The 144,179-nt window shown below is 38.6% G+C and overlaps 4 protein-coding genes across 4 annotated transcripts; 2 read left to right on the forward strand and 2 right to left on the reverse strand.

Annotated features, from left to right (window-relative positions):
* Positions 1-26,275: 26,275 nt before the first annotated feature.
* On the reverse strand, positions 26,276-27,394 carry LOC146002264 (uncharacterized). Its single transcript, XM_083139980.1, has one exon. The coding sequence runs from the start codon at positions 27,392-27,394 to the stop codon at positions 26,276-26,278; it is 1,119 nt and encodes a 372-aa protein (XP_082996106.1).
* Positions 27,395-37,922: 10,528 nt separating this feature from the next.
* LOC146002265 (NFX1-type zinc finger-containing protein 1-like) lies at positions 37,923-50,395 on the forward strand. The gene is made up of 3 exons (XM_083139981.1): positions 37,923-39,366; positions 42,702-42,785; positions 50,322-50,395. The coding sequence occupies exons 1-3, from the start codon at positions 37,923-37,925 to the stop codon at positions 50,393-50,395; spliced, it is 1,602 nt and encodes a 533-aa protein (XP_082996107.1).
* Positions 50,396-50,422: 27 nt separating this feature from the next.
* On the forward strand, positions 50,423-111,456 carry LOC146002266 (NFX1-type zinc finger-containing protein 1-like). Its single transcript, XM_083139982.1, has 9 exons — positions 50,423-50,611; positions 52,998-53,141; positions 66,712-67,125; positions 67,861-67,978; positions 75,885-76,050; positions 85,393-85,579; positions 86,685-86,911; positions 97,788-98,056; positions 110,705-111,456. The coding sequence occupies exons 1-9, from the start codon at positions 50,423-50,425 to the stop codon at positions 111,454-111,456; spliced, it is 2,466 nt and encodes an 821-aa protein (XP_082996108.1).
* A 23,978-nt stretch (positions 111,457-135,434) lies between these two features.
* Positions 135,435-135,809, reverse strand: LOC146002267 (proteasome assembly chaperone 4). The gene has a single exon (XM_083139984.1). The coding sequence runs from the start codon at positions 135,807-135,809 to the stop codon at positions 135,435-135,437; it is 375 nt and encodes a 124-aa protein (XP_082996110.1).
* Between the last annotated feature and the right edge of the window lie 8,370 nt (positions 135,810-144,179).

The raw sequence follows: 144,179 nt of genomic DNA on the forward strand, positions 1-144,179 counted from the left end.
CGTCAGAATTAAAAAGTTGAGGAGCGATTTGATCGCTTTGCAGGAGACCTTAAACAAAAGTTTAGAGTCGGAGATTGCTACGCTCCAAACGCAATGTCTGGACCCCATTCTGAAAATCGATTCCGAACTGAAAACGCTCATAAAAAATTATGTCGACGTACCTTCTTACGACAACGTTCAAAATATACAGTTGAGCGTGGATAAGCTTCAAAATGATTTGGCCAAATTACAACAATTTCAATCGAAAAATGAAGATTTGGAAAAATTGAAACTCGAAATCGAAGAACGAACTTCCGCAATCGAAAAGAATTTCTCTGAACTTCAAACCGTCGTGAAGGATATTGATGTAGAACGCTTGCATGTTGTTGTTTCCAAATTACAAGAAGAATTCGCCAGCACGTTGGAAGAAATTAAATCCAAGTTACAGACTTTGGAAGATACCATGACGAACCTACCATCGTCAGACGAACTGCAGGTCATCGGCAAAAGCGTCGCGAACATAAAAATTCAATTGGAGGCTTATCAAGATTTCGAACACATTCAAACCACCATCGCTACGCTTCAGGCGTCTCTGGAGTTGATCAACGAAGAAATTAAAAATATTCACGCTGAAGCAAGTGCGTTGACGAGCATACAAGACACGTTAAGCACGGTTCAGCAGAAGATCGAATATTTAGAAAATTTGAACGTCGAATCGAACCTTGCTCATTTTCATCACGTACTGGACAACATACAGGGTGACTTGGAATCGTTACGGACGAGCGTACCTTCGAGCGAAGATTTGGAAAAATTGAAAACGGCGGTGACGGCACTATCCGATTCGAGCGACATCAAAAGTTCGTTGAGCGATCTCGAGAGTAGGGTTGCCAATCTCCCCACCTCCAAAGAATTGCACGCTTTGAAAAGAAGCATATCACGTATGCTGAAACGACTGGAAACGGAAACGGCGAACGTGGAACAGATTCGAGACGAACTTGCTTCGCTGGTGTCGACGCTGCCCACTTCGCAGAGCGTCGCCGACCTTCACACGCAGTTTACCGAGATGCGAAGCATCGTGAACGATCTTACCGAGAAAAGTTCGAAATTGAATCAAGTCGAGAACCTTCAGAGTATCGTCGTCAACATCAGAGATCAAGTTGGAGTGCTGGAATCCACGCAGGAATCGACGCTGGCCTCTTTCGGTGCCAAGTTACAAGAACTCAACGAAAACTACAAGCAGTTGAACGTGGAAGTGAAAATCAAACCGTCATTTTCTACAGTAACGGATACCATCGTCGAACATTTGTTGCCCGTACAAAATACACTGGGACAGCTTCACAGCAACCTCGTTAGCGTCGATACTAAATTCGCTAAACTGCATTCTCTGCAAGCCATCGAAATCAACAGCGTACCCAATCAACAGAGAATCTCCACGTTCGTCGAAGGTAACAAACTGTACATGTTACATCCTTATCATCCGTACTACAAGTTTCTCCTCGATGGTACAATTCAGATAAACGAATTTTCGTACTGGTCTCACGGCAGAAAAGCTAGCGTTCCCACCATGACCTTGATATCGAATCGTGGTGTTCAGAAAGCAGGAAATATTCCTCTGGCACGTTGGAACGAAACGCGCAACATATATGAAATACACGAAGACGAAGATCTCACCGTTTTTGACGTGAGTGCCGGCGATAAGCTGATCATTCAAAACACTGGTGAGGTGCCACCCTCTTTGAATCCCATCACACTGGTGCTTCTCTTCAAACGTAATCTCTAAAAAATGTCTAGGCAAGCCATCGTCGAAGAATTGCATAAACCTGCACGCCGCAACCACCAACGTTTAGCTGTGGTAACCAAGGGAATCGATGACCTCTGGCAAAGTGACCTCGTGGAGATGAGTAGCGGCAATCTAAAAAATGTGCATAAATTGAACAAGAGCAACAAGTACCTCCTCACCGTCATAGACACGTTTTCGAAATTCGCATGGGCTCTACCTTTGAAAGCCAAAACAGGAACGTGCGTCACGGAAGCATTCAAGACAATTTTTCGCGAAAGCGACAGACGACCTCGGTTTTTGCAAACGGACAAGGGGAAGGAATTTTACAATGCCGTATTCCAAAAGTTTATTCGGAAACACGACATTCGACATTATTCAACCTTCAGTCACATCAAAGCCAGCATCGTGGAAAGATTTAATCGAACCTTGAAAACACACATGTGGAAACGATTCACGCTTCGAGGAAATTACAAATGGGTCGACATACTGCCGGAACTCGTCGACACCTATAATAATACAGTACACAGAACGATAGGCATGAAGCCAGCTGACGTTACGAAATCTGACGAGCAGCGTTTAATTTCTACAGTTTACTGTCCAAAGTACACTCCCACGACTACCAAGAAATCAAAATTCAAAATTGGAGACCAGGTGAGGATCAGCAAATTCAAACGCACCTTCGAGAAGGGGTTCACAAAAAATTGGAGCACGGAACTTTTTACGGTGGTTCGAGTTTTACCCGGAAACCGACACACGTATATAATAAAAGATAGTAGCGGTGAGATTTTGAAAGGAAGATTTTACGAAGAAGAACTCTCTAAAACAAAACATCCCGACACGTACCTCATCGAGAAAGTATTGCGTAGAAAAGGCAACAAACTGTTTGTCAAATGGCTGGGACTTCCAGAAAAAAGTTGGATCAACGCGAACGAAGTGATCTTGTAAGTACATGGAACGTGGTGAAACGTCTACCGGATTCGGAAAGTCAAACGAGAAAAAAGAACGGTGAGTTGCTTCCCGACAGCATCCGCTGTCTGATCGTAGGTCCTTCGGGGTGTGGGAAAACAACACTGCTCGTGGACAATTTTCTCCTCGCACCGAATTGGTTAGATTGGAAGAACAGGCACCTCTACGTATTTTCGAAAAGTCTCGAACAAGCGAAATACAAGCAACTGATAAAACTGTACGATGGTCTGGACATTGCAACGTTCGCTTCGGAAATAAAGCCACTCGACGATTGTCGTAAAAATTCAGTCGTTGTGTTCGACGATGTCATCCTGGAAAATCAAAATGAAATTCGTAATTTTTTCACGCAAGGTCGTCACAAAGGAATAGATTGCTTCTTCCTAGCTCAAACGTTTTCCAAAATTCCAAAACAGTTAGTACGCGACAACGCTAATTTCATATGTTTGTTTCGTCAAGATCACACCAACCTCAAGCACGCGTACGATGACTACGTAGGCGGAGACATGAACTACAATCAATTTTCGGAACGCTGCTGCTCCCACTGTTGGAACAGTGACGATTTCGGATTCGCGACGATCGACATGACAAGGAAACCCAACGACGGAAAATACAGAAATAAAATCAACGACTTTCTAAACGTTGCAACGTTGTGAGAAACGACGTGTATAAATAACGTTATGACGAAACGAAAAATCGAAGACGAAAATCTCAAGCTTCGCGATTACCTCGCGAAACGCTTCAAAGGTTGGAAATCCGAGAATCGCGGATTCTACGAAGAGAAGAAACGTCAAGATCAACCTGTGATCGACGCCATCAGCGATCTAGGTAAAGAAATTAAAGGCGTCACGGAACAAAATAAAAATTTGATCAACGAACTCGTACCACTTGCAGCTAAAAGTTACACCGTACCCACGCCCATTTCGAGCATTCCTTCGACGCCGTTCGAACTAAGAGACGTACCGCCACGACGTCGAGCCATAGGTAGCACGTCGTCGTCTTTGGATAAGATCGAGTTGGGACCTTTGGCACGAGACTACCTGAGCACGGGGAAATTCGACAAGGATGAAGTGTTCGGATTGTATCCGAGCATGGAGAGCAACGAAGGCGGCGGTGTGGTTTGGAAGATTGGAAAATCGAAGGTGAGCTTCGAAGGCAACGACATTAAAGTTAATTTAGGCGAGAAGGATAGTTGGAACAGGTACCCGGGTACGGTGGGACTGTGGGAACTCGTTGCCAAAAAGCAGCCGAAAGATTACACCGACGAAGATTACCAGAGTTACAAGGAAATTTTGATCATGACGGATGCCTTGTACCAAAACAACGACGCCTCGCAGAATAGGGTCAAATCCAGCAGCGGCGAGAAGTACAGAAATCTCATCAAGCCGATATGGAACCAGGTGAAAACAGGCAGCGGCGTCAAACTCTACAACACCCTGCCCAAAGAGTTTGTGTGGGTGGACGACGTGCGCAAGCTCATAGACAGGTTGTTGGTTATTGCAGGAGAGGAGAATGCAGGCAATCGTAATTTCTACAACGAGAAGGTAGGAATTGTGGACATGATCAGCACAAAATTTTCCAACTTCATCGTGAACGACGACAAGGGCATAGGTTACCTCATTAAAATTATCAACACGCTGCCTCCGAGATTCTGGAACGTGGCCGAAGGAAAGGGACTTGTGAACGACATCATCAACAAGTTACCTTTCGAGATGCATTTACCCGGCTACCAGTACTGCGGACCAGGTACCAAACTCGAGAAAAGATTGAAGAGAGGAGACAAGGGTGTGAATCCGTTGGACGCCGCATGCAAAGATCACGACATCGCTTACAACACCACTCGCACCGAACTGGATGCACGTCACGAAGCAGACAGAAAGTTAGAGCACGCAGCTTTCGAAAGATTCGTCAGCAGAGACGCTTCGCTGGGAGAAAGAGTTGCAGCACTGGGCACCACCATCGCCATGAACACAAAACAAAAACTTGGGTGGGGTATATAAATAACATACAGTAAAAAAAAAAAAAAAAAAACACGTCATGTCTGGTATAACCGTCTTGCCACACGAACTGCTGTGTAAAATATTCAAACATGCAGTAAATGGAGATTGTGAGGATATAAGAAAATTTTTGATCATAGCGAGATCAACGCCGGAATTTCGCATCCCTTGTGAAATGGCTGTTAAGGATTATCTTCGGGAAATTAGCGGCATGAGGTGCGGCGATCTCGACACTCTTTTTTCGGTCGCAGGGGAAAAATTAAACAATAGGTTAGATGAACTGCACGAGGCGAGGCTGGGGAGAAGACGATTCACAGATGATTGGCATAAGTCGAAACAAGAGACGGAAGATATCATCACGCACATTATCGCATTTTCCGAAGCACAAACTTTCTTCCTCTAACACAGACAAAAAAAATCTTCGATACAAAAATCTCGTGAAAAAAAATATATATAAAATAACACACATCGTGAAAAAAAAATAATCTTCAGTGTATATAAATAACACACATTGTGAAAAAAATTAAATTTCTCTAACACACACACTGAAAATTTCTCTTCAATATGACGACTGAAAAAATGAGTGACTTTCAAGCATTAAAACAAATGCTAAATTTGTCAGTAGAGTATGTAAAAATTCAGGAATTGGAAGTGGACAAACCTTACACGATAACTTCCGGTTCAATTGTTTCTACCCAGTATGGTCCCAAGGCGCGTTTGTTGCTCAACGCACAATACAGTCTATTTTTACCAGATCGATACGCTAACATGTTATCCGACGAGAAGCTAGCTATTTTAATCGAGAACAAAACTCAAATCGTGTACAAGGGTACAAAGGAACTTCTTGGTAAGAAAACAAAGCACGTAATAGAATTTGTGTAACGGCTCTGCGCGGAGTATATCCTTGAAAAAAAAAATTACACGGAACAAAAAAAAATCTCAGAACATTTATATATAAATAACATACCGAAAAAAAATTACACAAAACAAAAAAATCTCAAAACATATATATAAATAACATACCGTGAAGATAACATATAGAGCATCAACATGAAGCCCAAAGGTGTCGTGTACCAGATACCTTACTCCAATCTGAAAAATCTAGGTGCCCTCGATGGGTTACTCACCAAGAAACAACGCGAGAAGAAACGTTCTTGCTTGACGAAAGGACACGGAATGAAATTACTTCTCAGCACACCTCAATTGAGACGCTTGCAGCGTTCGCGGAAACAGCAAAAAATCGGAGGTTTCATATTCAGCATCCCAGCCATCCTGGCAGCATTGGGGGCTGTTGGAAGTTTGGCCGGCGGAAGTGCCGCCATCGCGAAAACCGTCATCGACTCGAAGAAGAACAAGGCAGAATTGGAAGAACAGAAACGTCACAACCTGGCCATGGAGAAGAAAGGGAAAGGTATAACCAAAAAACAAAAAAGCAACCTCGATGCTTTAAAGAAATATAAAAAAAAGAAGAAGCCCTGTCCAACTTCGATATTGAATCTCTGATCGAACTGTTGGGAATAAAAAACTTCAGGGGTGTTTTCATGTCCGATTCTCTACCCTCTGCTGTGAAGAAAAAAGAGTATGGCGTGGTTAACCTAGACAGTTACAAAAATCCTGGTACACATTGGATATGCTACCTCAAAATTGACGATAACAATGCATTTGTTTTCGATTCGTTCGGTGGCACACCACCTGCCAGGTTGGTAAAATATCTCAGTGTTGCCAACCTCTACTACAATGACAAACGCATTCAAGGTTTCACCGATGTTAACTGCGGCCACCTATGCCTTTCTGTTCTCGCATACATGTCTAAAATAAATAACCCGTCGGTGGAACATTTCCAGAAAGCATTGTGGAACCTGAAACACGATGGGCGTGTTCCATCTCACAAGCGAATCTTCGATCCTGAAACTCACGCTGCACGACGACATCGTCTATCCTAAATCCGTAGCTCTACGTGCATTCTACAGCATGTACCTCATACCTAACGTCACGCAGCACAATAATAAAATTAGTGTCGGAAGCGAACACATCATCGTCACGCCAGGCCAATACAATCTTTCCACTTTGCAAGCTCAGTTACCCAAAGGCACGTACCTTTCTCAAAATTCGGTCACGCACAGAGTGGAAATCGTGTCGGCGACGGAGACCGTGGACCTGGGCACCATGGGAGAACTTTTAGGTTTCGAGAACGACACCAAACTCGAAGCTGGCATCAAACATACGGCAACCAACATTCCTAAATTTCTAGCCATAGAAACTCTAAACGTTCACTGCAACGTGGCGGAAGGCATGATCACGAAATCCTCGGACGGATTGTTAGGAAGTCACAAGCAGACAGGAATCATAGCCACATTCAAACCCAGTTCCGAATTCATGGAACCGATCATCTACACACCCTCTTCGCCGATCTATTTTCCAGTATGCCGCAACCGCATAGACGACATAGAGTTGGTGGTGACGAACGAGAAAGGAGACGTGGTGGATTTCGCAGGTGCAACGACCACTGCCATCGTGGAGATCAACGTATAATAAATAACACGCATAGTAAAAAATGGAGCAAATCGAAAGTTACGAATTGCAATCTTTCCCTCCCAACCGTCGCACGTTCGCCAATCTCAACGAAGCGAACAGGGAGATCGAATACGACGTGGACGTAGGCGACGGGTTTGTTCATCCTCACAGAGCGGACCTCTATCTTCAATTCGACGTGGTGAAGAAGGAAAGCGGAGACGCGTTTCCCGCAACAGCAAATTTGATACTCGTGGACAACTTCGTACCTCACCTGTACTCGCAGGTGGAGGTGAGGAAACACAACACCGTCATAGACAGAATAGATTATCCAGGCATCACGTCGACGGCAGTGGGAACATTGAAATTATCCAAAACTGACGCAGCATACTACCAGGCGGGAGGATTCGAAGCAGGGACCAAAATATCGACTAAAAGTCACACGGTGCTCTTTCCCATGCGTCTGCTGCCGGGATTCTTCTCGGACTACAAAGAGATCATGTGGAAGGGAGGATTGCGCGTCACGTTTCGAAGAGCGGCCAACGACAACGACGCACTGATGCGATACACCAACTTGAACGCTGACGGCACGCCGATAGCCAACACATTACCCGAAGCGGCCAAGTGCGTCATACGGAGCATGGAATTGAGAATGCCGATCGTGGAATACGAGACAAACTACGCCCTCAAGTACAAAGCAGAGATCTTGAAGAATCCGCAGGTGCCGATTCACTTTCACGGTTACCAGTGCGTGCAGAAGATGGCATCGGGAAGTCACATGGAATTCGACGTGACGACGCAGTTCAACAACATACAGTTCGACATGCCAGATTTCGTCGTAGTGTTCTTTCAAACCGGGCGCGATAACAACCAGGAAAAAGATTCCAGCAAGTTCGACGACTGCAAGATCAAAAACATTTATCTCAAAAATGGACGCAACGAAGTGTTCCCGCGCGAGAATTACAACCTCGACATGACCAAAAACGATTATCTCAAACTTTACGAAGCTTACACCTCTTTCAAACGCGTGACCGAGGGAAGCATGGACATGTACTACACGCCCAGTGAATTCAAAACCCGCAGGCCGATGTTCGTCATCAACACATCTAAGAGAAAGCAGGTGGTGGTCAACGATCGAACCAACATCAAGGTCGTCTGCGAGTTCAACAGTCCGTTGCCCGAGGACACCGTGTGCAGCGTCATCCTCATTGCAGAGAAGTCCTTCGTCCACGACGTGAAGAACGAGAGGGTCACAGAGCAGTTTTAACAAGTTTTTTTAACATTTTTTCTTGCACAATAAGAAATTTTTGCACTAGCACAATCAGTTTTAATAGCACAATACGAAAATTTCACTAGTTCAAGATTAGTTACAATGTCAATTTCATTAGTTATCAGTTACAATATCTTTTTTGCACTATAGCACGAGAGACAAATCAGAAAATTTGCACAAAAAAAATTTGTTGTTGTTTTTTTACACAAGAAAATTAACAATAAAATTCTTTTTTATCGTTTCAGATGCTGTCGAAACATCAAAAACACATACACACACACTAGAAAAAACATGCAACTTTATTTGTAACACACACACATACATTCTCCATCTTCATCAAAAAAATATTATAATAAACATAATTATTTTTATCTATATCTCACAATAAAACTCTATATCCAAAAATATTACAACATCAAAATAACACTAGAGTCGTTAGTACACGTTGCATGCATTACGGAGGCCCTCTGTAGGGTTTCATGGAAGTTTGGGAAAAAAAAAAAACACGTGAAACTCTACAGAGGTGTGGCTATCTTTAACCGCAGCCGTTAGAAAACCTTTTTGGGTTGGGCACCACGCACCCTGGCGGGGTTAGGGGCCAGGAATCCTAAAAACAATTATTGTTATTTTGTTTGTTTGCTTGCGTCACAATACAGGCACGCGCGCGCGCACGTGTGTGTGGCACATCGTTCCCGCGAGAGAGGTTTACAAAAGCCGTGTCCGGATTGGCAAGCGCTCCATCCCGTTCTCTCCCCGTTGCTCTCGCGTGCCGTCGAAGTCACGTCCAAGTCGTTTGAATCTGCATGTCCCCTTGTAGTACGCCTGTCACTTTTCCCGCCAGGTGACAGTCTGAACTTCACCCACTGCGTGGGGCGCAAACAAACAAATAATTTCCACCTAACTACTCATATTAAAAATATAACACGCTATTTTATCATTTTCAATTTTTTCTGCATTCATTATCGATAAAATATTAAAATATAACTGAGTTTTACATCCTCTAATCAGTAAATGTTGCCTGTACAAAATAAAAAATTAGAATATGGCTGCCAAGCGCAGCATCACAGCGAGTTCAAGCGTGCATCTGTCGCGCCTCTCTGCTCTTCCCTCCGACTCCACGTCTACCGCAAATTCGGACAACAAAAATTAGCTGAGTCCCCGGATGTAACGGTGCAGGTGACATCTGCTGCTGATTCGGACGCAACCCCGGCCACCTCCACTAGTCAGTGTTGCCCATTCGTAGGTTAGCTTCGCTTGTAAAATATCATATGGTGGAATATTCTTAAGGTGAGTTGGCAACACTGGCAATTAATGTTGCAGAACCCACCAACCTCCACTAGTCTGTGTTGCCCATTCGTAGGTTAGCTTCGTCTGTAAAATATCATGGTGAAATATTCTTAGGGTGAGTTGGCAACACTGGCAATTGATGTTCTTGAACCCGTGCACCTCCACTAATCAGTATTGCCAACTCCCATTCGTAGGTTAGCTTCGCCTGTAAAATATCATATGGTGGAATATTCTTAAGGTGAGTTGGCAACACTGGCAATTAATGTTGCAGAACCCACCAACCTCCACTAGTCAGTGTTGCCCATTCGTAGGTTAGCTTCGCCTGTAAAATATCATGGTAAAATATTCTTAGAGTGAGTTGGCAATATTAAATCGCAATTGATGTTGCCAGTGTTGCCAACTCCCATTCGTAGGTTAGTTTCGTCTGTAAAATATCATATGGTGAAATATTCTTAAGGTGAGTTGGCAATATTGAGCCGCAATTGATGTTGCCAGTGTTGCCAACTCCCATTCGTAGGTTAGCTTCGCCTGTAAAATATCATATGGTGGAATATTCTTAAGGTGAGTTGGCAATATTGAACCGCAATTAATATTGCAGAACCCACCAACCTCCACTAGTCAGTGTTGCCCATTCGTAGGTTAGCTTCGCCTGTAAAATATCATAGTGAAATATTCTTAGGGTGAGTTGGCAATATTAAACCGCAATTGATGTTGCCAGTGTTGTCAACTCCCATTCGTAGGTTAGTTTCGTCTGTAAAATATCATGGTGGAATATTCTTGGGGTGAGCTGGCAACACTGCGAGAAAATGAGGCTCATGCCTTACGAGAGAAATCCATTAAGGCGAGCCTCACCGAGCCTCATTTTCGGGCGTGGAACCCGTGCCACTGCTCTACTAGTATTGTTATTCTATGTATTGTATAAGAAATTGTACTATTACAATATGAACTCTGTAAATTGGTGTAAACCTTTTGAGTAAAGGTAAAGGTAAAGTGTTCCCCTGTGCTTAGCACCACGCCATGAAGGCGTATAGGGGGGTGTGGGGGTAACGCCCCACACTTTCTTGATCCGGTCGTGAGTGGGGGTGATGTGATCAGCATCACGCCCCTGACCGCCTTTACCCCCCAGGGTTTCCCCCAGGTACCCATGTTATTCGACGCTGGGTAGGCGCCGGGGCCGCTTCCACCGTTAGAAAAGTTCCCGGATTTGAACCGGCCGGGGATCGAACCCGGGACCTTGAGCATGGTAGTCAGACGCGTTACCGACTGAGCCACCGCGGCCACTAATAATAAATAAATAAATAATGAGGGCAATACACCTCGTGAGTGTCCCTTCAATTTCATGTGATCATCACTCATTCTCATCATCGCGATTAGCGAAAAAGGTAGAAAAGCGCCGCAAAATTTTACAAAGTTGACACGGGTTGCGAATCTACTCTTTCGTTGAATGGTCCTGTTTAGCAATGCATGAAGTTCTTAATGAAATCAAATAAACATATTTTAAAACGTGAGGAAATAGAACACGTAAATTATGAGGTTCTATATTTATTATTTTCCTGTAGTCAGGAATTTCACATGATCAGACTCAGATTTACCAATAGCCCAACTTAGGCCCGGGCTTAATGTAGAATATTTATGAAGGGAAATTTCTGTTGTTAAGAAAATATATTTTTAAGATGCAAATGATTTGTAAATCACACAATAATAAGGGAAAATAATATAATACCTCATACTGCTTTTCAGCTCCCGGTGACAGCACCTCAGTGATTCAGATTCCACCTTAAATTGTAGGTTCAATTCTAATTAACCTTGTTGCGCACAAGTAGTTTTTAAACAACGCCATTATTTCAGTCAAAATTTAACGAGATTACAATGTTGGAACACTAGCAACACTGAGCATGCTGAGCATTGACTATAGCGCACGAAGGGAAACAGTGATGCCAACCGTAGGGACTTTTCACTATATTTCGCCCGCGTAGGGATGTAGGGACAGATTTTGCCAAATAAGGGGAAACGTAGGGACTTTTTTCAATCTTGGAAAATAACCTTTTAATGTGCAAAGGTGCAAAGCTTACTCGCCAGTCAGTTGCACTTCCTTCGCGCTCAATTTGGAATGAATGTATTAGATTACCTAGATACTTTAGCGAGGAGGAGGAAAAATAATTAACTAACAAATCTTCATCAGAATTTTGGAACATGTTATCGGTTACCAAGAACTTTGAAGGCAAGTTCTTTTTTTAAAACATTTCCACTCTCTCGAAAATAGTGCTAACATTACCACATTCTAACGCGGAAACGGAAAAATTAGTTTCAATGTTAAGTGATAGTGATACAAAAACAAAAAAGATAAATAAAATGGGACCAGAATTGTTAAATTCTTTGCTAGTGATAAATTCTTGAAGAAGAGTGGAGGAAATACAGCATCACCAACCAACATCTATCTCATCACAGCAGCAGTATGTATTACTTCAAATAACATAATCAACAGTAAACGACTCAACGTTATTAATTAATTGTGGAAGCATCGAGCAGAAAGATTTGGTGAGTAAATGTGTATATTTTATCTTCTGTTTTGCATGCTCATGAGGGGTTGTTTTTTAGTCGTTTTACTTGGCGTAGGGACATTTGGTCAGTTGTAGGGACATTGCCGAAAAATGGTTGGCAACACTAAGGGAAATCCCTCACCATCTTTTAGAGCTGCGAGAGGGTGTGAATTGCGCAGCGACTTGTCATTTATGAAGTTCACAGAAGCCTGCAACTAATTTTGGAAACTTGTCCTTTGCAGCGCATGAAATATGTAATTGGTTTTGAGAATTGCAAGGTATGTTGCATTTTTATACAAGTTTTCAGTTCGTTCTAAACTAAGCTTAGAATCTTACTGCAATCTAAAGTTTTGTGTTTTGTTACATTGCATTAGACAGTAGAAACTGCGTAGCCCAAATATTGTCAGGATCTAACGGTAATTCCCACTGGTAAGGCACATATACTATAGTTATTTGATTTTTGTTATTTAGCGTCGCTTTTCTGCCACTTCTCTTCTGGCTAATTGTGACGATGAGGATGAATGATGATATGATGAAATTGACACTCGCAAAGAACAGCCATGCGCAGGCCGGGATTCAACCCGAGATACTATTTTGTTATGTATGTGGGCTTGAGATTACAGTATTTATATTCGTGAACCGGCGTGGTCTACTGTCGGATTAAAAATTATGGCTGCGACTATTTTCACCAGGTGGTGAGAGAGAATATAGGGTTACCAGATCACTATGAGGGATACAGTATGTAACATTGTTATTCGTACACACGGATTTTCAAAGAAAATGCTTTAATATCTGAAAGGAAATACACTCTTTTGAAATTGTTTCTTTACAATTCAATAACTAATATAATTAGGAGAAACATGCCATTTTTTGTACAACTTTTCTATTCGTACACTTAATAATATAAATGAAAAAAGTATATTCAGAGCAAATTGACTGACAGTTCTAATACTTTGATGCGTATCCTTTGGCTTTAATTACTGCTTGACACCTGTTCTTCATAGAATTAACCAGTTTCCGACATGTTTCAGAGCTTATTTTATTCCACTCTGCTTACACAACAGTTTTCAACTCTTGTTTGGACTTGACGCCTGCTTTATGGACTCGCCTCTTCAAAATTGTCCATAAATGATCAATGGGATTTAAGTCTGGACCTTGAGCTGGTGTTTGTAGAAGTTTGGGCACATTCCATATTAGCCAATTCATGTTAACTTGCGCCTTATGCTTACTGTCATTGTCTTGTTGGAATCTGTAGATTCACTCTGCTTTTGGATGGTACCAACACCTTTGGACGACATACAGCCCAAATCATTAATGACCCACCACTGTGTTTAACTGTTGGAACTGTGTTAATGTGATCATTGTCTTTATTTGATTTTATCCAGACCCTATTTATCTCATCTGACCCGTATATCTTGGACTTATCTTAATCTTGGACTCGTCTGACCATATGACACTGTCCCAAAATTCCTGGTCCTTGTGGAAGTGCTCTTTCGCAAATGAAAGTCTATTCCTGCGATTCACCTTATTTACATACGGCCTCTTTCGTGGTATTCTGCCATGATATCCATGCTTCCACAAGGTACGTCGGACAGTTTGATCGGACATCATCTTGCCAGCCACATTTTCTACTAACGGTCGTAACTGAGGAACACTTAGTCGGGGGTTTTCTCGCACTCTTTTTAAAATAAAACGTTCATCACGTTTATTCAACCGTCTCTCTTTTGGTTTTCTCGGCACATTCTGTGTCGAACCTTCCTTTCTAAATTTGTTTAATATGTATCGAACTGTGGAGTGTGATTTATTGACTGTTTGTCCAATTTTTCTTAACGAATAACCTCTAAGAACCAAATTTATAATAACATCCTTCAGATCGGAACTAAGTTCCTTCACGTTGCCCATTTCGAACACGCTGATAGGTAGACGATAAGCCTAGAACAATACCTATGCCAGCATTCCGCTTGACGGGGAGCGTGCCTGCATGTTCAAACTTGTTACGAAGTTGCAAACTGCACGAAATCGCCCGAATAGCGGTGGCGCTGTATGCGAGGAAGATTGAAACTCTTGCCTGTACGAATAACAATGTTGCATGAAACAGCGTGTTTTTCTCTTTTCACACAAATTATATGCTCTGTTTATACACTTTGAACATACATTTTTATTGACATTTGTTGGTGAAACCTTCATTAACATTAATTTCCAGGTACATATGAGTATGATTATATTTACTAGTAGATATGACATTTTTTCCTTGGAAATTCTATGTGTATGAATAACAATGTTACATACTGTATGTAGGACACCTAGTCAAAATGTAGGATACAAAACATTCACAATCACAATAAATAATACACATTACTAGAACATGTTAGCAAATAATGTAAAATTACACCTTTTCAGTTTAAAGAATAATAAATTTCTAAATCTTAAAAACAAAATTCCAAAACTAAACTGCTAAACAATAAACTTCTTACTACATGCGTTTTCAGTCATATTTCTCTGAGGAGCCAATTTTTCGTAAAATTCATAATGTACTTATGAAACTAACAACAATCAAATTCTTTGAAATTATACTGAACAAGCACCAACCCCTTCATAGAATCTATAAAAAATTGATTCCTCTCATCAGTCCACTGTGCTGACATTAACAAAAATACTCTTTCAACATTTGGATTATGGCCTGGAATGGCAAACAAATATTCAGCAATTCTGAATGACCCTCACAATGCTTATTGCTATTAATATAACTCACCCACTTTTCATGACGTGTCATTTTTTCAAGATTTGAAATATTGTGTTTCAAATTAAATCATTGTTCATAGCACTATCCGTTTCCATAATCAAGGACGAGGAAGACGTCCAGTTTCAGCACCTTCTTTCATAAATTTTTAAGTAAATAAATCACTCTTTAAACAAGTTATGGAAACATCTGCGCTTGATTCATGGACAGTCTACAATGCCGAGTCTGCCGACATACGGCCGCGAGCGCCTCGCTTGCCAGCGATGTGGAAGTCTACACTTCAATAGGTCGCTCTGTAGCACTGGTTATATGAGAAATATTCAAGCAGCAGGTAATAGGGCCTCCCCTATAGCGCAGTGGTAGCATTATAGCCTTGTATTCAAGAGGTCCCGGGTTCGAATCCCAGTGGAGGCACACAGTGGTTCGGATTCCACTTTAAACTGTAGGTCCAGTCCAGATTAGCTTTACTGTGGTTAAAGCAGACTTAAAACATCAAATTAATCAATAGAACGAGCAGCAGATAAATATTTTCACTGAAACATGCATTTCATTAGTTCCAATTATGTGACGTTCAAAATGTAGGACATTTATGACATTTTTCCAATTCCTCCCGGACTCCGGACATACGGCTAAAATGTAGGACATGTCGGGGGAAAACCAGACGTCTGGTAACCCTATGAGAATAGCATGTAGGGCTATTTTCACCAGGTGCAGAGAACAGCATGTAGGGCTATTTTCAGTAGCAAAATTATTACCTGAATCATAACAACAACATATTTTATCTTATTTTAGGTACCAGTCTGTTATAGCCAAAACACATTTCACTTGTCCATTTCGTCATTTTTTTACATTCGTAGTTACTTATTATGCATTTCAAAACATTGTTTAAGGTGGGATTTTGTTTTTTTAACTGAAATAACTTCAATTTTTTACATTACGAGTATTTATTGTTCGTTGCTTTTTCGCTTTCTTTACACACAATATGGCAGTAAATCTTGACTATAGCCTGACAAGTTAAGTCCCGATATGCGCAGACCGCTGCGGAGCACTTCCTATTACATCATCCTCCCCACCACTCTTCTACTCACTGGTTTGGCGTTGAGAGTACCAGCGGTGCCAACTCAGCAAAATTAAGCTAAAATAAATATGACAAACAATTTTCACTGTTTAGCGTGACGGTGCATGTAGGCTCCTATTATATCAGTGGTTCATTTTATTTAATCCGACCTTTGAAAATGCGTGCGGTGCACCGATCGTAAACTGCAGTATTACGCACGTGCTTTAAGGTTTATAACGAAGAGAAACTACAGGGCGAATGACTTCATTTTCTGAATGCGACATCGAGCAGTGGCCTGTTTTTTTGTTGTTATTTTAAACGGACCGAGTGGGGTGGTTGTTCGTTTGTTTATCATACAACAATCACTACGAGAAGGCAATCTGATAACACGCTTGCCTGTGTTCTTTTCTAAAGCATTGAAATGTTCATGCTCTTTACTCTTGGCTGCAAGATTCTTACTTTGAAAGAGATGGACTTATGGACGAGCGTGCAGATGAACTGATAGACTTGGTGAAGCCGATTCAGACACCGACACAGATTCATCGGTAGACACAGACTCGGATGAGTGGGAGAGTGAAACTGAAGAAGGAGAACTGGAAAACATTTAGAAGATGAGCTCAGTTCTATCGTTTATATATTCTTCATTTTTCTATCGTTATATTTCATACATTTCTTATGCTGGTAAGAAATATCATTAATATAACTTAATTCATTTAAGGTTTAAAGGGAAAATATCAAAATGTATTTAGTATTTAGCGTAATCAATAGGTAGCGTAGGTGAGGGGATACTAATTCATGCCTTTCACATTCAAATTTCGTTGAAAATTCTCAGACAATTCCACTCCCTCCAGGCTGCAACACTGCGAACCAAAGTTGCCGCAGACAATGGAGTGGGAAAATGTGATGTGAGGTGCGCAAACAATGGATTGCAGCGTCTTGTTTTTAAACTTGTCAAGTTATAGCGTTGTCTATCATCTGTGAGTATGCAGGGTTTCAAGCTTCTTAACTGAAAAATTCCTACTTTCGTGTTACAGATTTTGTATTTTTTTCTGGGTTCCAAAACCCCACGAACCATGCACACATAGCCCCACACACCATTTACGAATAGCCCCATAAACCATTCCTAAATAGCCCCATGAACCACGAACAGTTAGGCTCTGTTAGGTTAGGCAAACATAGTTAAAATTATCATGTTCTGGGAAAACAATGGCATCGTTGGAAACACTGACCGGGGGTTACGTCATCGAACGCACGGAACATTTGGTTCACGTAGTTGAAGGTAATGGAGGCAAGAGCTTTTGTGCATCGCAGAGACATTAATGTCGAAAAATACATGTTTTACCAGCCGAATAAATTGAACGAAGGGAGAAAACACTTCCTCGACCTTTTAAAAGTCTACAGAAACTCAGTTCCGTAAGTACTTTCTCCTGTAAAATTGAAGAAATGTGTTTTGGCTATAACAGTCTGTTACCTTATTTTATTATATTCAATGGCAGTGTTGCTGAATCATGGCTGATACTACTATGAAGTTATTTAAAATTAAAAAAAGGGTGTGCTACTGTCTGTGGGTAGAGAGAATAGCCGAAAGTGCTGAAGACCAGAAATTACATGATCAGGTGTTGGGAAGTATTTACTAAAGTAATTTTAATGCTAATAGCCCTAAACCTGACCTGCCTAACCTAACAACAAAAGCATTTAGGAAGGTGACATATTAGCAGCACCAGTCCACATCAGAACACCTTGCGGTGTTTTCTCAACTCCATGGTGTGCAGAAAAGAGTAACTTGTCTCCTGCACGAAAATAAATGCACACCAACATAAGCTTCATACACATCAACAACTAAAGAATACACACATCCATGTAGCAGGCCAGGCCAGGTTGCAGGTCATGCACATGCAGATTAAAATCTGGTGAAAATAGTTCAAAACCTCACCACCTGGTGAAAATAGACACTCCAAAAAATTATATATAGCCTACTTGAGTTTGGACTCCCAATTAAAAATTAAATCAAAGTTTAGCTTAATCAATTCTGCATAAATCTATACTAACCACTTTTTTTTCAAGTATGGCTTGTATTTTTTGTCGTCGTGAGAACAAAAAAGGGGGTCAGTTTTTGGAGTTTTGCAAACGATCGCTCTTTTGAAATTTGTCCGATCGTGATGAAATTTTAGTATGGTGCAGGCAGAAAGGTTTTAAAGCCAAATATTAATTTTCATATTTTTAAAATTTGTCAAAAAACCGTTACCAATTTTGTGAAACAACCTTTTCTTAGTATTGAGTAGTCCTACAAATACAGTATTGGACTTGTTTTGAAGCTCTTTGAATCTCTTTTTAAAATCCATTATCATTGTCAATTTTCATTGAGAAACCTATTTTATACAAATTTTTATTCAGTGGAGTAAAGATCAGAGGCGTCACCTGAAGGGGGTTCACCGAGCACACGAACTCCCAACAGAAAATGGATAATTTTCAATTTGTTTTCTTTTCTGCAGAATGAATTACTACATTTCAATATACTTATTTTACAAAGCAGCTATTTTCGTTAATAAATTCTTCACAATGCTTAAAAATTCCCAATTTCCCCCGACACTTGACAAGAAAAGTTCACCACGTTAGGCAGCAAGAGCTTGGGGCACTTCTGGTGCAGTGAACTCCCTCTGCTGTATTCTTCCCCTGTTCTGTCTAGCTCGACAGAAAAAGCCGATAAAAGCAAGGGGGGAAAACTGGACATCGGAGCATGTGCCCATCCGAAAGGACACTCAACAGATGGCAGCAACTGTTCGGAGAATGCCGATAGCAGCCGGGGTATGAGGAATTTAATTTTTCATTTTGTTTAGCTTCCGTATTGGGGAAAAGTAAGCAGTCGTTAAGATATTATAATGCAAGCACTGTTTGCATGCATTGTTATAGAAATTCCTAAGATCTTCAATGCTTTTGCCTAATATCTTTTCTTTTCCATCCATTTCTCCAAAGTTAAGGCTGCAAACTTCCTCAACATTTTAAATGTGTAGCTTTTATAATGAAGACGAGTCAAAAAGAAAGAAGATGAAGACACTGCTAGTAGAAAATAATATTTATCTTGACACATGTGTAAGCGAGTATGGATAAATATCCATTATATTTTTATTGAAAATAAATTATAATTGTTATAAACTCCTACAGATAAACTTTAAAACAATAATTTTAAGTATCGCAAATTGCAATTCACATCATGAAATTACAAATAGCTATTGAAATTGAAAAATAATATTAGTAATAATAATTCGTTGGTATCATGGTTAGTGGAATTGGTGGTGGGGTTAATTCTTAGGAATAGGTAAAATAATTTCCAACACTAAATAAGGAGAGAAGGCATTTACCTTAGTAATTTTTCCTTGTTTTTGAGGGTATTGACAGGCGAGGGGGGTGTTAAGCGGAAACTATAAATCAAAAGAGTGGCGGCGATTAGGGTGGGAGTGAGGGGGCAGTTGTCCCCCACTTCCCCCCACATAATGCTAAACCTTATAAACAGGAAAATATACTGTCTTTCCTCCCCCCAAACAGTTTTGGCTCCTTGCCCCCTAGGTTCTGGAACTCAATTGCTGCCACTGAATCGAAATAAATGAAAATTGACTTGTGTTTCGGAAATGGATTTTTGCTGGGCGCTCTGGCGGAGTGGCTAGCACAATACAAGGTCCCTGGCTCGTATTCTTCATAAAACATGCATTATTATATTCACATTTCTTGTTTTACTTTATTTTATTCTTTTTTCCTTGTACTGTACAATTTGTTATCCTTTTTGTATGCTCAATTAATCAGCGTCACTCACATTTAGCGTTTACTTCTCTGTGATAGTGATCAACGATTGATTTTCTTGATTTTCTATGTGTTTGTAGCACATCTCGGTCTGGGGAGGGGGGCATTCTCTTAATTTAGTACATCCAACGATTTACTTCACGCGACGCTACTGGTAAAGATGTATGCAGAACGTGGCAACACCGCCAATACCGACTCATAGTGCAGTGTCCACGGTTCAACGGACATGGCTTTATGCCATGCTGCCATTTTCCGCATACATCTTTACTCAGCTGAATAAAAATCTGTAAAAAATCGGTTTCTCAATGAGAATTGACAATGATAATGGATTTTAAAAACAGATTCAAAGAGCTTCAAAACAAGACCAATACTGTATTTGTAGGACTACCCAATACTAAGAAAAAGTTTTCACAAAATTGATAATTGTATTTTGACAAATTTTAAAAATACTAAAATTAAGATTTGGGTTTAAAACTTTTCTATCTGCACCATACTAAACTTTCATCACGATCGGACAACCAGTTTTTGATTTATAAAATTTCAAAAAGAGCCATCCTTTGCAAAACACCAAAAACCAGCCTTTTTTTTAGTTCTCACGATGATAAAAGATACAAGCCATACTCGAAAAAACATTGGTTAGCATAGATTAACGCAGAATGAATTGAATATGCTAAATTTTGATGTAACTCTTATTTTTGTTGGTCTACTGCTTAATTTTTAATGGCAGTCTAAACTTGAGTACCTATGATTTTTAATCTGATAGTAGTCAGTAGAGTGTCTGACTGCCACACCAGAGCCCCGGTACGATTCCCAGGAAGAGTTACCTAAGGTCGATGTCCCCGCGTAAAGCAGCTCTGTGCCTTACCCAGCCTCAAATCATTGGGTTAACAATGGTGGATTAAGGCAGGTGGAGTGTGGTACTGGTCACATCAACTCCAAAATGCCCGTAATCGACAATGTGTGGGGCCATACCCCCATATCCCCATGTGTGGGGCCATACCCCCATATCCCCATGTGTGGGGCCATACCCCCATATCCCCATGTGTGGGGCCATACCCCCATATCCCCTAATTATGCCTTCATGACACATATGCACGCGAAACTTTACTTTAACCAAGTGTGGTATTTAACAAATTTCCAGTGGAGGGAATTCTACTGACTGTTTAGGGACAGCATGATATGATTTTATACCACATAACGTGTTTGTATATGTAATGGAGTTAACTGTTTATCTTGTAAATGAGAAATGGGCAGACCTGTGCCAATACTGATACCTGGTATCGGTAAGTATTGGTTAGAATTTATTTATCGATACCCGCCGATACTTTTTCGTCATATATTCACCTCACTTCCACATAGTACATCCTGGACTGCATCTGGCCCTATGGCCAGTATAATTTTGTGTGTTGTCCTTGTGTACTGAGTACCCCTAGACAGTCTCAACTTTTAATCAAAATCAGAATGTTTTAATATTTTAGTTGTACGGCATTACAGTTACGTTATTTTAGTTCTGGTAATGGGCTGGACCCAGTGACGTCCACTGAGGAGTAGCTAGTCTAGCAGAGATAGATCAATCAATCTCATATCTAATTATTTTCAAATCACAATATTTATTGTCTTGTTGAAGCTACAGTTCATATGCAATACTTTTTTTTTGTACACGCTTCTCGTCCCTCCAGCGGGGAAGGCTGCAAGGAGCTACTCTACCTGGCATTTCCTCGGCCTCACCAGTTCCAGGTAGAAACAGCCGCCAGAAGGGAAAAGGAAGATTTCTGACTCACATCCCTTGCCCCCTCGCCCCCCTCTGCAATGGTTGAAAGGTCGTGGTTTATAGTACTGCAGTCTATCTCCTATAGGAACAGATAGGGGATTGGTTTACCCTCAATTCCTCTGTAAATCATCTGAAGAACTTGGGGGAAAACTTTCTGCAGTACTTATTTTCTTTGTATTTACACTACAACTTTATACACATTGTACAATATGTAGCTATGTATAATATGGGATGTAGTTTTATTATTTATGAAATGGGAATGTATTACGTGCAGACAAAAATGCTATGCTTTCTTTCTTTTTTTTAAAATATGGAATATATAATGATTAAATAACAAATATTTGCTCATGCTCTCTCTCGCTCTCATTTTAGTAGTGTTTTATTTAAATATACTAATCTCTTGGCCTCCAATAAAAAAAATGGGTATGCTAAACAGTCATACACACGGATATATTTATTTGGACAAGAGAACGGGCATTTTTATTATTGTTGTTGGTTTGGTTTATTTTACTTTACTTTTCTTTTCTGCCACATTTGGTTATCGCAATAATGAGGATGAGTGATGATATGATGAAATTGATGAAGGGACCCCACAAAAAACAATCCAGGCTGGGATTCGAACTCTTGACGAGCGCGCATTCTTGTTCCTATGTGTTGTAGTCTGCAGTGAATAATAAAATAATTTTGAATTTAAAATTTATCCCAGAACTGAAAAAAGCTAAATGCATGTTATTGAAGAAACTACAAAAAGTTTTGTTACCTGTTTAATCCCTTTAATACGTAGTGTGATTGGATAGTTTTAAGACAGGTGGCACCACTGCTCAATAAGGGGCTAGGTTTGCTCACAGGTTATGAATGGAAAGTTTAAGTTTGTTTTGTCCTTGAAACATCTTGAAAAGATCACCGCGATATCGTTGTTCAGTAGAGAGTAGAATCCTGGTGAGTGAAGACCTGTTGTGGGTTCTCGGCGGATAATTGATGTCGCAAGATGGATGAAAAAATGGAACAATGCGTTTGTGTCAAATTTTGTTATAAAACCGGGAAATCAGCTTCGGAGACCTATGTACTCTCAAAAACAGCTTTCGGGGATAAATGTCTGAGCCGGTCAAATGTTTTTATCTGGTTCAACAGATTCAAAGATGGCCGCGAATCAGTCGGAGATGATCCCTGGTCCGGCCTTCCACTTCAAAAACCAACAAAAACATTGTAAAAAGTTCACGATTTAGTGCGCTCTGACCATAGACTTACAATTAGGAAGATGGCTGATGAACTGAATTTAAGTTTCTACGCGGTTCAGTCAATAATAACTGAAGATTCAAACATGCGTCGAGTGTCCATGAAAGTTATTCTGAATTTGTTGTCAGATCAGCAGAAACAACACCGACTTGAAGTGTCCCAAGAACTGATTAATTAGGCCGAAACTGACCCAGATTTGATAAATATGGTAATTACAGGCGACAAATCATGGGTTTATGGGTATGACCCAGAAACAAAGGCACAATCATCGCAGTGCAGGGGTCCAAGTTCGCCACGACCGAAATAAGCTCGACAAAGTCAGTCGAATGTGACGACAATGTTGGTGTTTTTTTTTTTTTATTCTACATGTATTGTGCATCACGAATTTTTCCCTAGGGGACAGACAGTCAAGCAGGAATACTATAAAAGTGTCCTTCAGCGTTTGCACGAAAATGTGCGGAAAAGAAGGCCTGCACTCTGGCATCACAAGAATTGGGTCCTCCACCAAGACAAGACACCGGCTCATCGTGCATTCTCGATCAAGCAATTTTTGGCCAAATTCCAAATTCCTGTGCTTCCGCAACCCCCCTATTCCCCTGATATATCACCTGCCAACTTCTACCTTTTTCCTAAATTGAAATTTTCGCTGAAAGGAAACCGATTTGACTCAATTGAAGACATCCAGGCAAATTCGGAGAGGGTTCTTAACACCTTTACGAAATAACATTTCCAGAACTGCTTCCAAAAGTGGAAACACGGTTAAAGTCAGTGTGTTCAGTCAGAAGGCGACTACTTTGAAGGAGATCCATCACAATAGCCTGTAAGATCTGCCATTTTGAAATTACACACCCAGTCTTAAAACTTTCCAATCACACCACGTATATTGAATTTTTGCCGCCTCCCATCACTTTTTCTAGCTGTATAGATTTAATCGCGATAAATAGCTAATGGGTTTATGGAAGTCATGAGGTACAATCATAAACAGAGAACTCTGGACTCCTGAATTCACAGTGTCCTGCAGATGCACTGGGAGGCAATTATTTGCATTTTTGTTATTCAGCGTTGCTCTTCCATCACTTTTATTAACTTCTGCCATGAGGATGATCATTGATTAAATTAAACGGGTGAAGGATGGTTACAAAGACACACTCGTGCACAGGCTGGGGCTCGAGCCCGGATCCTTTAGTAACGTGATCGTGAGATGGAAAAATTGGGGGAAATCAAGCAATGCAATTTTTTGGGGAAAAAAAACACGTTAATCATATACAAAGATGGTGTTTCAAAAATCAAATTGAAAAGTGCCACTGAGAAAAAATGCAGTTTGCATTACCGATATCCACGTATCCGAATGGTTAGCACTTTCTTCTCATCTTTGTTGTTGGCCTACCTCCATGGGGGAGTGAGTGCAAGTGGTTCCAGATCAGTACCTGGTGGAGGCACATAGTGTTTTGTTACCCACTTTAAACTGTAGGTCCAGTTGTGATTAGCCTTTCTTTTCATAAAGTGGACTTAAAACACCAAATCAACCAAGAAATCAACCAACCATGCGGGAGTGGTTATCACAGCATGCTATGACACCAGGAGTTTTGGATTCAAACCCCGACCTGGGCATGGGTGTTCTTTGTGTTTGTCACTTCAATAATTTTATTGTATAGTCTTCGCGATTAACCAAATGTGACAAAAAAGCGACGCTAAGTAACAAAAATCACATCAAATCATTGATTGAATGTTTGATTTGGATTATTTTACTTTGCTTTTCTGCCACTTGTGGTTAATCGCAAAGATGATACAATAACATTGATGAAGGGACACACACAAAGTACACCCATGGCCCGGATTCGAACCCAGGATTTCTGGCTTAGTAGTCAAATGAAATCGTTTTTAATTTTCAAAAGGGGGTTTGAGTTACGTGCACTTTTTTTAGTAGCCATTCTTCATTTTGCAATCTTTTTCTGTGTTTGCGATTGCTGTAACTGCTTCACCATACTGATTTTTGCACGAATGCAGTAGACATTATTTCTTTTAAATGCTTATATTTGAGGAATACACATGATTACATACACACACACTTACAAACACAACTAGATTGTGTTCCCGCAACACACATGCACGTCTTGGTAGAATGTTCCACTGCTGCCGAATGAGACTGTCTTGAGGCAGTGTTGCCAACTCTACATGCTGCTTCACTGGCATGCTGCAAGTCCCACTAAAATACACTGATTAATGATTAAAACCTGAACATTCTCCCCCCTCCTTGATTTACTAAATCAACATAAAACACTACAACAAATTATTTCTCTGTTGGAAAAGGGATGAGTTTATGAATTGGTCTTTTAAATGTACCGTGAGTAGTACGAACATACACTACTCTCACAAGTTTATCAGATCCTGCGTAGGCCTCTTCGATGACTCTAGTCCTCCATGTGAGGGGTGGATCATGGTCTTCCTTCATTAGCACCACCCGGGTTCGAATCCCGGTCGGGCTTGGTTGTTTGTGAATGTCCATTCATCAAATTCATCATTTCATCACTCATCCCCATCTTCGCAAATTAGCCAAGAGGCACAAAACGCGAAGTAAAATAAACTAAATCAATCAATCAATCAATTCATTAGCACCAGCATCCCTGGTCGCAGATTGGGTTTGGTTGTTGTCCATTTGATTCTCTGCTACACGTTGTTGAGATAGTCCCTGGACCACAGCTGCCAGACGTGTTGGTAGATCCGTTGAATCCGTTGCCACCGACCCAGACGATTTTCTGCTATATGTCTCACATCAAGATCGGGAAAGGATGTTACAAGACTACCTATTAGGAAATGACCTGGGGTGAGATAACTATTGTCAGTAGGGTCATTGGACATAGCAGTGATAGGACGTGAATTTAAACAGGAATCGATTTGACAAAGCAAAGTTGAAAGTTCTTCAAATGTGAAGTGCTGATTTCCAGCTGCTCTTCTTAAGTGGTATTTCATTGAATGACTAGTAATGTGACCCCCTTTCTTTCTTCTGTAACTTCTTCTTTCTCTGTGTGTGATGAAGAATTTGGCCATGATGAAGATTCTTCACTCAAGAATGTGGGTCCATTCCACCACAATGTATTGTCTTGCAATGTGGCTGGTTCTACACCTCCTCGAGATACAAGGTCCGCAGGATTGTCATGTGATGACATGTGTCTCCATTGTGAAGGACTCGTTGAATCTTGAACTTGTGCCACCCTGTTCATGATAAAAGTTTTCCACTTGTTTGGTGGCGATGACAGCCATGCTAGGACTATCTTCGAATCTGTCCAAAAATATACTTGACTGATTGCAAGATTGAGTGCAAGATTGAGTACCGCTAATACTTTCTTCATTAAAGTAAAACTGCTACACATAGTTCCAGACGTGGAAGTGTAACCTGTTTTACTGGAGCCACTCTTGATTTGGCACAAAGAAGTTTAACTGCAACATCACCAGTTGTGTTTGTTGACCTAACGTAGATTGCTGCACCGTAAGCCCTTGTACTGCCATCGCAGAATCCATGAAGCTGTATGTCTTTGACTATTCCTTCAATCAAAATGAATCTACTGACTCGTATATCATTGATGTGTGGTAGGTTTCTATACAACTGCAACCATTGCTGCAATAAGGTCGGTGGTAAGCTCTCGTCCCAATCGATGCATTGAAACCACAACTGTTGTAGAAATGCCTTGAAACTGATGACTACAGGACTCGCCAATCCAAAAGGATCGAATATTGAGGCGATTATTGACGTTACTCTTCTTTTGCTTATTTCTGCTGCGTGGGCAGATGTTGATGCTGCCTTGTTGGCGATTAAGAATTTGTCTGTGCCTGGATCCCAGAGTAGACCAAGAGTTTTGACACCTTTATCCTTATCTAACTGAAGTGGTAACTGCACTTCTCTGTGGCTGTGAGGTACTACCTCTAAAAGTGTGGGATGGTTTGAACACCATTTTCGAAGATTGAAACCGCCACTTCGTAAAAGATGTATTAATTCTTGTTGTAATTTCAGTGCATCCTCTACACTGTCGCTGCCTGATAAACAATCATCGATGTACATGTCTTCCCTTACTGTTCGTGCTGCATTCGGATACACGCATTGTTGCTGTTCGGCTAGCATTTGTGTACATGCTGTTGCGAGAAATGAAGCTGGTTTTGTGCCATAAGTCACCATTAAGAGTTCATAAATGTCTACTGGGTTGTCTAATGAGTATCTCCAGAATATTCTCTGCAATGGTAAGTTGTCTTCATGCACCATAATTTGGCGGAACGTTTTCTCCGTGTCTGTCGTAAATGCTATGCTGTGTATGCGAAAACGTAGAATGATGGAGTACAGATTTTGTTGCAGAATTGGACCTGCTAGTAAAATATCGTTAAGTGAGTTTCCAGATGTAGTTTCGGCGTTGGCATCATAGACAACTCTGGTCTTCGTTGTGCTGCTGTCTGGCTTGAATACTGGATGATGAGACATGTAGAATACTTGTGAGTGGCGGCGGCTCTAAGGGGAGAGGCGCCGTGCCATGGCTTTACCCTCAGAAAAAGAAATAGCACTTGCTTTGCCAAAATATAGTTAAATTAATACATTTACGAACGAGGTGATTCGAATCTCGTAAGTGTTCCAGCTTACGGCCGCCTCAATTCCTTCGCCGCATCCCCAGCTGTTCCCTCACTTGCTCTGGGCCAGCATAATCTGGCCTGAGCGCAGAGGCCTGCACGGAGTCATGAAAAAGTCCGCAGTTAACGAGCGAGGAGGTGGGGTTGTAGCCCAGTGGCAGCCATGAGACAATCAGCCATGCCAGGTCGCATCGTGGCACGACGTAAGAGCTTTCGCATTGTGTTGACATAGTTGCAAACTTCACAGAGAAGTGACTAATCCTGACCGATTTCTAATACTCGTTGGAGAAGTAATTCGCAAGAAAGATACTTTCCTGCATACTTGGCAAGAACGAACGTAATATCTTCCCCAAATTTATATAACCATTTAGATAGATGCGTCTAAAGAGCCATCGAGACTTTCTTGTTATCGATTTCTTCCTTAAGAAAAGATATATCCCTTGCTCTCACGCACACAGACACTCATGTGTTGCAACTGACGTTGACAACATTGAAGACATTTACTGTAAGTACAAAATAATTGCCTAAATATCAAAGGGAATTCGCATCACCAGGGGATTTTTTACTTTAATATTCGTAAAAAATTACGCAGAAAATGTATCAGTATAAGAATTTCACTTGGAGATATAATTCAATTTCTTGCATTGAATTCTAAAAATTGTAGATCTACAGTTCATTTAGCAGATAATCATATTTCAGTTGTTAGTATCACCGATCGTTGATGTACCGTCTGCCGTGCAGGGGTTGCAAATTATAAACAAAGCAAGGCGAAAATACCGATCGACTCGGTGTCTCTAATTGTTCAGTGTTTTTCTTTTTAGTGAAGTGAAAGTGTCCGATGGTGTGTGAAAGGAAGGGTAGTTAGTAAAGATGAGTCAGATTAGAGCACTATTACATACACCGTTTTCCAAGGAACTATACGATATTAAATTAAAAGTTAAACAACTTGGCTGTCCAATGCCAGATTTAAACATCAATTCTATTTAAAAATATCAAAAAAATGGTAAAGGTGACAGGCATCGAAATTTTAATAGTCGCATTTATTTCTTAGAAACTCTGGCCGATCTCCGCACAGCATGCTTCAACGCCAGGGATTGCGGGTTCGAATCTCGGCCTGGGCATCGTTGTTCTTTGTGAGTGTTCACTCATCCTTATCTTCGCGATTAGCCAAAAGTATTACAAATGCGAAGTAAAATAAACCAATCTTAGGAACTCTGAATTTTTGTCTGCAATTTTAGTAAACCAAGTTCCATTAAAATTACCTCTTTCATTAGATTTCTATGACATATGCTAGCGAAAATTTTTCGATTTCTTGATCACGGCACTACCCATAATACTAGCTGTCAGCTGCCACTGCTTGTGTGTCATCCTTGACTGTCTGATTCTAACTTTCTCATGTGTCCTAAATTCTCGAATTCCTTCATGAAGTTATTGATAGGGGGGTGTAATCTTCTTTCAGAGCTGTCTGCCTCTTCAATCTTCTCTCCATTTATTCCAATATACTCATAGTTTGCTGAGTTGAATCTCCTAATTGTGTATGATTTGAGCGTTTAGGTAGACGTACTATGAAACGACCAGGTTCGGATCGCGTTGTATTTAATTTAAAGTGCTCTTCACATAGCTCTTCTTCCTTAGATCTGTGTGGTGACTCTATTCCTTCCAACTTCCAGAATCATTCAAGTTGTTTACTCTATTCCTTCCAACTACCAGAATCATTCAAGTTGTTTTGCCAAACTGTCATCTGTTCTTACAAAAGATGCAGTGATTGATGAGTTGCATTCTTGAGGCATGGATCCACCCAGTATCCATCCAAGTTGCGAATCTTGCAGAACAGGGTAATTGCCTTCTCTACTTAGACGTTCTGCCTTCAGTATGGAGTAGAAAAGCCCTGCACCCAAAATAATGTCTATCTTGCCAGGTATATTGAATGTGGGGTCTGCCAGTGCGATGTCCGTTGGAATATCCCATGTATCGTAGTTTATGTGCTCTGCAGGCATATCTCCAGTGATTTTTGGCAGAACTGAACAAGAGATTGTAGTTGAGAAGTCATTCGCGAGTGATGAAATGTTCACAATCACACTGAAGTGAGTTTCCGACATTGAGTTATTTATCCCATGAATTGGGACGCCCTTTGTTTCTTGAGACGTAGTCTTTGTACGGTTTTCTCCGTTACGATGTTTGATTGACTTCCATTATCTAGTAAGGCACGACATGTGACCAATCTTCCATCCTTATCCTTCACTAGTACCAAAGCAATTGAAAGTAGAACATGTGATGTATGTTTGGTCTTGAAACTGCAGTATGATGCTTGCATATTCTCCCGATTGTGAGTCTCACTCTCCGCCACTGAGCCTTGGGTGTCGGTGCGTCTGTTCTGTGTTTCCCTTCGAACAGCACCGAGCTTCCGTTGATCATTTTGCAGCAAAGTGTTGTGCTTCTGTGAACATGCTCTGCAATTGCCTGATTTACAGTTCCTGCTTCGATGTGGCTTCAAACAGTTCCAACACAACTTGTTTTCACGCACACACTGTCTCTTTTGATTTACATTTGTACTGAGAAAACCTGGGCATGCATACAGAAAATGAGAAGACTGTTGTTTACAATACAATCATGCATTTGATGAAGCCAAATATGAATGTGACTGCTGTGTATTTTGTTTTGTTTGGTCCTTGCCTTATTAAATTTATTATCCCTTGGTGTCTGGCTGTTTTGCGGTTTGATAGTTTCTAGTGCTTGACATTTATGCTTGAGAAACTTAAAGAATTCTGAGAGTGGTAGGAAGTCTTGCTCAGTGTGAGTTCATTCCCAATCACGTCTTGTTCGTATGTCTAATTGAGATAGGAAGTGCTGCAATAATATTACATCCTCTAAAGGTTGCGACAACTGTAATGCCTTTAATTCCGAAAGATTGCTTGTAATGGTATTTGCGAAGTGACACAAATCTGACGCTCTTTCCCTACTAACTGAGTGAATGTGCAAGAGTTCCTTTATGTGTGTTGCCGCTATGAGCGTCTTGTGTTCATAGCGCTGAACTAGCTGTTCCCATGCTATTGTGTAATTGCCTTCAGTGATTGGCAAATTCTGGATTAAGCGCAGTGCCTGACCCTTAACAGCTGATTTCAAATAATGGAATTTCTGAATTGCAGATAAGGTGTCATTATTGTGCACTAAGGCTACAAATGTATCCGAAAACCATAACCATTTGTCGTAACTACCATCAAAAGTAGGAAGAGAAATCGAAGGTAGCTTGAGCTGCTTGTCTTTATTTGTAAATTTCTGATTCTTGACCCTGATTGCAGCATGTTTAGAAATTTTGTTTCGCATTTGAACTTTTATTTGAAAGTACAACTCTTCAACTTCAATGTGGTAAGTTTCATGTACTTCTGACTTGTCGTCTTCGAGTTCCAGCTGTGTTTTCACTTCATTGAATTTTGCCCAAACATCTGATAAATACAGAGCATGGCATTTCACCTCCTCAATATTTTGAGTTTCCTCAAAGTTCTGAATGAATCCTAAGAAACAGAGGCGAAGATATAGTACAAGCAATGCAAGCACTGCTTGCATTATTCGAATATAATTTAATGTACTTAATGTTTTAGCCATATTTCGTTTCCATCGCACTCGATTTCGCGAAAAATTATGGCCGCAAACTCCCTCAGCAGCTCTGTAGCAAGCACCAGCCTCAATGCTTGCGGCTGCTCTGCGGGAAAATAACGCACCCGAAAGAGTCACATGGCGAAGCGTGAAATTCGAGTGGAACCCATCCACAATGCTTATACCAAAAGCTCTGCTTGCTGAGCTTGCGTTATTCCCGAAAATGGCCAACCTCAACCGAAAGCAGAAGGATATATTGCCACCAAAACCTACGAGTAAAGAATATTTGTCTTCATGAACACGTAAACAAGATCGCGAATATAAAAATAATTCTTAGTCATAAAATAACTAAAATAAGTTATTATCATTGTTCTAAATTCCATATATATCATTTTATATTACAATTTATTTTAGATTTCGCGAATTGTAAAACGCGTAAAAAAATGGATATTGGGAGTTCGGGCGAGATGGTAAAGGGCGGGGGTTTGTGTTTCCAGGAAGTGAAATGTCTGCACCCCCGTGAAGAGTTTCCCCAGGGAGGGAGGGAAGATTCGACGGACCTTGGTCTGGACCCTGTGTCCAGCTCGGTCCAGCTCAAATTACGTCAAAAGTGTTGACCGCACCAGTGTTTGCAACTGCCAAATTATTTACACAGTAATTCAAGTGAGCTGTTTCACAAATTTTACAACCACATTCAATAAATTGACTGCTTTTGAATAAAACTTGAGGTGAAAATAAAGCTATCTAAAAAGAACTCTCTACTGATATTTACACAGCACAATTAAATCGTATACATTGTACACATTATGAACACAAGAACATGTTTTAAGTTTTATTATTATGACACAAGTGGTGCTCCCAGGATTTTTTGTAGTAGTCTCCTCATTTTGTCATCTTTTCCTGCCTTTGACTTTCCTTTTCTTAGGAATACTGGGCCAAAGGGGGGCCAACCCTCCCCCGGCCCCGGCCCCGCCTCTGTATGACACTTTATTACTTAAATATTATGTATATACTCTTTCTGCTGTAATGATTCTGATTCCACCACTTAATTTCTATCTCCATACTGATATATCTTTCCTTCCCATGAGGGATAAAATTAAGGAAATAGGTTGGTATCACTTTCGGTCGTTTCAGAGATTTCCAAAGTGATCTTGATTGGATGCTTTCCAGTTGTGGAAAGACCATGGGAGTGTCTTCACGTTTTGAGAACCTTGAGGCCCTAAGATTTGTTGAATTGTTCGATAGCGGGAAATTTCCTATATATGCAAAGGAGTTTGGAATTTATTGTGGTGAGTACATCGTCTATGCATGTGTTTCTTTGGTTTGAAATGAAATTTTTAAAGTTTGTGTTTAACTTTTTATTTTAATGTTTGACTCCGAATGCGATTTTTAGGGTGCCCACAAATCCTAAATTACAATCACGCAGTGCAAATTAAATAAATGAGTTATTTTACCTAAATCCGTTTGGTCACCGTTTGCCCACATTAAAAAATAATGAACAAATAAAAGTACTAATAAATAAATAAGAAATTACGTATCCCTTTAGTCGTATGCGGAAAGTTCGCATATGTAAGACGTTTACTACCATACGAATAACGTTATCTGGAATTTCGAAAGTAAATGTGACGTTTGAGGATCATATGGTTTATTTTTAGAACCATCACTTTATTATGATATTTTGACAAATCCAGCAACCAGGCCAATGAGGCTATAAACCTTTAATCCCCCCTCTTGGCGTGCCATTGTACTACATGTTTTGTTGTACTGAAACATTGTTTGCCTCCTTCGTAAGACTACGCTTCACTACTGCTAAGAAACCTGTAAGTTTCCCCTTTACAACTCTGCGCTGCCGTGTAAATTTCTTTCGTGCTTCTTGATTCATTGTAAAAGGAAGGGAAAGAAACAAGAGGGAAGGAATTGAGCTTGTGTGGGTGTTGTGTTAGCAGAAATGACTGACCTTTGTACAGTTGATTGCCACTCCTGACTCCAGACGTCAACAAGGCTGCTCGGAGCTCCATTATTGATAGTGGCTGCAACACGAGAAGAATTGCAGGCCGCGACGAACTACGCGCAAAATGTGCCATGCCTGAAATGTTCACGTAACCTTCTCAGTTCCCGTACTGAGAAATATATGTATGCTGCTATGTTCAATGTATGTAATACACATTAATGCTGCTGTTCAATGTGTGTAATACACTAACCGAATGTACCGAGTGTGTTCTTGAAGTGACACACACATAACTTTACTGCAATGACTGTTTTTCACATCACAAATTACGCACTTCATAACGTCCACTATGGCATCCGGCCCGGAGGACAATAAATGTTTGCGATTCCCGTAACTGCTTCACCATACTGATTTTTGTACAAATGCAGTAGACATTATTTCTTGTAAATGCTTATATTTGAGGAATACACATGATTACATACGCACACTAACAAATACAACTAGATTGTGTTCCCACAACACACACGCACATCTTGGTAGAATGTTCCACTGCTGCCGAATGAGACTGTCTTGAGGCAGTGTTGCCAACTGTACATGCTGCTTCACTGGCATGCTGCAAGTCCCACTAAAATACACTGATTAATGATTAAAACCTGAACATTCTGTCTTTGAAGTTCTCTTTTTAAGAATATTAGGCCCTAAAGGAGGGGTGGGGGTTATGACCCACACCAATCCCCCTTGGGCACGTCACTGATTGCTACCCGAAGTGTCAACATCACAGTAGGTCACTGGCTGGACCCCGTATCATGTGACGGCTGCAAGATAGCCTGAGTGTTAATGCACCCAAAATTTTAAATTCAAATTAATTTTTTTTGTCATATTCGTGTTTCGCAAAGTCCCTAAAATTCCACTAGTATCGTACAAACACATAATAAACAGTACATAAACAATTACTTTTATCTTGCAGGGGGTCTTGGGCAATGCCCAACATAAATAAATAAAGGTTAAGAAAAACGGAAAAAAGGTCAAGAAAAAGTCCTAAAAAATCAAGAATTTTGGACTTATTTTGGTAGACACCATGTTATTGAACAAAAAACTACCAAAGATGAAATTTCTGGAACCATTTCAAATTACAGTAATTGCTGAATAATTGTTTGCCATTACAGGTCATAATGCAAATGTTGAGAGAGTACTTTTATTACCATCAGCACAACGCACTCACGAGAGAAATAATTTCTTCATAAAGTCTGTAAATCATTTGGTACTGGTCCCTATAATTTCAAAAAGTTTGACTGTCCAGCCTCTCATAAATATATTTTGACTAAACCTTAAATTTTGAGAAAAAATGGCTCCTCTGAGAAGTACCAGTTAAAACATATATTAAAAGTTGCATTGTTTAGTATGATTACAAGTTTTGGAAATTTTGCATTTAACAATTCATTAAGATTGCTACGTCCCGTAGCGATGCACTTCACAAGTACACTTACCTTGTAAGCTCAGCAGAACATGATATGGACATCTCCGGGTTTGGGCTGAATTACTATGTTCCTTCCCCTTTGATCCAGTGGTGAAGTTCTGTGACGGTCTCGTGGATGTTCTCCTATTCCTGCTCTGAACTAAGTATAACGGTTTTTAAATAAAGAAAACCGCAGTCTATTCTAATCTGGCTTTATTAGAATATTCAACACACTCGTATACTACTACGTAATACAACCTAAACACAGACAATTCCGACCGTTATCGGTGCGAGATACCTACGCGAAAACGCCCGCGATGCGAAGCAGCTCTTGCTTCGCGAGATCTCACCGAAAAACTCTTTTTTGTTCTCTAGGAGACGTTTACACCTTCCCACTGCTACAGTGGTACCAGACACAACAACTTTCATATTACCAGAAATTGGATATGTTTGAACAGTAAAATATTAGAAGTATACATGCATCTGGCACAGTGAATTTTTATATGCCGTGGCAACAATGCAAGCAGGAACGCGTGATCTTCTACTCGACAAAAGAATTTAAATAAATCAACAATGCAATTTGAAATAATGCAGAATAGAATAGCGGCTGCCAAAAACATGAACTACAAATGAATATAAGGAATTTAACTTAGAAATTAATAACTTCGGCTTCAATTTACTGATCAAAATGAAATTTATAACACTCCTTAGAACATTTAAAGGGAAATCAAACGATTAATGTTGAATCTATATAAATTGCTTAAATTTGCCGCTATTCATACTTGTAGATATATCAGTGTATAATGTTAACGATTATAAAAGTGGCCATATTGGAAAATTGGCTGAAGGCATTAATATAATATTTATGAATATATACGTGCAACCATAATAAGCATGAAATAATAATATAAAACCACGAAGTAATGGCCAACTCGGGGTCATTACAAGATTTTTTTTTTTTAAACTGAGAAGTTTCAATTTGAAATTACTTTCTAAGGTGTTCTATAGAAATATGTATTATTTATTGTGAATGTTTAGTGTTCTATATTTTGACTTAAAGTCCTACATTTTGGGACATTATGTCCTACATTTCCCTTGTAGCAATCTTGTAACCTAAACTCTGAACACTGCCTTTTGATGATTAAGAAGTTATATTTGTTCCTAAAATACAAGTAATGTTTAAGAATTGTTTGTTTGTAATGTGATATAACTGTTATACATGAAACTCTAAAGCTCCAATAAAGAAAAGGGGATGTCATGTTGTTTTGCTGTAAACTACCAAATCATGTGGCAGTATACACTCTGACCCATTGCTGACAACAGTTTGTTTTTTGGCAGCACCTTCTGCCCAAGTATCAATATAACGAAAATGAAATATGTAATTGATACTTTTTTAATGCGCTCACTTCCACATGTACTTTTGTATTATTAAACTCAAGTCTTTCACCACACAATGTGGCTTCTTCAGGAGAATTGAACAAGATTACGTACTTTACAAGTTCATTTTATGGTTAAAAGAAGAAGCGAATAACCTGACTGGGTTGTTGTAATTTTAACATATTTTTCTACCAACTTTTTCCTGCTATATACCTTTTAACTGTAAAATGAGCTCATAATTATTTTAATCTTGTTCAATCCTGAAGAAACCACATTTAAGGTGAAAGGCTTGAGGTTGTTACATGGGGGAGTGTCAAATTGAGTGACATTTATATTGATATGTTTTGCATTTTTAATATTTTTGTACTTTTAATCTAAGAATAATTGTTTTCAGATTGCATGTTCATGTCATTTAATTTTGTTTTTCAGGAAAGAAGAACAAAAAAATACAAATATGGCAGAAGCTAAAGCATCGAACAGTCCTGAACCTGTACGGAAGGATAGAGTTAGGTCAGGTGTCAGACAAATAGAAAACATCTCAAATACATCATTAGGTAATGTGAGCAGTCGAGCAAGTGAAATTCAGATTGCAAGCACCAGGTCTGGTGCAAAAAACGTGAGACTACTTCACCAAAACACAGCACATCAAAGAATAATGTACAGGATTTTACAAAAAGCAAAGGTCATTTCAGCAGTCGTGAACAGCAAGCACATCATTTTAATTGGAGATCTGCTAAGGATCATGATGAGAAGGAATTCGAGCTTGGAGAATATTTTCATAGAAGTAGAGATCATCCTGGAAGAAACATGTCACCAGACAGAAAATATAATGACCAAGAATCAGTTGAAAATTTTAATCAATATAGGGGAGGTGCTAGACAAAGTAGAGAAGAAAGTATACAATCCTCAGGGAGTAAGCAAGATCAACCAAGTAGATACGAAAGTAATGGTGGTGCGAGAAGGAAAATAACTGGGAACATTTGTGGATATAAGCAGTTATATGAATTAACCTGTAAGGACTCTTCACATATTATATATATACTCTCCAACGAACAAACAGGATTTGAGAATATCCTGAAGACATTAAAACCCGATTTGTTAGAAATTGTTCTGAAAATTTTAGCTAAAGCACGTGAAGGAAATATGCCTGAAAACAGAGCTGTTGTACTGACAAATGCCTGTTGCATTGAGTTTTTGCAAAAGTTGAAAAAATGCATTCTATTCTTGGCAGTGAAGAGTGAGAAAGACAGAAGTGGGGAGACAGATGGATTTGTCAAAAATGTTTTGAAATTCTGTCAAACTGTCATGACACAGCTTCCACATACAGCATGTGATAAGTTGGAAGATGTTGTTGTTGCTTCGATCACTGCAATTGCTGGAATAGAAAAACTTGGAAACATATCATTACATGATAAATTGATGTCACATTTCTTGACATTGCATTCAAATATGAAAGCATTTAGGGAAAAGACAAACAAGAAAGATGGGGATATTGAATCAAACAATTGTGAGCAACCACCCCCAAACAACTTTCGAGAAATGAACATATTTCCTTCAGCAGAAGACATACTGTCACAAGAACCGGTATTCATAAGGCCCAATATTGTTCATGGTGCATATGATGATGTTGAACATTACTTAGATGTGCAGTTCTGATTGCTTCGTGAAGATTTTATTGGGCCCCTGAAAGAAGGGATATCGGGTTATATTGAAGGAAATGTGGATGAACAGAACAAAACAGTAAAATTTTATAAGCATGTTTTCTTTCCTGGACCCAAAGTTTTGAAAGACAAAATTGGATATTCTGTCATCGTTGATATGAAGAGGGAAATAAATTGGGAACATTCAAATAGGCTGATATATGGATTTTTGCTCTGTTTTACGAATGATAACTTTCAGTCCATGTTTTTTGCATTGGTAATTGGAAAGGCGATACGTAGGAAGTGTGTTGAAATTATTGTGGAATTTTTTGAACATCCAAGCACTAATATTGAAAAGGGAACATTTCTGATGGTTGAGGCGGAGACGTTCTTTGAACCATACAGGCATATGTTGAATGCTTTAAAGCACATGAGAGCTGAAAATTTTCCCATGAAGGAGTATGTTGTTGAGGTACAGAAACAAGCAAGGCCCCCAAAGTATTTGCGGAAATCTCAAAATCCAGTGTACAATATCAACAACTTTGATGTCCCAGTTCTACATGGTGAACATTGGCCAAGTGCAGAAAATCTGCAGCTTGATCCATCACAATATTCTGCACTGAAATCTGCCTTGACAAAGGAATTTGTCATCATTCAAGGACCACCAGGAACTGGGAAAACTTACTTAGGATTGAAGGTTGCTGAAGTTCTGCTAAACAACTTCTCCCTCCAAGAAGAAAGTAGGTATCCAATATTGTCATATGGACATGACTTGTTTGATGAGAATCACTCGATACTTGTTGTATGCTACACGAATCATGCCTTGGATCAGTTTCTGGAGGGCATTCTGAAGTTCACAAAAGACTTGGTTCGCATTGGAGGCCAGTCTCATAGCGAGGCTTTGGCTCATTACAACTTGAAAGAGAAGCGACAGTATTTCAAGTCAGATAAGTATAAATTCAATGCCCTGAGAAGTGCTTATGGTTTGTTAATGGAGTGTGTTGGTGAAATTAAAGCCATGCAAAGAAGTTTGGAAGAAGTTAAGAAGAATAAAGGAATTGTGTCTCTGGAAACACTCTTCAAGTTTGGAGTAATCAGTAAGAAGTTGTACACTTCTTTTGTGCAAACTGAGAGTAAGCATGGCCTTATTGTTGAGTGGTTGCATGATGTAGATTACATATTTGAGCAAAAGAGTTCAAATCCATCCACCCTGCATGAAAATATTGAAGGGCAACCAACATCACCGCCTGAAGAGGGTAATCACATAGATACTTGTGAAAATATAAATGAGAATGAGAGAAACCTAATAATTGAAGATGTGTTTAGTTTCTCAGATATGGACACTGATTCACATTACGAATTTGCACCTCCTGTAGAATTCAATATCAATTTTGAGTTGCTAGAAAAGAAGATAAGTGGACTACAGGACGGGATGTTCATGTCTCATAACATTGAGGATGAGGTAAGGGTCCAGTATGACGTGTTACTTCACAGGAAGCAATACCTCAAGAAGAAATTTGAACAAAGAATTGCAAGTGAAGACACCTTCGAGAAAACTGCAGCTGAGAAGTTGTGGTCAATCACACACGAGGAAAGGTGGAGACTGTACACTTACTGGACAGTGGCCTTAAAGAAAAAGTTGCAGAAGAGGCTTCAGATTCTGCAGATGGAATATGAGGTGAAGTGGAAGCAGTATCTCGAACTTCAACAAATGCAGGACCTCATCATCCTTAGGGAGAGCAAGGTCATTGGAGTGACCACAACTGAAGCAGCCAGGCTACATACATTGCTGGAAGATTTGAAACCAAGAATTGGTAAGTTTATTTCTGTTCTTCGACCTTTCTCACAAACTAACAGTCTGTATATCAATAGTTTATTGGATTATTGGTAGAACTGAATCTGGAAAATTCATTATAGGTTATACAATTTTTCTGTAATCTAATTTTTCTCCTAAATTCCCTGAAAAACATACAATCAGGGTTCCACTACACTGTTTCCTGCTAGTAGTGATTGTCAGCACTATGAAATTGATCAGAATAGATGTACATGCATCAAGAATTTCATACAAGTATATCATATCAATTATTCATGTATTAGTCATAATTTTAAATGATAACACCATTAAGCCTTGTTTCCATGATAACCAAAAACTCAGAATGCTGACCAAGGCAGAATTTATTTTATTTTAAAACATAAAACTAAACATTACGTTTCAACCTTCTAGCAAGATCTTCTTCAGACTCTGCACCAAATACAAATAAAAACGTTTAGTTTTATGTTTTAAAATAAAATAAATTCTGCCTTGGCCAGCATTTTGAGTTTTTGATATTAAGTACAAAATCTTCTTTTACCATTCAATACATTAATGAAAATAGTAGTATGTTTTCGGGATATTTGGACCGTCAATCAGCATTTTGCATGCATACTCTGTAAGTTAGCTGTTTTGTTACGTTTGATTAAACTGCAATACTACAATATGTTAAGGTGACTGGACCATGGTGCTGATCACATCATCTTCAAAATAGCCGAGATCGAGAATGTGTGGGCCACTACCCCTATATCTAAATGTGCCCTCATGGCATGATGAATGCATGGTTAACTTTTCCTTTTTACCTAAGGGAAGATCTTTTATAAAGCACTCAATTACCAATATCTCTTCCGTGTACCATTCACGAAAACCAAGACAGAATTACACACACATCTAGAATGCTTAACTTCTATTAAATACTATTCTTTTGCCACCTTCATCTTTCATAATCTTGCTATCCTGACGAATCCCAGGATTAACCTCTCCTGGAGCTTACAGAATAATCAGTAATGACGCTCTCTCAACATACCATTTCCACTACCTCAAGACACTCACACAACACATATCCCCCCCTTACAGGACCGGCACTAGCCATTTTGCCACCCTAGGCAACCGCAGCAAATGCCATTCCCTTTTGCCCCCCCCCCCTCTCCCCTGTCATTACCAGCAACGGGAAATTGAAAATCAAAATCAATATATTCATAAGTAAAACATCAAACTATAAAATAATAAATAAAATAAATAATGTTACACTATTGGACAAACAGATGTCTCTACCGCATCAAAACTTTAAAAAATGCAACACTAAATTACAATTTCATTATACGTATCTTAAATGTAACAAGTATTAGGAAAGGAAAGCCTTGAAGACTGGAGCTCATATTTTTACCATTGAAGGCCTATGATATGATTGGATTTTTAAAAAAAATACATGTAATGTTATTTTTTTTGTATGGTCTCCTTTGGTGCACTGTTCTGTTTTATGACAGTCTAAAGTACTTTCAGTTCATCTTTTAAATCAGTAGGGTAAATATATTTGGAGCCTTCATGTGTTAATATACAGGCAAATTTTGTACACTTTTCAAACAAAAGATCAGATGCATGGGCGTAGCCAGAATTTTTTATAGGGGCGGTCAGGCCATTGATAAAACTTGAATAGTATAAATAACAACAGTAATTATTATTATCATCATTGTCTTGATTATTATGATATAGAAACCCACTTTTTTTCAAATTATTATTATTATATCATTGGGGATAGACTTCTAATCGATCCACTTCATACAGTTAGTGTACTGAAATGCATAGCTATTTTATTTTGTTGTTAACTTCTGCATAACTTGTCCAAGAAAAATATAAATATCTGGGAAAATGTTAGTAATAAAGTTCTGTTGTTTCGCCTCACCCCATAGAACACTTAGAACTCACTTTTTTGGAATTTGAAAACTGCAGGACCATTTATTATTTTAGTTTAAATGGTAAAATATGAAAACATAACCTGGTTACTGTATTTTACACTACTGTATTTTCGATCTAACGCTGTTTTTACTTTGGTTATTCTGTTTGGATATTTACTGGTCGTTATTTCTTCAATTAACAATAAAAGTAACGAGCTCCAAATCTGACAAACTTTTTTTTCGAACTTAAAATAAACTATGCCAATTTCTAGGAGTGATCGATGGACCATTTCGAACTCCCTCCTGACTACTAATATCAAGCATGAAATCGATTTTGTACCTTGTTTGCGGATCTTCGACAAGTTTTGTCATACTGAAACTACTGCTTCTTTCGATTTCGGACCTGTACAGTATTGCCTATCTTTTGGATTTTCTATATCTAAATTTGATGGCATTCTTTTGCATCAACCAAGTACAGTGGTGCTATTAGCGGGGGTGAGGGAGGCAGTTCCCCCCCTACTTCTTGCCACTTGTGCCTCCGCACTATGCTAAACCTTATCTACAAAGGGAAAGATACCATCTTCCTCCCCACCAGTTTTGGCACCTTCCCCCCTATTTTTGGAACCCTGTTGCCCCCACTGACTAAGTAACTGGAATTTTTCATCACTTCTTCTTATTTCAAAGTGCTCTGATATGTTTGCAAGAAATCTAACAGCATCTATCACATCGAGATTAATGTTTTGTAGATATTTGCTCACTACATTTATTTTGAGTAAAATTGAGCCTATTTCGAACAAGTTTTATCAGTAATATTATAACTTCGAAGTTTCCAATAGGCTTATTTTTTCTTCACTTCCAATTTTGCCACTCTGGGCAGCGCCATGGTTCTCCTCCCCCCCCCCTTTCCGCTGGGCCTGCCCCCTTATATCTGAGATTACTATCATACTTCATACTTAAGCCAAGTCCAAACTGTTAACCCTCTCACTTGATTAACTTCTTCTCCCTGCCTTCATTACCTTTAATCAAATAATCTTCACTCTCCCTTCACACACTTACATATAAACAAAACTACACACACATAAACGGCTTGTTCTGGATTACTGAACAACCCCGGTATCAGTTCTGGTGGATTGCATAGTAACGTGCAGGACTGTATGTATATGTATTCTCTGAACCAAATAAAGTCAGGAGGAAATGAAAATGGGGGAACTGATATTCTGTGGAAAAGACATTGTTTTTTTTTTAGGTACCAGAACATAAGTGCATACCCTCGAATGTATGCGGGTGGACAAAAACGAAAGGATTAAAATCTGCTTGCTGTTTATTTAGTTAAATTTACGAATTTCTATGTAAGTGAAAGTGAACAAGGGATTGTATTTTCAGTTGCTGAAAATTTTCTCTCAAAATGTGCCCTGACTTCTAATAAAGATTATTTTTTTTCCAGTTATTGTTGAGGAGGCTGCAGAAGTTTTGGACGCCCACATATTGGTTTCAATGACCAGTGCCTGCCAGCATTTGATTTTGATTGGTAAGCATGGATTGCTATTTATGAATTTTCATTTTCTGTCTTTGTAGAACAATTTTATATTTCATGATACAGTTTTTTTAAAGAATATAATCACAATAGAAATACCACCGGTTGAACCTGGCTGATAACCCAAGAACACTTGTTCCAGTGGTGTGGCGAGCGCAGTTCTCTGGGGCCCCCCTGCAAGTATAATATTGGGCCCCTTAGTGAAAAAAATATATCAAGACCCTGCCTTCCATTTTTATGTCATCGACATAGGCTGTATATCAGTGTAGTAGTTTCTTGAATCAGAATGGTCTGAATCTCTGATCAATAGAAATAGAAATTAGAAATATATTCTCTTGCTTCATCGCAGTAGCACAGACAGGATAATTTTTTGGAGAAGGGGGAGGCTTCACACAGTCTTAATATTTTGTTAGTGATCATTTGTATTTTTTGCTCGAAACATTATACACATGTATAAATACTGTTTGGGAAAATTGATTAAGGGTAGTAGGCACTCCTCGTTTGGACTTTGAGGTGGATGCAACTTCAGCCCTCAAAGCCTGGCTACGCAAGGCTAATATTCTACGTGAGAGCTGCTCACATTACGCTTCTTATACTAATAGTGAGTTATGAACTCAACCAAACTTATCATTTCAGTTTTGGGGGTTAAACCTTACCTCTAGATTGTCAATGGTGACCTAGCATCACAAGGTCAATTGCAGTCTGCTACGAGATAATAGCAATGGACTCCAGTCTTGAGAGATAGATAATGAAGCAGCGATGGGACTGTATTCACTGAAAATTTGTCACTCAATGAAATGCCGATTTGAAGGACTGGACCCCCACCAAATAAAAAAAGGTTGTTGCTGCACGGGCACGATGTTTAATTTCGATGTTAATGGACCTCATTATTATTATTATTGATGGTTTTAAAGATGCCATTTCTTTTCACTGGAACAAGAACCATTTTGTTAATAGATCATCGTTCTATCCATAACTCGAACAAGCAAATTCGCATCTAGGAATTTTCACTTCGAGCATTGTATACTTCCATGGCGGAATAAGGGCAAAAGGAATAATTGCTCCTGCGCTCCACTTCCTGAGTTTTTGGACCCCTTTGAAGTAAGACATAAGAGGTGTGGACAATGTGGAATATTTATCTCTGATCTTATTTTAATTTCATATTGAGGGTATGTAGCTATAAAGGCATGAGATGAGAGAATTTTCTTGTTGATTGCCATAAGTTTATTGAGGACTAAAAGTGGTAAACGTTGTAAGTGCCAAAAGCAAAAGTGTTGGGAAATTGCATCATTCCGCACATCAGCCCGGAAGAACATGCACACTAGTTACCTCTTTACATGCCCTTTGAACTACTAAGGGCCAGTTTTTAAATGTCTGGTCAATTTTTTGTTCAGCCAATCACCAGTTGGAGTTCACCTCCACTCTTAACCCAACACTGGGTTTTTCAATTCGAAAATAACCAGAGGTTCGCTGATCTTAGGTTGAGCACGGTACAACTGTATGTTGGTAATGCTGATGCGAGGAATTCGATCCCACTGCCATCTAGATTTCTAAATTCAAATCAAATTTCGCCTGGTGTGAAAAGGTAGAACTACAATAGGAAATTTGCGGTTGTTGAAATTCATTGTTAACTTTGCAAATACAGAACCTAACCTACAAAAGAATACATATAAGGCAAAGACAATTACTACACATTTGGCTTTGCCGTAAACCAGATGGACTTCAAAAAACATAAAATAGTAAAATGTAGTACAAATAACGTATTCTTTCATACAGGACGAAAGAGACATCAGGTAGAAATAATTACTATCTAGCCCATGTAATTAGGAAAATATGTTGAGATTTTGCATGTATATTTTTGACTAGAAGTTAATACCCTGCTTTGTACACGTTTTTTCCCGGGAAAAAGTAACATCACAGGTAAATTAAATATTTGTATTGAACATTTTTAATCTCACATTAAAAAACCAGCCCTTAGAGGGCTACGAGCCATATTTCACGTTTACCACATTATAAAGTTTAACGTGGAAAACGGTGTTTGAATTATTGTGGCACTTACAGCATTTACCAATTTTAGTCTTCAATTATGTACTTCGGAGGAGACCCATATGTCAAGTTGCCCGGCCCCCTCTGGTTGAGACAATACACCACTGCTTATTATCGCAGACGTCGTCATATCGTAAATCCATTTTTTTTAAATAAGTGACACTATCTCTTGAATTTCTGGGATTATATAAAATTTCAGAAGCACAGAGAGAGAACATAGCAGGACCCCTACACCTCAGGGCCCACCCACACCGTGTGGGTTGTGGGGGCGACTGCTACGCCACTGAATTGTTCGAATCACATCGCCAGGAAAGCTACAATTCCTATTAACCAGGTAGTGCGCGCGTGAGGCACCTAAAAGTACCACCTGAAATAGCGAAGAAACCAGAAACAGTAGCGATGTGAGGTTTGCGGGAAACAATAATATCGAATAGGGCTCGTAAATCGGAGGTATGGGGTGGGTCGAAAAATATCGACAAATAGGGCATCTGGAGCAAAGTCATATTTTTTTAAATGGAACGATATACAATAACATGCATAATATAAAAGAACACACGCAGAGAAACACAACGCCGTTGGTCTCATGCATCTACTGCACATAGGAACGAAGATATGGCCATGTAAAAATATGTAAACAAACTAACAAGTGGCCCACTTGACCGTCAGTACCACGGCATGTAAGACTTCTCAGGTGCCTGACAGAACTGCCTTTACGCAGAGCAAGTTTTGATAGCAGGTCCACGAGATCGTGTTAGTTCATAGCAAGCAGTCGTAGTGGTAAGAGCGAAGATTATGGTGTTCACAAACATAGAAAAAGCGGACATGATCCTGATTTATGGGGAATGCCGAAAGAATGCCTCAGAAGCCTACCGTGTGTACGCAGAGAGATATCCGGACAGACAACAGCCATCTCGACGTCTGTTTGGTAAGTTATTTATTAAATTAAGAGACACCGGAAGTGTAACACCACGGGCACGTGTGCGGAACAAGCCAACTAACTACAGGTGAGGCAGGTGCAACAAATGTTCTCGCCGCTGTTGCTGTGAATCCGCACGTTAGCTCCCATGAAATTGCCAGGGATGCTGGGATGAGTCAGCGAAGTGTATTGCGCATTCTGCACACACACAAGTTTCACCCATATCATATCTCCCTCCATCAGGAACTTCACGGGAATGATTTTGTGGACCGTGTTCGGTTTTGCACATGGTTGTTACGACACGTCACCCCCGATTTGTCACGTATCCTCTTCACTGATGAGGCAACTTTTACCAATCATGGAAATGTCAACCTAAGGAACATGCACTATTGGTCGGTGACAAATCCACATTGGCTTCGCCAAGTGGAACGCCATCACCCATGGAGTGTGAACGTGTGGTGTGGTATAGTGGGTGAACATCTCATTGGCCCTTTTTTTATTCAAGGGACACTGAATGCTTACCGATACATACAGTTTTTACAACATGAACTGCCCGTACTAGTGGAGGACATACCACTTCAGACAAGGAGGGACATGTGGTACCAACATGACGGGTGCCCAGCTCACAGTGCAAGAAGCGCTACAGCATGTGTGGAAAATACATTTCCAAATCGTTGGATTGGACGTGGAGGACTTGTCAAATGGCCGGCTCGTTCCCCAGATTTGTCACCGTTAGACTTTTTCCTGTGGGGAAAGCTGAAGGACATTGTCTACCGGGATGTGCCAACAACTCCAGAGGATATGCAACACCGCAGTACTGCGGCCTGTAGGGACATTCCCTACGAGATGCTACATTCTGTCCAACGATCTTTGCGTGGGCGCCTCGTTGCCTGTATCGCAGCTGACGGCTACCACTTTGAACACACACTTTGACAGGTTTTCGCTTCTTACGCAGTGGTTCTTCGACATACTGTCATGGTCATTTTCATTATGCTGTAACACTGTCAAATACATGGTGCTGACGATGTCTACTGTATTTTTTCTTCCTTTAACACGTTCTGTCTTCATTTTGTCCAATGGCTTCCGACATCTCATACTTGTACATGCCGTGGTACTGACGGTCAAGTGGGCCACTTGTTAGTTTGTTTACATATTTTCACATGGCCATATCTTCGTTCCTATGTGCAGTAGATGCATTAAACCAATGGCATTGTGTTTCTCTGCGTGTGCTCTTTTATATTATGCATGTTATTGTATATCGTTCCATTTAAAAAAATATGACTTTGCTCCAGATGCCCTATTTGTTGATATTTTTCGACCCACCCCATACCTCCGATTTACGAGCCCCATTTGATATTATTGTTTCCCGCAAACCTCACATCGCTACTGTTTCTGGTTTCTTTGCTATTTCAGGTGGTACTTTTAGGTGCCTCACACGGTATATATATATATGGGGAGAGGGTGGGTAGAGAAATTTGTTCATTTTGTTACGAAATGTTGAAGAACAACATTTTCTAACCTACGCATATATGTAACCATGTAACAAATATTTGCAGTTGTCTCTGGCATTTGTTTCTGTCAGAGTGTAAAAAAAATAATTGAAAATAAATGAAAAATAAAATGAAAGAACCTTTTTATAAGGAATACTACCCAAAAAGGATGATTGTTGAGAAGATATAACGAAACGTGTTTCCGATTACAAATGCTGCCAAGCAAAAATCATTTAATTCCCCTGACTTTTCCAGGTTTTGAAAGCTTTTTTAAAAAGTAATTTGTTTCCAATGACCTCAGCTCTAGCCTTGTTTTCCTGACGCCTCCAGTTGTCCAGGACTTTGGTGTCAGTGCGAACCCTGTAAATAAATTATCTGAAGGTAACGGCTAAGTGACTTCACCCTGGCAGTGTGTCAGTTAGCGTAATATTGTTTCTATGGTGTATTTTTTTCTTTTAGAATCTTATTCGACAGTAAAAATAAATGCCAGTAGCAACCAAGAAGCTATCAAATGGGAATGCATACATGTGGGATAGAAAATGCCATTATCAATGGCTTGTAGCATCCAGTGGCAAAGCTCCTATGAGACGTTTGAGGCTTAGCCTACCGAAAAAATGTTGAAATTAAAATGTTCTTGTACCCTGTAACAATCAAAGTTCGTTAAAATGAATTAAACTATGTAATCCGAACATTTGGTTCCGCCGATCCTTCCAGATGTCTCGGCAGTCAGGCCAGAAAGAGGAGAGCACGTTCGGACTGAACTGTGAGGCTTTTAAAAGCCTCATGGTAAAAGGCAGATACAGCGTGATCTCAGTGTAGATGGGAAGGGAGGGTAAGGGGAGGGGACTGCCGATTCACTGGGTGAAAGTGGCTAGCCTCAGAACCAACCTGTTATGCTTCTAGTCTTGTTGTGCATAGTGCGTCGTTCACGTGCTGTATTGTTGAATGTTAATTTACTTGAAGTGCATGCGTGTGTGTGTTAGTGTGTGTGTCACATAGTGTATTTATGTTATAAAAATATAATACTGTGAAATTATGTGTTGAAAACTCGAAGAGGATTTGCAGTGAAATAAGTGTAAGTGAACAAGACTTCATGGCTCTCAGATGGTTAACCTACGAAATCTTGGACACACTGACTGGTACAAATGGAAATACGTTTTGGAGATCTTGAAAAGATAAAAAAGAAGTATGAGCACCCTCAAGAGAGTAAAAAAATTATCTCCGTAATTCAATGGAAAATGAAAGATTAAGTTCTCTCAGCACAATAGCCATTGACAAAAAAAATGGTTAAAGATCTTTCTATTGATCGAGGCTTCAAGGAAAGAGTAATTGATACTTTTGCGACCAAAAGAATCGACGCATGCACCTGTTGTATATAAAAATATAAGGTAAGCAGATTTTTCAGCCTACCCAGTATTTACACCTTAGCTTCGCCACTGGTAGCATCAAATTTTTTGGCCTTGATGTCTTCTGCACACTGTGAAAGTTGTCTGTTGTATGGTCACACCACTGTGTATTTATGATCAAGACAATTACAAGTAGAAAAGAATAAAAGTTGCAGTAAAACAAATTCCGATTGACAGAATTTCTTAAATAATAATGTACTTATTTTTTTATGTGTTTTGGACAAATAACAATATATATGTTAAGTACTTAAGGCAATTTTTTGCCCCAAAAATCTAGCAACGATTCTGCTGTGAAGCGGATTCTCCTATTTACATAATATTAATTAACCCTAAGCCATTGAGTGGTAGAATGGACATCAGTTGCAGAAAAACCCTGATGTCGGAGAAAAAATCATTTTTTTTTATCCTTCTGCTAAGTTGTGGCGAAAAAGGGATCACAGACCTTGCGGTATGGGTGGAGAGCTAAATGCCCCTTATATGGTTGGTTTTGTATTGCTGTCATTGAGGAACCTTTCTTCCATAATGTAAAGAGTATAGAAAATTCCCCTCTATTCTAATTATGTGAAACATTTGTGATCGAGCTGAGGCGAAAAGGTCGGGACATGGATTAAAGGAATGGACTGTCCCGACTAAATCGGAACATCTGATAGCTTTGCATCAATGGTTATAGAACTAAAATAGCCCAATATTGAAGACTGTAGACTTCTAGAGCCTGCATCTGTCCAGAAACAACCGATTCATTTGTGCAAGAACAAAATCGAAATTCATGCAAAACTTGAAAAACCATCAACATAATTTTTGTAGCTTTTTATACGTTCAAATTAAAACTTCTCATGACTAGAGGGGGGGGGGCATGCTCCCCCTGCCCCCTCCTTGGATTCCGGCCTGAACCACTGTATTTAACCTGGAAATGGTTGTGCTACCTAGCATCATGTGATTGTTTGCATGTACCTATATCTTGATTTTTATGTAGCGTATTACATTTAAAAGAAAATACACCTTTTTTTTTTGGCTTATATATACGAGGGCAAGTCATTAAATTACAGGAATTTTATTCTAAATTTCATGGAGATTTATGCACAATGAAAATTTGTATTTCGGGACTCAAAATGGTTCCTTAGTAACACACCATAAAGGTGTCGTGACAATTGATCAGTATGCGCGTGTGCAGTAGCTCATACAACGTGGCCGCTCCACGGTTGACTTGCACTGTAGAAGAGCAACAAAGTGTTATTCCTCTTTAGTGGTCAAAGGGATTGAAACTTTGTGAAATCTACAGCAGGAGTGAGTGTGGAGAGAGTGTATGATTGCGTGGGAAGATTTAAAGACTTAAAGACGAAATGTCAGTGATGAACACTGGAGTGGGAGGCCAGTTTGCATGGCAACTGAGACAGTGAAACAATAGATCGACCAGCAAATCTGTTAATTTAGTACATGAAGTTTAGAATAAAATTCCTGTTATTTAATTACTTAATTATTTTTGAACTTTTGGTGTTATATTTTTCCTTCCTCTCCACAGATTATTAATCATCAAGTGATTACATTTTCTAAAATGACAAAATATATCACACTGTCAGTCACTTCAGTTGAACCTGTATCTGGTAATTACATAATGCATGAAATCAGCATTAAACTGATATAGTACAAAATATGAGTGTTTGCTTGTTTGCAGTCCTGTTTCCTTCTCCAGGTGACCACCAGCAACTCCATCCTTCAACAGACGTATATGAACTGGCAAAGAAGTAGAAATTAGAAATGTCTTTGTTTGAAAGGATGATTAAAAATGGGATGAATTGTGATCAGCTGAAGGTCCAGCATCGAATGAGACCAGAAATAGCTCAACTTACTGTGCCCACAATCTACCCACCTTTGGAAAATCATTCCTTGCTTCTGTGTTTTGGTGATGTATGTGGTGTTGACAAAAATGTGTTTTTCATAACGCATGATTATCCAGAAACTACTGTAAGTATAAAAATTGCACATTATACTGAATTATGTTGTTTTACTGTTGAATTGTGTGATGTGTTAGTAATTGTTTGCATACAGAACTGTAATTATGGTAATTTCGTCATATTGTCATACAATTGCTTGTGGTTTTTATTTCAAAATTTCCAGTAATGTAGTCTGGCTACAATTTGAAAACATCAGCAGAATCTGGAGTGGCCTCAACATAGGAAAAGTCGATTTTTTGCTTGCCATGTTGAAATGAGTTGATAATTTTGCTTAAATGTAAAACAACCAATGTCCAGAGGTACCTGCAACCTATTAAATGTATTTTCTCAAAATCTAAATTTGCTGCAGATACCATGGTCACAAAATTTGTTGTTTCGCCTCCTGCGAATCATCCCTGTTAACAGTGGCAGTGCTTTCATGGAACAGAGGGAACAGGCTGTTCCCTCCTACTTATTACACTTTGGAGCTATTTAAATCTTCGACAGTCTAAGTGTCTGCTAAATGTCTTAAGTTACCTTGGCTAAACGCTGAGAAATAGCTTCCGAGGGAACAGCTCCCATCCACCTGCGAGTGTTGTATGATTGACCGGCTGAAAATGAAAGCTTTTAGTTAATTGAACTTTGCAGAAAAGACAGCAAACCAACACTTATCCTAACTGAATTAAAAATTAAAGCAAAATCGTACACAAGGCATTTCAAACAAGTTACTACAACTCTGTAAAATGAATAACTGGATACTCTTCCAGTGGCAAATTATATTGTTGTCCTTGTTTGTTCCTGAGAAAGGAGTTTGGAACAGTTCACTTTTTGTCACAATTTCTATAAATCTAGTGGATGTCATGAAAAAACTCAGCCATCTGTATGGCATTATTGATTGCATTGAGGACGTTTGAATTACAAGAACACTCAACTCTATATAAAAAAAGCTTAATGTACAAATAAAGAGATAAAACAGGTTTCGACAAAACATTTTTTTTTCACAGATCACTCATAAATTGTTTTTATTAAATTTTTCTTTGTTCCGCATCAACAATTTTGTTTTTAATGTTTTCTTTACATTGTATAATAGATTTGCTTTAAAATTGTTATTGTCATATAATTTTAACGTGCTTCATGTATGTGACTTCTGAAAATTTGTAACGTATGTATCTTATATTTGTTTGGTTCATTTCAATAAGGGTTGAATTTTACTTGGTCCACTGTATTATATTACGACACATATGGGAGGGGGGAGGTAAGTGCAGGTGACCTGTTCTCCTGCCTGAATTAGCACCGCACACCACTGCCTGTTAACTATGTATTATATGTCTATTGAGTAATTGTATGATTTTGCATGACTAAACTCAGAAAATGTAAAAGCGAGAAGGTTATCAATTGAAGTGTTTATGTGGGGGACGAGAAATAGATTTCTTTATGTTGCAAAAGTACAAAATTTTCTTCTATTTTCATATCTCTGTCCAGTCCATATTCATGGAGATTACAAACAAAATTTCAAAATATGGTGTTTGTTGAGGAGTGCAAGTCACCAGTGTTATTACCATATTGTCTTCTGTAAAATTAGAAAAATATGAAAAATGTACCGAGCCTTGGGGGCCACAGACAAACTGCCCACGTTCTCTGTTTTCTTGGCAGTTATACTTAGTGACCAAAAGAGGTCTAAACTACTCTCTAACATATTTTTTATCACATGTATGCAGCCTGATTGTTTAAAAGTAAACAGAATAAAAATAACAGCATAAAGTTAAGTTTATAAAAAAAAAATCCTGCTTCAAACATTTGGCTGTGTTAAGGCCACTCTTCTCAATAAAGAATCCTGGCTGCACTACTGGATAAATGTACATATTCTATGGGTGAATATGTATCTATGTTTTGAAGCCACCTTGGTGACAATTTGTAAAGGGATTGTACTTGGTTATGAAACGGGCAAATTGGAGAGGCCAGACTCACTTCAATTTATGAAGTGAAGAATACCAGAATCAGTGACCTGCACAGGATTTTCGAAAGGAGGGAGTTACATATACTTTTTTTAGTAGTTTCTCCTCATTTTGCCTCTTTTCCTGCCTTTGACATTCTTTTTTAAGGAAAACTGGACCAAAAGGTGGGTTATGACTCACGTCAACACCACTGACCAGAAGCTTCAACATCCATCATAATTGTCATTAATAAGGATAGTTTTTAATAGATGTACCCGCATATGAAACTCGAAAGCAAGTCAAAATTTATTGTTTCTTGAGACTGCTTTTTTAATATACCTTCTCATGAAGCACAGTAAGAAATATACAACCAAGTCAATTTTATTTCATATCAATTTTTTTTATATTAGTTTCATTCATTGTATACTACCTCTAAATCTACATATTTTGCTTACAGGCACTTATTATTACTTCTTATTTCAGACACACGATTCAACAACACATGAAAATAAGCACGAAGCAGAATTTTTGATTGCTCTATGCAGACATCTTTTGCTGCAAGGTTGCAGTTCTTCACAGGTTACAATTTTAGCTGCATATAAAGGGCAAATGTTCTTACTAAAAAAGGTAAGATACCTTTGTTTTAATATTTATTTATTCAGTGAATCCAATGATTGCGTGCCTATTTGTGAGTCCATTACATGGAAGAAGTACACTTTCTAATAACATTTATGGAATAAGTTTATGTTTGACACTTTTGACTTATTCTTTGTTTTATTAATGAACTAGCATTTTCGATTTTTAGTGGTATATTTTTCTTTCAGTGGGTTTCCTGATATCTCTGAGATTCATAAAAAATATGCAAATGGTTCTATTTTTTTAAAAAAATAATTCACTATTAACTCATGCTCAGTCTTGTTTATCCAATGACATATGTATCAACATGCTCCCAAAAACCCTGTAACATCTTCACAGAATTTTTTCCACACCTATTTTGACTTTAAATTGATAATTTTACACTTACACTTCCTTCAAATTGAAAATTCTGGATGAAACCATGTCTTTATGAGTGATATCTGCAGTTTGTCAGATTTAGTCTACTTAAGCAAAAATATTAGACACTGGATAGATTAATTGTTACAGAATCAGTGTAAGCCAATATACCAGTGGCGTGCAGTAACATTTAAACTAGGGTACGCAACATTGGCGAACGGAATAGGGTTATGGGGCCAGACCCCCCCCCTCACCTTGAGACATCGTGGTATTCAGAAAATTACTTCTTTTCACAATTTTATAATGGGAAAATTCTCATCCTTGCATCATTATCCAAATGTACCGAGGTGAAATATATGTATGATATTTCATATTCGCAAATATATTCTGATAGTAGCTACGTGGAGTTCAACAATTCAACTTCAATTAATTACTTCATGCAGCACGATGAACATTGAACAGGAACGAAATGGCACAATCATTTTTCATACTTTTAAATAGCATGTGATAAATTTGATAAATCTCAGTATCCTCTAGTATTTCACAACACCTTTCTCAGAGGAAACCAATGAACAAGATCAACCTTTTTCTTCTTCTTTTTTTTCTTTCTTTCTTACTTTCTTTCCCCTACTATACTGCTTACCATCCTTCATAACTCCTGCCTGAAACAAGTCCTCAGAGTCCAAATCAGGAACAGACCTTCCATTTCGGATTGTTTGCACTTTTTTGTAAGTGCCGAAAATCCCTTCTCCAGAATGTCATCAATAACTCTCGGTCCCCCCCCCCCCCCCATTCTATCACTTCACTGCACCGACAAACAATAGAGATCCTGCAATGCAAATAATATGAACGAAACACTCACTGCAAATTTCACACGACAGAAGAAAGCAAAGGTTAACCTCCCATGGCTATTCCTGAAAACCGCACGTTCTTGTGGACGAATGAATTGGAGTTGCCAGTCCACGAAACATTTTGTAGAAGGGAGATAATTAAGCACATGTGGAAAATACTTCAGCATACATCCCAGAACACTTCAAAAGCTAAAATAAATTATGTTAAGCACAATATAACATCCAATTACATCACTTCACAATGTCTGGTGAGAGGAAGGGTGGGGGCTCATTCAAATCCCATTGTAACCCTCCCATTGCCAAGCTTTTCGACACCTTTATTTTACCAAGTGGGGTATTTTGACTACCCCAATACAATTTTGTGATTTAGTGTAATATTTGTTTTTAATTCTGTTATTTTCAATGAATAGCTTTATTTAGTACTGAAATACAGTTTTTCAAATTATTAAAAGTATTTAAACTGATCATAGATGCAAAGTACAATAAATTTTATATTATTCACAAGAGAAATTCAATATTGGACACGTGTAAAATTAAAAATGGATACATTTTGGCTGTCATTACAGTAAACTAGCACTTGGCCTCAAAATAACAAATAACATTTTTGAACTGTTCATTCAGGTACATTTTTGCACAACATGCACTTCACAATAACAGTTTCTTCTCTGTGTATATTACAAACAGGTGTCTTGCACATTACACAACATAATCTTGTTTTACGATCTTCGTTTCTCTTGCAATCTTGACATCACTGTGGTGAACAATATATGTTATTTGAGCTAAACAATGGATGTATGGTAAAAAAAAAACAATGGAAAAATTAAATAATGAAGATGAATGTGAGACATATTTCGTAAAACCTTCATTTTTGACAAATAAGAAGATAAGACATTTCATACCAAGCGGGGTAGTCTCACAACCCACCCAATATATCCCCTCAATAATAACTATAAAAACAAAACAATTGGGTCAGTCACGAGTGTGAATACAATTTCAATCATTTTGGGACAAAGCCATGAATCCACAAGTATGTAGCGCTTCAGATAAAATTATTATAGGGAAAAATCAACCTGGGGTAGTCAGAATACCCTGCTTGGTAATGTGAGGGTTAAGCATTGTGTTTACTTATGTTTTTTTTCTTTTTAATCATTCATTCATATTGTTGGGTCAACAGTCAACACCCATCCTCATCAACCTAAAGGCTGAAATACAATGGAACTCAAATAAAATGGGGCCTCCCCGATGGTGCAGTGGTATCGTTGTCGCCTTGTAATCAAGTGGTCCTGGGTTCGATACTCGGTGAAGGCACATAGTGGTTCAGATCCTACTTTAAACTGTAGGTCCAGCATAAAGTGGTCTTAAAACAACAATTCAATTAAATAAAATGTTGATCCCGAAAGGAGATAAATAGATATTCTCAACTTTGAGAATTGAGTGTAACCTGCAAATTGTTCACATATTTTCCCCCATACACAGTGACAATGCCAAAAGGGGGTTCACGCAGGACACAATCCTCAGTCGGTCAGTCCATTCTCCTTCTCACCTTTCTATATAAAATAAAAACTTGCTAGTATAACTTTAACCTCATATAAATATTTTATATCTGATAGTTTATGCGTATATTAAATATAATTTTCCACCACAATATATTCTTGCCTTCCTCTCTGATTCCTGTATCAGCAATCAATTTTTTTTTTAAAATGTATATTTATTGCAACTCAACACAATGATCTATCTACGCATGACTGCTAAATTATAGTAAGGTAAACATTCCAGAAAAAAAATATATCTTGACTACTGCCAACACTGCAAGCGCTGCCAAAATTTTTGGTACCTTCGATGTTTAGAACAGGGAAAGAGGTGGGGGAGGGGGTGAGCATGGGCAGACCCAAACATGTGGTCAGGCCTGATCTGAACCAATGGGATTTGCCTTCCAAATTTCTAGGGTACCAAACAGAATAAACAGAGTTTGCTGGCAGAAACATGGATTGGGTGGGTGCGGACAGGGCCGAAGTCACAATCGGGTTCATTTGGGACTGCCTTCAGGAAGGCCAGGCAGGCTACACGAGACAGGCAGCAGCGTGTTCATGCGGAAACCGAAATTTCTTGCAGTGGAACTGCTTCGGAGTGATAATTGTTGAATTTTCATGTTGGGGGAAGATGAAAAAAATGTTTATTTTTTCTGACTGTGTTGTGGGTATGCATTGCGTACCTTGTGTACCCTGAATGCACGCCACTTCAATATAGGCATATTAGCGTATCAGTTTGTTACTAACATTGCTGATAATGTTGCCTTTTTGATATTTCTATAGATATTCTCAAATTGAGTACATAATGCTTCCATCTTGTGGTTTGTTGAATATAATACATGTAAATATGGAGAAACTAATACTCACTTTATCCGCGAAACTGCTTTTTTCTTTTTTATTCTATTGATAACCCAGGTGTATGTGATGCAGAGTGTGAGTGCAAGGCACATTACATCGGTAGTTCCATCAGATCTGTCAATGAAAGAGTCAAACATCACCTAACAGATGCAAAGATGCCCAACCCACTACTGATCTTGCTAAACACATCAAATACAATACCCATAAAACACAAAAGGTACAAGTCCATCACACCGCCCACACACCCGTAGACACCAAAATCAAAGAAACACATGCCATAGTGTACTTCACACATGAGCTAAACATCGATAGCGGACAGCCACACCACACATGGATTCCCCTACTACAACAGTTAGTGCCGGGAAATAGCAGACGACACAGACGCACATGTACAGTTAACAACAGCACACATAGCGGCAGCCGGAAAATACGAACAATAGAAGCATGCCAACCAACAGTACAAAAAGTTCCAATGAGGGTGGTGGCAGTGGCCGTTCAACGGGCAGGAAGAAAACTTTGCCAGTAAAGCTGCAGAATGGTTTTTTATGGTAGATAATGTAGGAAAAGAAACAGGTACATGGGCATCTGGAAGGGGGTCCATGCCCCCCCCCCTTCCTTAGAAAATGAAAGTCAACCAAAAATTATATATTTCACACATATAATTTCATTTCAGCCACAATAATGTGTGTTCATTATTGCACAAACATGGTAAATTCAAATTAAGCAATTTTTTTTTTTGAGGAAACAACACTATCATTGGGAAAAATGTGCCTTGTTTGCCCATCCTGGAAAAAAATACCTTCCTTTCCCCTCCCTGGAAAAAACCCTGCGGACATCCATGAACAGGTACAGTCATGGGCGTCCGGAAGGGGCGGCCATGCACCCCCCTGGAAAATGAATGTATACCTAAAAATTATGTATTTCACACATAGTTTCATTTCAATCACAGTAATTTATGTTAATTATTATAAATTCGTTGAAGAAACATGGTAATTTCAGACTGAAATAGTGTTTTTTGAGAGAGCATCACTATTTTGGAGGAAAATATGTGTCCTTTGCCCCTCCCCCCTGGAAAAAAAATTACCTTGCTTGCCCCTCCCTGGAAAAAATCCTGCGGACGTCCATGGGTACAGTAGGGAATAAAATTAATAGTATGGTGAAGGATAGCTCAGGAAGTGGTAGAACATCAGCAATCCTGAACATCTGCCTTCAAAATGTTCAAGGTTTGAATATAGAAAAAGAATTAATATTAGAATACCACTTACTGGAAAGATTAAAAAATACAGATATAATCTGCCTCACGAAACATTGGATGAATTAAATTACATTAATTTTCCAAATTTTGATCTAGCTTCAACTAGACTCAACATGGGGAGGGGAGGCTCATGCATTTATTGTAAAAAAAAAGGCACAACGGTTAGAGAATGCTAAAAATTTGCTAATCTAAATGTTGAAAAACACTTTGAATCATGTATTATTGTATTATTGAATTACCTAAATTTAAAACTGTGGTGATATGTGTTTATAGAACTCCAGATAGTGACCTGAATATTTTCATAAACAATATAGATATTATCCTGAATTAATACCAAAAGACCAATCATGCAGTAGCAGTAGTAGGGGACCTAAATGTAGACTTCCTAAAGATGAATATAAATAGTGACCTAAGTATATTACTCAATACATACAATCTAGAAGCTACGGTAAAGGAACCCACAAGGATAACAAAGAGTTCCAAAAGTGCTCTTGATCAAATCTTAGTAAATAAATGTGTTTCCACATGTTCAGTCCAGGTTTTGGATAGTGGGTTTTCAGACCATCTTGCTCAAGTTTTTACACTCTACAATACAACTACAAAGGGGAATAGATGTAACATTCAGCAAGAACAATTTGGACTATTTCATGTATCTGTTAAAAAGAGAAAACTGGAGTGAGGTGTACAACCATAATACTGTAAATGAAGCATACGACACATTTCTTAAAGTTTTCACATACTACTTTAACATAGCATTCCCAAAACGACTAATTAAAAATGAACCACGTGGAGAAAAAGCTGGGGGTTACAACTGAAATTGTAGAAGCAAGTGAAAAAATGATGTTCTTAAACAAGCTTAATAGAGAGGGAGAGATAACAAATGCATTTGAGAAATACTATGCTAATTTTAAGTCTTAATACAAGACCATGCTAAAATCAACTAAACAAATACACAACAAGAACCTTATTAGAAACTCTTGACAATAAAACAAAACCAATGTTGCACATAGTAGAGAGGGACACAAACGGTAATAATAAAATAATGGAAAACATCACCCTAAATCAAAACAGTGAAACTGTAAAGTATCCTTTAAAAGTAGCAACAATGTTTAATAAATACCATGTGGTAATTGCACAAAAATTACCAACTTCCCAAGACAATAAAAGCAGGATATGTGAAGCAAAGGTAAATTCTTGTCACAAAACAATGTTTGTGCATCCAGTCACTACCAATCAAATAAAAGTTATCATCAATAAAATGAAAAGTAAATGGTCCTGCGGTGTAGATGAAATACCTTCCACAATTATCAAACAGAGCAACTCTTACATTGCCCAACCACTGTGTCACATAGCAAATCTGTCACACTCAACAGGATTATTTCCAAATAAAATGAAAGAAGCCAAGATAAAACCCACTATATTTGAACAAAAACAATATCATAAACACTTCTCAACACCGATTTTGTAGAGGGAAATCAACATATCAGCTGTATTTGAATACCTAGAATACGTGAGAGATCTGTTAGACAATAGGGACCAATGTATAGGGCTGTTTCTTGATTTGACAAAAGCTTTTGACTTAGTGCCTCATAGTCAGCTACTAAAGAAGCTAAATCAGTATGGAATAAGAGGCAAAGCAAATGATTGGTTTCACTCCTACTTACAAAACTGCACCCAAGTCGTAGAGATCAGGCAGGTAGATGAAAAAAGCAGGTGCACAACAACATGTGTCTCAGAACAATGTAAAATAACATGTGGAGTTCCCCAGAGATCTGTACTGGGACCAATTATGTTCATGTTATACATAAGTGACTTACCAATAAACCTAAGCTCGGCAAGATCTGTCTTGTATGCTGACGATACAAGCATGGTGATGACTGGCTCAAACAGTGAACTTCTTTCCAACATTAGTCACACAATAGAGGATCTCAGTAAGTGGTTTTCAACAAACAAACTAAGACTGAATGTTAATAAAACTATAGCAGTAAATTTTCACCACGCAAGAAGCAAACCACACGGTAACCCTTCCATCAAAATAGAACAATGTGGTTAACTATGAGAAATCTGTTAAATTGTTAGGGCTGTGGATCAATGAAAATCTGAGTTGGGAATCACAAATTTGCTATTCGGCAGGGCAACCTGAGCAAAATAATCTATGCTGTCAAAGTAATAAAGGCTACCACAAATTTGGAGACAATGAAAATAATTTATTTTAGCTTATTTCAATCCTTGGTAACGTATGGTATTATATTCTGAGGTAATGCATACAAGAGTAGGCAGATCTTTAAAATATAGAGTTGTACGAATCATGATGGGGGCAAGACCAAAGGAACCATGTAGGAAGCTGTTTAAGGATCTAGGTGTTCTGCCACTCCCATGCTTGTACATTTTTCACCTGCTCTACTATGTAAAAGCAAACGTCCATGAATTATTTAGGTGCCACCGTGACACACAATTATAACACAAGAAATAAAGCTAATATACTAATACCTGTACACATGGGTGTATTTAAGGGGGGGATTTCAATGGGTCCAAACCCCCCTTGCCCTCTTATGGTTCAATAAAATTACCAGATTACCTGTTCTATCCACTTGTTCATAAAAATTTCTTCGGACTTATTTTATTCTCGTAAATTCCAGACGAATAGGATGGGAAGAAAATTACTAGATGGGACTGCAGAAAAAATGTGTGCAATTTCCTGATAGTTTCGGAATATCTGCGATAAGAAACTGCATTGGGACTGTCAAATCAGTTATATTTTTTTCCTTCGAGTTTTCTTATAGGAATTTTCTTTTTAAAAACGCAGCTCAAGAAAACCAGGGAAACACTGTAACATTCTCAAGATGTATGACACAAGATGAACAGAAAAGCATCAATACTAAGTACCGTGGCTTGTGGAATTGTCTTCACTAATTATAGAAACCATGGACCTTATAATTTACTAGTAGAAGATAAATATTTCAGCAAGCTCTTCAGTTTCTTTACTGTGTAACCTGTGGGAAGTTTGAAACATCTTCACTTGTTCAAACCAAATTGTATTCATGCAGTGCAAGATTATGTTGGGCACATCAAAAGTGGTACTGTGAACATGTCAGTATACTAAATCAGATATTAAAAAAAATTGCCCCCCTTAATCATGGACGTGTGCAGATTTTTTCCATGGAGGGACAAGCAAGTTATTTTTCCATGGGGCATATTACCCCGATAACAGTGTTGCTCCCTCAAAAAACATCACTTGAATTTGAAATTATTATATTCCCGCATTCCCATTATAATAATTAATGTAAATTACTGTAACTGAAATCAAATTATATGTGTGAAATATATACTTTATACTATACTATATACTATACTCCTTTAGGAGTAATTTTTGACCATTTGCAAGTTTGTTGGGTTTTTACATGAAGGGAAGACAGGTGAATGAAGGATTCTTTCATTTGGAGGCATGCAATCATATATTACTACAGGTGTTTTGCTGGGTAATGTGTCAGAGACCATACATGCATGACTTCCCAAATCCAAGATAGCCACCTTGGAGGTTCTGCACATGATCTACTGTCCGTATCCTGATTTAGAGTTCGATTATCAGATTTTTCCAGAGAAATTTTCTGTTAATAATTAAGAAGCAAAAAATATTATAATGTTTATAACTACAGTAGTGTCCAAAAGTTAAGCATACATAAGATATGAGAAAATGTTTTATTCATAAAGTGACAGAACTGCATAAATCATAGTGGAAATTAATCAAAATGTTATATGGTATACAATAGAGTAGAATGCATGAAATTAACAATTGTATTTTTAGTGCAAAGACACATGCAAAAAAATAAGAAAATAGAAGATACTTCCTTGACGAAAAAAAGAGACTTGTATGGGGTGAAGTTACCCTTACAGGTACACAACCTTGCAACAACGTAGCATGCTATTTACAAGGTGGTTCAAGAGTTCTACAGCCAGCTGGTTTCATTTCCCATGAAGAGGAGTGCAGAGCTCTGTACATGTCTTCGGTGGAAGATCGCGAGATAACTCGTCTCCTTAAGATACTACAGGATTTATGTCTGGAGACCTTAGTGGCCAGTCCATGCCACAGGCTGAACCTCGCCCTTTAATAAAGAAAATTTGAATTTGAATCACCTTTAAGAAAGTCATCCACCAATTTGGTTCGATGAACACATGTATTATCATCTTTTCATCCTTGAAGTTGAAGTCTGAGCCGACTGCGCCTCTGAAAAGTCGCACATGTTGTTGGAGTACTTCGTTTCTGTGCCTCTGGGCAGTAAGAGTACTTCCAGGAGAGACGTGCAGATCCGTACGTCCATTGAGCATGATGTCTTCCCATACCAGTATTCCATCTTGACCAAACTGATCCCTTGCAATGATATTCCTTGAATCAAATCGTGATCGTGGTTCTCTCCAGATGAATGTGCGACGGGAATCATTTTGCAAACTGAATCTGAACTGATCTGTGAAAGAGCACCTTCCTCCATTCGTTCAGGTTTCAGTTTCGATGATACTGACTCCACTGCAAGCGGGCCCTTCTGTGCACTGGATCAAGCGGGACACACATAGAGACCAGCTGTCCTGAGTCTCCGGTACACAGTTTGGCGAGAGAAACTCTAACCCCTGAGGTGGCTGCAAGCTATGAGGACAGTTGTCTGGCAGGCATCGTCCGGTTTCGTCGTGCAGTGCATGACTGTCATCATATTCGGGGTGTAAGAGACACCCAAATATCAACCTCACTTCCACGAAGTACACCCTGGACTGCATTTTGCAGACTAACATTGCTCTGACGTCTAGGACCTCCCTGATGGCACAGTGGTATCGTCGTCGCCTTGTGATCAAGAGGTCCAGAGTTCGTTACCCGGTGGAGGCACATAAAGCGGTTCAGATCCAACTTTAAATTGTAGGTCCAGTCGCAATTAGCCTTATTGTGCATAAAGTGGACTTAAACAAAACACAACTCAATCAATCAATCAACCCTCTAGCATCTGGAGCCATGGGACTTGATTTGTGTGCTGTCCATATGTGTTTGTGATTGTCCTTTCATCTATTTCATCTTATAATTCATTTTCATCTTTGAAATTAGCCAATAGTAGCAGAAACGAGAATTAAGATAAATCAATTCATTCTTTCATTCTGTCATCTTGTTCATCGAATCCAGGAGAACCAAGATTTGCAAGAGATTAAGCCATATCATCTTCTGCGCCTTCAAATGAATTCAACAATCACTTTTTTGCCTTCTTTGCAAGTACAAATACAAACTGGGATACCATTAATAGATAATGTGAATGCTGCCGCCAAAGTGACTCTCACACCTTTCACCAGGATGAGTTACTTCCAAGTATTGGAGTGAAATAAAAGAAGAAAAGAAACATCCAAATCTACTCGGCCCAATAGGCAGTTGAATGGAGAAAGAACAAAATGAGGATGACAAAAAGATCATTCTTGTCATATTCACACTACCTAGAACTTCAGAGAAGATTACAGTTGACATATTGGTTGCGGAAAGAGGAAATGTTCATGCATATGCCAGGACCAGTCCGTGCGCGTCCTGAACTGTGTCTTTGTAGTGCAGATGAAGAAAAGTGTGAAAACAAGGACTTACAGGACAGAGACTCAGATCAGAGTGACGAGGAATTTGAATAAAGTGACTGTATTGATGACATGATATTTCCCAAATGATTACAACCACTCTCAATCTTGATAACAGGTGAGCTGCTTAAATTTCAAAAGACAATGCGAAATTCACAGGCGATGTTATTACTCTTTTACTGTATTATTTATAATAATAGTAATGAAAAGGATAATAATAATTAATATGTTTCCCTTGTTACTTATTAACAGAAAATGCCTCTGGAAAAATCTGATAAACTAACTCTAAATCAGGTTATGGACAGTATTTCATGTGCAGAACCTCCAAGGTGCCCATCTTCGATTTGGGAAGTCATGTATGGTCTCTTGACACATTATCCAGCAAAACACCTGTAGTAATACATGATTGCATGCCTCCAAATGAAAAAAACCCTCCATACACATGTCTTCCCTTCGTGTAAAAACCCAACAAACTTGCAAATGGTCAAAATTACTCCTAAAGGAGATAAGGAGATATGGTCGTTTTTGTTTGTTAATGTCTGCAGAGGCAGCCATCTTGGATGTATGATGTCACACAGGCAATATGCCACAATGGTAAGCATCAACAAAATATCACAGACAGTAATTTTTCCCCCTTTATATGCAAGAATATCAAGTAAAGTGTAAAATATGCATAGAATCCTTGCAGAAAAGGGCACGAAATAGTTTCACTGGATATATCTCCATAACAGTGCAAGATATGTAAAAGACTTCTAGAATCAATTTTGTTTCTTTTTCAATTCTGAACAAAACATGTATGTATAATTTGTTTTCCAAAACCACTATTAAAGGAGTTATGATGGATTTTCTTAGTTAGTGCATGAAGCGGTAGCCATCTTGGATTTATGATGTCACACAGACCTTCTGCCCCAATTGCAGCTAAAACACCTGATAGTACATGATTGTGTACCACATTAGCAACATATTACCAGTAGTCATATATATCCCTTCATTCAAAAACCCACGGGATTACAAATGCCCCTGGACTATATATTGTATTGCATTGTTATACTCCATGATATTTTATTATATTCCACTGTAATCATGCACTGTATTGACAGTATAGTATTGTCGTAATGCTCATGATATTGTAAACGGAAGCTGGTAACATTTCCATTGCAGTATTCATAACAGCCTATATGTATATATATTTTACTATATTTCATGTGTACATATTCTGTATTTCATTGTACCATTATATTGCAAGGTTTAAGATACTGTAAATAAAAATTGACATGTTCGATATCACTGCATGTAAATGCAAACAATGTGATTCATGGACGAAATCAATCAATCAATCAATTAATAGAACAAAAAAGGGAAAACCAGTTTTGCGGATAAAGTGAGTACTAGTTTCTCCGTATTTATCTACTACCGTGTCTCTCTTCTCCCAATTATGAATAATACATGTATCGTTGATTTGTAAAGTAAATTTGCAAGACGACAGTAGAAAACTTCTTACATCATGTGCTGGCAACATATTTGTTAAAAACACTAAAAAACACACAAACAGCATGATAAAAAAAACACTGTAGGAGTTCTTCCTAAAGTGTTTTTTTATTGTGCTGTTTGTGTTTTTTTTTAGTGTTTTTAACACTAAATACATCAGCATAGATGTATTTAGAGAAGACACAGGGGATTCAGTCTCAATTGAAAACCATGTGCATTCCTGTTCAGATAAAGTGGCACCTTCTTCAACACTTTCTTTATTCTCCACAGAAAGCCCCAGAAATTATTTCATGAGGCAAGTTGGAGAGATTTTCCCCAGAGATGTAAAAATTGTTTTACAGGGTCATAATTCGAAGTTTTCTGACTGAAGCCATATTAATTTGTTGTTTGTGGCCTATGTTGTTCATATGCAACACTTGATGGGTTTGAGAACGGTGGATATATGGGACGAATGGATAAAATGGCATTTTAGCAACAAATAGTTGTAGTAAGAAACTCATGAATCTTATTTTTCTCGAATGTTATTTTGCTCAGATGTTTACTTTTAGCGGGAAATGTTGTTGCTGTGTGTTTTCTGCAGTACCAGTACAGCTGGAATAGATCATAGGAAAATCAGAGCAAGGTGTAACCCAGAATTCTTTTAGAATTCCAGGGCAAAATTATTTTTGTGAATTTTCATTTAAATGGATAGCCAAACCTTATTGACAACATTCTGGACTGCTGGTAATGCCAAATAAGACTTAAGGGCACTTTTTGTGATCCCATAAACCTGCTATTTCCACACCCATTAGTCATTGCCCATGATCAATATTAGTCGCAAAGCCTAGATTAGCATGACATCAGCCACAAAAATTCAAATTATGATCACGTCCTCTTCTCTCCAAGAAAATTAGCATTCTGGAAAAAATCCTGACTTGCCTCATTAATTCATGTCTGGAGCTCTTAGTATAGAATGAATTGACAAGGTAAAGTATTAAAAAAATATGAAATGTTGAGGCTTCAAGATGCAAAGAACCCAGTGTTTTCAAGACATTACTAATAAAACTTAGTCATACATGAGTTTTCCAATACTCTGTCATAACATTTATTTTTTCATTAATTCAACATAACTTCAAATGATCACAAGTTTAATTATTCTTTCAAACAAAGAAAATTCTAATTGCTACTTATTTACCATTTCAGAAACATTAATTAAGGTTAATTAAATATTTATGTTCTTCAATGAACATTTGTAATTTTATGCCCGATTGGTAGAATATCAGTTACATACAATTTTTTTTTTCTGATGGTAAGCAACAGTACTCCATACAGGGACCTTTTTATAGGTGAGAATATAACTAATAACATTTTATTATAATTTAAGAAATGTGTGTATGTAACTACATGGATACCTGGTCATTACACAATATCTTGAACAGTTCTTGTGATAACAAATCAAACTATAACAAATCAACATGATTAAGTGGCGAAACCTTTCTTCTCAGAAAAAAAAAACACTAGTTACAGGTATCGATGAATTTTGTATCAAGACTTCATTGATATTTAAAAAAAGTTTCATATCAGTCCATTTCTGGTTTCTTAGAATTTCTTAAATGATAAGTATGGTATTTATATTTTCCATTTTCTTACAGCTGCAGGCTGAACGCCATCTTTCTGACGAAGTTTGTATCACTGTCATTGACAACTTCCAAGGAGAGGAGAGTGATATTATTCTTCTGTCTTTGGTGAGGAATAACGAAAATGGGAACATTGGCTTTTTGAAGATTGATAATAGGGTTTGTGTCGCTCTCTCACGAGCACGCAAGGGTCTGTACATCATGGGAAACTTGGACATGCTTGCAGACAACAGTGAAATATGGCCTAAAATTAAAGACACTCTAGAATCACAGGGTGCCGTAGGAACTCACTTGAAGCTAAAGTGTCAGAGACATCCGGAAACACTGATTCCAGTTGCCACTGCAGAAGACTTCAGCAAATATGCCCCTGAAGGTGGATGTTTAGAGATTTGTGACTTTGAGTTACCATGCAGACATACGTGCTCTCGAGTATGTCATATTATGGATCAGCAACATGAAGAGTGCACATGTTTAAAAGCATGTGAAAACATACTGTGCGACCTTGAACACAAGTGTGAAAAACTTTGTTCCGAAGATTGTGGAAAATGTTTGTTTAAACTTGAAAAGGAACTGTCCTGTGGGCATAAGAACTTAATACCTTGTTACAAGAGAAATGAAGAGTTGATGTGTCCTGTGGAAGTAGAGAAAGTAATTCCTCTTTGTGAGCACGAAGTTACCATGCTATGCTCTACAGATCCGTCCACATTTTCTTGCACTTACCCATGTGAACTGCGCTTGCCCTGTGGTCACAGCTGTGAGCAAACATGCCATGCTTTAACTGATCCGAATCATGTGGAATACAAATGCACGAAACCGTGCGAAAGATTAAACGCTGAGTGCAATGAGAATCACAAATGTTTAAAACAATGCTTTGAAGAATGCAGGAGATGCATTTACAGAGTTATAAAAGAGCGTTCTTGTGGGCATTTCCATGACATAGAGTGCAGCATAAGTCCGGAGTCAATTACATGTATGAGGAAATGCGAAAAAACATTACCTTGCATGCATCCGTGCCCATTAGCCTGCTACAAAGAGTGTATGTGCGAAGAAGTAGTTACTAAAACTATTCATAACTGTGGGCACAGCATGGAGTTAAAATGTTGTGAAAGTCCTGTTTCTAATAAGTGCACTGCGAATTGTGAAAGAATATTATCTTGTCACAAGTGCATGTTAATGTGCAATGAACCTTGTACTCGGACTTGCAAAGAATTGGTGTCAAGTCCAGTGAAATCTGCATGTGGACACAGTGTACAAATCTTTTGTTACCAAAGACGAGATGTTGGTAAGTCTTTATTATGATACATGTTCTCCCTTTTTCTTTCTTACTGCTTAGAGTTTATCTGATACCACAAACTAATATCAATTCTCTTATGAGTACCCCTGGGAAGGGTCAAAGGTGTCACTTAACCCCCCCCCCCCTTCGAATATGAAAAAATTAGCTATTATTATTTTCTTCATAATAATTGTAGACCTTTCTTTACTTGTTTTTCCATCTAGATTTCACCATCCTTCCTGTCATGGTGTTAATTATGTAGATCTGCTAATGGTCTCTTCAAAGAAATAAACAGAGAGAGAGGGGGGGAGGGAGGTATTATCTTATTAAACTATATTTGAAGTCAAAACTAATTATCTTAGTTGTTATTACAAAAACTCTCCCCTTTGTAACCTAGGAGTCCTTGGTTCGATACCTGGTGGAGGCACATAGTGGTTCGGAACCCACTTTAAACTGAAGGTCCAGTCCCAATTAGCCGTACTTTTACTGTACATGAAGTGGACTTAAAGCACCAAGCAATTAATCAATTGAGAAACTCCTCTCTCTCTGGAAATTTTTGGTGTGTGGATTTTTTAGGACAATATTGTTGTATTGGAGGAAATTCCCCCTGTCTCCCCCAGGATTTAGCGCTCTGCTCTCAGACCTCTTTCTGTCTCTCAACACTCACTTGTAGTTGTTTGTTTTCCTGACTGTATTTCTATCTCGCTATCACTATTTCTCTGTGCATCTATTAAAACATATCTATATTCATGAAAATGCAAATGAATGCAAGCCTAAATATTTCACACATGCGATTTCATTTCATTGACAGTATGTTGCAGATTTTTCTTTTTCTATAAAGGTCTGATAATTACAAATAAGATTAGTAAATAGTTGCAAAATCACAATAACTGAAAAATGCCATGCCACCATCCATCCCTCTGAAGAAAAAATTGCTGTGGACACCTTCACACAATAATTAATTAATATATATCCCACTTCAGAACACTTTTTGGTTTTGATCTTTGTTTACTATATTTTTTGTCCCAGTGTCCATGAATACTCTTACTAATTATTCTTACCAATATCAGTATAAGTGCCAATATAAAGTTTTTTGGGGGGACAACATTGACAAACTTTCACTGCATATACAGGGTCCATTCTGAAAGTATCCGAACTTATTTATTTGCAAACAATTTATTTTTCAATGTAGGCGCCTTCAGCCTCAATACAGCGAGTATAGCGACTTTTCCACTGTTCACAGCAGTCCTGGAAGTCCTTGACTGAGACATCCTCTTCAATGCTGTGGTCGTGGCAGCTTGAACCTCTTCAATTGACGCAAAACGCTTCCCCTTGAGCACCCTTTTGACCTTGGGAAACAAAAGGAAGTCGGCCAGTGCCAAGCCCGGGCTGTAAGGGGGATGAGGCTGGTTTACCATGTGTACGTTGACCAAAAACTCACCTACCAACAGCGCTGTGTGAGCGGCGCATTGTCGTGGTGAAGCACCCACCTGTCGGCGATGTTAGACCGGACATGCTGGACCCTCTGTCGGAGACACGGAAGCACTGTTTTGTAGTAAGCTGCATTCACGGTGGTCCCAGCAGGTACAAACTCTTTGTGCACCACCCCCTTCGCGTCGAAAAAGACAAGGAGCATTGTCTTCACCTTTGATTTTGACATCCGGGCCTTCTTTTGACGAGCGGACGCAGGGGTGTGCCATTCTGAACTTTGTCTCTTGCTTTTGGGGTCATACTCGAATAGCCAGGTTTCATCCCCGGTTATCACTCGCTCGTCATCATCCACACGTTCCACAATTTCGCAGGCAATTCGCACATGACACTGCATTTGATCGTCTGTCAAAATCTTCGGAACCATTTTTGCACAGATTTTACGCATGTTCAAGTTTTGGGTAACAATTTCAAAAACTTGCATTTTCGCGAGTCCCACTTCCTCTGCAATCATCTGGAGACTTAAACGCCTGACTTTGTCTAACAGAGCTTTCACACGGGCCACATTTTCCTTCGTTTTTGACGTGGACAGCCTCCCTGAGCGTTGTTCGTTCTCAACCACCTCCCGTCCTTCCTTGAACGCCTTGTGCCATGTGTAAACGTGCGTGCGGGACATCACTTCCTCGCCGTAAGCCTCCCGTAGCATGGTTAATGTCTCCGTAAAGTTTTTTTTTCAATTTAACAAAGTTTCACAGCGTAGTGCTGTTCCAAAGTGCGCTCCATTTTCACCAAATCCACCAACTTCAAATTCTCGACGCAAAGTTTTTTTTGTGTACACAACACGAGTGATTGCACCTCAACCACTGCTTGCAGGCAACTGAGCGAGGCCTTGTTTTAAAGGTTAAGGTCCCACTGCCACCTGGCGCAGCTTACCTGAACCCTCGACAGATTCTCGCACCGTGCTGCGGACAGTCCGGATACTTTCAGAACGGACCCTGTAGAGCAGTGTTCCGCAACCTTTTTTTACTCACGGCACACCAGAGACGGGCCTAGACTCAACACGACACACCAAAATGTCTGTCCCCCAAAATCATATGAATCTTAATATAATTATGAAATATTACGTCGTTATGTAATCAATTATTATTATTATTATCATCATTGTTATTATTATTATTATTATAAAACATGAATAGACTTACGCATTTATTAAAAATGTATTAACTTTAATTCACTGTAGAAAATACACATTTCTAATACGAATTTTAAAGTAAATAACTCTACTCATACCTTCAATGCGATACTTGAGCCTGCTTAGCTCACACAGACGGCTGATTCGTGGCGGAATCGTTGACAAAGCAAGCCTCATTTCTTCATCGATGGACTTGAGTCTCCTCTCTGTCTTTGATGTTTTAATTGCAGTCAATGTCGAGAAGCCCAGTTCACACAAATAAGTAGTTGAAAATGGTAAACACATTAACTGCCATCTCGGAGATAGCCGGGTATTCACTGCTTATTGACAACCAAAATGTATCCAAAGGCACTTCGAAAAATTTTAATTCCAAAGTTCTGTCTGCTTTCAAATCTGCCAGTTCCTCTTGTAAGCGTAAATTTTTCGGAAGATATTTCGAATTCATACTGAATGGATCACGAACCCAGTCAAAATCTTCAAGGCTCTCTCCAAAATATTTTTTGAAAGTCTGCTGCAAGAGTACTAAATGTTATTTTATTAAGTCCATCAACACCTTGTTATCGTCAGCAAGGGGCCATACAGTTTGGAACATCTCACACGATCCATTTTCAATTGTCCGTATCCACAAGTTCAACTTATTAATAAATCCTTGAATCTTATCCATACTAGTCAGAATATTTTCGTTTCTACCTTGCATTTTTCTGTTTAGTTCATTCAAGTGTACGAAAATATCGGAAAGATATGCCAACTTAGATACCCATTCATCATCTGCAAATAAATCCGCATATGCAGAGCACAGATGTGATAGAACTGAACTGAAATACTGTAATTGTTGTCTGACAATGTGTGGGTCATTCGGCGAAGGAAAAGGGCAATAAAGTTTAAGAAGCGCCGACAAACAGGCACAAAACAGCCAGTTGTACACAAAAGTTGCAGTATTACAAACAAAGAACTCGCTTGAATAGCTTTATTGTATGATTGGTGCGGGCCGCTAAAAGGCACACAAAGCTTGCCGCCTGTAACCCATCAAACCGGCCCAATATTACAGGCGAGAATACATATAAGATGAGCAAACTATAAAAATATTGAGTAAATAAATTACATTTAATTTCTATGAAAACATAAAAGTTATCAGCAAGAATAAACAAGCACCTTCTTACTTAAAATTGACAATTAATTTCTTACAATATTAGGTAAAATTTCGCGTCACACCTTTCACCTTGTGACGGCACACTAGTGTGCTGCGGCACACCGGTTGCGGAACACTGCTGTAGAGGACACTGAGATGAACCATTTTCTTGGTAACATTTTGCTTGTTAAGACCTTGTTTGGAAGCTATGAGCCTTCAAAAAATGGTAGGGTGGCTACTCACTGGGAATTCCTGGAATTCTGGGAATTATGCATATATTTTTGGCTCCGGGTATTATGCGTGGATTCTGCGTGAATTTTTTTTGTAGATGCGAAAAATTGTAACTTCTATTAATCCAAATTCGCTTGGATTTATACATATTTATTAAAGTCCTGAGGCAAGTTTTTTTTGTTTTTTTTTTGAGGAATGAAAATAAATCTGCATGGAAAATAAAACTGAAATCTCTCAATCCATTTACTTTGTTAGTGTCCCTTGCATAGCGTATCCTGTAACATTTGTGACTTATGTTTGTCAGCAGTTGAACATCCCTAAATCCACCGTATCTAAGATCCTGCATACGCGACTGAAGTTTCATCCCTACAATCTGCAATTAGTGCACAAGTTGAAACCTGATGACCCTGTAAAACGGTTAGATTTCTCTGAACATTTTATGTTACTAATGGAGGATAACGTAAATCTGTCAGGAAAAATAATTTTCAGTGATGAGGCAACATTCCACGTTGGTAGAAAAGTGAACAGACATAATGTAAGGATTTGGGGGAGTGAGAATCCACATGCAATTTTGGAAGTTGAAAGAGACTCCCCTAAAGTGAATGTCTTTTGTGCCGTATCGAAACGTCAAGTCTTTGACCCATTTTTCTTTCGAGAGGCCACTGTGAAACGTCCAGCTTATCTTGACATGCTCACTGAATGGTTATTTCCACAATTGGAAGAAAATGAAGGCAATGAATTTATTTTTCAACAAGATGGAGCACCTCCTCACTGGCATTTACATGTTCGTAAACATCTGAATGAGCGGCTTCCAGGAAGATGGATTGGACGTGCCGGAAATGATGATATTGTCTTCTACAATTGGCCGCCGAGGTCACCTGACTTGATGGTCTGTGACTTTTTTTATGGGGTTACATAAAAGATTGTGTCTATGTATTCCCATTGCCTCAAAACCTGCAAGAACTACAAATTTGCATCACTTCTGCAATCCAGTCCATCCCTGTGGATATGTTGGAGCATGTGTGGCATGAATGGGAATATCGCCTTGATGTCTGCAGGGCCACTCGTGGGGGCCACATTCAATGTCTATGAGTTGTAAAATAAAATATTTGAGTTTTTCTTTCAAATGTCACCAATTTCATTTGAATACGATTATCCAAAGCGACGTAATACCACTTTAAAGTATGACAGTATATTTATGGACACACTGTATTTGTTTGTGTATGTGTGGGTGGTGAGAGGTGGTAATACGTAAGGTTGAAATAGAGAAGACCTTGAATTTTTGGAAAGTTCACCTTGAAAATTGGGAATTATACTTGAAATTTATCATGGTCCTATAGTGGGCACCCTAATGGCATGTTATATCCTGTATGCATGCAGCACAGATTGAAGATTGCATCACGCACTGTTTCTCCCAAAAGAGAGAGAGTGGGGAACATTATACTAAATTGTTCATCCATTATGAAATTTATCTTTAAAGATCTTCATGAGATCTGAACAGTGGCGGCATCAGGGTTAATCATCTAGGGGTGCTGAGGGGGTGCGAAAATAAATTTAGGGGATGCAATGTTGAAAATAAGGGAAACATGAAACACGCATGCAACCTTTCAAAACTGGGCAAGCAAGGTGCCAAAATGATTGGGGGGGGGGTGAAAGGACAGTTTACTTTCCGTTGGTAGATAAGAGCATAGTGCAAGGCCAAAAATAGCAAAAAGCGGGGATCAACTGCACCCTAATCGCCACCACTAATTAACACAAATTACTGACTGAAATGATGTGTGAAATATAATAATTAACATTCATTTTCCAGTGAGGCTGTGCCCCACTTGCCCTCCCCTGGATGTCCATGATGATATGTATTTGGTCTAGGAATTAATTCGTGTGGTTGTTACGCACACATTGAAGCTGTAGTTCAAACACAAAATACATAAATACCTTAAGAAAAATATTGTCCATCGCGAGCCACCACTTTCGCCCATCTGTCAGGCAAGTTACGGATTCCGTGGCGAAATAAGTCCTCATCCTTTGAAGCGATCCAGTCAGAGACCCATTTTTCGATATCTTCTGAAGAAGTGAACCGCTGTCCAATCAAATCGTTATTCATGCAATCAAACAAGTAGTAGTCCGAAGGAGCAACATCTGGTGAATACGGCGGGTGGGGTAAAACTTCCCATCCGACATTTTCTAAATAGGTTTTGACCGGTTTTGCGACATGTGGGCGAGCGTTATCATGTTGAAAAATAAGTTTATCATGTCTGTTCTCCCATTCTGGTCGTTTCCTGGCCAGAGCTTGCTTCAAACGCATTAATTGTCGTCGATAACGTTCTCCATTAATAGTTTCACCCGGTTGCAGCAGCTCATAGTACACCACACCTTTCATATCCCTCCATATGCACAGCATAACCTTTGTACAGTGAATATCTCGTTTCGGTTGTGATGGACCTGGTTCACCTGGCTTCACCCAGGCCTTTTTTAGTTTCGGGTTCTCGTAATGGATCCACTTCTCATCGCCAGTAACAATGCGATGCAAAAACCCCTTTCTTTTCTTTCTTTGAAGCAGCAATTCGCAAATGGTTTTTCGTCTTTCAACGTCTCTGTCTTTCAATTCATGTGGAACCCAATGTGACATCTTTTGAATCATTCCCATGGCTTTGAGGCGTTTGGAAACTGTTGTTTGATTAACGCCTAATGCTTCTGCAAGTTCTTCCTGTGTTTGACACGAATCCTGATCGAGCAATGCTCTCAATTCTTCGTCTTCAAATTTTTTTGGTTGTCCAGGTCGCTCTTGGTCTTCCAGGCCGAAATCACCACTTCTAAACCATGCAAACCACTTCTAACACATTTGCGCAGCTAGCGCATGGTCACCATACACTTCCACCAAAATACGATGACTTTCGGTAGCACTTTTCTGCATGTTAAAGTAATGAAGCAGAACACCCTGCAAAAACACTTTATCTGGCACGAACTGCGCCATGTTCAGTTGACTACAAAATGCTGTTGTTGATGCGTCAATCAACTGCCCTATACTACGAACGATGCGCGCTGACAGGAGTTTTCAACGCATGTGTGGATACACGGAACTGTGGGACGATACGCTCGTTACGCCATCTCTTGTCCAGGCGCACGAATTTAATTCCTAGACCAAATATTAAGTCTTTTAATCCAAGAAAGCGGTTGTACAGTGTAAACATTCAGATACACTTTGCAGTCTTATTGAACTATGTAGTGAAATACAAAATGAAATTATCCTTGTCTTTGTCTTTAAAAACACAATTTTTGAACCTTTTCAATGTAACCCATGGAGGTACAAAATATATAGACACTTCAGGACAAAATGCAAAGTGCACAGTAATTTCATCTTCGTTATCTAATATCCCTTCTACCACACTATCCCCAACAATGATCTGTAAAATTTATTCGCCTCTTCGTAACGGGTTTTGAAAAAGCCCGAAATAGTACTTTTACTAGACATGTTACTTGGAACAAATATACAGAACGTATTAACAAGAAAAGAACCCTTCATGTTACAACTCAATAAATAATTTCCCGAGCATGACTTGGTGATACCTTGAAAGCAGCTAAGATTTGTGCTCCAGTGTGAGAATGAACAAGTAGGCAGAAAAACCGTTATCAACAATGCAAAAAAGAAAAAGGAAAAACTAACATTATGCTGTAGGCTGTTGCATACAATAATAACGGTCTTACTTCATTACTCGGCACTCAATATGACGACATGACATAATAGGACACTCTAAGGGTTAGTGTTTTCAGTTGAAATAGGGGGTGCAGAAGAAAATTAAGGGACGGCAAGCACCCCCCTCACACCCCCCTGGATCTGAATATAATTAAATTATTGCACCATTATGATATGTCAAGTAATTAAATGAATGCACCAGCATGATATGTCAAGATTTAACGCTTTTCCTTTATTGCAGGCCGCAATCCCAAATCAGAAACTTTGCTGGCTCATTGTAAGGCACCTTGTGGAACTGTTTTGCAATGTGGGCATCAGTGTAAAGGAACATGCAGTGAATGTATGCAGGGACGTATTCATCAACGTTGTGCAGAAATGTGTGGAAGATCATTACTCTGTGGGCACAGGTGAGTATGCAGGCCTCATAATTGCCATTGTTAATTCACTGCCAAGTCAGGAATCTGGTTCAAATCATTGATTGCCTGATTAAATTGATGAGGAAACAAGGTAAACAACATCCACGTCTTGAGTTGGGTTATTTTACTTCGCTTTTCTGCCACTTTTGGCTAATTGTGGTGATGATGATGTTATGATGAAATTGATGAAGGAACACTCACAAAGAACACCCATGCCCAGGTCAGGGTTCGAATCCTGGACCCTTGGTGTCACAGCACATTCATGAACCAAAGCAAGGACTCACAGCTCAATCCCTAAGAAATAAAAAATGAAAGACAATTTTTTAATACTTGCAAGAAGCACGTTATTACATTTATATACAATTTAGTCTATATACCAACAAGTCAATAACTAAAATGATGAAACGAATTGTAATCCACATGTGAAGTTGAAGGAATGAAAATAATGATAATAATTTGGAGGTTCTTCAAATTTTAAAGTAAAAGTTCCTCAAAGTCACAAAAAATTTGATGTGGGGGTCACATGGAAGCGGTGATTATCCACACTCCCCAGAAATTCCTCAACACCTCCCCTAAAATTTTTTAGAGGTCCAATTTATCATCATTTTGGCTTTAATTTATACTTACACCCCAATAAATTTGAACTTACACACCCCATAGAAAATTCTGGATAAACCCATGGACCAAGTGTCCCATCTGGTTCCCCGTGAATTATGCCCCTGGAGAAGGCATAAAATAGGCAGAATATAAATACGGTTACACAAGTCTGTACAATAGCATATTCATTCTTACTCAAGACCTATTGTTTCGTCATCTTACTATTATGATAAAGACTATCGTTAACTTAACAATGTACTTTATTGTACCACACGAAGTATAACAAGAACTCAAAATGTTACAAGCAACAGTCTTGGTTACAAGGACCGTTCACTGTCGGCCATGTTGCCGTTAACAGTGGTGGCACTTCCTTTTATCTGAAGGCATTCTTCAGTGCACATATATTACATCTTCCACTTTACAATAATTCGCTTATATTACAAGTTACGAAACATAATCATGAAGTTTGACTGGCTTTTTTACAGTTCGACCAGATCTAGTTACATACATACGATGGCTGTACCAAAAGTAATGCAAAAGTGGTCATAACCTTTTTATTAACTGATGTAGATCATTCAAATTGCACATGTAGTTGGAGTGACTCTTCCTCTCTTCCTCTTTGGCAACAAATCAGGCGATAGGCAAATTTGGCTGGTCCGTGGTCCCCCATGCACCATACATCCCAGATCTGGTGCCCTCCGACTTCTACTTGTTTGGTCCAATGAAGCACAGTCTTTGGGGGCAACGATTTGATGACACAGACAAGGTGAAAGTGGCTGTGAAGAAGTGGATACACGACAGTGCACACTGATTTTTTTCAAAGTGGATTCGAAAGTTGGGTTCAATGATGGCGCAAATGCATAGCTTTAAATGGAAACTATGTTGAGTAGCTGGTTTGTATAGAGGAAGAGTCACTCCAACCATATGTGCAATTTGAACGATCTACATCAGTTAATAAAGAGATTATGACCACTTTTGCATTACTTTCAGTACAACCCTCATATTTTACTGTTGTTTGTTTCAGTCTCAGTTTCACTTATTGCAGAGTTTGGAGATTCTACAGATATTCTGACATTACAAGGTTCATTCTCTAATATCCACTTAAAATTTGGAACATTGTTAGATTTTCATAAATGTACCTTATTTCTTCTAAGCAATTGGTTGTTTTCATCTCTAACCATGTATGACCTTGGAGAATCATGACTTACAATTATTTGACCTGGTACCCATACCTTATCCCTCTGAATTAAACAGTTTTCGCCAGACTTAAATTTAGGTCTTTCATAAGCTGACTTATGATAATATTTCCTAGATTTATCCTGTTTTTCCTTTAGTACCTGTTTTACATTCAACTTCAGGATTTAATAATTCTCTATGAATAGGTAATGTAGTTCTTACTCTTCGACTCGTCAACATCTGAACTGGTGTTATATCCAAACCTGATACTGGCGGGGGCATGCCGTGAACTTTCATGATAGGCAAGCAATGGGTTAATTTTTCATTTCGGTTAATTATAACAATTTCAAATATAATATACAAGGTTTGGCTAGAAAAAAACCGGATTGATGTTGCTATTGGCAAACAACGAATGCGCGAAGGTTGAGCAATGCATGATTCTATACTACCATACGCTGCCTACAGAATGACTAATTGCCCTGGGTGCAGGCCTCTCAGTTTCGCTGTGGCACTTGGACAAATCGGAACATGCGTCTGTGCTCCGTCGGAAAAATGCTGAGTATTAAAATGGAACAGCGTGTCAATATGAAGTTCCTTTACAAACTGGGGAAATCTGCAACAGAAGCGTACGACATGTTAAAATCTGTGTACGGGGATGAGTGTTTATCACGCACACAAATGTTTGAGTGGTTTAAACGGTTTAAAGAAGGACAGGAAATGATCCAAGACAACCCACGTTCAGGACGACCATGCACGTCGAAAATGGAAACAAACATTCAAAAAGTGAGTGATGTGATTCGAAAAGATTGTCGATTGACCATAGAGCAGTTACTGAAATCACAGGATTAGACAAAGAAAGTGTTCGACAAATTTTACACGAGAATTTGAACATGAGTAAAGTGTGTTCAAAACTCGTGCCAAGGAACCTGACATTGGAACAGAAGGAAGCTCGAGTGAACATTTGTACGGACACTTTGAAGAACATTGAAACAGACCCTACATTCTTAGAGAGAGTGATAACCTGTGATGAATCGTGGTTTTTCACGTACGACCCTGCCACAAAGTGCCAATCAATGCATTGGAAGACCCCGAGTTCGCCCAGTCACAAGAAAGCTCGCATGAGCAAGTCCAAATTCAAAGCCATGATGATTGTCTTTTTCGACATTCCAGGCATTGTGTACGTTCATTGGGTACCCGAGGGTCAAACTGTAAACCAACATCATTACATTAATGTGCTGAAAACCCTTCGTGAGCGAGTAAGAAGACGACGACCTGATTTGTGGCAACGGAAGTCATGGATTCTGCACCAAGACAATGCTCCTGTCCATACGGCTCTGTCAGTGAAGACATTTTTGGCTAAATATGGCATCCCAGTGTTAGAACATCTGCTGTATTCGCCGGACCTTGCTCCCTGTGACTTCTTTTTATTCCCCAGAGTGAAGTCCGCCCTAAAAGGAACCAGATTTGAGACAGTAGAAGCTGTGCGAAGAAAAGCGACGGATGTAATGAACATGATCTCCGAAAATGACTGGCAACACTGCTTCCAGCAATGAAAAATTCATATGGAGCGGTGTACAGATCGTGCAGGGGAGTACTTTGAAGGAGATAAAGTTCCTGTTGTACAAAATGCCGAATAAAAGATTTCATAGCATCAGTCCGGTTTTTTTCTAGCCAAACCTCGTAGGCCTACACACATCCCCATTTACAATAATGTTCATAATGGTGGAGTACCGGGCTTGAGTGTGTGAAGTGCATACATACCGTAAAATGAAATCTTCGCTGCTCGGTGGTTAAAGAGAAAAACAGATTCTCGATATAAACTTTTAAATTCCAACCATGAAGAAAATTATGATTTACCTGATATTTGAGGGCAACTGTAAATTAAATTATGATCTTCTTTAACCCTGAAAATAAGAAACATCCTATTAACATAAAGTTTCGATTTTAAATAAATGGGCGGGTTTCGGTTTCTTACTTGGTTAGAATTATGAATCATGACTTGTCTTCAGTTGGATGTAAGCGCAGATGTGATTCTGGGAACGTTCATGTCTTTGCACTGCATTATAAAAATTGCTCAAGTCACTGTAGCCTGTATAGTACCATGGTCCTAAATTTGTATTGAACAAAACACATGGTCAACAAAACAATTTATTAAGATCATTGCTGCCAAATAACCACATAATATTTTGAACTGAGTTATTTAAAACTGCCTAATGAAAACTTTCCCATCTTTCTTAGTTGGTTTGGTTATGCACATGGTTCACAAGCTCCAACTTTTCACCATACGTTCTCGTACTGAATGGTTTTGAAAGAAGGACTCTAATCAAGTCCTTACATGCACCACTGCAAATCGATGGCTCATCTGGTATGTCAACCATGGCGGAAATTTTCAATGTAGAATCATACTTTTACACCAGGTACAAAAACAGAAAAACACAGCACAATATCACAGTAAAAAACAACACTCATCCGCAGAACACACCTTCCTTTTCACCCTACCTGCAGTGTTACATACCCTCCATATTTCCGAGTAACTGCCCACATGACAGATATGTTCAAGTACCGGCTGTGATTTTATTTCTTATAAATAGCATACGACTGGTGATCACTGGCTAACTTCATAATGTAATTTGTTGATTACTATAGAGTTTCAAACATGAAGAATGTACCGCATTAGGTGGTGCTAAGGATGCACAGAAAATCCTGGAAGTTAGCAACACTTGTGGCCAGTGTGGATGAATTCTTTCCAACACCCTTGCCAAAGACAGATGCGGGCTTGGTGTTACTTGCCCTCGGTCTTTTTTCTTCGTGAACAGAGATGGACAGTGACCATGCAAGAACTGCATAAGTCACTCGAAAAGCGAAGAGAAAGGCGAGCAGATCTCTTCATCTAATACGTCAGTCGTGCTGCATCGATCAGCGTCGTAAAGGGTGTAGCCGGTGTATGTTTCAAGCCAATACGACAGGAAATAGAGGAAATGAAAATTCTGCAATGTAAATATCTTATAGTAAATAAAGGCATTGTAAAACACGAACTTAAGATATCAAAAATGTTTTAAGAAACAACACAAGTGGCGCTTGCCCCACCTTTCTTTACCGCATGCTTCTGGATACTGAAGAATTTCTGTACTCTAGAAGACCTAACAACACATCACTGTTTTCTTCGTTAAATTTTTTAACAATAACTTAGCAATTCCTACAGCTTTTTCAGCAAGTTCATTTGATTCTGGATACCTGGGACCGCTGTTTATAAAAGTAAAATCCCATTGCTTTGCAAATTTTTTACATTCCAATGATCCAAATGGCATATTATCACTAATTACAATTTGTGGAATCCCATGAGTTACAAATACAGATTTCAGTTTAGTTACTACTGCTGTAGCTGTTTTAGATTTTAGTGACATAAATTCCAGCCATTTAGAGTCCATAATTACTAGATAAGATTTACCTCCATACTAAAAAAATTCTACACCTATCTTTTCAAATGGCAATTCTGGAATAGTATGTGAGATTAATGGTTCTTTGCAATTTGACCTCTGATACTTTTCACATACTATACATTTTAGGATTAAATTTTCAATATCTGTTGCTAACCCTGGCCAATATACCACTTTTCTTGCTTTCAGTGCAATTTTCGTAATGCCAAAATGACCTTCATGCAGTAATTTTAGAACCTTTTCTCTTAAGTTTAATGGTACAATTACTTTATGTCCTAAAAATACTAATCCACTTTGTACATGAATATCACTACGTAATTTATAGTACAATTTTACATCATCTGGCACATGTTTCTTTTCCACTGGCCAACCATTTCTATGGTACTCCATTATTTCACAAAGAACTGGATCATTTGTGGTGTGTTCACAAAATTCTTGTTTTCGTGACTCACTTATTTGCAAATATTTAGTTACACTGTGGACAACTTCTGTTAAGAATGGATCAGTCTGTACTTTGTCCTTTATGAAAGATCTAGACAACAAATCTGCAATGTGCATATTTGCACCTGGACTTTAATAACCTTACTTTCATTCTTTGTAACCTATTTGACATAACATTTGCTACATATTTCTGCATTATAGATACTAATTGCTTATCATCTGTATGAATTTCAGTAATAATGAAATTTTTCTACTGCAAATGCAATTGCTAACATTTCTTTTTCTATTTGAGCATGTGACTTTTCAAGAGGCATCACACTGAATGACAATTTTCTTTTTGTCATCAAACATAGCTAACGCTGGAGTTGTAGACACTTTGTCTTTTAACCTCTGTAATGCTTGACTATGATGAGGTAACCATTGCCAATGAACTTTATCTTTAAGAAGATCTTTAAGATGTTATCTTAATGGAGCTGTTACAGTAGACATATCTGATATAAACTTACTTAAATAATTCACCATACCTAGAATTCTTTCTTACTTCTGGGTTCATCAATACTGAGAATGGCTTTGACTGGATCTTGGTCTGCTTTTATACCTTAATTTACAAAACACATGACCCAAATACTTCGCTTCATTGACCTGGTACTGTACTTTTACTGGATTGAATTTTATATTAAATTCTCTAGCTCTTTCTAACACTTGTTGCAATATTGTATCATGCTCAGATTCACTTCCTGCTGCAATTAATATATCATCAAAGTATATACTTACACCTGAAATATCACCAAGATTCTTTTCATTGATTTTCTGAAGGACTTCTGGTGCTATTGACAAACCAATTGCTAATCTAGTAAACCTGTAGCACCCAAAAGGAGAATTAAAGGTACACAATTTACTTGAATCTTCATCTAACTCTACATGGTAAAATTCATATTTTAAGTCAAGTACAGAATAAACTGATTTGTTACTTAGCCTTGCACTTAACTCCTCCAGAGTTGATATTAACGCAAATTTTTTTTTTAGTGGCCTTATTCAAATCCTGGGGATCTAAGCACAACCTCAGTGAGCCATTTGGTTTTTCAATAATTACTAAATTACTAACCCAAGCCTGAGGATTCTCTTCTTTAATTATTATATCTTGTTTTTCTAACATTTCTAAACTTTGTTTTAATTTAGGTCTCAATGCATGAGGTACTCTTTGTGGAGGCTTAGCGACTGGTTTTACCTTTTCGTCTATTTCTTTTCTTAATTTACCGGAGCATTTACCTACTCCTTCAAAAACATCTGTATTATTTTCAATGAACTCAATTTTGTCACTTGCGGATACTGGATTAACCTGCACCATGCATTTACACCTAGTTTTGGCTTACATTGCTTGAGCTCATCATTAATTATTACAAACTCTAATTCCGTTTCAGACAATTGTGATGCACAGCTTAACTTTGTCACACCTAATGGACGAATTTTTGCACCTCCATAGCTTTCTATGACCACCCTTGTTGGCCTTAGGTTGTCTTTACTTTTGATTTTATTTAATACCCTTAGTGGCAGTACATTATCTTCAGCACCTGTATCTAGTTTGAATTGAATTTCCTCATTTACTACCTTTATTTTTCGAACCACTCCTTACGACTTTCTTCTTTATTATGCGTACTTGCACTCCTACTTGCTGCAAACACAGATATAACACTTAGCACCACACCACCACTATCTGACGTGTCATCTTGCAATTCCACATTTTTTTTACTTGTTTCACTTTACATCCAACTGCAAAATGGTTATACCCACTACATTTGTTACAACGCTTACCAAACGCTGGGCATGATGTTTTTTTATGCATATAACCACACTTCTTGCCCTGATATACTTCCTCTTCATTTTTCTTATTCATGTTGCTCTTATTCTGGTATGACTTTTTAGGATTCACCTTACCTCTTACTGGACGAACTTCTTCTTCCTTATGGGCTTTCACGACCATAACAGCATTCATACCTGGATTCTTATTCTGAATCGTGGTTGATTGATGCTTGCTTCTGCCTGCTGCACGATCCATTTCCATTGCTTTTTCGAGTGATAAGTCTCCCTCTCGTTACATTCTTTCTTGTAGGCTTCTGTCATTAATATCTAACACTATGCGATCTCGCACAAGGCTATCTGTTTGGTCACCAAAATTACATGACTTTACCAGTTTTTTAAGATCAGTTACAAAATTATCGAAGCACTTTCCTTCACTTTGCACACGAGAGTTGATAACATACCTTTCCACCACAGTATTTTTTCTCTGATTTGCGTAGTTTTTGTACGCCAGCGAAACGTGTTCATAATTACTCTTGGATTCTTCCGACAAATTAAAAGTACTCAGCAAGTCAACAGCTTCCTCACCTATTACATTAAGTAATATGGCAACTTTTTTCGTCACTAGATTTCGTGTTATGCTGCTTTCATACATATTTCAAAGTTTTGTCGAAAGTGACACCAGTTTTCACTCAGATTACCCGAGGGGTGCAATTCCATGACGGTGAACAATAATCTCACGCACGTACTGAACTCACCCATTTCTTCCGTCTGTCTGAAGCCCATGTTTTACTATCGGTTTGCAATGTTTCCACACGACTGCACCATGTTTCGTCGTCTTACTATTATGATAAAGACTATTGTTAACTTAACAACATACTTTATTGTACAACACAAAGTATAACAAGAACTCAAAAAGTTACAAGCAACTGTCTTGCTTACAAGGACCGTTCACTGTCAGCCATGTTGTCATTAACAGTGGTGCCAGTTCCTCCTGTCTGAAGGTATTGTTCAGTGCACATATATTACACCTATTCATCAGGGGAAGTCTGAAGGACTGCGCTATGCAACTTGAGCTGTTTGTTTCGTTCCATACATAGAAACGAGCATTCACGATTCTTGAAATGTTTACCCAAACCATTTCACATTTCTCTTACTGACACCAGTCACTGTGAAAGTTAAATTTCTGAAGTAAATTAACTGACAAACCAAGTAACTTCTTGATAAGATACTCATGGTTTTATATTGCTACCCTTTAACATGTAAACTTTTTGCTTTTGTTTCATGCTGATGATAATGATGACAAAGCCGTAAGACTTGCTGCTAGATATACACATTGATCTCCAATACATGTTTTACATAACACAAATTAATTACTTTATTTGCTTAATCTGCCCTAATCTTTTATGATCATTTTAATTCTCCATAACATATGGGTTATATTTGTATTTGCTCTCTCACTTGTTTGTTTGATTAACTCATCATCCATTTCTGCCTTGGTGGTAGAGCACATTGAGGACTGGACTGAGGATTGTGTCATCAAAAGTCCTGAGTTGAAGTCGTAACCAGTTACAAAATTCACAGCAATATAATAAAGTCATGTGAAATAAGTTTATAAGATTTGGGAACAAAATGTATGTATGATTTTGTTGTTGAATGATGCAGAACAACAAGAAGAATTATGTTCTTTATAAATTATATTGCTACAATTTTTTTAATAATGAAGATATATGAAACTCTGTGCATCTTTTCATCTTCATCAGTATTCAATATTTGAAGAACTACTACTAATCATTACATAAATGCTTAGAAATTCATTTCTTTCAGTTCACTGCTAGGTGTATTTCTCTCTTGGTGTCTGCACAGTAAATTACTTCTTTTACAGTTGTTCTGTGCCATGTGGTGCAAGAGGCTGCCCACCGTGCAACAAGAGATGTGGATATCGTTGCTGGCATCTTGATAAGAAGCTGACTTGCAATAAAAAGAACTGCAAACAACCTTTCCCCTGCATTCATGTCTATAAATCTGTGAAATGTCCAAATAAATGTGGGCAGCTGTGTGTTGAGTGCAAAGTAAGTGAAGTACATTTGTCTGTAGTTAGTACTTACACAGTATAAATGATCATAATACAGTGAACATTCAATAGAAAGTAAAGTCCAGTAGTAATATGAGGAAGAGGAATGTGCTTTGTTGACACATATCTATGTGTAAAAGAAATGAGTTATAACATAATGATGAAATGCATGTTACTCACTATCAAATATAAAAGAGTTTTGATACTTTTTAGGTATTTACTCTTTTATAGAAATGAGTTATTCACTTGCGTAGGAATTGGCGAAAATATGGTGAAGAATTTTAAAAGCTTAATGTATTCTCATGATTGTAGTAAAATCTGGAAGGTATGAAAATAATTTTTGTGGTTTTCAATTTAAGGAAGTCCATTCTGGTGACAAATAGCATAATGAGAAATGCATGTTGTAAAATGAAAGTGTCATGTCAGGACTGTAGAGGGGTCTAGTTGTTTCCAACTTAACTTTGCCAAATGACCTTTGAGTTGAGGTCATCGAGAAGCAGAACACCAGAAATGAGAAGATCAGGCTGCTTTCAACCATGACGCTCTGTTGCAGTGCCTTTTACCAATTATACGTTCCACCCCAAAGAAACCGTCTTTCATCCATGCATGTGGTGTCATGGCAATTTCCACCATATCAACACAAGATACACTTTCCACGTTTGTTGCTCATTTCTTTGTGCTCCTGTAAATGCAAGGAATACACTCTGCAGACCAGTTGCCTCATGTTGGATGCAGACAACTTATCTTAACTGCTGACCATATTATTTCCCCACCCCTACATCACCTCTTACAATATGAATACCACAAAACTATTTTCAAACTACTACTTGTAGAAATAGATGATGACTGAATCAGTTTAGCATGTTGTCTTTCAGTAGAGAAGAAATGGATTAATCGATATTCATCATCCCACATCTTAGCTGATGTAATGAAAGAGTAGCCAATAATTTTAATTTTTTTGTAATGTAACATATTTCTATAAATTGATTTTGAGTGAATAATAAAAGGTAAGACATAAACAAAACTAGTCAAAAAGAATATAAACTTGATTTAAGATTGCATTGTGAGTTCTTTGCGCAAGAGCAAATTGTTCTTTGTTTCAGGAGAAATGTGAGTGGCAATGTGAACACTACAAGTGTACCAAACTATGCTATGAGGTGTGCAACAGACCTCCTTGCAATGAACCTTGTAAGAAAACACTAAAGGGTTGTGGTCATCCATGCATTGGCTATTGTGGTGAGCCATGTCCACCTCTGTGTCGAATCTGTGATGCCTATGAACTGACTGAAGAATTCTTGCTGCTTGGCACAGAAAGTGAAGAAGATTCGAGGTAAGAGTAGAAAGTAGACTGTTTATTATTTTATTATTATTATTATGATGTGCAAGATACTTTTTTTTTAGGACTTGACTTTTTTTTTAGGACTTGTTACTTTTACAACACACAATTTCTATATACGTATTATGGATTTTACTGATCCGACATTTCTATAATAAAACCAAGGTTTAATTCCGGAAATGAGTGATCTCAGGTGGGAATATTCTCATTACTGTCAGTGTATAAGTGTCTCTGGAGCTCACCCAGCCTCCTCCTCTTTTTTCTTGATGCCATTGACAGATGCCATTGACAATTGGTCACCAGTGAGTGATGTAAGTATCACTGATCACTAAAGTTCCTGATCACTTGTTTCAAATTATTTGTGTGTACTTAACATGATTCACTATTGTTAACTGGTCTAAGCTTAGATGTAAAATAATATGTATACAGTTATTTTAAGTCGGCTTTATTTTATTTCTCTTGCAACATTTTATTCTGGTTTCCCAGAACTTAATCAGGCCAAGATAACTATACACACAACACACAACCTTACATGACTAGTCACTCTACACTTCTAAGGACTGTCTGTGTTTCTTATAGGAAAACTGTTTTTTCCACCTTGCTGTACCTCCTCAAGTGTCACAGTTGTTCCATCCCCCCCCCCCCCTCTTCATCCTGCGACCTACTGTTCTTGTATTCCCTTCCTCCTCCTTCTGATGCCACTGATCTTCACTTTTTCCTTTAACGGGTCTGGCAAGTTAAAATCTTCCACTTTTGTGCTGAACATTAAAAATGGCTCCGGAAACATAACCAATTTACTTTTCACATGCTTTTTAACATGTTAGCTGCCATGTGAGTTGTATTTAACTCATGCTACTTTTATGTCTGGCCCTTCGTGAATCGTACTTAACTCGTACGTCTCTTTACCTTGCGAGCCTCGTGGTGCACCACCAACTCTCGCTACAATGCTATAACATACTTGTTACGTCAAGAGTTGGCCCGTGGACAAAATTTTACATATCGTTCGTGAAAATCTTATTTAGTGATGCTGCTTTTGTTACAATTAATACAATACAATATAAACAGCGTGAATGAATAGATGTACATTAACTTTTCTCATATTTATTTTTGCCTTGAAATTTCACTTAAATCTGACAAGTAAACAAAAAAAACATTTTCGCTTGTGAACTGTTTTCAAGTTTTTCTGATTGTGGCTTTGGCTTTGAATTATTGCTGGTCAGCACCTTGAATAATATCGAGATTCAATGCTCAGAAAAAAAACATAACAATGCCCCAAAAAACAATAACAATACTCAGAAAAAATAATACTTGAAAAAAACAACAATAAATATGCTGTGAGTCAAATATAACTCACGTGGCATGCATTGTAATATTCATGCAATAAAGATATCCAAATTGATTCTAACGCTGCATGAGTTGTATATGACTCACGCCAATAAAATAATGAAAAATAACAATTTTCATCAATTCATCAAGATATATATTGCTTTCAATGTTTTTATTATATTCTGGTAATATTATTGTAATAAAACATGTATAGTATATAGTTTATATGTATATAGTGCAGGCGCAGCTCGTGCATAATTTTCCTGGGGGTTCACAAAAATTATGCAAAGTGGACTTATCTAAACCTTTTGAGACACTAAACGCTTTGGTTCATAGAGATAGTACTGGGAAAATTATCAAATTTTGGCCGGTAGAGTACTGACAAAGTTAATTTGCTTTATGTTCAGATAACAGTGACAGCACCAAGGAGTGTGTGTGTAGGGGGCGATAATTTTAATTTAAGATTTTCGTATGGTATTGTATTTAGGGGTATCTCAATTCAGAAAATATTCGAGCCTCAATTTTGCCTTTTCCACTCTTGCCAACTCTTTTCCGGTCCCACCACTGTCAAATAGACTATATTATTGGAACTGGATCCTGTACCTACAGTTAAAAATACAAATCTCTGCCTGCTAAAATGAGTATGTATCAGTAATCGAACCCAAGACCCCTTGATTAGAAGACAATTCTTATATAACTATTCGAAAGTATATCGCTAAATCAAAGCGATTCGATTCTATTCTATGCAATATGTTAACTTCTCACACAGCAACAACTACACTCCTTCCAATACACAATCCACCTCCCTCCACTCAACGTATCACCATGCGACAGCGCCTTGAATAACGTAGTGTGGAAAACGACCCAAGAAACTGGTTCCCCAGACGGATGAGAAACATAGATGGCAGTGCGATCAATGTCGGTGCTAATTTTCTTATGAAAGTAATGCGGCTTTGTTAATTTTTGGAATATATTATGTAGATTTGTTTGTCTTGAAAGGCGGTACGAGAATTGATGAAAACAGTTATATTTGTGGAGTGATTTGCAGTCACGAAATGACATTAATTTGGAAAGAAAAGTAAAATAAAATTAATAAAGAAATAGTATGCGTAACACAAGAAGAAACATCGCAAACTGATTCCGGACGTCAGGTGTTGGATTGTGTACTAGAGTTTTATTTTTCTATGTTATTAGAATATAAATAGTATCCTGAGAGATATTTCATACCGAGGCGACAAACCACAAGTGTCGCTTGGAAGTGAGCAGTCCCTAATAAATGCAGCCTTTTGAACTGTAGGGACACAAGCTCTGACTGCACCGTTTCCTCAAGGAGATTTTACACCAAAGCGACACGCGACAAACGATACGAGGATTTCACACCAAAGCGACACGGGTCCTTCGGTCCAAGGCAACTTTCACACCGAAGTGACACATGTTGCTTGGAAACGAGCCAATCAAGAGCAACATTTCACATCGTAGCGGCATGACGGGAAGCACAGGCCAGCGTTCGGTTGGTGAAATCCTCAAGCGATAAGTGTAGCGTGCCCCTTGTCACTTTGGTGCGCAATCTCCCTAAAGCAAGACACTCATTGCATCGCACATGCTCGAACAACAAACCACGGCAACATGTTGCAAGCTATTGAGGAAATGGCCCAGTTTGAGCGACGCACAAGCTACAAAGCGACACATGTGACTTATCGTGTCGCCTAGATCTGTTTTTGTAATGTGCTGTTTTTCGTGTCGCCTATCTATTGTTCGCACAATTAGCAGCAAACGCTTGCCAATAGACTGAAGGCACCATGTCGCTTGTCACTTAGTTGGGAACTCCCCCTGTAGCATGTCACTTCGGTCTGGGTACCCTTCCTTTAAGGAGCTTTCCGACCGAAGTAACAAGTAGCACGCGAATACGGCATATGAACGTGTCGTTTGCTGTTTGGACCCTCATGTGCAATGAATGCTATTTTACAGTCGGGAAGTGTGTGTCACTAGTGTGACAGTGTGAACATCCCGTGTCGCTTGTCCCATTGGTTTGAAAGTTTCCTTACACTCATGTCGGTGGCACTAAGAAAGTTTTGTGGGGTTCCCCTTGTCGTTTCATGGAATCATCATTATCATCATCGCCGCGATTAGTTTAAAGCGGAAGAAAAGAGACAGTAAATATCAAAATTACAAATGCTTCAGTGTGTATATCTTTAAAAGAAATGATGATGATGATAATAATAATGAACCTAATTCATACACAAAAATTTAGTTGCCAAGAGCATTCCACGCATATTTTTTCTCCCGTATTATTAACGAAAGTATGACGATAACAGGATGTGGTCGACTGTCTAGAATGTTCGTTAATATCTTCGCGACCACTGGACCAAATATCATAGCAATTATCACATTCATAGAAATGCTTCATGTAAAAGAATCAGACGTTGCAGCGAAAACTCCATTTACTTCCATTATAAGCAGACGAATACCAAGCACCGGGTTCAAGACCAGCGCCTATAGCGGATCATTTTCGAGTGGAACCAGCCAGAGCTCGCAGAACTGTGCCGTTTTCAACACTACGTTATTCAAGGTGCTGTAACCACACCAAATATATTTCAATCACCAGCCACGTACTTCAAAACAAACTAACAAGTATGGAAGCAATGACACGTAACAAAGTCAATCGCACGCATCCCCTCGAACACCCTCTCATTACAGCTGTACTCTCTGACTGCACGAAACCCAAACAACCTTTTGGTCGTCTTGTGATATGTGCGAAATGCCTTCATTGTTAGGTTAGGCTTGAATAAATAGTAAATACTACATTTTTAATCAAGCACGGTAAAGAAACCGAAAATTGCAGTGTATATATTCTAAGACAACTAAACCTAAAAAGCCTAACATGTCAACGAAAGCATTTAGTCTGATGTAAGAAGACCAAAAGGTTGTTTAAGTCTTGTCCGATAAGCGACCACTCGCCCTCGCACTATTTTTGACTTTTCGGCTCCTTCCACCTGAAGTGTTTCCATCTTAAGGAAGAAAACTCTGAATGTGTAGGCAAGTTGTTTTCTATCATATTTATCTTATTTGTCCCATCATCTTTACATCTAACTTTCGTTTGGGGTCACCTCTACATTTATATTACACCCTCTTCATTAATCTAATAAGTCTTGTAAAATATAAATAATACAAAGAGAATGCCAAATGAATTCAAATTGAAACACACAGTGCAACACTGGAAGAGAGAAGAGCGTGGTTCACTCCAGCTCGCTGGTGATCCTACGAACTGCGCATGTCTGTTTTGATGAGATGACCTTCCTCCAGTACCCGACTGCATGTACCGTATTTACTCATGTATAATGCCCACTTTTTTCCAAAATTTTTGCCCCCAAAAACTGTGGTGCATATTATGCATGGAATAATTCAGACATCCAACATGAAACCATACAGGGTCATTACATGATTTTGGGACACTTGCATTGATTTTTCATGTTTACGGAACCCTATCATGTTATATATCGTTGTAAAGCTTGAATCCTGCAGTTTCTGAATATGGCAACAGTATTCCATACAAGATAATGACACTAATGTGAAATGCGGTTGAAATAAGTTCATCAAAAAATGAAGCAACGTTCTGATTTTTATGGTACTTTGGATGAAAGAAAACATAAGGAAACGTTCTGATTTTTATGGTACTTTGGATGAAAGAAAACATAAGGAAAAAGATAATAAAAATTAAAATGTATTACTGGCCAAATAATATGACATACATGGAGTGTGTAAATTCCTTAATGGAAGAAATCTTGTGGTGCTAACTGCTATTTGGAAGGTCCTGAATGTGCTTCGTATAAATGTTACATTAGTCACGGAAAGGAAAGTATATATTTTGAAAAAGAAGGAGTGAGCAATTGAATAGGTATGACGTCATTCACTCTTGATCAGCATAGCAACAGTTTTACAACCTACAATTAAGAGAGCCATTTCTTGAGACTGGATTGTACTGCGCATTATATACGAAATATAATTTTTTGTCACTTTTACCCATCCAAAACCAGAGTGCGCACGCACGCACACTATACACGCGTAAATACGGTATTTTCGCGTCGATCTTCTGCTAGCCGTCCTATGCTTTTAGCATGGTAGGGGTTGCCTTGCGGAGGTTCAGTGGAGAATTTGCACGAAACGGAACTAGAGGGGAGCTGAGTGGCTCTTGCCCGCAGTTTCTCCTTCTCACTAAGAGAATTTGGCACTCTACGCTTATGAACAACTCAGTTATTGTTTATTTTGTATATTACTGGGGGGTTCACTGCACATTTGCGCTATACAGCCAACCGCGGCTGATATAGTGTAGAGTGACTTGAAACTGTAAAGAATATGAACATCATTGTTAGTGCTAACTTGAAAGAGATGGCCACACTGCCCATATTCAACAATTAAATAGCAGAGGTAAAGATATTCTGTCTCATCAACTCTGTATAACACCTCTTGCTGTGTGGCTTTAACACACACAGCTCTGAAATGAGAAAATGAATGTGTAACATTTTATGTGTTTGTAAATGATGTTCCAAGGTTGCTTCTTGCTCAGTAGTTGGGGAATTCAACGGTTAGTTTTCCCCCAACGGCTTTTTTGTTTAAAACTAACAAAGAGCCTTCGGTCCAGTGGCTGGGGGAAGGCCAGTTTTGTTGGAGGTATAAATACCCGGTTCCCACTCGTTAGAGAGATACACAGAGAAACACACTGAAAGATGTTATTTGAGTTTGAGATGATGTCAAGTTGAAGTCAATTCCAGTATACAGTTGGAGAGCACTGAGCAGTTAGTTTGCACTTATGAGTGATATATGAGGGGACTCCAGCATGATAAACTGCGAGAGCATGTTAGCGCTATGCTAAGTGTGCTCATAGAGCCAAGTCCTAAACAGTGCATTCTTCAGAAATGGAGCAAAATGCAACCTGGATCGTGTTTGTGCTGGGGCTGTAATGGAACATTGTATATACGGAGAAGGGGAGAAGTGTAAATCAATTGTGCATAAAACATATATCCATGTGCCTGCGCAGCTTGGATAAAACTGGGCTAGCGCCATCGCACTACAGTTGCTAGCCAGGCGGGATCTATGTGCTTCCAACTCCGGTCGCGATCTAATGAGTCACGCTCGTGCTGGAGTGGGTATTCGCAGTTCATCCGGGACTTTTAAGCTGGCATTCGGTACAGCCAGGGTTATTCTTGGCACAGCACTAAGGCAATCATTTGATGATAACTGAGGAGACGGTTCGGAATTCCCAGTGAAACCTACATAAGTAGATTCAGCGTTAAAAACCATGTATTTGCCATGATTATTTCAAACTCCGTTCCAGTACAAAATAAATTATAAGTGTAAGGAGCAGGATACACAAAGAACCGGGAAAAATCAAAATTTTCAAGGTTGGAGAAATGGCGTAGTGGTTAAGGCAGGTGCTTGCGGTAATGAGGGTCTTATGTTCGATCCCCACTTGAGGCAACTTTTTTTTAATGTCTCGTTGCATTTCTATAGTTAATTAGAACATCTTGGTAAATTGAAATAATAAAAGAGGAAATTTAACTGATTTACCATTCTTATGAATTCGATTATATTTCTTTAAAACTATCCTCTTAGCAATGGCATAAAAAAATTGTCTGGTTGTAAGATCAACAAATCGAGAACATTTATTATGTGGATGATTAATTCCAAATTTGCAGACATGCATGGTGGAGTGGCTAGCATAGCATGCTACGATGCTAGGGATCCAGGTTTGAATTCCATCCTGGGCATAGGTGTTCCTTAGGAGTGTCGCTTCATCAGTTACCATATCATTACTTATCCTCATCGTCGCGATTAGCCAAAAGTGAATAAATGAAAAATCAAAAGGTAAAGGTAAAGTGTTCCCCTGTGCTTAGCACCACGCCATCAAGGCGTATAGGGGGTGTGGGGGTAACGCCCCATACTTTCTTGATCCGGTCGTGAGTGGGGGTGATGTGATCAGCACCACGCCCCTGACCGCCTTTACCCCCCAGGGTTTCCCCCAGGTACCCATGTTATTCGACGCTGGGTGGGCGCCGGGGCCGCTTTCATCGTTAGAAAAGTTCCCGGATTTGAACCGGCCGGGGATCGAACCCGGGACCTTTAGCATGGTAGTCAGATGCGTTACCGACTGAGCCACCGCGGCCTCAAAATCAAAATAAATTACATATTTATGAAAGAAAGAATACTCTTTTTTTGTTTTTTTTTTAAACTATATAAATTGTGATGCATTTTGAAGTATTTATTACAAAATGTAAAAGGGGAATATTTTGTTTCGTATGTTTGAAGGTTGTCAGTAATTCGATCAATATGAAGTAGTCTGGATGTTGGGCTGTCTTGTTTAAAATCACAAGATAAAAGAGACTCTGAATTGGTCTCTAATAAAACACAAAGTTAGAGTTGAAATTTCACTTGGTTTAGGACCACGCTATAACCGCTGTAGAGACTTGCTAAATTTGAATCCTACCATAACAACTTGAATTCTAAATGAGAAAGGTAGTCGAGCCATACTATGATCCAACTTTTAGGAAATACATTTTCTAATACGGATAAGCACTTTCAAATGGGCACCCCAAACTATTTAGAACAGGCTAAGAATGCTTCCTATGCCCTTCATGTAATTGTAACAACACATATACAATTATATCTGACTTAGATTTGTGGTTAACTATTAAAACATGGTTACTAGTACTACACTATGCTCCCTGTTGTTTGAAATCAATAAACCTATCAAACGGGAAGTCACTCGACACTCGTTCATATTTAACGTTTACGAGATTTCTCCTGAGCAGCCTATTCATGCAGTGACACTGATAATTCGAACAATGTATTATCAGTTTTAACAATATTTACCTGTAACAGATTCACAATGTGTATTATAAGTAGGGCTCGGAAGTTGAAGACCTATAAATTGCCAAAAAAAGACCTATAAAAAGACCTAAAAATATAAAAAAAGGACCTAAAAACTGAAAAAAGAACGTATAAATGTGATCCGAATTAATTAATAACTTCAGTTTTAATTACATATTTAATGAATAAAAAATATTAGAAAATTCTGGTGGTATGGAACACACAGTGCGAAAAAACTATATGAATGAAATGCATCTTCTTTCAGTCAAGAATGTTTTTCTCTCGTTTCGGGATAGTTCTTTTTTTTATTTATTTATTTACTACAGAAAGGATGTTTAAGAGGTGATGAACTGATGATGATTCGAATTGAGAATGGGCAGTAAAAACGTAGTGGAAATTAGGTGAAGTTGCAAAAGAAAGTCGTTAAGACCTTAAAAAAGGCTAAAAAAGGACCAATAAGCCAAAAAACACCGAAAAAGGCAAAAAAGGACAAATAAAACCCACTTTTTTCTTGGCCTACAATGACCCAAAATGAACATATACGAGGCGCATCCAGAAAGTAAGTTTCCCTATTTTTTTCCCGTGGAAGTAAACATAATGAGCCGTGTAAATTGCGCATGCGCAGCAGAGCTAAGACGTATCAATCATATGCCAGGCGGACAGATCCCGCCCGGCGCCAGTAGCGAGGAAGCAGTGGTCCGAAGTGAAAGCTCGTATTCCTTCTCCCGCCGCATGCGAGGTTCAGTCGGTGATAAAGTTCCTGAATGCACAAAGCATTGCGCCAATTGACATTCATCGTCAGCTCTGTGAGGTCTATGGGCCGAACATTATGAGTAAGCAGATGGTGCGTCGCTGGTGTCGGCAGTTTTCGGAAGGTCGTCAAAGTGTCCATGATGAAGAGCGCAGTGGGCGTCCGTCCCTCATCACTGATGATCTGGTTGAGCTGGTACGGCAGCGCATTGTAGAGAACCATCGCTTCACGATTACGGAGTTGAGTAGCCTTTTTCCGCAGACATCGCGATCCGTGTTGCATGAGATTGTCACGCAGCGCCTGCTGTTCCAAAAATTGTGTGCCAGGTGGGTGCCGAAAAACCTGACACCCGAACACAAAATGAAACGTTCAGGAGCAGCACTGACATTCCTGCAACGGTACCATGATGACGGCGATGATTTCCTCGACAGGATCGTCACGGGCGATGAGAAGTGGATTTCGCACTTCACCCCGGAAACCAAGCAGCAGTCAATGCATTGGCGGCATAGTGGATCTCCGGTCAAGAAGAAATTCAAACAGACGCTGTCGGTACAGAAAGTGATGTGCACCGTGTTTTGGGACAGGAAGGGCATTTTGCTCATTGACTTCCTCCCCAGAGGTGAAACGGTGAACGCTGACCATTACTGTGAAACACTAAGGAAATTGCGATGTGCCATTCAAAACAAGAGGCGTGGCATGCTTACTGCAGGTGTTGTGCTCCTCCATGACAATGCTCGTCCACATACGGCTCGGCGCACAGCAGCTGTTTTGATGGAATTTGGCTGGGAGTTGTTTGATCATCCACCTTACAGTCCTGATCTGGCTCCCAGCGATTTTCACGTTTTCTTGCACCTCAAGAAATTCCTGTACTCCGGTGAGCGTTTTGGCAAAGACGAAGAGCTGAAGACGTCTGTCACACGCTGGTTCCATTCACAGGCGGCAGAGTTCTACGACAGTGGGATCCAAAAGTTGATACCACGATACGACAAGTGTCTCAATTCTGGTGGTTGCTATGTTGAAAAATAGCTGAACCTTTGCTGTACCTGTTGCCAATAAATGGTTTCCTGAAACTGTGTTGGTTTTTTTTAAAAAAATAGGGAAACTTACTTTCTGGATGCGCCTCGTATTATGTTGGGCCTCATCTTCGGACACTAGGAAAAAAAAAGGATTTTCCCTCAACTTCCAAGCCCTAATTATAAGTGTTCCTGTATTCCCTGTCTGCCCCTGCTTCCGACGCCCGTGCTTGCAGTGCAGTAGACAGCGACGATCATCGGCTGCCTGCCTGCTGTTGAATCACGCTGGTTACTGATGGACACCTGAAAGCTTCCCCTTCAGATGGACGAATTGATTGGTTCACGACAACAGCTGCGCAGGCCGGGAGTGGGCGGGTATTTCTTCCCATTACCGCAAGCGGGCCGCAGGTGGACGATGGATAACATTTACAGACATCTACCGCCTCCCCCCCCCCCTTTCACTGATGCCTTCCTCTTCGCTCCCTCCTCTCGCATGAAAGCCTAACATCTGGAAGTTCAAGGTTGTGTGGTGAATGAACAGCTGCGAAACCAAGAAAAATGAGGTAGAAGTTGTGTGATCAACAGAACAGGTTTCTGGCAAATTTTAAGCCTTCGTCATGGCTCGGAAAACATATAAAGCAGGAAACGGGAGTTAGAGCAAATGTAAGATCGAGGTGAACATCCTATTATTTAACACGGCCTTTTGCCGGGGCCTGACTGGATGAATCTATTAAGCAGGGGAAACATAATGCGGGAATGTAAAATTGGGGTTTCACTGTATAGTGATGTACTATTCTAGTAAACAATATATATTTCAAATTACACCTAATTTTATGATTTGTTTTTGTCTGAAATTGTCCTCGCTTCTATGTTTTCCTATGTTGCCCTCACACTAGCAAACTTTTTATTGTTTTAGATTTGTGTACTTAGAAGATTGTGGCCATACAATTGAAGCAGAGGGATTAAAATATTGGTTGTGTCAGCCCACAGAAGGCCACAAGGAAATCACAATAAAAACATGTCCAAGATGTAAGACAACCATTACCAGAAATTATCGATATGGAAATGTGATAAAGGCATGCTATGCTGATCTCCATAACATAAAACAAAAAATATTTGGTAAAAGTATTCCAGTGAAGCAAGAAGATGAGGAATACATTTTTACGAAAGTTCTAGCAAGGAAAGGTAAATATGCATATCTTCATGTACATTGTGTGATAAATCTAAACATAATGACTGTAGATTTAATGATAAAAGTTACATACTCCCATTGCTCAGTCAGTTTTTACTCCCATTGTTCAGTCAGTTTTATTAATAAGAACAGTGGATTTGTCAAAATGATATGACTAGAGCCCGGATTTTATGCAAAGTGCCTATTTGTTTCTGATGCTGGTAGACAAAAATTGAACACCAAAAATTGGACACAAAAGTACACCGATCCGAAGGTTCTTAAAATTCTGAACAATACTTTATTGATTTTAATTTGATTTGTTGTTTTAAGTCCACTTTGTGCACAGTAAGGCTAATCGGGACTGGACCTACAGTTTAAAGTAGGATCCGAACCACTTGTGCCTTCACCAGGTATCGAACCTGGCACCCCTTGATTACAAGGCGAATATGCTACCACTGCGCCATCGGGGAGGACGAACAATACTTTATGTTGCCTTTCTTTGCCTATTTCACCTTATGCTGCCTTTGTCAAACATTATTGCCTCTTTTGTCATTCTGACAAGGCATTATGTTGCCTTTTTTTTTTTTTTTTTTGCTTATTTCGCCTAATGTTGCCTTTTTCAACATTTTTCCCATTTTTTACCTCTTTTGTCATTCCGACAACACATTTTTTTAAAATTATAATTATCTTCTTCTATTTCATTTCGTTTTTCAATAACCCTTGTTATTTAAATTATTATTTGTAAATACATTTCTAAAGATTTAAGAAGAATTTAAGTCCTTCTCTTCAATTTTTAATGCCTCTTCTTCAATTTTCACTGCCTCTTTCTGAAACTTGACTGCCTTTTTTTCGACAAACGCTGCCTTTTTTTTTCAATTTTTCGTTGCCTTTTTGCCTGCCATTTTAATACTTTTCAGTGTCTGAACATATGGGCTCTAGTTATCACTAAAAGAAAAAGAAAAGTCATATTTCCTTTCAAAATTTCCAATAACCTTATTCGTGGTATAATACATTTCAAATAACCTCCTAATGTTCCATACATGAATAAAAAGGGAATTGGATTTCCTATTTATTGATTATCCTGCTTTGTTACTTTTTTCAATATGGTTTAACAGTGGCCAAACAAAGTACATAATGTAGAGATATGTTAATGAGTTTGAGTTTTAAGTCCACTTCATGCACAGAAACGAAATGGAAAGGAAGAGGAGAAATGAAATTGAGGAAAGACTATAAACTTTAAAGGGCAGGAACTGAAGAGGGCGGACGAAGTGGGGTTGGATTTGTAGTCAGAAGTGGAATAAGTGAGGAAGTAGAAAGGGTAAATGACAGAATTATAAAACTAAAAATGAATGTAAGAGGGAAAGTAATAGAAATAATTCAAGTGTATGCCCCACAAACAGGATGAACAAGGGAGGAGAAAGAAGAATTTGAAGAAGACTTGGAAGAACATGTAGGAAAGGAATGGCAAATTGTGATTTTAATGCAGAAGAGGGAAGAGACAGGAAAGGGTATGCAGAAGTTTGGAGCAGATGAATGGGGACAGAGGAATGAGGAGGGAAGGAGGCAACTGGACTTTTGTAAGAGAAACTGACTGTTAGTAGGTAATAGCTGGTTTAAGAAGAAATATGACAGCCATAAGATTACAAGATACAGTTGGAATAATGAACAAAAGTCTGTAATAGATTATATATTGGTAAACAAGGAATTAAGGAAGAAAATAAACAACATTAAAGTAATACCCAGTAAGAACTTAGACAGTGACCACAGGCTACTTGTCAGGACCGCCATTAGAGATCACGAGGCCCTGTGCGAACTATATCCGGGAGGCCCCTGTATTATGAAAATTGAAAATAACGACATCATCAGTTTTTCATTCTACGCTAAAGCAAACATGGTTATTAGTATTATGTAATTATTATCTATTGTTATACCCACGCGCTTGTTCGTCGTATCCCCTTTTACCACCAATGAAATCTAAAATTTGACACCCTGTAGAGGAAGGTGTTATCAAGGTAAACACCTTTTCTTAATGACTTGCTCATTGAAACCTCGTTTCTGCACTCTAAGCCCTAGAATAAATAGCCTTTGTGTTTGCCCTAGAATAAATAGCCTTTGTGTTTGCAGCCATGTACTGAAAATTTATTATTCAAAACCGTCGGCCACTCACCTGAGTGAAGCAGAACTAATCTATCATCTGGTGCAGAAGATGAAATACACTCTTCCTCGCATTTCGTTCCTGCATTGCCACCTTGCTCACAGAAGAGTTAAATTTAAGATCACCACTGCCACTGGCACTCACGGCTGCGACTAATCACCAACAACTACGTGGCGGAATTTGAAGCAAACGGTATTTAGAGGTAGTAATATTTCTTCAAAGTCACCCTTCTGACTTTTTAAAAACTCATCCCTCTTTCTTTCCTTTTTTATAGCCCTTTGGAATCTTCATTAAAATGTACGAAATTTGTCTTGTTCCCAAGACATTTCATTTCCCACATACGCGATTCTAAATACTCACACACACTACTGTGATTGTCTCAAACAAGATTGACAAGGAAGGTAGAGAATGATTTCATTGACTTGAAACTTGTTGGGACTTAGGCATAGTTGTAGAATCTGGCAAAATCTGCAAACGCCCCTTCTCTGGAAGTGTTTGTCAGGAAATAAAAATAAAATATCTCCAGATCTTTATTTCTATTCATCTGCTGGGGAACATGCCAACCCAAGGCATGCTGCAGATGAATGCTCACCGCTTGCCTTGAGAGGTCTGTTTATAAAGCCCCTTTTTTGGAAATGGATAGAGCTGTAAAGTTTGAGGTCAGAGGAATGAAAGTTTGCTGCAGAAAACATAGAACGTGCCTGCTTAGAAAGTGAAACAGAGATGTAGCCAGGCAGGGGCCAGGGGAGCTCAGCCCCCTCTGAAATTTGGTAAAACTGCTGCATAAAATTTGTTTGCAGTGAAAATGTAGACAGCAGATATTATTTTGCTCAAGACTTGATAAAGGTTAAATTCACATAATAAACATAAGAAATATCACATTCTTTCATCTGATTTACGACCCAAAGTCAAAGTAGCTGGAAGTAATTAGAATATTCTCTTGGCTTCAGCTACTAGTGGAAACAAGGGGTGTGTGCAAGATGTTGGGGGGGGATGTATTCATTTGAATGATATTTCTACATTTTCTGTGTCCTCTATTAACTTAATAACCCCCCCACACACACACACACATATACATAGTACTGTTAAAAGTTTGAAAATGGACTTGCTTTACAAAGCTACTGCTGATAACCCGTGACCCCTCCCCTCGAGATAAATACTGGCTAGGGGCCTGAAGTGAAATATGCTTGTGTATTTTTTTTATTATTATATTCGTTTGTTTCTTCTGAGAAATAAATCTGTCCACAACGCAAGTTTATGTTGAAACTACTATAGTGGAACCACTAGTAAAAAAAACCTGCACAGACCTGCGACTCCTGTGCACCGTACTCCTGCAAGGAGGGGAGGGGAGGGGCAGCGTGGAGCATGCTTCCTTATGGCCCAAGCTGAATGGATCGAGGGGAAGGTGCATGAGGATTTTAGCCGAAGGTTATTTTGTTTGTGGTCGCTCCATAAAATATAATTTAGAAAACCTGATATTTATTTTCCATGTTTCCTTCCGACAGAAGTAGCGAAATCTTATTGAAAAGACAAATTTGAGGTAGGAAATTGTAAATTTGCCCTTTATTTTTTCACGAGAGGGCTACGAGCGCTGTTTAAAATCTGAAGAGCTTTGAATACCATCCAATAAGGGACTAAATGAAGATGAACGCCAATCCTGTGTTGCGAATTGCTCACCTCGAAGAGCCCAAATGAAAACACCATGAAAAAATATTCTTGCAAACTGAGTGCTGTGAAGTCACAAGTAAGAGGCAAATGATTGATTGTGCCAGCAATAGGACTGTTTTCAATCGTATGTTTATTGCAGCTTTTCTTATTTTGCATCACTTTTCTGCCTCTTTAGGCGAATTGTAACGATGAGCACGAATGATGGTTATGAAATTTATGGATACTCACAATGAAATGAAATTAAACACTGAAGTCCAAGTCAGGATTTGGACCTGAGATGGGCTCATGTCTTAAAATCACAATGACTGGCTTTCTTACCAGAGAATTCAGTAAGACTGCCCTAGATAAACTTTTCTTGCAAACTTTGTAGGATGGAGAATTTTCATTAAAAAAGAATTATACTGAATGTTAAGCACAGAAATAAACTTGCGCCACAAGTAATGTAAACAGGTAGACAAAGTCATGTATGACTTACAACCAATGTATTTACCAATTTATCGTGTAGATGATGGCCTTGTCTCTTCCTCTACTCGACTATTACAAATTATGACAAGCAGTTAAACTATATTCACAAAGTTTTGTGGGGAAACACTAATAGAGTAAACGTAATTTGCGGTTTGCTTCGATTCTGAAGAAAAAAATATTATGAAGATGACGGATTGTTCTAAAAAGAAAAGCGAGAGCATTCTTTTGAGAACTCAATATTTAATCGTACTGGGATGATATTAGTTATGCAAAACCACTGAACGTATCCATAATTTCGAAGTTCTTCACATTAATGCTGCTAGAAACAACTCCAGCCCTCTGAGGGCCAGGGTGTGCCAACAGATTTCCTTTGAGTGACCCGTGGTCTGCACATCGAGTCCCATCGCTGCTGTTTTCTGGCTTTGGAGACCGGAGTCCACCACATCATCTTTTCAAGCAGTTCCTCAATTGTCCTCATGATGCTTGGGGGTTCCGACCAGGACCGCTCAGTTTAAAACTAGAGCACTAACCACTATGCTACGTGGGAGCTATCTTCGCAGTAATAGGCATGCTTAAATTAAATTATGTTTGTTTTTTTATCTAAAGTAACTTTTTCTAATTTCATCTACCATCGGTGTCACAATCAGCCCAAAGAACAGAAAAGTGCATCTTCTTATCATTGTGGTGCCCATTTGCCCACTTGTTTTAGGAGTTTTTAGTGCCTACAAATCTGCACCCATACTCACTTTCTAAAACAAGAGCGTTACGTGCTTTTCACTACTTGGAGTACCAAACACTCGAAGACAGTTTCATATTACCAGCAGAGAAACCTTGCTGCGGTTGTAAACATGTTGGCTTGAAAAGAGTCCAATTGATCCTTCAGGAATTTGATGCCACCTCTTCTTTTCATCTTTTCTCAAATTGGCCATATCGTAAATTCCAAACGTGGAGCGCACACCCTCAAATGTGTTGTCCCTTGGCTTGAAGAGTAGAAATAACCATTTTATGGTGCCTGTCCTCTATCGAGCAATAATATATGACAGGAAATCGAGGATAGCTGGATTCACAAATACATGGCTGTTCCTTGTCGGCGAATTCTGACTGATGGCTTGACAAGAACGGACACTGTTGTCTGTTACGAGAAATTCAATTTTGTTATGGTGAAATTTTTTGTTTCACAGGAATTATGTTTTTCTTCCTTCTCTTCCCTCTATTCGAATGTAATCTTGCTTGCACGCACAAGAGATTAATGAATTACTGATTAGAAGGGCAAGGCCCATCAAAGTGCGAGGCCCTGTGTGGTGGCACGTGTCGCACACCCCTAACGGCGGCCCTGCTACTAGTAAGAGATGTGAGAAGATGGAAAATAAAAGATAGAAGGGAGGAACAAGAGAGAATGATAAGAGTGTGGAAATTGAAGGATAAGATGGTAAAAGAGAAATATTGTGAACAAAAATGCCAAGAGATGAACCCAAAGGAGTAGAAACAGAATGGACAAGATTAAAACAGAAATAGTAGAGGCAGCTGAAAAGTTATGTGAAAGGACAAGCAAGAAAAAAAAGAAGAAAGAAACACCATGGTGGAATGAAAGGACTAGAGAGGCAGTGAAAAACAAAAATGATGCATTTAGAAAATGGTTTGAGTTAAATCACAAGATGCGCGAAAAGAGTATGTGGAAAAGAAAAAAGAGGCAAGAACAGTAGTAAAGTAGGAAAGAAGAAAGTAGATGGAAGAATGGGCCGAAGTGCTAGAAGAAGATGTAGATGGGAACAAGAAAGTATTGTATGGATTAGTGAGAGAAAGGAGAAGAGAAAGAGGAGATGGCTGTAAGCTAAGGGATGAAAGGGGAAACAAAGGGGAAACATTGTAGAAGAGGATGAAGAAATAAAGAGAATGTGGAGAAATCATTTGGAGAAATTGCTGAATGTGAAAAAAGGAAATAAACATGAAGTGAAGGAAAAAGAAAAGAGGAAGGAAAAAGTGAATCTCACATGGAAAGAAGTGGAGGAAGCTCTGAAGAGAATGAAGAGAGGTAAAGCACCTGGAGTAGATGAAGTGCCAGTGGAAATGATACTAGGAGCTGGAGTGATTCGTGTGAAAGGCACTACGAGTATGGAAATGATTTGATTATGGCATTCTGATATAGAAAAGGCATACGATAGCATGGACACAACAAAGATTTGGAAGGCTCTAAGAGCGAAAGGAGTCGAGGAAGAGATAGTGTGCAGAGTACAGAGCACATACAAGGTCAACCAGAGCTGTGTGAAGACACCAGTGGGAAGAATGGAGTGGTTCAGTATAAGTAATAGACTAATACAGGGAAGTGCTCTTTCCCCACTGCTCTTCATAATTACAATGGATGCAATTAACGAAGAGGTGGGGAAGAAGATGGGAGAGGAGGAGATGAAGGCCCTGTTGTTTGCTGATGACCTAGTAATATGGGGGAACAGGGAAGAAGAAGTACAGAGACAGCTTGATAGTTGGAATGAGGAAATCAGAAGAGCAGGAATGAAATTCAGTTCAGAAAAGAGTGAGGTGCTAATAACAACAAGAAACAGATCCAGAAATGAACCAAGAATAAATATGGACACGGAAGAGTTGACGGTAGTGGAGAGCTTCAAATATCTAGGAAGCATAATTGAGAGAAGTGGAAGAATAGATGATGAGTTAAACCAGGCCCGTAGCTAGAGGGGGCGGGGCAGTTGCCCCCCTGTGAAAAATACAGAATACATTCCTACCTGGAATTCTCACTAATTTTACAATTATATCCTGTATTACTCTAGCAACATAACAAAGACATTTATTGATTTTGTGATTTATGAAGGTCTGTGGGATTCCATATAATGTCGGATCAGGATGGGGGGGGGGGAATTCCTTTCCAGATTCAGACTTCGTGAAAGATTTCGCAATTTTCATTATCTAGAACAGTTGTGACATTTTTAGTAGTCTTGTATTAATGGTGCCTAATGTGTTCGGAGGTTTTTCTTGGATGTGTTGCTATGAAGTTTGAAGTGCATAATTTTTTGTTTCCAAAGTCTACCTTTTGGTAATAGCAATATTCATGTGATAGACAGAGGGAGTGGATATTTTATTTTTGTTACTTAGCGTTACTTTTCTGCCACATCTAGTTAATCGTGACAATGAGTGATGACCTGAAATTGATAAAGAGACACTCACAAACAGTGCTGCAACCAAAGGGGGGCAGGGGCATTCCCCCCAATCTTGAACAGAAGTCCAATCTAGTGGGGGGCAAACACTGATGTAAAGAAACATGACTAGCAGAATCTAAGAGTATCAGAACAAATGGATACTCAAGATGGAATTAGTTTTCAAGTGTTTCTTGCATTTTTATTCCAGACGGCTAAGGGCACTTGCAGGGGTCACAGAAGGGCAATTGCCTCCTCTATTTCAAATTTTATACAAATAAAAATACATTTCGTAAAATTTTCTTGCTCGGTTCACTCACAAGCTCATGTCTGCTGTTCTTATAGTCCAAGTTCAGAGCCATAGGTAGGGGGTGGCAGGAGTCAGCCCTGGGAGCAAAAACGATCAAAATTAAAAAAGAAAATGTTAAAGAGAATGCCATGACACCCCGTGAAATTATTATCAATATTGTTTTCAGTTGGCAAATATTTGGACCTAAAGATTTTCCTGCTCGTTTTGATCCCAATATGATTATTTTCTGTAATGCATTCTAAATTACCCGAGAGAGAAGTAAGGCCAGATATATACTTCAGATTGTTGCTGCTTAAATGCATGAACAGGAGGAAAAGGAGTGCACACATTTGAGAGACAATTTGGAAGATGAATTGATCATGTAATTATTTAAATAATATATATATATTAAAGAAACTTTGAATACGTACAATTAGCGGTAACATGTTGCATGTGTATTTTCCTATTTTATGTCGGAGGAGGGGAAAGTGCCCCTCTGTACCCTGCTATATCTGCCAAAGCAACACAATATATTAAAAATTTGCCCCCTCTAGGAATCACTTCGCCCCCCCCCCCCACTAAGAATTCCTGTCTATGGGTCTGAGGTAAACAGAAGAGGACAAATGGGTGGTGGACTATATCAAAGCGTTTGATGATTTGTATGGAACAGGGATGTACCTATGAAATGCAAGAAGGTAATATACAGGGTGAGTCAAAACTCCCTGACCACCCCTTATAAAATGAAAGGGAGTGTAGATTGCAGCAATTGGTCATGGTAGTAATATGTTAGGCCCAAGGGGAAACTTTTTGGAACATGTCATGGCAACATCTTGTGACCGTCATCTTGAATCCAACTTAATTTCTTTAAATGGGGAAGGGGGCATGTGGAGTATGGTTTTGGACTAGAATTTCACCAGGAATTCAGTGGCGAAGTCAGATGAAGTTACAGGCATATGAAAGTGGTAATTATGTATCATTTGCAGGTGCTGGACCATGCCATTGTCCAAGGCCGAACAAATCTAGATCATCAAGCTGTGTGTGTGTGGGGGGGGAGGGGGGTGAAGTGCCTGTCCTGTATCTCATGATTTCAATGAACGGAACCCAGTATCGCACATCACAGTGTCCCAATTGCTGACCAGGTTCGAGGGGAGCGGTATGGTCCAGGACAGGCCACGATCTGGTAGTCCCAGTATTGCCACTGATGAAGGAACAGCTACGGCAGTGCTAGCATCATGTGTCAAGTCTCCGCAGCGCAGCACACATTGAATGTCTGTGCAATGTGGTGTCAGCCAGAGTTCTATTTGCAGGGTGTTAAAGATGGTTAAGTGACCCGTACAAGCTGCAGATGCAGCTGCAGCACCATCTCTCTGAGGATCTGAGGACGACCTGGATAGGAGAATGCAGTTTTGTGAATGGGCTGTGGAGCAAATTTGCCAGGGCCCACACTTTGCACTGCATATTCTGCATTCTGATGAAGCAAATTTTTATGTGAATGGGGAAGTGAATAAACAGAGCATGCGGTATTGGTCCTCCAAGTACCTGTTGTGGCAAGATCCGAGCAATATGGTTGGTGCTGGGAAGGTTATGGTGTGGGCCGGGATCTGGGGGACACGTATCATTGGCCCATTCTTCATTCATGACAATTTAAATGCAGAGGGCTACTTGCAGTTGTTACAAGAACACATTTTTCCATCAGTTTTAACGGAGGATGGCAGATTCCCCTCATATTTTCAGCAGGATGGGGCACCACCTCATTATGGGCGACAGGTTCGTCAATATATGGACCTCCAGTTCCCTGGTCGATGGATTGGTCGACGTGGGCTAGTGGAATGGCCTCCCCGATCACCAGATTTAGCCCACTCGATTTTTACCTGTGGGGTGATATTAAGTCAATCGTGTATGTGGGTCACTTGGAGCAATGGATACTGCATGCCTATGTACAAATCACACCTGAGATATTGCTCCGTGTCCACATATAGTATGGGAGAACCATCTCAACATGTGCATAGCACAAGAAGGACAGCATATTGAACACATTGTGTAACTTTCATAACCCCATAACTTGTTTATCATTAGTTTTCATAAATCTGACCACTGAATTCCTGGTGAAATTCTAGCCCAAAACCATACCCCACATGCCCCATTCCCATGTGAAGAAATGAAGTTTGAACCAAGATGACGGACGTTGTCATGACATGCACCAAAAAGTTTCCCCCTAGGCCTAACATATTACTACCATGACCAATTGTTGCAATCTACACTCCCTTTCATTTTATAAGGGGTGGTCGGGGACTTTTGACTCACCCTGTATAACACATACTATGTGCCGATAATTACGTACGGAGCAGAGACTTGGACAATGACAGAAAGAGACAAAAGAAAGATGCAGGCAGTGGAGATGAAATTTTTAAGGAGTGTATTGGGGAAGACTAGAAGGGATAGAATAAGGAATGAGGAGATCCAACAGACAGTGGGTGTGGTGAAGCTTCAGGACAGGATAGATCAGGCACAGATGAGATGGTTTGGACACATGAAGAGGATGGATGCAGAAAGACTACCAGTAAGAGCTTACCATGCACAAGGAGTGGGAATAAGGCCAAGGGGAGACCAAGATGTTGGTGGAAAGAGCAGATAGCCGAGAGTGTTAGGAGAAGAGGACAAGATTGGAACACCATGGAAAGAGAGGAGTGGTGGAAGACCAGGAAAAAATGGAGAGGCTTGACTTCTATGCCGACTCAGCCAGAGGCAGGAAACAGCAAAGGATGATGATGATTATGCACAGATAGGCTAATTGGGACTTAAAGTGGGATCTGAACTGTATATTAAACCCACCTTTTGTTTATTTTATGCTGCATGTTGGTAGTTTTCAACACTGCATCCAAGGTGCAGACATTTCCCTTCCTGGATATACCCAATGCTTGGCATACTCTCTTTGCCCTAACTGCTAACTGTCATTGTTTTTATGCATTTTTCAATTTGCAAAATTTAAAGTAAGTTGAAATTGAAAACTGTCTGTAGTATATAAGATAATAGAATACAAATGCTTTTATTGATTGGGTGGGGTTTTGACCTCGTGAATCACTTCTATAACAAACCCTTGTCAAATACATATTACACTTGACACTTTAATTTGCAATTTCTGAAAATCGCTGTTACAGTAGAAAAGTTAAAATATGGAAAAAAAGAAACATATATTCCTATAAATACAGAGTTGAGTCTAAAACCACTATATACTATTATTATTATTACAGAGTTAAAACTAAAACCAATGCTTGATTCCTATTCATTACAGCAAAGACAAAGCCAGGCACTATTGTTTTGACAGTAAATGTTTATTTAACTTTGATTTGTGTGATGCAGGGTGGAGTCCCCCTGAGGTCAGTTGCTGGGGGAGTTTATTTCATTCTTTTGTCAATGTGAACTCCGTAGTTTTGTTTTGTGTATAGGAATTGTGATTTTAGCTTTGAATTATAATATGATTAATAATAAATTATTGATCTTGACCAGCTTGTTTCTGTGTTCATGAAGACACACATTGCTTGCTGATTTTTGCTGGTATCTTCAGGATGCTCAAAAGCTCTAACGCTGAGCTTTCTCCAGGTGCATTTAGTGGCAGAAGTTACAGTTGGGTACCTCGGTGAATTTTAGTTAATCAGTTCTAACTTACATTTGCACTATTTTCCATAAAAAAATATATAGTACTGTAGGCAGGAATCAAGCAGACTACCATGTACTATAGATTAGTGTATTGTTTTGCGAAAATATGTGTCCAGAGCTGGAATAGATGGTTGTTGAATTTGATTTTGGTTTTAATTGCACTTTATGCACAGATACACTAATCGGGACTGAACTTGCAATTTAATGTGGAAACCGAACTTCCCTCTGTCTGGTTTGTGTTACCGGGTATCGAGCCCAGTACTCTGTGATTGGAATGCTATGTGACTTTACCATTACGCCATCAGAGAGGTCCCTAATAGATGGATATTGCCGTTTTCATAATTCCTTCCATCGCCATGGCAATCTGAATGATTAGATATGAGGAAGAAAGTGCATAAGTAATGAAAACAACAACCCATTCTCACAAGGAGTTTTGGGTTCAATACCATTTTAAGGTATGTTGCACAGTGGTTCAGATCCAAATTCAAACAGCAATCTCCCTTGGCAGAGCGGTTAGCACCCGGGTTCAAATACTGGCCTGGGCATGGATGTTTGTGAGTGTCCATTCATCAATTTCATCTTTGCAAATTAGCCAAAAGTGGCACATAAGTGAAGTAAAATAAAGCAAATCAATCAATCAAACCAAATTCAAACATTAGGATCAGTTTCGATTAGTCTATCATAAGCATAAAGTGGACTTAAAACAAACTTTTAAGAACTACTCTTGATCCTCTTAAACTCTGATAAAAGACAGAACATTTGAGCCCTCAAAATATTAAGTATAATAATTTGTTCAAAAACCTGGCATTGGTTTTCCTATAGCAGCCAAAAGCAGAGCAGCTGATGTTTGCCACTGAGTTTCTGAGGGAGTTCGTGGCCATAAATTTAAGTGAAATTTAGTTCAGGGGAAACTAAATAGGGCTAAAACATTAGGTACAGGATGCAATATTTTAATAATGCAAGCAATGCTTGTATTATATCTTTGCCACTGAAGCATATGTTGTCCCTTATCTGATGTAGGAGTATAAGCATCATTTGAAACATGTTCACAGTGCTTTATATCTGATCAATTGGTAACCACCAATGTTTTTTGTTGTTTACCCGAGGTTTTTAGAAACTTTTCACTATGACTTTGTTATGGATTAACACTTTTTTTAAAAAAATTGCTATTGAGTAATTTATAATATTTTTCTTCTCTCGTCCCTGACAAGGAATGCATGATAAAAATATCGACTGTTTTGATTTAAATTTGTATAATGATGCATTGTCTTATTTTCTATAGGTGTGTCTATGATAGATCAAGTAGCACAAGAAACTTTTGCACAGATGTTTGGTTATGACGTAGCAAGTCATACTGCTAATTATAAATACATCCCCAACACAAGGAGAGTCGTTCATGACGATTTTAGTATTCAGACATATAATGTTCGTCTTAGTATACTTGTGGAGATGAATAATTTGATGGAAAAATCATCTTCAAAATTGACGCTTGTATTTCATGGCAAAATGGTCAAGCATATCGAAGACCTGCTGAAGAACTTTAAAGAAAGAAAATTTTACATAAGTCAGCAGGAATTGGAAGATTTTAACTTCGAATTGAGTCGCTTGCAATGGATATACCAGCTATATGAAACTCAAAGCAAAATTGATATTTCTGTTGCCGAAAATGTAAGTTTGGTTGAAGAGTGTAGAAATATTCTCTTCAGTATTGAACGGTACTCCTCCAAGATGGATTTCACATTGAGCACTTTGCTCGATAAGTTATTACGCAAAGTACCAGTAACTGAAAAGGAACGGCACTTGATCGTACAGGCAATGGTTGCCAGTGATGGTGCAGGCCGTTGTTTCAAGTGTCCAAATGGACACTACTACTTCATGGGGCACTGCAGAATTGGAACGGAAATTGCGAAGTGCATTGAATGCAAGGCTAATGTTGGTTGTGCCCAGTACCGTCTCTTGTCTGATAACAGATTTGCTGGTCCAGAAATGGATGGAACAAAAATACCAACGTGGAAAGGAATCTTCAATCAATGAATTATAAGTGAATGATCTCAGGCAATCGAGTTGGGAGAAAATATTATTGTACTGAAGAATCACTCAAAGTTATGTGGTGTTCTCTGTTATTTATCTGTGGAAAAATTGAATATTATGGAATATAGTGTTCATGGTGACACTTAATGATAGTTTTTTAAGACCAGGAGTCTTGATTTGTACACCGTGGCCTAAAAAAGTGTTTGTTAGTGTGAAAGTCGGAGAAATTATGTAATTGTGTGATCATAATAGGTCTTGAGATTTAATGTAGAGGAAATTCAACTTCGCTATTGGTGCGATTGATACAGTTGTGGAGGTGAGACAGAGTGAAGGTTGCTACACTGCTGAAGAAGAAAGGTTCTTGCCTGTGGGTGGGGAGAGAAGAAAGGGAGGCTATGTACTTTAGAATTTTTTTTGGCCTTATGCCATCGTTGGTGTTATCTAATGATATTTAATTTTTCATGTTATATGCAAATATCCTTCAGTTTATTTTTGGAATCATGTAGAAGAAATATAATGCTTTTATCTGTCCAGAACTGTTGGGGTAGTAAACGTTTTTAGCAAGTTTTACCAATACTTATTCACGTTGATATGAAATAATTATTGTGATAAATAAATAATCATTGAACATTTTGTGATTGCATGCGACCAGTCGCAAATAAGAAACCTTTGAGCATACTAAATGCTATTCAGCATTTACTAGATCATTTTTAGTTGGAAAATAGAAACCTGTGTGTGTGAATGTAATTTCTGAAAATCTGCAAATATACAAATTGTTTTTGTTTTTTTAAAAAAAATCAATGAATGAAGAAATTGTGTCTGAAACTGTGTTCTTAGTTCACAGGGTATTTTACATTTTGTTTGTGGTAGCAACAAAACTGAAATGCTTTTAGCTAAAATTTCACAGAAACTGTAAGGTCTAATTATGAAAAATGTGTAAAATGTGCATTTAGCTGTCATATACCGCGTGTTTCAAAATTATTTGAACTATTTCAACTCCTTATAATTTTTTTATGAATTGTGCAATTTACTTAAAATTTTACACATAAGTACTATAACTGTCCAAGTTTTAGTGGTAAACATTGTAATACAGTAACTCACAAATGCTCAATGTGAGCCCCCTTTGTTACCCTGCATACATCAGTTCAGTAGTCCAGCTCTTCCCTGACCCGTTTCATCATGTTTTCATCAACAGTTTGCACTGGTGATTTTGGTGTCCAACATAAAAGCTGTTGATCATTGTGAGCAGGTCGTCCAATCCAGTGGTGTGACAGTCTCTCATTAAGGTAGTTCCTAACATTGCGATGAACTTGGCAAGGGGCTCCATCCAGTTGATAGATAAAGTTTGCACTGTCATGTTCAAGCTGTGGCATAAGTCATGTAGTAAGCATGTGCAGAAATGTTTCTCCAGTCACAATTTCTTCAGGAAAGAAGTACGGACAGTACCCTTTGGAAGATGAAATGGCGCAAAACACATTTGTTTTTGGTGAATCATGCATCATTTCAATGATTTTATGAGGCTTCTGAGTCCCCCAGATACAAACATTTTGTTTGTTAATTGTCACGTAACATGGAACATAGCCTCATCACTGAAACACACTTTGTTCAAAAAAAATCATCAGCACTGCACAACTCTTGGAATGACTCACAAAATTCATTGCGGGACTTGTGATCATTAGGTGTTAAATTTTGTAACAACTGCACTTGATAGGGATACATGTGTAAATGCTTACGCACTACGTGTCACACAGTTGTTCGAGATATTTGAAGTTCTTGACTATACGGCGCACGCTTTTAGAAGGAACATGAGTTCGGCCAATACCCAGCCAGTGCTACTGCGCTGTTGCCAAACTGCTAGCGCAAGGGAAGGACAGAAAATTCGCGATGTGTCTATTATTTTTGATAATGCATGCACAGTATATATGAGTACAGTGAAATAATATAGTGAATATTTCTACACAAGATTATAATATCATATCACTGTAGCATATACGAGAAACCCATACCTGAAAGAAGCTTGAAAGTATTTATTTATTCATCACCGCTCTCGTCGTCTTCCTCGGTCTCCGCATAGACGTCCGCAGGATTTTTTCCAAGGATCGGCAAGGAAGGTGTTTTTTTTTTCAGGAGGGGGCAAACAAGGCACATTTTCCTCCATAATAGTGTTGTTCCCTCAAAAACATTGCTTAAATTTGAATATCATATTCATGCAATAATGGCTGTAATGAAATTATATGTGAAAAATATATAATTTTTGGTTGACTTTCATTTTCCAGGGGGGCCACGGCCCCCCTTCCCGGACGCCCATGGGTCTCCATGTCGCTGATTTCAATCATTTCCGAATCACTCTCCTGGAGGTTAATGATTAGCTTTTGCACCCTTGGGGCCTGTACTATATACTGGTGCTAAGTTTTGAGAGTGGCATTATTTAAAATAAAATGAACACACGGAACACACACTATCGCAAGAAAGGGCTGTATTTAATCTTTTCACAAACTGTTCTTTGTGGCGCACGAGTGAGCGATGAGCGAATAATTTTACACCGGCCTTGCTACGAAAACGCTGAACTCAAACTGACCCAGGTTTTCAATGTTCGAGAACGGCCAGAACAATGAAGGATCATTGTTTATATCGAGGAGAATTTAACACCCACAGTTTTCCCTAGACACAACAACTCAGCTGCGTCAACGCGGTGGCAATGAAAAAAACAGGCTGAAGGAAATGAAAGGTGTTTCCCTTGTTTCTTCAATGAACGATAACTCCGGCTGTAGGCGACGGAAATTCATGGGATTTGGACAGTCAGGTTCAAAATGTCTTTCCGCATCTTATGATGAACCTTAAAGTGACGTGTTTTATGAAAACTTCTTGCGCGCAAGAAAAATACAGAACACGGCTTTTAACTTCCGCGCCGCAGTCTCCTAACTGTACAACGTTGCACTTATGCCATTGGTTGATCGCCACACACACCCTCTGTGTGGCCCCACCCGATATCGCTTCTAAAAGCGTACGTCGTATAGCTCTCGCAGGAGACTTTTGAGGGCTGTGTTGAAAACAAGCTCGAACTCTCTCGACATCTGCCTCAGACGTGGAAGACCTACCAGACGATTTTCCCGTGCAAATGCATCCAGTTGTCTTGAATTGTTGATACCAATTGCGAATAGAGTTCTTTGATGGTGGTTCTTTACGAAAATTGGTACGAAACTCACGTTAAACACTCACAACAGACGAACTAACGTGAAATTGTAGGATGCAAAATGCTTTCTCTGCACCACAGGCAGCCATCTTGCAACTTGTCACTGCCACCTGGCGGAAGAACTTTGAACTACTACGACTGTGTCAAACAAAACTTGAGGATGTGGTCGAAATTATTTTAATACAATTTTAATCATCGATAGTGTTTTAACGCTCATGGAATGATTTCTTATTGTTCAAATCCTTTTGAAACACGCTGTATAATAGAAATGGATGTGATTCATTGATACTGTTTTTTGGCTGATCGAATAAATATTAATTCATCAGTACAATTACTGATAATTTTACTTATTCAATATTTATTTACTTATATTGTAACTGTCTGCTCTTTATTTTTAACATTCTTGTTTTATATTTTTGTGTTCAGTTTCCAAATGCTTGCACCAAGCATATACCTAAAGCCGGTACCAGTAAGAATACTGATACTATTATCAAGTCCCACCAATAACAATTCTTGAATGTTTTATGTAAATTTCAGATTGTTCAGAATATATATAAAGTTTTATATATTCCTACATAAAACAATTACAATATTAATATCCATCTTTGTCACACCATTTTAGGAGAGAATTGATGAAAATCCACGTTTTGTCATATTTAGGCTCTTTCAGTAGTAGTATTTTGCATACTAATACTAGAAATATTGGATGGTACCACAGACTTAGGCAATACTTATCAGTCCCAGTCACAAACACAGATGAAGTAGTGAAGAGTGCTAAATTAATGACCATCATGTGAGAGGGAGAGGGGAGAGACCCTTCTCCTGCTGAATTGTTTGAAGGTTTAGATATCATCTCCGGGATGGTACATTTAATTTTATACATCAAACAGGGAAAAGGGAAGGCAGCATGTACTCTTTTAGTCTTAAGTTATTGTCAGTTTTTTACCTCTTACTAGAGGGTGTTCATGTAAGTTTGGATGCAAAGGAAAGGCTTTTTTTGAATGTCAAAAGTGGATGGGGCTGGTCAGTGGCGGCGTATGCTGAGCCTATGACCTGGCCTAGCTCACTATGACACCTGGTCCTAGGCTATGGAGGAAGGGAGAAGACTACGCTCATTCTTGACGTCTTCAAGGAAGCCACGTTGCCATCCCAATGGTAGTCAGGTTGCAAACTCTTAAGAATTTAAGGTTGCCAACTCTTAAGAATTCAGGTTGCCAACTCTTAAGAATTCACGTTGCCAACTCCTAAGAATTCACGTTGCCAACTCCTAAGAATTCAGGTTGCCAACTAAGAATTCAGGTTGCCAACTCTTAAGAATTCAGGTTGCCAACTCTTAAGAATTCAGGTTGCCAACTCTTAAGAATTCAGGTTGTCAACTCCTAAGAATTCAGATTGCCAACTCCTAAGAATTCAGGTTTCCAACATCAGAATCGCCATTATCTTCTTATTGAAAATTAGTTTTATTCGCAGTTTCTAATCGATTTTTCTTCAGTGTTTTACGTTCTAGGCTTCAGGCTTTGCAGATAGCCTAACTAGCCTGGAATATACGCTCCTGGGCTGGTCCATATTTACTGGTATGTTAATTAACGATTTACTTTTAATCTTTGGGAGTGATAACTTTCAGTTATCTTGAGAGGGGAGGGGGCAAGCAAGTACCCCTAGACGAACAAGAGGTGAAAGTTGTATTTTCACCATGTCCAGTGACAATTGTTAATTGTAGACATATAAGGGGTGACAATTGTTAATTGTAGACATATAAGGGGTGACAATTGTTAATTGTAGACATATAAGGGGTGACAATTGTTAATTGTAGACATATAAGGGGCTATTGTTTAATTTTAAATGTGAATTGTGGATTATAACCTTCTTAGACATCTGGTGGGAAGAGTGGTGGAACACACCACTCACTGTAGCTCTTAATTTACCAAATGTTGTTCCACTATCAGTTACTGGTATTAATAATGTTTAGTTGAGTGTAATGCAAAATTGCATCAAGGTCTAATTATGAATTAAAATATATTTAGTAGGCTATTTCAGTTCAGTTGGTGCCGTTTATTTGCTTTGAAGGATAAAAGTATAGCTACTTCAGTAATGTGGTTAAAATAAATGCATACATTACCATCAGAAACCAGGACAAAGAGGAAGAAAGGCAAAGTAAAAAGTGCAGGCAAAAGTTTCTTAACACATTCGGGTCTGGCCTCATAATACAGCATTGTTACCTCTGGTCTGCTGTTTTTGGTTGTTTTTAAAAAAATCATAGAAAAAATATTTTGAATTTGTTTTTATTTACCACATATTTCTTAAATCTACAAAACTTCCTCTTTTCAATGAACAAAAATTTGTTAAATTTTATTTTCATTTTCAGACGTTTTTTAATATTTTTTTCAGCAATGTTTTGTGAAGAAGAAAAAAGTACAACATTGTAACAAATGTTAATATAGAGATATTTTAAGTTCGTAATCTGGAAATTTCAATAATTAACTACATAAACTATCAATACATCTTTTGAATCTTGCATAAGAATACTTCTTATGTGCACATAACAAAAAATAATTACAAATTACAAGTAATTATCTCTTGTATGAAAAAGTGGCTGCAGGACAGGACCAGACGATGTATCAGTTTGTTCTGCATCATCTGTAAAAAATAAATAAATAAATAAATAAATAAATAAACTAAATAAATAAAATAAATTTTCATTTTACATACACTATACAAAATAATAAATGGAAAAACTAAAAATACATCAGTGCATGTAGGAGAATCAAGCAAGAAGCAAGATGAATAGACCCAAAAAAATTACCTCTTCTCACTTCATTCATAAAATACTAGAGTTTGCAACACTGTTTATATTGTCGATGATAATTATTACGAATATAACCTACCTTCCAAATTTTCAAATTCATCTGCATCATCAAAATCGTCGCTAACTTCAAACTCTGAGGCGGAATCATCTATGCAGTCTGGATCTAACGACGCCATTCTAAACAATGCACAGTACATCAACCCGACAACAGTCACAGGTGCGAGATAAAAATAGCACATGAGTCACCTAGCGGTCGGAATTTCAACAGAGGGGCTTGAATGAACACGCGCATGAGACGAAGTATGAGCATAGCCCGTCATTCAATCAGCAAAGCGATTGCATACCGCAGGATGGGCAACGCCCGTCGTTCGTCCACATTGAATTTAAGTACACTGCAGGCTATGCCCGTCGTGAGACCCCAATGTGTTAAGCATATAATGTGAAAAAGCAAGACAAGATACATAATGGGGATATCAGGAAAAATATTATGGGCAGAAAAACTACCAGAATGCAAGTGCAAGAATGAGATGTTAATGACTTATGAGAAAGGAAAAGAACAAACTAGTAAAGATGATGTATGAAATGAAGATGGAAAGGGGGGGATGCAAAAGAAGGCCACTGACAAGAATACATTGTGAAAAGAGTACGGAAACATACAAGTCAGAAGGAATGTATTGGTTTTGATCTGTGTTGTTGGTAATACTGATGATGAGAACTTGTATTTGTGCCGAATGAATAGTTTCACACAGTTTAAGGGAGAATTCACACCGAAGAGACATGCAACATGAGAGTTTCACACAAAAGAGCAGGGTTGGCATGTTTAAATGGGTTTTCATTTAAAACACATGACTGTTTTTCACAAATGTTTCAAACAAAGTGTTTTAAACATGTTTTTTTCAGACTTGTTTAAAACACATTTTGATACTTGGTGTTTGATAGTTTGTGGTTATTTGTGTGTTTTAGAACTATGCCTTTCATTCAATGCATGTTATTCTGTTTATTGTGTATAGAAATCTGTTCAGTGGCTGAAAATGTACATTGAATTAACAAAGTAACATATCGTGATGAATACAATGTGGCTCACGTTTAAAACACCTGGCTGTTATTTTTACAGGTGTTTAAAATATTTTAAAAATTGAATACTACATGAATAAAACCATTTTGTTCCTACTACATGAATAAAACCATTTTGTTCCTCACTTAACACATTTGCAAAATGTGCACATTTGTTGATAATGTCAGTCGCATTCATGATAAAATCTATAAAATCTATTAAAAAAACAAAACAAGAAAAGACAGAGTAGCTACCACGTAGACTCAGTGGGCCTGGCAACTGTGGATTAGTTGAAGCTTCTCGAACAGCCTACATGCGAGATTTAAGACTAAAATACATGTGTGTATTTTAAGAAATTAGTCAAGTATTTACTTTATAACAGGAACACAGTCCATCCTTGGATGATTAACAGCTTCTATGTTAATCATTATTCTTAGAAAATAAGTCTTCTTGGCATTATGTTTTAAACATTAAAAAAAAAGGTAAAGTGCTCCCCTGTGCTTAGCACCATGCCATGAAGGTGTATAGGGGGTGTGGGGGTAATGCCCCACACTTTCTTGATCCATTTTAATCCCATAATTAATTTAAACATTTTATTTGTTTAAAACATTTTTTTTCGGTTCTTGTTTAAAACATGTTCAAAACAAAAAAAAATGTCTGTTTTGTTACTTTTTAAAAAACAACAAATTTGTGCAAGTTATTGAAACTCTGGAGAGGCATGTTGTGCATGAGAAAACAGATATAATATGTACTAACATCAATCTGTATATGATAGACTTTCCAGCCTGGATAAAGCGAATATCTAAACACTAGAGAAATGTCTCTTCAGTGTGAATTCTCCCTTAGAGTAAATTATAGCTTGATTGTGCTCACTATTTAATTTGCTGTTATTCTGATTGTATTTTTCATAGCTATTAGATAAATAAAATATTTTGTAACTTTTGTGTTTCTTTTCAATACATATTGTTTGGTTTTCCTACTAATATTGGTTAACTTTGTTCAGTTCATTAAGAATAATAGTTATGGAGAAATAAGAAAAAAATCAATGCATTTTCCCTTTTTCCATTAGAAATTGTATTTTTCTGGGATCGTTCAAATTAAAAAATCATGTAAACTCTTATCTACAGTCTCTCCTTCCTTTACAATTCCACTTCATACTTTTTATTTCCTGGCAATATTCATGGATAGTTTATTTGTTCTTTAGGTAAACTGGAATAACATTTTAAAAGCTTCTTTGAGCATTCTAAATGACATTTCCAGTGCCCCAATGTCAAATTTATGGTTTGAATTCTATACTTGTGTAAATATAAAAAGTCATTATCTGTATTATAGAATCATTAATTTCCCATTATGAAGTGTTTTTCCTCTGTGACATAACAATACTTTAAACTGGATGTACTATCAAATTATTTTTGGTTGCTGCTGTACCTGGATTTTTTTACCAGAATCTGATCTGATAATTGGTCAGCACCAAAATTTTGAACCTTGCAACAGGGATTGAATCCAGGACTCGCAAAATGGTCAGATTCCAATTTTGAATCCGTGTCTGCTGTAATTCAAAGATTTTGAGTCAATCTTTTTACAGCAACTGGAATACATGGAAGATAATTCAGGTATTGTACAGGGGAAAGTCCATATGTAAGTTGCAAATCCACATGAAAATTCAGGATGCATGTTTTATTCGTAGATGGCACAAAAGCAGGATTAACACAAATTGCTGAATGCCAACGTTAGTTGAGTTGAGTCCATTGAAAATACATGAGAAGTTGTGCAGTTTCTGTGGGTCAAAGGACTGGCCACAGAGGAAGTGCATAAAGAAATGCAGACAGTGTATGGTGATTAGTGTCGGACATGAAAAAGCAGTGTACCAATGGATCCAGCACTTCAACAATGGACAAGTGAGCATCAAATTTGCCCTGTGGAGGTTGCAACTGAGGCCATTGGCTGGCATCTGGAGGAGATGATCAATGCTGACGTACATGTCAATAGATAAAGTAACTGAGGCAGTGAGCTGCTTGCATGGAACGGCCTAGAACATTATGCATGAACAGCTATGCTTCCATGAAGGGAGAGGATTTCATCAAATGTATCATTATCTGGGGGATGAATCATGGGTCCACCACTTTCAACTAGATTCCAAGCGTGCTGCCATGAAATGAAACATCTCTTCTCCCCAGCCACCAAAAAGGTAAAAGGCTATCCCACAGTGCACAAGGTTGTGCTTAATGTGTTTTGGGACTCTCACTGGCAGACTTTACGCCTCATAGTGACAGTCAATGCCATCTTGTGTCATGCTACCTTACAGAGAGTGCAACACATTGGTGTATTTTGATCTGGTTTGCCACAATAATTCTTATTTATTGTGTGTATTCATTACATATTTATTAGATATAATAGAAATCAACACCAATGCAGGCATGCAAGTAAAACAAAGACAGCAGCCAGACAACTCCAAATTTCCAGGGAATTTCTATACATATGAAAAGCTTGTTTACCATTGTTAAACCAGGTAACATGGGAGAAAATATACCACTGGTGTGGCAATCCATTCACCACAAATGTCCCAGCCTCCTGAGCAAAAGTGGTAATTCTCTTAATGATTACTTAGATGCTCACCTGCAATGCCAGACAAAGGCAGGAACAGTTGAACACTTGTTGGAAGTGGTACCCAGATAATTTCATCTATTTTTTCAGTGCTGTAGTCCCTACATTTTCAGAGGGTATATGCTAAGTTTTGTGAAACGTTAAGGGGAGACCATGTTTACATTAACTTTGGATTATATTTTCCAGTGGTGACTCGTGGCTTTTTCCGAGTGTGGGAAGAAGTTATTGTAAATCGAGGATGGTTTGAAAAAGGGGTTCAATTACATTGACACGTCTGGCTTGTACTACCCATTGCATTTAGAATGTGGCACGGGATCCTAGCTCCTCACTTTGAACTACGATATATTTAAATGTCAACCTATAAAAATCGACGAAAATAAAATTGATATTTCAGATTTTGCAAGAATTTATATTTTCTTCCCCTTCCCTGTCCTGTGGATTGACGATAATAAAAAATGTTGCTAAAACTTCGAAATTATGCTAAATACTTTTAAATTGTGGTAGAATTTTTTTTTTTTTTTTCAGATAATTGTAATTCTGCATCTGTTTTTCTAGAGTTTTGAACTTGCCTTACTTATTTTTAACAGTTATGTAATAGTGTAAATTTCCCCCCAAAATTGTTTAAAATGGTGCACCCGACATGGGTTCAACATCGAACTTAAAAAGGTTTCAGAAAATTGTTTGCCACCCCAACTTTCTACATATTTCCTACCATTAAATCTCCTGTTTCCGCTGGATCGGCATACTCCCTTTCATTTGAAACATGTCTGCTGGCGAACTAGAAATAAGATTTGGACAATTTTATTTTTATTTCCTGAAAAGATATTTCTTTGAATTCAATTTCCCTCTCCCAGGGATTGGTGTTTGCAGATTATGCTAGATACGGTGCTAAGTGCCAACAAAGATCAAATTGTGCTTGGGTTAGAAACATTTTGTTGGGGTTGGCATCGCTGATTGAGGAAAGTCTTGTTGGTTCCTTGATCCTCGCCGATCTTCATAACCTTTCCCCACTCCCTTACACCCCCCACCCATCTGTCTGTAGGATGACCGCCGAGATTCCTCAGCGAGGGCAGAAAAGCCCATGTCCATTGTCTTTGGACTGCTACTGAATGAGCGAGAGCAGTCAACTCTTGACAGTAGCTAACCTAGGCAATTGTACGTACATTGCGCTCATAATTTTATAACATGCATTAAACTCCTAAAAAGTAGAGAACTGGAAATAAGTAAAAATGAACTGTAGGAAGTTCCTCACTTCCTACATGGAGGAATCGCCCCTGACATCTTCATTAAATATATGCATAAAATCAATTCAACTTCTTAAAAAAAAATCCAATGATTGTAGAATATTGATGATGGTGATGATATGTGCATATTTGGCACAAATGAGTCATATTACAATATAGAAGTCACATTAAAATATGAAATCCATATTTTAATTATTGCATTTGAATGTAAGTGATACAGTACAGCATGTTATTGTATTTCATTTTCTTGATATTGCTTTTGTTGATTGTCAGTTTTCATAACTTTAACAATACTGTCAATAACACAAAAACTGAAGACAGCACTACCAACATAGGGCAATGTCTTCTTCTGGACCTGTCTACTCAAGTTTTTTTTAGTTTTTTTCTTCAAGTACAACCTATGCATGATAGGCTAATCGGGACTAGACCAACAGATTAAAGTGGGATCAGAAGGACTGTGAGTCTCCACTAGTTATGAACCCGGCACCTCTTGATTACAAGGCTGCTTGTTGATGCGTCCCCACATTTGTCATATGAACATTTTGCTAGCATCATTTGCAGCCATATCTTCAGTTATTTCTAAGGTTTAAATGATCTAGTGGTGGGCCTTCTCGATATTATATTCCCAATCACGTGAAACCAGAAGTATTTGACAGTAATAGGCTCACACTGGAATAATGGCCAAATTACATGAATAAATATAATGAAACGAAAAGAAGATATAGTGTAATGAGTTATGTTGACCATACTGTATATGGTGTAGTATACCACCATATACCCTTGACTACAGACCTACATTTTTGTTTTTAAAGAAGGGTGAGGGGTTTTTTGTTTTTTGGAAAGTCTGAAGAAAGTGTATTCAATAATATATGAAAAAGAAACCGTATTATTATTATGATTCATATCGAGATCATAAAATTAAAACTGAATTATGTATCCATGGCAGCATTCTTTTAAGGACAAAGTTTTCCAAAACTTTGAGTGACACATGGTCAGTGAATTGAGTCAGTCCCACAACCTACTGATGTGATTGTACTTGGCCCCTAAGAAATTTACACTTTACCAGAATTGAAGAAAGAGAAAATCAAACAATAGATGCAAGGACTTCTCGCTCTGATTTTCGTCGCATAGTCCTTTTCATCTATAAGAAATACAGGAAAGATATGTTCAAATATTGGATATCCAAAATATAGGACCCCTGTGGAGATAAAAGTCACTCTGCAGCAGCACCCAGTTGCTCCCAAGTTGGGGGTTGGTGGGGATAATAACCCCACCACTTTGTCCCAGTATTCCTTATAAAAGAATGCTAAAGGCAGAAGGAAATGGCAAAATGAGGGTGTACTACTAAAAAAAAAAAAAAAAAAAAAGAAAGTGTGTACCCCCCCCCCCCCCCCTTTTCGAAAGTCCTGTGCACTGCATACCACTGACAAAGATCATGCTATGGTGAGGTAGGAGCTATTCTTTGCATTTATTGCTGCTTGATTGCAACACTTGCTTGTCGAGAAACAGTGGTATCCGATATTCGAGCTCATTACCCTATTAAGAGACAAATGTGAGTGACTTTCCGCAAAAAAGTGGGGGTAGTAGAGAAATCATGAAAATGAATATATTACAACTTATTATGCAAGATGTTTAATTCTGCTAATGAAGTAAAATTAATTAGGTATACCAATACACATTACAGTAGAGCGTCGATTATCCGAACGTCGGTCAACCGAACGACCGCTTAACCGAACTGTGTACTCGCTCGCACCTGTTACTCTCCCACCCTACTGTCCATCATCCCCCTCACTCCCAAACCAAGTTTCCCACAGTAGTCGCCGCACTGAGCCACCGCTGGCGGAACATTGCTTCTAATGGGGCCTTCATAAGGTGCTGCTGACCGGCCAAGCCGCCAGTCGCTGTGTTTCAACAATCAGCACACTTCTGTCGGTTTGGCACTGGCTGTAGAAGTAGCGGCAGTATCAAAGCTGTTCACAGCAACAGCTGCGCCAGCTTAGAGTTGAGGCGTGCCGCTCCGCGCAGTTTGAAGGATTGCGCGCCCCCAAGAAGAGCTTCTCACGGTGCAAACAGTAACCTTCTGTTCTCTGTTACGACCACTTGTGCTGCTGCGTGAAGAAGTGAACTTGACGATACAAAATGCTTAAACGTAAACGTGTTGTCCTTTCTATGAGGGACAAGTACGAGATTATTAAAAGGTTAGAAGAAGGTGAATCTGGAACCACTTTATCCAATGAGTACAAGGTGGGGAAGTCGACAATTACGGATATAAAAAAACAAAAGCCGAGCATAGCAAATTTTATAGCTATGCTTGATTCTACTGATGGATCAACAAGCCATAAAACTATGAAGCTCGCCACTAACACAGATCTAGATGATGCTGTTTACGGCAAATAAACATGTACAGTTCGATTATCCGAACAAACCAGTTTTCCGAACACCCATGTCCCCCAATTACTTCGGATAATCGACGCTCTACTGTATTTAAATTAGATATTTGAAGGATTTCGGGGGGAGCGCCCATTGAACCCTCCTCCTTGCTACGTGCCTGCCCTGCTCGATGCGAGTGGTATCCCCAAAATAGCCAATTTTTTTCAAAGCATAGCTGTCCCATTGTCACCATAATAAACTTTAGAAGGATCCCCCAGCTAATCCCAAAGCTCAACCAAACACCCCCCCCCCCCCCAGTGCTGCCCCTAACAGAATTATGTCTTCCTGCGGAAGTAAAATATAGTCTCCTATTTCGTCTTCCAGTTATTTATGGAGCGCATTACACTCTATCCAAACTATCTCTGGAGCAAGTGAACGAAAAAACAAGTCTTTGCACAAGTAGTGATGCAAAACGGCTCCACCAATGAACACGTGAGAACAACGGGATTACGTAGGGAAGGGGCAAGGACTGCAAGTACCAGTCTTCCCAGCACCACATACTGCTTTGCTCTGCCTACTCAATCCCCCACCCCCCTTCTCTGGCGCTATGTGTGGCCTTGCTCCAGAGATGTTTGGGTCAGAGTATAAGTGGTCGAATTTTGATCCCCCCCCCCCCCGGCTCCCTGTTTAAATCCCGGCGTGGGGGTGTTCTTTGTAACATTGTCAGTCATCCTTATCGTCCTGATCAGGCACGTAGCCAGGGAGAGGGGTAGGAGCCTGAAGCTCCCCCAACATCCTTCAAATATCTAATTTAAATAGTACAGAGCATTCGAAAAGTTCCTGCACTCAAAGTTTGAGAATTTTTTTCTTGTAATTTATTGAACTTGTCAACGTAATGAATACAAACATAAGTTAACTATATCTTTAAATACACAATTTTTTTTTTAACTAATTGTGATTAATACTGCAATTTCTGTGGTCGGTAACACACTGACAAGACGGCAATCAATTTTCTGCACGTTCAAATACGCACAAAGAATATTGAAACTAAATTTGAAAATTCATCCATTGCGGTTTTAGCTGGTACCAGATTATCAGGAAATAGACTTCTCCATTTCTCCACACATCTGAAAATACATAGGTTGATAATGACAATGAGAATGAAAGAGGTAAAAACAATGACAATGAAATGCAGAAGCGACCTGGAGCAAACAGCAACCTAGAATGTCTGGCAGCGCGACATAAAAGTTGATTAAGTGACTGTAGCGTTAAGTTCAGTTTAGAGCTCATATTGATATTTCTACATGAGCTCAGCATATACAAACTACATACAATTAGAGAATTGAATTGAGATTGCATCTAACGTGATATGAGTCGAGACTCTTGTTTCACATTGAACTGTGAAGTGGATCAATATTCAATTCGATTAATTAGTGAATGGTGATATGCTTAGATTTTATAACGAGATGTGCCAAATGACTGACAGTATAATAAATTGTGCTCACATTGATTTTAGTTAATACATTAATACAATCATCTTATAACGTGCGATTTTGCATGACATTTTATTACTTGAATCTCCATCACTTCATTGTAAATGCTATAAGACATTTTATGGGGTGTAAGAAGTGATCTTCTCTGAAGGCAGTGGAATATCAGCGACGCTTTCTTGCAGAATATCCCGGAAACTGCACTCGTGCAGGCCAACAAGGGTGTGGCACCTGGACTCCCAGCTGGTAAAATCCTGTGATGGATTTGTGTTGTGTGCTGTCCTAGTGTGATAGTTATTATTCTTTCATCCATTTTTATCTTTGCAATTAGCCAAAATTAGCAGAAAAGTGAAGTAAAATAAATTAAATTAAACAAGAAGGAAGACTTTTTATGGTAACACGCAAAAGGAAAAGAAAACAACTATCAATGGGGATCGACATTTCACAATGCGGACAATACCTTTCAAGCTGTTGGACTTCCAGTAACATGGAGAGGCAATGCAATGGCTTGGGATACTTAATTTGGGGTAGGACTTCGTGTAGTGGTAGGGTAGGGTAGGGTACCCCATAGGTATTGATATGCCAAGGTGCTAGGGTGCACTAGCCACTCATTTCTTAAAAAAAAAGTGCTTAACTTTTCCCAGAGCATAGTCGTGAAGTATCGACATCTTTTAATCAGTGTGTCTTTTCAGAGTTCCAGTCAGGTCGCATAAAGTGATGTTAAAACGTATAATGATGCAATTTCTGTATTTTCTTTCAGCTGCGGTTCCCTCTTTTCCAGAAATATAACAAATTAGCTTAATCATTAACTCAACAAATAGAAATACATCTCTAAATTAATTAATGAAAACTGTTTTTCCATCCAAACCACTATATTATCGTAAATGTAAATGAAATATCATCTCACGTGGTGAAAACTGTTCTAATGCGTGATATATTAGAACACATATATTAAGTTTGTGAACTATGATTGGCGCAATTTAATACTAATTTGAAACAATGAGATGCAATTAAAGTGACAATGTAAACTTTTGCACATATTTTATGCCGATTTGCGTTATTGAAACAATATTTAACCAATGGGGCATTATCTCGTGTTTGAAAATCCTGCATTGGTTGAAGTTCCTGAGAACAAGACTGTGAGGTCACGCCTCCTGCTCCTCTGAAGCGAACTTCAGTCTGATTGGAGGATCGTATATTTCACAACACTTCCTTATTGCAGAGGTGCCAACATAATTTGGGAAGATGTTCGACTTAGACAAATTACATGCAACATTTTTTTTGTGACAGGACTGTACCAGTACAAGTTTACCAACATAAACCATTCATTCTCACTATACCACATGCAACATTCACCAGAAAATTTACAATAATTTAAATTCATAAAATGGGGAAGATTCTTAGTTAACCTGACATAAATTTTCAGACCTTACCGATCCAGGTAGTAAAATAACAAACTACATATTATGGCCTCTCCTGGGCTCCAAATATCTTTTCAATTTATTCACATGTACTTTGAAACATATATTTTCATCATTAATTTTCTTAACCAGAACAGTTAAAAATTTACTTATTAAATATGGACCCTCAAATGTATTAGAAAGACTTTTGTAATCTTGTCCTCCAAGGAAGATTTAACCCTTGATCTAGCTAATACCTTGTCATTGACTTGATATGTTATTGGAGCATATCTTTTCTTTTACAATTGTTTTATTTTTTTCCCATTCCCTTTGCATATTTCTGATAGCACTTTTCCACTTAATTTGTAAATTACCATCTGATACATTAAAATTCAAATCAGATAATTGCCATTAGACTTCCAATGGATCCCACAATTGTCTCCCCAAAAACAATTCAGATGGAGTATATTTCAATGTATGATGGTATGAACAATTTAAACTATACTGTATATTTCTCAAACCTTCATGCCATTTAGTTTGATCTGTTGAATAATAATATCTTAAGGCAGTTTTCAAAGTACGTATATATCTTTCACTTAAATTGGCCTGAGGATTGCCAACAGATAAACGAATATGCTGAATTCCATGGTTAAATAAATAACTGGTAAATGCAACTGATACAAAATATGAAGCATTGTCTGATACAATCTCATAACAATAACCATAAGTCATAAAAATATGATCTAATTTTTCAATCAAAACCTTTGAACTCAATTTCCTTATTGGCTCAAATACACAAAATTTTTATGCTCCATCTACCAGAACAAAAATATATTTATAACCATTAGATACCGGTAATGGCCCACAAATATCTATGTACAACCTTTTCATGGGAATTGTTACAATGTCAGACGTTAATATATTTTCAGGGGTTGTGTTTTTACACTTAGCTCGTTGACATACATCACAAGATTGAACTAAATCCTTAACATCCCGAGACATATCCTCCCAAGTAAAGTGTCTTTGCAGACGCTTAAGTGTTTTCAACCAATTTCCATGAGATCCTGTTTGCATATTAGTGTGATAATATAATATTAAAGGGTGTTTCAAATTATCTGGTACACATATCCTATAAGGAAAATTCTTGGCTTTAGTTCTTTTGTACAAGAAACCTCGATGCAGTCTATAATCTGGTAAATGTATACCTTGCTCAATTTGTCTTATAATATTAGCTAATTTTGTATCGTTCAACATTTCTTTCTTCAAGGTATCTGCATGAAATGGGTTGACCAACATGGCCAAATTAACATTACTTACATAATCAGAATCTAATTCTTCCATCTGATATTCTCTCCAACTGTACATACGAGACAGTAAATCAGAAGTCGCATTTTGCTTAGAGGGTATGTGCACCACTTCAAACTTAAAACGAGAAAGTTTCTCCATCCACCTTGCGTATTTGGAGAATTTCCTAGATTGTAACTCAGGCTCATATTATATAATTGAATAATAAAAGGCTGAATTTTCAAACAGTATTCAAAACGTGATATGGCTTGCATAAACCTTATAAATTGTTCTTTTTCTATCAACTTCCTTTAATCTTTTTGAAAAGAACACCACCGCTCTAAGATTATTATTTTCATCCTCTTGTAAAATACAAGTACCGAATCCTCTCAAGGACCCATCACATTGAATAACAAAAGGTTTATTTAGATCAGACAATTTCAAAATTACATCTTCTCTGAATAAAATAACAGTTACCTTTTTGCATAATGCCAACTCTACACTGCTACCAAGTGTATTTCTCTTGTAATGAAGAGATATAAACAAAAATCCTTCTTCTGTATATTTAACCCTTAACCGGGCAACCAGGGTCTACCAGACACTGTTGCTTATATTTTTTTGTCACATACTCCAAAAGATACTTCCTGCGAACATGATATCTTTTGACTTTCTTTGTTTCTCTCCTTTTTTTCATTTCACAATATTTGACTTTGTTTGATAAAGAAGGTCAGGCGTAAAAAAATATTTTCCATTTTAAAACGGGCAAGCAATGTCTGTCGGACACAGTGTACAATTGATATGCAAAGAAGTCTTCCTGTCTTTATATTTGTCGTTTTCTTTTTTTGCTTATCAAATTTGCTTTATTGTGGTGTGGAATTGGATTCCATTGTTGTTATTCGTTGTACTCTTGCAATGTACTAACAATGAAAACGAAACAAGTGTGGGTGTGTTCTTTTCATCATGGAAAACTCTCTCTGTATGTGTTTTGTGTGTGTGTGTGTGTGTATGTATGTGTGTGTGTGTGGGGGGGGGGAGTGGGGTGATTGTTGTTACCAGGGTTTTCTTCTTCAATTTTTCTGTAGGCAGATTCTTTCAGTTTGTCTACTAATGTGATTCCATAGTTTGCTGTCAACATGTTTGGAAGGAAGCTGTCTGATGCAACGGTTGCACAGCTGTTGGAAGATGAAGACATGAGCGATGATGACCTAGATGTAGATACAGATATTGAATTAGACCTAAGTGATGAGAGTGATCATGAAATTGAAGATTTATCGGACTCTGAGGAAACAAATACTAGTACTGGAAGCAATAAAACAAATTTCATAGTTAAAGATGGTACAGTCTGAAACACCGAACCTCACCTGGACGAGCTAGAAGCCACAATGTCATTCGAACCAATATAGGCAGAGTAGTAACGACTCCTGGAATCGAACTTGAACATCCGATTGATGTTTTCTCTCTGGTTATTATGATTCCATATTGTCCGATATTGTCCACTACACCAATCAGGAAGCACACCATGTTTTTTTGATGATAGACAACCTAGCATTTCATCAACAGTAATATTCGAGCCACGTAGATATCGATTTTACTTGTTACTTTTCTGTTATGACTCGTATAATTGACTGGAATACTTCACATATCTCTCATCAATCATTATGTTGTGTTAAGAGGTATGATTTAAATACTTCTTATTCTTCAAATACCTGTAAAGGGGATCTCAGACCGTGACAAGCGACACCAAGGATTCACACGTGGAAAGATTGTCAAGAAACAGAGTTACGATGATGATGATAAGTACAAGAATTATGGACATAACAATGGTGATTAGGTTAAATATAATGTTACTCGATTGATTCCACAGCGATCAAACATAAAAATCTTGCATTAAAAGGGCAGATTCATTTAAAACCATGGAGTGTCCAACAGACAGTAATGAACACAATTATGGTGCGTGCACTAAAAATTATTCTGTACAGTTCTTTATGAGCACATGTTGAACATAATATACTATGCATACCAGAAAAGAAATGCTAAATGAACATTTATGTACACTCTGTTATGTGCTTTTTTTTTCCACGTTCTGTTCAATGTCAGGCAAGATAATGAAATTGAGGCTTACATGACTTTGCATTCAACAGATACAGTACATTCACTTTACCGCTAACATGTCATAGCACACAAAAATATGAAGCATAACCTTGGATACAGTCCTGGGCAGAGCATATTTAATCTAATATTGTTTTAATATAACAATATTCTTAGATCCAATATGTAAAATACCCACCCTGGTAGTTTCAGCCAACAATCATCTATTTCATTTTTATATATCACTCTACATAGCTACTTCACAAACTGTTGCATTCTGGCTTCGAGTAGCCATGATTGAAGCCACTTCTTGTAAACATACAGAATTTAATTATAATAACTAAAGGGTGTTCAAAAAGTCACACACCGTAAGCTAAATGGTAAATGGTAAAAACTTTTCTTGCTCACTTTTGTTGGGTAACGTTGGTTGGACATCATGCTTCTGTAACACTGGGTTGGTAACAGAGAATCCACTGAATGGACCCCATGCTTGCTGGCTTTGAATCTGTTAGCCTCTGGGATCTGAAATCACATGTGTGCAGCGAGGAGATTCGCAATCTGTACCAGGATTCAGGATGAATGCGATGTCATAGCTCTAGATTACATTGCTGTGTGTTCAACCTGCAATTCTGCTTACATACTTGTCTGGAACTATACAGTGAACATATTGAACAAATACTGCAATTTGGCATATGGTGCAGGATTTTCTTTTGGCACTTTGTAGTGTTGGGCAGAATAAGTAGTAGAATATAAATTGAAGATTATATTTTTAAACATACCACAAAAATATAGATAAAGATATGCTTTCGTCATCACAGAATGAATAGCCTGATTTGAGTCATGTAGTATAGCTGCATTATTGTGCCTGTGCAGAATAAGTATGTGAGCCAGAGTGGGTATGTCTTTGCAGACTACAGAGCACTGCACTGCACTTTAACTGTGTATTAAACACAATGAGTCTCTCATCATAGTGCAAAACATCTTCCGTTGCCACTGCAGGCTCAAACATAATGAGAAAGTTCCTGAACAATTACATACTACTGTATCTTGCCAATTCCCCCCCACCAAAAAAAAACAACAAAACAAAAAACAGGTGTCCAGTGCCACTGCAAGTGCCCAAAGCACTCATCTGAAGTCGACAGCATTCCACTGTCAGGCATGTTTGGGCATTAGAAATGCCACCTCACTCCCTGCAGCACATCATCCATGATGATTTACACTTCCATATCTACAATATGCAACAACTGAAAGTACAGGACAAAGTCTCCTGAAAAACTTTGACATCGACTTCTCTGGTTGCTTAACAACCGACCAGCAGATCCTGAACCACCTTGTGATATCACATTAAGCTCATTTCGAAATATCTGAGGGTGTCAATGTGTAGACTTTCTGGTACTGGGCATCAAATAGCCCATATGAGAAGCATGAGAAACCACTCCATAGTAAATGCGTGAATAGGATTTTATTCCTTTGAGGACAGCAATAGTTGTGCTGTTACAGTGAATAATGATCACTATGTGAACATTGTGAATGTCTTTCTCCTTCTAGAGATGACCAACAGCAAACCTACCCCAGATATGGTTCGAACAGGACAGGACAACAGCACATACTGCCTGACAGTTCATGGTTATCTTGCGGCCACCTCTGTCCTCTTCTTGTGGAGGTAACTGTAGAGTCAAGCTTTCGCTACATGACCTCCAACACTGACTGATCTTAAGACTGTATATGAGAAGCCGTACAGGAAATCCCCTTGCATTGTGGGATGCAGGCTTTCATTCAGTGATTGGAGGAATGAATTCAGCACAATGGTGAATTCTTTACCCTGCTTTCATGGTATGTTTGCACTCATTCTTCTGTTACTTACTAATGTGCTGTCCTGTTTATATCCTACTAGTCATTCTGCCCAACTATGTATCTTAGTAACCTTAACTTTTGTGTAAAATCGGAAAATCATAATGAAACTGTCTTATGGTCAGATAGCTTGTGATTATTCTAAGTTAATAGTTCCAGATATTAAAATTATGCTTTAGATCTGTCAAACACATCAGTAATGTTATTCAAATTACTGTATAAATGTCACTTTCAGCAGAACACGTTTATTCCTGGAATAAACAAACACAATGTACTGGGAAGACTAGACCATCAAAATTTACATATTATGGAATTCAGAGGCGTATATTCGGGGCTATGTAGGCTATCTGCGAAGCCCAGACTCGGGGGAATAAAATACAGAAAAAAATATCTATCAAAAAATGTGCATAAAATTTTTCATTTCAATAAGATGAACCTATTTCTTACAAGTTGGAAACATTGCCCACTTTCTTTGAATTCGCGATACGGCTGGCCCAGCTGGCGGGCAACTCCACGCAATTTTTCCCACCATGTAATTTCCCCAGGATTGGGGAATTGTGGAGTCAAACTGTTACAGAAGAGAGAACAGGGTTGCATATGGCAGGGAAAAAACCCTCTGAACTTCCTCAACAGTCTGGGTCAATGTTGCAAACCAATTTCTCCCAGCACGTAATCTTCCCAGGAATGGGGAATTTTGAAGCCAAATTATTGCGGGGGAAGGGGAAAATGTCATGTGGCAGGGACAAGAACATATTGAATGCTTGCAGAGGAGTTGAAAAAGAGGTCGTTGACCTTCAAACAACTAGAGATAACAGTTGGGCTGAAAAGTTCGTAGGCTGACTCATAGATGGCGTTACTAGAATTAAATCCATGTGATTTTTACTTAGTACTAACCTTCAAAAGATACGTGTATAAATTTCACAGCTGCCGGATAATTAGTTTGTGAGATATAGCATTGTGAGTGAAGCAGCTTTTGTTATTGTGAAAAAATGGATAAAAAAGAATTTCGTGTGTTAATAAAGCATTGCTTTTTGGCGAAAAAAAAATACTGTTGAAGCCAAGGCTTGGCTTGATAAACATTATTCGGACTCTGCACCCGGAAAATCAACCGTTGAGAAGTGGTTTGCTAAATTTAAACGAGGCGAAATGAGCATCGAAGATGATGCACGCAGTGGACGCCCCAAAGAGGCTGTTACCGACGAAAACATCAAAAAAGTCAACAAAATAATTTTAAATGATCGTAAAGTGAAGTTGATCGAGATAGCTGAGACTTTAAAAATATCAAAGGAACGTGTTGGACATATTGTGCATGAATATTTGAACATGCGAAAGCTGTGTGCAAAATGGGTGCCGCGCGTGCTCACAATCGATCAAAAGCAACAACGTTTTGATGATTCGGAGCAATGTTTAGCGATATTCAACCGTAATAAAATTGCTTCCCCATCCACCATATTCTCCAGATCTGGCCCCCAGTGACTTTTTCCTGTTTGCAGACCTTAAAAGAATGCTCGCTGGAAAGAAATTTAGCACTGATGAAGAGGTAATCGCCGAAACTGAGGCCTATTTTGAGGCTAAAGAGAAATCATACTATAAAAATGGCATCGAAAAATTGTATGACCGCTATAATCGTTGTATCGCCCTCGAAGGCAACTATATTGAATAATAAAATCGAATTTTGTCAAAAAAATATTTTTTACTATGTTAGCCTACGAACTTTTCAGCCCAACTGTTACAGTGGGGAGTAGAAAATTGTTGGCTGAGCGGGAATGGTTTACCGAAATGACAAGGACCAGTTCTAGTCTAGATCGCGTCGAGTGTTCTTGGTGCGTGGAATTTATTTAGAGGCAGTGTGTGAATACAGTAGTGAGTGGATTGTATTTTTGTGAATTACAATAAGCTCCAAATCGTTGTGGATTTTTCTTGTATGTCCACTTTATGAACAGATAAGCTAATGGGGATCGGACCTACAGTTAAAGTGGTATCTAAACCACCATGCATCGAACCCGGGACCCCTTAGTTTCAAGGCAACGACGTTATTACTGCGCCAACAAGGAGTACCCAAACTTAAAATCGTGAAAATAGGTAGGTTGAAATTTTATTTTTATTCTCGTATATAGGCCTACATAATATTTCACAATATGGGCCTCTCATTTATGCAAATAAGAATGAAATTCTTGAAATCCTTTCCTCACTGACAGTGTATATTTCCATGTTTTTATTTATGAGGTATATATTTTTAATCACAGAGCCACATCACTTCAACCTGCCCCCCAAATGAGTTAAAAAAACAAAAACACCCACACCAGCAAATTTTTGTCCATTCGAACACCATGATATGGTGCGATAGCACAGGTTCTTAACCCAATATACCCCACTGATGGAATTATACTAACTTTGCATAACAACAAAGAAACTAGTTTAATTGTTCTTTTCAGATGTGTTTGGTAATTTACTGTCGGGGAGGGGTATATGTATTATTTCACTGTACGAAACAATATTAAAAGTCACAAGACTCTAGTACTTTTAATCTTGTGTATCTCAGACTTAATGAACAACAACATAACTTGGTAAATGTTCAAACATACAAAAAGTCTGCTTCAGAACTTTTCTGGGTGTATAGTCACTTCCTCAAGCAATCTTTTTTCCACTTCTGGCAGGAAAATCTTGTCTTCTACTGACAAACTGTAACTCAGATAAACAGTTTTTTTCAATTTCTTGGATATCCTTGTAGCAATGGCAGAAGACACAGAACTGGTAGGTGGTCCAACAAGTTTAGTTACCAAGGGAAGATTGCTGTAACTTGTCTCCATGGCCAAGGCTAAGTCACTCAAAACAGGATCAGAAGGTGAACCTATCCAGATAAACAAGCTGTCATCCATCTTCATCACGTGATAATGCACATCATTTTCCATGAACCTCAATGAAAAATCATGCAGAGTAAATGTACACTCAGCAGGTTCAATAGACACCATGGTTACTCCAACCACTTGCCAGGGATTCTTCAGAGATTAGGATTATCCTGAGAATAAAAACAGAATATTCTTATAAAAAAAATATGGTAGTTGGTAAAATTGAAACTCACACTTTTATTTTAAAACAATAAAACAAGCATAATATTTTATGTGGGAATGTTTCAAATTTACTGTAAGTTTTTATCATCAGAGTGAATGATTTTACACACACGCTAACAATACTTCCGTTGTTACAAATGATGATATTCAACTTGACACCATCACACAGTGCACTTTGGAAGAAACAGCATGAAGTCAGGCAAACAGATTCGCATGTGAGAAGCCTTCTTACAGTGAGAAATTGCGATATTTTAAATGTACGATCATAATAATCATCTTGAATCCAGTGGAGTGCCCATGATTTTCGAAAGGGAGGGTTATGTATACTTTTTCTTGATACTTGGCCCTCATTTTGTCAAATTTTCCTACCTCTAACATTCGGTTTTTTTTAGGAATACTAGGCTAAGGGGGGAAGGGGTTATAACCACCACCAACCCCGCCCTCCCCCCTTGGGCATACCACTACTTTAATTACAGTAAATACCATATGTATTGGGTTGGTGCGAATGAAATGTCCGGCCCAGGTGCGTCATTGCCAAAGGCCAAAGAAATCAAAACTACAATATCTGGTTAATCAAAATAGTCGCCGTCTGCAGCCACACACTTTTGTCATCGCTCAGCCAACAATTGGATTCCATGGCGAAAGAAGTCTGGAGTCTGCGACGCAAAGATCTCCTCAACGGCATGTTGCACCGCCCGATCATCAGCGAAGGTCTTCCCTATCAGGAAGTGATCGAGATGCCGGAAGAGATGGTAGACAGTGGGAGAGAGATTTGGAGAATATGCTGGAGGAGGAAGGGTTTCATATTGCAACTCATGGAGAGCCTGCACCGTCCTTTGCGCGGCATGTGGGCGAGCATTGTCGTGCAACACGAGGACACCATATCTGTGGACCATTGCTGGATGCTTGCGGAAACGTTTGCTGTGCATTGCATGCAGTTCAGCACTGTAACGATCTGCAGTGATGGTTTCACCTCGCCTGAGAAAGACATGATGGATCACACCCACCATAGACCACCATACCAGCAACAACATCTTCCGTTGGTGGTGAGGTGGTTTCGGAAACCGCCCTGGACGTTGATCACGATCCAACCATTGTCCTGATCGTTTACGATTGTCATAGCAGATCCATTTCTCATCTGAAGTGACAATCCGATGCAGGAAACCATCCCGGCTATTCCTTACACTCGGAGAACTGCACACCTCCAGACGGCGAGTCTTGCTGACCGGTGTCAATTCATGTGGTACCCGTGAGTCCAACTTTTTCACTTTACCGATCACACGGAGCCGCCGAACGACAGTGGTATGGTGTATGCCTAACTCGTCTGCAATGGCACGAACACTTTTCCGAGGGTCCGCTTCCACGGTGTTCCTGAGGAGCTCATCCGAACATGATGTTGGTCGATGGCCACTGGGTTCATTTTGCAATGCTGTGTCACCGGAACGAAATTTGACAAACCAGCGGCAAATGGTGAGTTCATTTACCATTCCTGGCCCAAATGCACTGTTAGTGTTTATGGCGGCTTGCTGAGCAGAATGTCCCAGTTTGAATTCGTAAAGACAAATCACTCGCAATTGTGTGTTCTCCATGGTGCACTTTCAGACGACCCTGTTCAGCAACACACTGCCTCCTGACTGTCTGGGTGCTCCAGCCTGTTTGCTGGACGTATACAGAGTTTATGACGTTAGACCCATGACCTCATTCAATCCCTGTGTTGTGTTGTTGAGGTGAGTTTTTCACCAGACGTCAAAGCGGACATTTCATTCGCACCAACCCAATACAATGCTTTCCAGGATGTTTCCAATGCAGGATTTGACCTGTTTGCCAAAAATGCAGCATTATGTTATTTCATGCAATTAATTGTGAGGGAAGTTGTTCGTTGAATATCATCAATTACTCGAATGAAGTTTTTGAATGACAAATTTAAATGAAAACCATTAATATTACCTAATTTATCAAATATATATTTCATAGTATTCTTAGTAGGCTTCTTTTCTCTCTCTCTCTCTCTCTCTTCCCATCTTAAGGCTACCAGATATCTAGATTTAGTCTGGACAGTTCTTTTCTAATAATTGTCCTGATTTTATCTCGCTGTAGGGATGTAAAAATGTCCCTTCTTTTGTTAGCACACACATTCAGGCTCGGGTTTTTTTTCCATTATAACAGTGGCCGATGTATATTGTTAAATTAATTAGTTGAAATAAAAGGGGGGATATAAACTAAATTTGTAGTCTGTAAAAAATACTTGAATATCCATTTTCTTGCTTTTTGGAATACCACACAAATAACGAGACAAAGCTTTCTCTTTTACTAAAATGTAAATATTTTGTGCTATTTGAAAGTTTATATTAGCAGGAGAATATAGTCTTAATCCAAAGACTCATGGTTTCAGAGTTGGTGGATTGTTTACAGCAGCATATAAAATAAAGGACAAAAGAAATGATACAGTTTACAACAGGGAAGTAGAATATTGATTGGGTTATTTTACTGCCTTCCCAGTTGCCCTGCTCTTCAGATTCACATACATGCATGTATGTATTTACTGCATATATGCATATGTGTGTGTGTGTGTGTGTGTTTGTGAAATGATCCGTTTTCACACTTTAAAAACATGGGAGTCTTATCATATCAAATTCTTTATTTGCGATTTATTCAATTTTCTGCACAATTTTATTATTGTCGTAACGTGGTATTGTCTTGTCTCTTTCTTCTTATGTTTCCATTTCTATTATTTGTTCCCATTGAAAAGTTTTGCATGGTCTTTGGCAGTTGAAAATCTTATATTTTCCAACATTACATTGGTTGGAAATTGGCTAGAATGGGGAGGCTCACAAGTTATCGAGGGGCATTTGTAAATCAAGACCATTTTTCAAAAGTTTAACAGTATTAAATGAAGGTAAATTTTGCATCCGTGCGTGTGCGCGCGCGTGCATAAAGTTAATATAAAATTTACGAATATTTTTCTATATCTTCTAAAACACCTCTTGAAGTGTTAATTGGTCACTATTGACATCATCCCTTAGTACACTACATACTACTTTTGATATATATATTTATATCATATAAGAAAAATGCACAACATTCAGTCATAGTGCCTACTATACATTCCACCCCCATCCGAAGCAATAAAACTCCTCTTTGTTCCCAAAACTTGGCAGCTGTTCACCTTTGATGCACATGAGGAAGGAATGTGGATGATGACGTCAAAGCCACAGATTTCTGTCTTAAACAGCAGGCCACAACAGGGGAAGCAAAGCACAGATAAAGAGGTTCCCCTTTGAAAGAACAATGAACTTTCTAGTCTAGATAATCTTCTAATACTTGCTGCTACTTACACTTGTGATGCTCATAAACAAGATGAACAAATGTAATAGCTCTTGTTCATTCTCTGTGAATTTATACTTCACCAAATTGTGAGCAAAATAATATTTGCTGTCTACATTTTCACTCTTCATTGCAAACCAATTATACACAATGGTTTTGCCTAATGTCAAAGGGGCTGACAGCAGTGTCAGGGGAGGGAAATGAGCCCCAGTTCTAAAATTTCATTTGGTTCATGTCTTAGCATTATTACAATGAATTTACTTCCAATTTGAAACATTAGTTTTGATCCTTTCATGTGTTTCATCTCTGAAATTTTTCTTTCTATTTCTTTATCTTGATGTTTTAATAGTTTTACCTACTTAACTTGTAAGTAATGCTGGAACACGTATACATAAAAAATGTGCTAGTTTAATCACATTAACGTATGGTGAAAAAAACTTGCACAAAAAGAAAACGCTGTGGTCAAGGGCAAAAATGCACAGATGTATTTCATGTGCTGGTTGGTATATAAGGGTGGTATCTGAACATCAATGAACAAACACATTCACACCGAGTCTGCTGGCCTTGTGACAATTTTGGGGCACTTTCTGCATAGATGGAGCAAATGTTGATGGATCAACATCGCGCAAGCATCTGCGGATCCGTTGGATGAGGGTTGCAACGGTTCGTGGTTTATAATTATTGGCATACACCATCCGCTTTAAATTTGCCCAGAAATCTTCAATGGGCCGCAGTTGGGGAACATTAGGGGGATTCTGTTCTTTGGATATGTAAGGGATACCTAAGTGCTCCATGGCCGCAAGTCTTTGTGCAGCGTAATGGCAGCTGGCTAAATCTGGCCAAAAAACAACATTGTCCCCACGATGGTATTCATTGATAAACTGCTTCACTTTAGACAAACAGAACTTTACATACCGGTCGGCGTTGAGTGCAAGGCCAGCCTTGAAAAACTGAGGTTTCGACAGTCCTTTCTCACTCATGTCAAGCCATAGCAACACCTTCTGTGGGAATTTGGTTTTGGCAGCAAAACGCACTGGATCGGGCATGGCAGCAGTTCCAGGATCATAGTAGGTTTTCGGCTGCCACTCGTTGCCATCTAGGGTGAAATAAGTCTCATAGTCCATGATACAAATCACGTCATTTGTTGCAATGAACGTTTTTGTCACAAGGGTTCGTAAACTCTGTTTCTGGACAACAACTTGTTGCTCCGTCACTTTTGGCATAGTTTTTCGTTTATATCTCCGTATCTCCATCTTCTGTAATGCTTTCTTCATTGTGTTTTTATCACACTGAAACCTCCTACCAAGCTCACGGTAGGATTTTGCCACCTTACCTGCAGTAACACTTCGCAGTTGTTGCAACACTCTGGGTTCATTTAACTTCGACTTCCGTCCACTGCCCGGCTTTCTTTCCACATTGATTCCCTTCTCCAATTGTGACACAATATTATAAACCGTACGACGGGAAAATCCTACACGTTGAAAATGTTTCACAAGCTCGGACTTTCGAACATCACGATTCTCTGTCCAATATTGCACGATCATTTTCCGACGGTCGTCTTCTTTCAGCTCCATACTGACTTGTTTTTACACCAACCTTCTCTTGCTCTTCACACTACATAACTGGTAGACGTACAATCCAACACAGCTCAAATGGTGTCTCAGTGTTCAATATTGCCAGTTCGACAGGGTTGCAAACTTTGTGCAAATTTTTTTCACCATACGTTAAAATAAAAGTGTTACTGTACTAACAAGATCATCATCAATAATAAATTGCAGGACTTGGGGATAGAATATGGTAATTGACATTTTCGTCATTATTGAGTTTCTTAAGCAGAAAGGTTATTAGAAGCTATACTGTAGATAAACTGTTTTCATGTTGTATGTTCAATGAGCCCAATGCATGACATGGCAATTATAGACAAAACTTTTAGGATGGTTCTTTACAATTTGTAACTCAATAATGACAAAAAGTTCTTCACCATGTACAGCCAACCATAGATTAAATAGGAGGAAAAAGATTTTCCCGACGGAAAATAAGTTGGCAATGCTGCAAACACCGAGGCAGTTTTGATAAGATGCTTGAGGAGCGTAGAGCAAACTTTCCTGAAAAGCACAACTCCAGTATCGAAGGTCATGCTACACGTGGATTGGCAACTTTCGGGAGCATGCTGTCTACACAATTCTCCCCAAATGCCAGTTTGAAGATGTATCTTCTGCTAGCATTTTATTTTTCAAATGTAGTTCTGACATTGTAGTCATTTTACAATTATTTTTATTTGTTCTTATTTTGTTTGCTTTTATATCACTTTTATAATTAATCAAAACTATGAAGATTGATGATAATTAGCTTAAATTGATGAAGAGACACTTAAAAAAGAGATTGCCAGACCAGGACTCGAACCCGGAACCTAAAGCGGATAGGTTGGGGGAAGACTGTCAATAACTCCCAGCCATGAACTGGTTTATAACATTTGTAATTGCTCAGAGTATTTTTTGTTCTGTTCATGCCTAATACCTGCTTTCGGGCACTTAATTTGTAAGTGACACACTTCGTTCGGTGGGGACAAGCCACGTATTGTTTGGGAGGAGGGACACATCTCGTTCACATACTTGAAATGTGATGTGCTAAACACTACTTTCAGAGATCAGTTGGACATGGCAATTTTGATATACAAGTTGCATTTTCTCTACTTAGATCCATTATGTCCAAATTTTATCCTAATAGATAATCTTGTAACAACGCAAAATGTCTTAATTGACTCGAATTCACAATGACTAATATATACTGGACCTACATTTTTAAAATGCAAAATCTAGGTGACGAAAATATGCCTCAACACGAAATGAAAATGCAATATGCATTCAATACACTAAAAATGCTAACCAAAACAGACTTTATTATCTATTATTAATAACACTACACGTAACGTTTCCATCCTCGAACAGTGTTTTATTCGGAGTAAGATTCACAAGGGGCTTAATAGGATTATCATTCATTACAAAGCAATAGCTATAAATATTAGATATACCTGAAATGAGGGGTTAGTGTTCATCATAAGAGAGTTGCAGCAGGTAAAACAAAATACATATGTAAGGAAGAGGTGTGTAAGTGTAAGATTCTATGTGAAAATTGACAGTCGTAGCACTAGACGATTTTACGTCAGGGGTCCTAGGTTTGAACACCGGTCTGGGCATTGGTGTTCTTTTTGAATGTCCTATTCATCATATCTTCACTCATCTTCATCATCGTGATTGCCGAAAAGTGGCAGAAAAGCGACGGTAAATTAAAAAAATGTATGTGAAAATTAAAAGGTCGATCAAGAACTGATAGGTAAAATATATTTCACGAGCAATGTTCAATAGAAGTTCTGTGAAGATGTCAAACCTGCAGCAATCAAATAGCGAAGTTTTGTGAAGGATTGAAGATAAGCTTCTATCACATTTAATCTAAGCTCACATGAAGAGCTAGAGCTCTGTGTGAGCTAGAGCAATGCAAAGCACAGAAAGCACTTAAATACTGAGAGAAACAATGAATTTCAAGGCTGCAAATTTCTGCAAATGTCAGAATTTGAACTCTAAAATAATAATTCATATGTGACAAATAGTATCATGTTGTAAGCCAGTGGAGATTTGAGGTGCTTTGCGTATTTTTGCTTTTCGAAATTATTTTCGTTGTTACCATTCTTGATATAGGCAGCATTTTGCGACAAGTTCTTAATCAGATTGGGTTTTTGTTTCAAGTCCATTTTATGCACAGATTGGCTTATCGTAACTGGGTTTACAGTTTAAAGTGGGCTCCAAACCTTTAGGTGCCTCTACCGGGTATGGAAATCAGGGCCCCTTGATTGCAAGGCTTGACGTTATCAATACGTTATCATGTAATGGGTTACATCTGCATGGATTAACAAATTTATTTTTAACATATTTCGCTTACTAAATAGAGTTCGTTATCACCACAGACTGGAAATTAGTTCTTTTGCGAAAATACGAGGAATACCTATCGCTCTCCTCTTGTTACTCATTAGAAAATAAGAATAATTTAATTTGTATCGTTTTCTCTTGTTACTCATTAGAAAATAAGAATAATTTCATTTCTATCGTTGCTATTGATTGACGAAACAACAATGCTTTAAACTCAGAAGTCAATACTGAAGATTATATTTTTGTTATTTCTTGCAATTGTTCTACCACTCTTCGTTAATTGCGATGATAAAGATTAAATATGTAAGGTGGAGGTGGGATGAAGACCAGGTTCTAAACTCAGCTATTCGACTTTGAAGCACGTTACGCTCACCAATTTCCCAGCAAATCCACACACAAACCTCTACTGACTTTGGATTTGCAGAATGGCCTTGGGGTGGTTCAGCTCGAGACAATTCAGGTGCCTTATCAAAGCTGACCTGAAGCACACAGGATCTCTAACCCCCTTCGCCGTGGGGTCTACTATTTACCTTTCCGGTTGTTTGTTCCGGAGCCCTTCAATTGTAAGTTAAATCTTTTTTTCACATTGTCAGGTTAATTCTAAAGCAAGTAGGTTACCGTGCATGCAGCAGTGCCCACAGGGAGGTTTCATGACGTGCCTTCATGATGGAAATTTTTTGGGGGACACAATTTTATACCAATTCTATATATCTTCACACAAAAATTAGGGGGAGGAGGGTAATTTCGTTTCATTGACTTGTTATTGATTTTAGTTTTGACCTACCTGTGGGTGATCGCGGCGATCGGGTTGAAATGAAACACCACCTCTTAAGCTTTTAGAATCCATTTGGATGGGGGGGGGGGGGTGCTGTTCGCATTAATACAAGGTTAGCAGTGGCATCCCGTGAGGTTCACATACGGGTGTTCACAATAAAATTTGTAACTTCATCTTCAATTGAAAAAGTGAGAAAAACAGTTCAACTTATTTTCAAAAATTTACCCAAAAATCATGCTATATTTGAAG

Source organism: Lepisma saccharinum, chromosome 18 (genome assembly GCF_977018435.1).
Source record: "Lepisma saccharinum chromosome 18, izLepSacc3.1, whole genome shotgun sequence".
Taxonomy (NCBI): Eukaryota; Metazoa; Arthropoda; class Insecta; order Zygentoma; family Lepismatidae; genus Lepisma; species Lepisma saccharinum.

Excerpts from the sequence above, each read along its gene's own strand:
- LOC146002264 (XM_083139980.1), bottom strand. The coding sequence starts at position 27,394 with ATGTCTCATCATCCAGTATTCAAGCCAGACAGCAGCACAACGAAGACC.
- LOC146002265 (XM_083139981.1), top strand. The coding sequence starts at position 37,923 with ATGGTTGAGGCGGAGACGTTCTTTGAACCATACAGGCATATGTTGAAT. Across the intron at positions 39,367-42,701 it reads AGATTTGAAACCAAGAATTG|TTATTGTTGAGGAGGCTGCA; the intron begins GTAAGTTTATTT and ends TTTTTTTTCCAG. Across the intron at positions 42,786-50,321 it reads CCAGCATTTGATTTTGATTG|TCCTGTTTCCTTCTCCAGGT; the intron begins GTAAGCATGGAT and ends GCTTGTTTGCAG.
- LOC146002266 (XM_083139982.1), top strand. The coding sequence starts at position 50,423 with ATGATTAAAAATGGGATGAATTGTGATCAGCTGAAGGTCCAGCATCGA. Across the intron at positions 50,612-52,997 it reads ATGATTATCCAGAAACTACT|ACACACGATTCAACAACACA; the intron begins GTAAGTATAAAA and ends TTCTTATTTCAG. Across the intron at positions 67,979-75,884 it reads TTACCAAAGACGAGATGTTG|GCCGCAATCCCAAATCAGAA; the intron begins GTAAGTCTTTAT and ends CCTTTATTGCAG.
- LOC146002267 (XM_083139984.1), bottom strand. The coding sequence starts at position 135,809 with ATGGTGTCTATTGAACCTGCTGAGTGTACATTTACTCTGCATGATTTT.